General features: G+C 40.6%; 5 protein-coding genes across 6 annotated transcripts; 1 reads left to right on the forward strand and 4 right to left on the reverse strand.

Moving 5' to 3' along the window:
- Positions 1-679: 679 nt before the first annotated feature.
- Positions 680-54,296, reverse strand: si:dkey-34e4.1 (carboxyl-terminal PDZ ligand of neuronal nitric oxide synthase protein). Of its 2 annotated transcripts, none has more exons than XM_040158278.1 (11): positions 53,614-54,296; positions 52,106-52,177; positions 27,430-27,522; positions 27,183-27,241; positions 25,637-25,745; positions 23,693-23,834; positions 21,125-21,303; positions 17,338-17,499; positions 15,685-15,889; positions 14,372-14,693; positions 680-2,853 (listed from the first exon to the last, which is right to left on the reverse strand). In XM_040158278.1, the coding sequence occupies exons 1-11, from the start codon at positions 53,716-53,718 to the stop codon at positions 2,289-2,291; spliced, it is 2,013 nt and encodes a 670-aa protein (XP_040014212.1). In that variant the 5' UTR covers positions 53,719-54,296; the 3' UTR covers positions 680-2,288. The 2 variants fall into 2 exon arrangements, with proteins under 2 accessions (XP_040014212.1, XP_040014214.1); XM_040158280.1 differs by lacking the exon at positions 680-2,853 and adding an exon at positions 7,225-7,468.
- Positions 54,297-58,203: 3,907 nt separating this feature from the next.
- cacfd1 (calcium channel flower domain containing 1) lies at positions 58,204-66,464 on the reverse strand. The gene is made up of 5 exons (XM_040158160.1): positions 65,843-66,464; positions 63,239-63,311; positions 61,790-61,915; positions 61,455-61,562; positions 58,204-60,995 (listed from the first exon to the last, which is right to left on the reverse strand). The coding sequence occupies exons 1-5, from the start codon at positions 65,949-65,951 to the stop codon at positions 60,905-60,907; spliced, it is 507 nt and encodes a 168-aa protein (XP_040014094.1). The 5' UTR covers positions 65,952-66,464; the 3' UTR covers positions 58,204-60,904.
- Positions 66,465-67,672: 1,208 nt separating this feature from the next.
- On the reverse strand, positions 67,673-71,398 carry ptcd2 (pentatricopeptide repeat domain 2). Its single transcript, XM_040158397.1, has 10 exons — positions 70,905-71,398; positions 70,071-70,163; positions 69,851-69,980; positions 69,562-69,679; positions 69,370-69,448; positions 69,193-69,284; positions 68,973-69,086; positions 68,798-68,872; positions 68,595-68,708; positions 67,673-68,291 (listed from the first exon to the last, which is right to left on the reverse strand). The coding sequence occupies exons 1-10, from the start codon at positions 71,065-71,067 to the stop codon at positions 68,070-68,072; spliced, it is 1,200 nt and encodes a 399-aa protein (XP_040014331.1). The 5' UTR covers positions 71,068-71,398; the 3' UTR covers positions 67,673-68,069.
- Positions 71,399-74,443: 3,045 nt separating this feature from the next.
- map1b (microtubule-associated protein 1B) lies at positions 74,444-94,336 on the reverse strand. The gene is made up of 8 exons (XM_040158396.1): positions 94,134-94,336; positions 91,731-91,832; positions 84,586-84,668; positions 83,578-83,718; positions 80,000-83,189; positions 77,979-79,963; positions 77,653-77,874; positions 74,444-76,903 (listed from the first exon to the last, which is right to left on the reverse strand). The coding sequence occupies exons 1-8, from the start codon at positions 94,315-94,317 to the stop codon at positions 76,748-76,750; spliced, it is 6,063 nt and encodes a 2,020-aa protein (XP_040014330.1). The 5' UTR covers positions 94,318-94,336; the 3' UTR covers positions 74,444-76,747.
- Positions 94,337-137,051: 42,715 nt separating this feature from the next.
- ptger4b (prostaglandin E receptor 4 (subtype EP4) b) lies at positions 137,052-141,194 on the forward strand. The gene is made up of 2 exons (XM_040158281.1): positions 137,052-138,085; positions 139,489-141,194. Exons 1-2 carry the CDS (start codon positions 137,303-137,305, stop codon positions 140,065-140,067), a joined length of 1,362 nt encoding a protein of 453 aa, XP_040014215.1. The 5' UTR covers positions 137,052-137,302; the 3' UTR covers positions 140,068-141,194.
- The last annotated feature ends 2,985 nt before the right edge of the window (positions 141,195-144,179 follow it).

Here is a 144,179-nt window from a genome sequence, read left to right on the forward strand (position 1 = left end):
TTAGAGCTGAAGGATTTCCTATTTTCCTCCATTCTCATTACTGCGTCCCACTGAGGCCCTGAACGCATTAAGCCTGTCAGTCACCTGTTCCTGCTTCGCAGCCACAGTGTACACTGCAGAGGTGAGCTTTGTTAGGCTCACAGAAGAAACGGCGCACCTTTGAAAGGTTCCTCGGGAGCAGAAGAACTCCAGGAAAGTGACAGAAAGTCTCAACGAGCCTTGAAAATGTTACACATGTGGGAAAGAGAGAGACATGAATTGTTAATGCCAAATGTGAATGTGAGGAGACATAATTAATGCAGAGAGTAAAAGGCAGAGGAGGAGAGCAGACGGACTATTTTTGTTCCCATTCAAACCGAAGAGGTGAAGCCAACAGCGTTTCTTTTTTTAATAGGCCTAAGGCTGCATTGTTACTCTGTGGTTTGACTCCAGCTATGAACTGCCTATGATCTCCTCTGCTGCCCCTGTTTGAAGCCTGATCTTCCCACAGTACATTCAACTCAGTCAGTGGATAAAATTGCTTACCGTGCTGAAGAGATGGAAAATAGCCAGCAGGTATATTACATGCAATCACATGTAATTTCAGCAGTAAACAGTTATAATAACATAGATAAGTCTTATCTTGTGGTGTTCTGCAATTGACACAAACACAGTCTGGATTAAAAAAAAAAAAAGCAGGTAAGTGTTCAACTATTCCTCTTTATTATTTTTTTCTTCCACATTATTGCTATTATAGCTCCCTGCCACATGTGATGCTGAGAAAAGCCTCGCTTCTGGGTGTAAAAAGGTTTGCCTGTGGGCATTTCACACGTGCAACTCTAAACCACCCCTCTTCTCACACCTCAGATGTTTTTCCTCTCGCGGCCATTAATTGTCACTTCTACCTGTCAATAGGTTACAACAGTGCGCTTAAATATTTACATTTGAGATTTAAGATTGAGATGAAAATTTCCCTTGTTGATAACAGCCCAAAACTCGATCATATAAACAGGTAATCCTCATAGTGGAGAAGTCGGATTTTGCAAATGTTTGGTATTTTTGGTTAAAAATGAATTAGATGATTAACTAACTCTCAAAATAGTTGCAGATTAATATTCTAGCGATATGCTTATTGATTAATTAACTACCTGTTGCAGCTCTATATTGATTTACACCAATGAAGTTAAAGTAATGTTCCCAACATTTAGATTAAGCTACAATATTGCTGTATATTGCATGTGTGGCAACAATGTCAGCTTAATGTGTTGAAGCTTGTCATTTTCTGTTCATTCAGGATGTCACAAAGAGAGAGTCTTCTTCCAAGGTCCTATGCGATTCCCCCGTTATCTTCCCATTGAGTCTGATGGTTCATTTCATAACTGACTCCCCACTCAGACCGGTGCAATCCAAAGCTTTCAATGCCGTTAGTTAACTGATGGTTTGCTCTCCTCCTGTGTTGTTTTTCAAAATTAGAATCATTTTCATTCAATGCAGAAATCCCTATGTTTTGAAGGACTGCAATCATGCTACATACAGAATCAATGCAATACAGAATACAAATTCCCATTGGCTATTCTGCTAATTTTTTTTCCAGCGCTTCTTTAAGGCCTTTAAGTCTGAAAAACCCAAAATACAAATAGCACAAAACATTCTATAACCCACTCAACTCTGATAATACAAAAACCTATGACACAGCCACAAGTGGATGTGCATAAACCAAAACACAACTAGATCTGCTCACTTCTATCCTGCCCATTTCCCTTTACTGACTTTCTTGTTCTTTTCTTTCCACCCATCATCCACTCAGGTCCTTTTCAGAAGGCGAGGCTCTTCCCAGCATCTGCATGATCATCATACCGTATATCACTCTGTGAAAGCTCCAGAAAATGGTATTTCCACAACTGTTTGCACCACAGCGAAGCATCATACAAAATAATGTTTAAACGTTGACTACTAGCAAAAATAAAAATGTGTTCCCTCATTGGCTTACGGTAAATGACGTGTGATCTTAACAGTGCGAGTATTGCTACATGTATCCTGCCTAACATTCTAGTCACTAAAAAGTAAATTTGATCATTACTTTCATTACAAAAATACTAAATCTGTCCATTCGCTAATAATTTATACAATAGATTATTTTTCCGTAACTGGCAATGCTATGTCTGTACTGTGTCACAAGTGGACAGAATAATTAAAGGTCCCGAAATAGAGCCCGGTGCAAACCTAGGAGGGTCTGACAGTAAGTATTGCATTAAAAGCTGATTGAATAACATCGTGAACGGTCTCCAGGGGAATGTCAGCCTATCCTCCTAACTTTGCTGTGGGACGTTAGGGTCTTCCTGGCTGCTCTCAAGCAGCTCATCCTCAGAAAAACTGATGTGAAGGCAGGTCTCATTCACAGGAGAGGAGAAGGGCAGTGGGTGCTCATAGGTGTCCGAGTGTGAGGCGAGGGCGGGGGGCTCGGCAGGATACGACTCAGAGGGAGAGTGAGCTGCTTCACTTCTCTCCTCCGGGGGACTGTCACAGCCGCTGGAGGCTGTTAAAAAGGTCCCGCGGTCCCCGAACAGGTCGTCGTCGTCACGCAGGGGCGACAGCAGGGACTTGGTCTCAGAACGGACCCCTGAGTCCTCGCTGGCTGAACAGGAGCTGCTCTCGCCGTTGCTGAGGGAGTGGAAATCAGCGGATGACAGGGAGCTGGGGGTGATGTCTGGGAATGAGAGGCTGCTGCTGCGGCTGGGGGCCGCATCATTAGCGGCGACCTCTCCAGGCGTGGGCACAGCTGTGACCTCTGACCCCGGAGACAAGGTCCTGCTGGCCCGCTTGCGGTTCAGGGAGGGTGGAGGAGGGTCAAGTTTGGGGATTGTCTGTTTACACCTGCAAGTAAGAGAACAGACACTCTGGTTAGTGAGGTCTGACCAAGGCCTTTATCGAATAACATGCTGAGAATTTCACAGTGGATCCATGAGCACATTTTTATCTTTATTTTGCTAATTCAGATTTAGCATCATTTCTCTGTGCCAAGGAACATGAGAATAAGCCTCAAGACCGTTTTTCCCCTCCATCAGTCACATTATACCCCATTGACCTGAGCTATTACTAGACAAGACAGTAACTCTCTCTTTCTGGCTCCTTGTTGTTTCAGCTGTCTAGGGACTTATCTGCATCCCACAGCTCCCTTGCTGAGAAAACAGAGGGACAAGGGCAGAAAGAGAGCCAATGAAAAAACAGTTTGGGGGTATGGAAGCAAGGAAAGAGCTGCTTTCCTCTCACTCACACACACACACACACACACACACACACACACACACACACACACACACACACACACACACACACACACACACACACACACACACACACACACACACACACACACACACCAGAAATAGCAACATTGCAGTCTCTCTGATAGTACCACAATAATGCCACGACAAGCATCAGGGCGCACAGCCACACACAATCACAGTCCTGACACACACACACACACACACACACACACACACACACACACACACACACACACACACACACACACACACACACACACAACACTAACAAGCCTCCCTTCCTCCCTGACTCCTCCAATCTACATTATACTGGTGGCTGCTAACTTCGTTCCCTTGTGAAATCCGGTCTGTGGTCGAATGCTGGTCTCGGTAATGAACTTATGTGACTTGCTGATATATTTACTGTCTCTGCTCCTGTATGAGGATGGTTTTGACAACTCCAGTAATGACAGACTTGTTGTAATGGTGCAGGGAAACCATCTCCAGACATAATTATCCGCTGTTTCCTAATTTAACAAACTGAGGAGCACACAGAGCCCTGCAGGGTAAAAGTCAAGCCAAGAACTCCACTGAATGTTAGTAGCATGGCTCTATGTTAGTTTGAATGTATCAGCTATCAGAAGGATTGCCATGAAATTTTGTACAGACACCCATGCTGCCTAGAGGATGCATCCTACTGACATGGTGATCCCCTGACTTATTCTCTATCACCACCATGAGGTTCCCATTTTTGGTTTTGAGTAAAATGTCTCAACAACTATTGAATGGATTGCCATGAAATTTGGTAAAGACATTCATGTGTCCACAAGTGTAAACTGTGATAAATGTGGTGTTCCCATGACTTTCTTCTGGCATCATTAGAGTAGAATTTAAACGTGTCCATTACTTTGGGTTATGACCATCTGCATACCTGCACCACTGTTTCCCTTCAGTTCCAGCTGTACTTAATGTTTGGTGCTGATTAGCAAACGCTAGCATGCTAAAACGCTAAAACATGATAGTGGACATGCAAAACATTATACCGGCTAAACATTAACACTAGCTTTATCGTCGTGAGCATGCTAGCATGCTGACATGAGCATTTAGCTCAAAGCACCACCGTGCCTAAGTGCAACCTCAAAGAGCTGACAGCATGGCTGCAGACGCTTATTCATGTTTATGATGCCACATTATTTATTGTCTAAATAAATCATATCTTATAAATTACAACTGTTAGTTTTGTTCACTTGTCAGTTGCACACTGTGGCTGAAGGTTAACGTTTTTATTGCAATAGGCCTATTTCACAACAGACGGGAACAGACCGGACCTAGAATTGGCACACCTGAATGGAATACAGCCACTATTGTTAATAATTACGCCTTTACTATTAAATCAAACATGTCTGCTGTGGGAAAATGCCTATTCATGAAACCCTGAAAAGAAGATATCAAAGATTTACTGTATATTCTGCTGTCCAAATAATTTAAGAAAGAATGATTTGATTTTAATTTTTAGCTGGCTAGCTAGTTAGCTACTAGCAAAGTAGCTACTTGATAGAGTTTACCTAGTTATTGCTCAAGAAGCCAGTTGGGCCCCGGCCGCTGTAGCCTAACCCGAGCAAATACAGTACAGTGCATATATAAGGCTGGTTCATGCCACCGAGTATCGACCCTTTTTCTTGTTTGAGGTTATAATTCAAGAATGCTTTGAAGATGCACTAGGTCAGAGAGTCATACAATTTTATGATATAACTAGTAACTGCTAATAAGAACAGTGGCGCTAGATAAGTAGGGATGACAGCTGGACTGCTGAGCCGGCCGTGGCATTCATGAAACTGCCAATCAAACCAGTGGGGCAGGCCGTGGCAGCTTAGCCTGAGCAGATGAAATATGGATACAGTAAAAACTGGGTCAAGCTGCTGAGTATCTGCTCTTTGCTTGGCTGAGAGTAGAAGGTAAAAGAAGCCCAAAGGTACGAGGAAGAAATTAGATTTTGTTAAATTTTTGGAAATTACATTAATAATGTGACGCTGAGTGATAAGAGTAGCTGACAGGAGTTCTCCTAAAGTGAAATGAAACCCGTGGATACTTGAATACTTCTACTCTTTTCTCCCCTGGGGTAATAGTTTCTTTGTGGTTACACACACACACACACACACACACACACACACACACACACACACACACACACACACACACACACACACACAACCACACACACACACACACACACACACACACACACACACACACACACACACACACACACACACACACACACACACACACACACACACACACAACCACACACAACTGTCTTTTAACTTTAGCCTTTGTTTTCCAGTCTACTTAATTTGGGAATTCTGTCTCACACAACTACTAAACAAACAAGGACAGACAAATTGACATAAAGGTCAATTCCATCCACTTAATTTAATAATTCCTACCATATTTCTGTAATTTTGGACATCAGTATTTGTAGCCTCTCTGTGGCAAATACCAAGAACAAGAATGTTATTTTTCGCTTCAGTGCTAAATTTGGTTCTCTTTGTCTATGATCTATAGAGTTGTATAATATTAGAGATATTAGACTACTTTGTCTTGCTTAGGAAATTGTGATTTTATGTTGCTTACGGGCCATGGATCTTTTAAAATCTCAATTTTCTGATAAACAACAGTTAATTACACTTTAAACATATTTCAGCAGAATTTTCCTCCCTTAGGAACACAGACCAGAAGACAAACTAAGGACTGGGATGACACTTTTGACAATGATATGGCCCACAGTACTCAAATCCTCCAGTGCTCATTATACCATGAGTGTGCAACATAAGCTCTCCAACTAAAGGAGATTATTTGGAGCTTGTTCAAGTCAGACAATTTACGACAGTTTTCATATACTTACATTACTGCATATTACTGCTAAAGAAGAATATCTGCAATATTCCTACCATTTGAGCAGCCACTGCCTTCAGCTCACTGGGAAATGAAAATGAACTTGCAGAGACTTTAGGTAGTCCATCACAGTGAGCAGTTCCTTTGGTTCTCTTTTTCAGTAAGATTATTATTTTGTGGTAATGCGGACGAAAAAAGATTATATCATGGCTTCTAAAGTGGTGCTTTTAATTGTATGTGGAAAGCTCTGACATCTGAGAATAAGCTGCCGGAAGGCAACATTTGTCATGTATAAGGCCACAAAGTTTACACGATCCTTTTTTACATGATCCTCATTCGTTGATTATTTGTCTTACGGGTTTATTTTTCTGCTTGTGAATAATATATAATTCCAATAACTTATTATTTATTTAAATACTAAGGTTGTCAGTTATTACCAGCCATAAAATCAACTGGATTTATGTCCTTATGCTGCCCTTTTACTGGCTGCTGGTCAAACATGCACCAGTACAGTATGTGAGACCAGTGAAGCAAAACATGCACATGACAAAAAACACAAACGAAAAATATTACACACCATAAAACGCCACCAAAACACAGTGAGTGTAAGGACAGGTACATCAAGACGTACTTCTATTCTGCCTCTGCTTTGACAGTTTTACTGTTTAGACTGAACCTCCACTGACAAAGTAATACCAAATCTTCAACAAGAACATTTCTTCTATATTCTGGCAAAAGTGTGAGAGGCAAAACGAGCCTCACAGTCCAACCAAGTGTGGAAAACACAGACAGAACTACCGTGCACATGACATGTGACTCACTGATTACCTCAATGCTAATGTGGTTAAGAATTTGCAGAACCACATCCGCATGTAAATGGAAGTTATTATGCAGTCATTAGTAGAGAAATCACTGGTGAGACCCACACATGAGCCAGCTAACACCCACACTGTTCATCCACCACATGCCCAGTCCCATGCTTGTGCCACAGACACTGGTTCCACATGCTGGTTGTCCTGAGTTATACTCACATAGAGGGAGGAGAAGGGTCAGAGAGGAGAAGAGGAGGAGGAGGAGGAGGAGAGAAAGGGGGCTTAGGCAGTGGCAGAGAGCTCCCCAGGCTCCTAGGGAGAGGCAGGCTGGTGCAGCAAACGATGAGAGGGACGGGGATGGGGACGGGGCGATGGAACGCATGAGCTGTGGGTTAAAGGCAGCTGCGGCTGGTTGGGTGTTATTCTGGGGGTTCAGTTTGTTTGTTTGGGCAGACTGACAGAAATATGAGGGATGGTTAGATGAGGAAGAGGATGAGCAGGAGTGGGTCCTCGCACCTGTACCAAAGAGAGGCAACAGTTAGACTACAGAGGATCAGGGAGCTGTGTAAGGGAGTAAGACTAGAGATTTTAAAAGCCCACACCAATGATTTTGCAGGTTTTAGCCCATTAAAGCCACTATGTGAAAGATTTGAACATTTCCAACTGGGCGCTCCCGTAGTTTCCAAAAAAGACAAATTCGACCTGGGGACACTGAGATGAGTGGGCTGAGAGCATCACATAGAATGCCCCAATTTTTCAATATTTTCTACAAACAAAACTTACACCATTGGAATAATTTGAAAGATGCAAAATTCACTTTAACTAGGCTTTAACTACAAGACAAGCAGTTTATACTTTACTGGTGACCATTTCCCAAAATTTTCACCGATTTCAGTACAATTTAAAAATCCACTCGTAGAAACCTGAAACTTCTTGAGATAGAATCTGTCACAGCTGCATGCAAGGCCTTATTTAAAACGTCCTCTCTAGTGGTGCTTACAGAAAAGTCTGACATCTGAGACTTGAAGATCGGCACTGGTAAGTAAAAGACTTAATCTAGGTGGTTTCCAAAAGATCTTTCGAACTTATTGCATCATTTTCTTTTCTTAACAGGAACATTGGCTGCCAGCAGCAACCTTCACAGTATAATACAACTGCCAGATCCACATTATCCTTTTATTTTGTCTTCAGGGTTTTCACTGCTAATTCTCAAGTCTCAGATGCTGGAGTGTCCCACAAACATCTAAACGCACAAGAAATGTAGGGTTTTCGGTTTTCAGGGTTTCTCTGCTTTCAGTTGTATTATCATGAGATGCTCGAAATGTCATCATGTCTAAATTTAAATGCTCACTGTGATGGGTTGCCTGAAACTCTTTAACTCATTAGGCTAAATACATACTTCATTTTATATATTTGTTCTTCATTTATACCTTTTATTGTCATTCTGTTTCTCCATGTTCTAGTTCTACAACTGCTACTTCAGTCTGCTGTGTATAAACAACACTGCATGTCTATCTACTCTGGAAAAGGGATACATCCTCTATTATTCTTGTTGTGGAGATTGTGACGCTCTCTGAGGCAATTTTTTAATATTTGATTTTGGGCTAAGTAGATAAAAATTACCTTACTTAACTACCTAGCTCATTTCTTTAAAAATAAATGTTCCTGTTGTACTAATGTGAATGGAAAACTGTTCCTGACAGGAAGGTAACCCCTTAAAAGTATCTTAAATCTTGTCTATCCTTTGGGAAATTATCAGTAAGGTAAAAAAGAGCATTATTCTTCTAAGCGAATGAAAAAAATACATGACTAAAAAATACACACATCAGGCCACACACTGCTGATATCTGGTTATTCCTGGGCTAATTACACGCCACATGAAAATCAATACAGAGACGAAACCAGCAAAGGTTTTTTAGAGGTTAAAACGAACCCCCCATGGTGTCTGCAGTACATATGACTCATAAGCACAGCGTGCTTATTTACTCCACCATTCAATAAACAGGAACAAAGCAGGGAATATGGAGAATAGCATGAAAAATAGCAACACTTTTTCCCTTTCAAAAAGAATCAGTATGAACTGTGCAGATTAGCAGGTGGAGAAAAATAAAAGGAATCAGTAAAACATCATGTGTATGGAAAGAAATTTTACCGATAAAATCTCATACACTACTTAAGCCTTTGAAAGCAACTGAAAAAACAAGTAGGAGGTTTAAACTGGGCTTTTGCAAAAGCATCTTGCTTTTGAATCTTGCTTTTGCAAAGAAATTAACACACAACGACCATCTGAGTGCGTGTAAGATGTCCGTGTGGGATGTTGAAGCATGTGGGTGGATGAACGTGAGAGTCTGTGAAGTGTCTGCAAAATTTAAACATCCAAACCACTGTATTCTGAAGAGCAACCCTGCCTGACAGAGTCCCAGTCAAACATTTTTCGGTTACTGACAAGCCGACCTTCCACCTCTGCTCTCAGCCCGAGTCTAAAGGCAGATGAATCTTGCCACAAACCTCTTAAAAACACCAGTTCCTATCTGTGAACAACAGTGTGTAGCAGTGTGTAAATCCAGCTGACAGAAACAGCTCTGCCCAAATGCCTGGCACCATAATCTATTACACTCCCATCACATCGCTGCAATCAAATTACTGGGCTGACGAAGCTTCCAGTGCAGCTCGGATGCACAGATGAAGATGTTAATGATGAAGAGGGAAAACAAAAAAAGGGATAGTAGGGGAAGGGAAGATCACAAGATAGGAAATGTGGTCAGGAAATGTGATTTTGCAACATACAGTACCGTTAGAGAGAGTGTAAGAGAATGCAGGCTATACAATGCCAGAGGAAAAACACCAAAAGAAACCCTGTGTGTCTGTTTTTGCTCTGTGTGGGCATACTGCAGTTTTTAGCAGCGTGGCCATAGGGATGGCAATGTTGGTCTGTTGGTCAGGCAGTTCTGTGGTCCAGACAGAAACATCTCAACAACCATTGGATGGATTGCCAAGGAAATTTTTCCCAGAGGCTGTATCTCACTGACTTTGATGATCCCTGACTTTTCATCTGGTGCCACCATGAGGTTGACAATTGTTATTTTGAGTGCATATTTCGACTACTACTGGATACACCGCCATTAAAATTGGTACAGACATTCATGGTCCAGAGGGGATGAATCCTAATGACTTTCTTGTTCTCTTGACGTCAGAACCACCAGCAGGTCAGTGTTTTCACTTACCTCAACATCTAGTTGATGGATTGGCACGTATTTTTGTACAGACCTTCATGGTTCCCTGACGATGAATCCTACCAGCTTTGGTGATCCCTGACTTTCATCTAGCACCACAATGAGGTTGATTTTTGATTTTGAATGTATACTCTTATCTCTACCACTATTGGGGAAATTCGTACACACATTAATCCTCCCTTGATGAACTGTAACAGCTTTGGTGATCCCCTGACTTTTTTCATCTAGCGCTGCCATCAGGTCAAAATTTCAGTTTGTCCAACACTTTGATTTATGACCTCATACCCGAGAAACGAATGACATCCCCATCAGCCTTGGCTGTATTTTCTGTTTGGTGCTAATTAGCATGCTAACAGTCTAACTTAACATGATGAACATGATAAACGTTGTACCTGCTTAGCATCAGCATATTAGCATTGTTATTGTGAACTTGTAAGCATGTGTGGTGACATCGGTATTTAGCTCAAAGCACTGGTTTGCCTAAGCACAGCCTCACAGAGCTGCTAGCATGGCTGTTGACTCTTAGTTTTGTTCTCATGTTTGTCACACGAAGAGGTCTATGACTCAGAAGTTGCAAATAATCTATTTTACATCCTGTTTAGATCCTACTTTGATCTTTCTGTTTGTTATGTAAATCGTGACTCACTATACGGTTAGCTATAGTGTTCAGTACATTGCCAATATACTATATGCAGTGATCATATAGCACTTGATTCAGTTGGCCAGCTGGCATGCACACATGACTATGGTCCGTGTTGGGTGACAGTGCTTGTGTGATGTAAAGCTGTAAAGCTAAACTGCACAAATAACGTGAAGCGAACGGAATCTATCACTCTGCATGGGCGGCACTGGACCTGGGGTCGGGGTGGAGGTGGTCAACTGAGGCAGGACGAAGAAAGGGAGGAGGAGGAGAGATGGCGAGAGGGGATGGCAGTGGAGTATCTGTCCGCTAGTTCGCAGAACATAAAATACTGCCACTCAGGCTGTAAACACTGATTTCGCTGGGGAAATCCAGAAAACAGAAGCAAATGGAAGCAATAAAATCTGGGGGTGGGGGAGGGTGGGTACAGGAGTAGGACTGCGCCAAAGGTAATGCAAAAGGAGTTTGTCAGGGGGGAAACACAATAACATTCTGGAGCTTAAGTTACTATTTCTCCAACTCTCATTTATTCTTATTTTTACTATGCTTTAGTGAGATTAAAAGATCTAGTTGAGTCACATGAGCTGCATAAAGCTACCAATAAAAACACTTAAAAGTCAAAGCTGTTTTCATGTCATAATCTAAGTTTCTTTGCGGGATTGCTGGAAGTTGATTATCGGTGTTTTTTCTGTGCAGTGTAACCTGACTTTTCATTATTTTTATGTGCCATTTGTGTATAAACCCAGCATAAAATTTTATGATTATTATTTACACAAAGATGATGTCACTCAGGAGAGGAGGCAAACAAAAGCCAATAAAGGAGGAGGAGGATGGCAGAGAGAAGAAAGTCACTTAAAAGAATGAACATAAAATGCCCTGGTGGTATATTTCGAAGTTCCTGAGACAGAAAATAGAAATGTGGTTTGGACAAAGGAGCTCCGGAGGAAAACTAGCAGATAGAAAAGAGATGCTGGTTGTTACATAATCACAAATAAAGGGAAAAGGGGGGTTTTCAGCCCGGCACACGGCACACTCCCAGATGAAACTAATGTCCAGATGGAAATGTACCGTAAGATGTCTCTCTTAGGAAGAGATTTACTGTTCCCTTTTGTCTTTCCTTTCATGCCCCCCCCCCCCGGCGCTTATGTAAAAAAGAAAAAAAAAAATAGTCTAACATACAGTATGTAGCCAAGTAGGGTTTCAGGTTGTGAAGGGATGGGAGCTGGGATTGGCTGGGAGTCTGTTGAAGGAAACCACAGGATGTGAGTCTGGCTAAGCTGCAGACTGACAAACATACACACACACACACACACACACACACACACACACACACACACACACACACACACACACACACACACACACACACACACACACACAAACACAGACAGAGACACACACAAACAAAGCAGACATACAAAATTACAACATCCACAAGCACGCATAATGCAGACTACACCACTGAGTCAATAATTCCAACTCCTTATTTTTCTCCTTGTCTGTTTTGAAATCAACTTGAACATGCTCTCCTTCGAGATTTCACTGCAGATTGCTTTCAGAGAGAGAAAAGAAGAGGCGAGACAAACTGTTTATGAGAATGAACGAGAGAAGGAGGGAGATAAAAAAAAGAATGACTAAAGAGTGTATCCTGCTTAAGAGCTCTGCATGATCTTATGTAGTAGTTTTTTTTTTTTTCCTTTTTTTTATTTTTACCATAGCTGGTCTTTGTGATGGCTTTAAGGAGATTAAAAGCTCATTAAAAAGCTCATTAAAAAGTCATTACATGCTGTGTCTACATATATGAATTCAAGGTAAGGGTTGCTTGTGTATCACTGAGCTGCATGCCAGAGCCTTCAGACATTCGGTCAAAAGTACAGTAGGGAAAGCACTTTATACAATAAAATGAAAGAAATAGAACCTCACACATCTCTGAAAAGCAAAACACATTCATCATAAAATATTCCAAAGAAAACGATTCCATTTACAGTTTTCACTCTATCAAAATGTGTTTTAATGGCTTCTCAAAATGAGTTATTTCATGGAGTAGAAACACTGGGATGGAGTTAAAGCTGATGGAGTTTCCATGTTTCTCATAAATCTCATTCTCACCCAAAAGCTTCTCTGATTCCCTCTTTCAACCTCAAACCTGATCCCCTCTTTGTTTGTCTAACCCCAGCCCTTTTCTCCCCATGTTCTGTAATCCCCTGATTACAGTCACACTTTCATTAGCTGGAGGCTGTTTCTGCTGAGTTGAGCTGTTCTCCACTAATAACACTAAAAGCTACAGGCTCCACTGTGTCACTCTGTGGGCCCGGTTACCTCAAACACAAACTGACTGGTACCACATTAAGAATGTGCCTGCACATTAAAGGAATAGTTTCGAAAACTTGGGCAGAGAGTTAGATGGGAAGATCAATATCCCTCTTGTACAGTGTGTGTCTGTTAAACATGAAGCTATAGCAGGCAGGCACTTTGTTTAGCGTTGCAGAAAGACTGGAATCAATGAGAATTAGGGGAGAGTTGTTGGGGGGGTCTGGAGGGAGAGACGTGAGGCAAAAATAGTGCGTGAGTCAAAAGGTACGGTTGCATGCAGGTGTTCTAAAATCAATGGTAACAACTCATGGAGGCAGTTAAGGTACTTTAAAACTCTATGGTCCTGATTGTCAAAATGAATTCTCTTTTTCTGAGCCACAACTCAATCACACCTGAACACACAGACATGATACACACATTTTTATGATTCTGTGCCACTTACACTTTCAAACGATATCTTTATCTCAAATGTTCATCGTAAAATGAACATCCAGAAATCATTGTACAAAAGACGCCCTTTATAACTCCAGAACTTGCCTGAGAATCATCATGTTTTTAAGTTTTCTTCAGTATCAAAGATATCCAGTTTTAGTTATCTACACATCCATGATTGCAATGCAAACAGAAATGGCTAAGAGCTGATTTGGCGTATTTTTAGTGATACCAATTTGCTAGAATATAAATGAATATAAGCCAAAAAAACAAAAACAAAAAACAGGGCTCAAGCTGAAACCCACAGCTAGGTAACTGACTCTATGGCAACACCGTACTTCCTGTTTACATTCACTAAAACAAGATGCAGACTGTAGTTCCATGATTATCTCCCAAATAGAAGTAAGACAAAAATAATAACAGGTGTGAGAAAATCCATTATTATAAACATGTTTCATGTTGCACTATCAATATATATATATTTTTTACAGCACTAAGGCTCAGAATGTCCATCGACACGCAACTTAAATTTCAGGAACACCGACGTTAGCCTTTATTCATTCATTTACTGGCATTGGACCTGTGTTGAAAACCTGTGGCTACACAGACCAAAAAGTGAGACGTAAGAGTGGTAGATCTCCTCCAGAAAGTGTCAAACTATTCCTCTAATGTATAATGGCCTCATTTCAAAAAGATCTGACACTACACACTGCCAGTGGACTGATTTCTGTTACATGTTGGTACACTACTAACAAGCATCATTATCGCCCTGTGTAATCGACATGAGGACAGCCTTCTTACTTTTCATCCATGTTGGCGGAGTTTCTCGAAGTTAAAGGGACGATCTCATTGCAGGACCTCTCCTTGTTGTCCGCTGTCCCATTGGCCCTAATGAAGGGGTCCAGGTCTCCATTGACTGATGCAGCTGGTTTGGTGCTGTTCTCCAGGTTGAGCAGGTTCAGGTAGGACTCAGCGCAGTCCACCTGGGTTGGGGATAGGGGGGAGGTCTGGAGCGGCCATGCGGGCGTGGAGGTGATGAGCTGCTCCAGGGTCTGGCTGTAGTGATTCTTCAGATTTAGAGACAGAGACTTTGCTATTGTAGAAACTGATGACTGTTGACCATCTGGAAAAGATGAGTAAAAACTAGTCAAATTGACAAAATGTCTCAGTGAAAAACAAGATGAAGAAAAGAACTCAACCTCAAACCACTTTGTAGTGTTTTTTTTTAAATCTTTGGTTTCTTTGTGAAGATCTCTGAGTGATGACTCTCATCAGAGACGGGAGGAGTTTGCAGTGCACCATTGGCAGCATTTAGGCCAGCCATATCTGAGATTAGCAAGATTAGCATCTTCTATCAGAAGGACTAACATGATTAATACAAGCATGAAACATGATGTGTCAGTTTTAAAACGTGCACACAGACACAGACACACACACACATTTACTATGTGTACACACTCATACTTAAACTCACGCATAGCTCTGCCCGATGTGTGTGTGTGTGTGTGTGTGTGTGTGTGTGTGTGTGTGTGTATGTGTGTGTGTTTGTGTAGTTATTCATTATTATTTTGGCAAGAAAGACTGTTCTTTTAGCGGCTGTAAATACATTCCTCCTCCATTAAGTCCTCCTTTGGGACAAAGTTTTTGTAGTTGTGTATTTGTGTGTGTGTGTGTGTGTGTGTGTGTGTGTGTGTGTGTGTGTGTGTGTGTGTGTGTGTGTGTGTGTGTGTGTGTGTGTGTGTGTATCAAAATAATGGTTACACAATCAAAACACTCACTGAGAACAAAGTCTGCGATTGTGAGATAGTGCTGACAGAATGTGGTTTTAAATCCACTGTGATTATATAACCTGCCATCAGTTTAGTATAGAGATGCTTGTGTGTGAAGATATATTGTCACTCACATTGGGTTTCATTGATGAGCACCTTCAATCACTGGCTTCTGTCCCATCAAACACAGCTAACAATACTTGCAGGTAGGAAGCCAGTGACGGATCATGGTTTATGTCATGACTGTCTACATCATCCCTAAGCCAGCACAAGGGGAACCTGACCTGACATGAGTTTGTCTGAGGGAGTACACTGGTCCTACAGGTCACCTCTCCAGTAACTTACTGTGTCCATTAGCTTGAGGCTCCTGTTGTGGCTGCCCTGGTTGTGTTGTTTTTGGGGAACGGGCCTCCAGCTCTTTCAGCTGCTTCACCAGCAGGGCCAGGTGCTGCAGCAAGTCCCTGTTCTGCAGCAGCAGCTGGTGGACGCGGGCCTGAGCCTCCATACGGGCGGCGGTCTCTGCTGCCATCTGATCCTTCAACAGCTGCACCTGTGGTGTAAAAAACAAAAGGCGAGGTATGTTTTGTTTGTGCGTGAACATTTCTGATTTGATTTGAAAACCTAGATGCAACATCCATGAAAATGTTTGTTTTACTGGTTATTTTTTCTTTCTATCCTCAATTTCACCCCTAGTTTTTGATCTATACTATTGAATTAAATCAGGTTAATAATCTTGCCCATATCTTTAATCCTTAGACTGAGACTCAAAGTAAGGTTAGGATGGCTATTTAGGTTAATCACTGAGGGGTTGATTTTTGATAAAGCCATGAACACAACCGTATCAGACATGAAATACTGAAGTGGATACGCATCTGTGTTGCAGTTCCTCAGATGTTGTAAACAGGAGGCTTGATGAATCTCTTGAGATGCTTCGCTACAAACAATCTGTGCATTTTTAATTTCAGCACAGGTTGTGCTTTCTAATGCCGCACCAACTGTCCTTGCATAACTGTGTTGGTGCTGCCCCCTAGTGGGATACCATTAGTAAAAGACTGAGTGCATGGAGATGACACGGTGTGCTTTGCACTAGTCGACCACTTCTGTTTGTCCCTATTCTGTTAAATTAAGATGAACAATTATCCAGACAATTATCCCTGAGTGTGTATTAACCACAAGCAGAGAAAAAGTGCATCACTGGTCTTTTGCATCCTGGGGATACATCGGTGGAATAAATGTCAATATCGTGACAAGGCTGCGGCAAAAGTTGCTTGTGTGTGGCCCTCGTGGGAGAAAGCATTACAAGTCCAGGTGATGAAATAATTCCAGTTTCATTTTACGCCATACTCCATGTAGATTTTCACGAACTGAAATGAAAATTAAACTGTGCAACAGAGAAAAATGTCATCAAGTGTTACCGAATAAACCAAATAATGTTGCCGCCATATTGGATGAGGTAAATCCATATTAATTCTGTTAATGGCCCATCTAAAGAGAGAGTATTGATTTGAAATTAAACAGCAAAGACAATGAGAAATTGTAACTTCAATGAAAGTGTGGATGTTAATCTATTAATCGTTTCAGTCATTTCTTTAAAGGTAAAAATTGTGGAAAAAAAATGCTAACTTCTCATATGATTAGATTTTCTGCTTTTCTTTGCACAAATCCTTGTTAATTGATTATCTTTATGTTTAGGACTTTTGGTTAAACAAAAGAAGAAATCTGAAGACATCATCTTGGGCTCTAGGAAGTTGTGACAGGCATTTTCTCCGTTTTTTGACATTTCATAGACTATACGATTAATCCAAAACCCTAATCGTAAGACTAACTGGTAATGACAATAACTGTGTTGCAAATCTAAATCTGAGCTTGTATTGTAGGTTGAACACAGTAGACGGTTCAAACGTTTTCAGTTCGCTCATAATACCTATTCATCCATGTCTACTGCTGTGTTTTAGACAACCAGCACTGCGTGTACGATTGTCAAAGTCTGCTCCTTACCTGTGCGACGGCCACCTGAGTGTGCTGCTGCTGCTGCTGCAGCTGCTGCTGAAGAAGCTGCAGGTAGTGCTGAGATGCCAGTGGAGTGAGAGATGGAGAGCAAGGGCTGCTGGGAGTAATGCCCTGGGGTGTCACAGTGAAGAAGGATCTTCGATCAAAGTCCTGGCCAAAAACCAACAGAAGAAGAACCATTTAAGACCCAATGATTGCCAATGGTGGGCCTCAGAACACACAGTCCTGACAGTTTTTCATCCTGGATATGTAACATATACACAGTATAATTAGCTATTCTTAGACTTTGGACACCAGATGAATACAATTAACAAACCAGTCCTCTGAGACCAGGACTGCAACCCACTGGATTCCCCTGGAGCCCCCTACTGTAACTCCTCACCAGAACTGGGATAATCTCTAAGATGATTACCATACCATACACATCTCTCTCAGTCTCCTTCCTCTGTGGATTTTTAGATGATTTTTCAGATGATCTCTGGTAGCACAAACGTGTCCGGGAGAAGTAGCACATTCCCTGAGCGGCTTTGCATGTCACCCCCCTCTCTCACAGAGTAGGGACGGAGCAATTGTGTGTTTCTGTCTCCAGGTATATCAGCACTGACCAAAAGAGATGGATTTAGTGTGTGTGTGCGTGCGTGCGTGCTTTGCCTCAGTGAGAAAGCATGTTTAAGCCCTATATAAACACATACAATTCAGGTCTCATTAATCACAGAAATGACTACTTCTGTCATGCAAAACGGCTTTCCTTGGTACAGCAGGACACAGTATATTGTAACTCCTTCATCCAACAACTAGAGGGCGAAGTAGCACACTGTAAAGTACAGCACATTAAACTGAGTGTCTCTGAGACAGAGAGGCTACCTTAGTATACCTGAATGATATTTGGAAAAATTGAAAAAGGTTAAGTTTTATCTTAGCATTATAAAATTCTATTTCTGGTAGCTTTAGATAATCCTGTAACACTTTACTTTAACCTTCCCATTTAGCACTTCTAAGCAGTACATTAACATTTCCTAAATGGTTTTAAACACTCTATAATGTAGTTATATGCAGATGTAAGTGTTATTTTTCAAAAAACTATAGCTCCTCCTGTGAAGCATCCACAACTGGATCCTGGTATATAAAAAGGTAATGAATGACACATGTCTTCATACAGTAGGAGTCTTATATAACATTATATATTCTGTCAACTTTGATTGGTGCAAAAAAAATGATGCCACATCACCTTTTTGGAACTGAGCAACGCCCACTTCAAACCACTCAGAAGAGCTCGGACAAAAACACAGAAATCTCTAGTGAAACTGTGAAACTTTGGCTGAACATTTTGTTTTCACATAGGACCACGTTGTCCACAGTAAAAAGCTGATTGAGAAAATATGTTTCCAGTGGCTTTACCTTATGATGAACGTAATCATTACAGGGTTTTTGTGTTCACCAAATTATATTTAAGACTTCTTAAAACATATATATATATATATATTTTTTTTTTTTTAAATGCTACACAGAATGCAGTTTAATACCTTTTTAATGGTCATACCAGTCAAACAATGATGGAAAAGAAGTGGGGACCATAAGACCTACAATTATTTATGAAGTACATGAATTTACTGTCATTTATATAACGTTTGTAAGCATTTCCCAGCTGCATGTAACAATATTTCCTAGTATTATAATTAATCAGTTAACATTATGGCTGGATAAAAACGTAATTAATCTACATTTTTCCTCAAATTGACACTTGCCTATTATGAGTCAATGAGCTTCCTGGCTACTGTAGTTGTAATAGTGACAGTGTTTGCTACAGATCAATTGGTGCTGACTCAAACGCAAACAAAAAAAAAAAGCCTGCAACCACACACACACAAAAATTATGAAAAAAAAAAATCTTATTTTGTCTACCATTGTGTTGCCTGTTTGCAACCATCAATACAACCAGCATCTTACGCTGTATCTTTTGGCCAGTCTTACTTTCTGTTATCCGGAGCTCATTATTTCTCCCTCCATCTCTTTCTTTCCTTCTCTCCCTTCCTCCTTCCCTCACACCTTGCTTATCTCCATGGAGCAGATGTTCGTGAAACCCTTGTGGGATTATTGTGGCGTTTTTCAGAAATCAAAGGGAACAGACTGGGTTTTTGGGATTAGGTGTCCCCCTTTCACAGCCAGCAGGAATAGTCAGGTTCCCCATTCCAGCCCCGCTCTCTCTCTTTTACCAGCACGATAACAGCTGTCTACCACACTCGCTCTGGTGAGAAATCCAGAGGAACACATCATGGCACGCTAAAGCCTGCACGTTTGCATTTTTTCTTATCCCGTCACTGTCAAAATATTAGTGAAAGATAATTTTCAGTTCCTAACTTCATAAGGATTCAAACCCTGCCAAATCTAAAACACGGGGAGACAAAAATGTACTCGTTCCACCTCATGCAAGGGTGACCAGGTAATTTCATACCTGCAGTATCCGCTGCCAACTTGGAACTGTGATTAGTCACGGAGAGCTGCAGTCAATGATCTTGTCAGGTACCGCAGTAGATGACAAAGCACTATACTGTACTTTCATAGTTCAATGAGCCATTTGGCAGCACTAGGCCCAGATAATAGCATCAAAACACACAATCTGGCCAAAGTAATGAATCAAGAGAGCAATGCCGATGTCCTGTAGCTACAAAGACAGAAGCAGTCTAGAGCAAAGAAAACTAGTAATCATTAAAATGTGGATGCTGCTGTTACCCCAAGCCTAATTGTTGGTTTCATTAATAAAGAGGGACCTTCACTACAGCTAAACGAAACTTAAGTGTCATATGAATATGGTGTGAATTATGGCGTGAGTTAGTGAACGTGAGCTCCCCATACAAATGCATTTTGCTGTTATATGGGTTTAGCTGTTCAGTGACTGGGGCCAAAAATATTGCCAAAGTAAAGGGGATTGTATGCGTTAAGAGAAATGCTTGTTGGATGGTTGGAAAAGCTTCGCAAACCCCCTACACCTTCATGACAGTGGAACCGGGGTTTCGGACCGATGAATTTCTGTAACTTTCTGAATCCGTCAATCCAACCCACTTCCCACCGCGATTGGACAGCTGTGTGCAGGCGACAAAGAAAGCGGGGTCTGAACTTTTCCCCTCAGGTCTCTATTTGCATTCTTTACACAACTATTAGTACCACTTTTCATGGGTACAAACGAGTGCAACACTATGAATACCTTTCATAGTGAGAGTGAGGAGTGAGGAGAGACTTTCTTAAAATGTGAGCCATTACCTACGTATTTAAACAATGCTGAGAAAGTTAGCCTGGCTTGCTAGCTTCTACTACGTGAACTGAATAAACTTAGCTGCACGATGGGTCCTCCCAAATTCTGAATGTTGTAAAGGGACAGACATGTTAATGGTACATAACGCTGACTTATTGAAAAGGGGGGGGGGGTCGTGTTGTATCAAGGTTCAAAGGCTACGGGACTGAAGACGTACACAAGTCAGCAGCACCAAACGGAAGTTGACAGCGTATAGCAACTCTCAGAGGTCAGTCAAATATCAGTTTGACTTGAAAACCTCTCCCTCTTGTGTTTTGCCATGAAATCTTAATCAAAGCTTTATCTTTGAAATTTAAAAAATAAGGCTATTTGCCTTTCTGAAGGCAGGACTGTAACTATAATATATCAGACACAAGATAGTGGACCTAATGAATCTTTTTGCCCTCAGCATTCCAATATAAATGTCTGTGTATGTGTGTGTGTGTGTTTGTGTGTGTGTGTGCGCGCGCTCTAACAGTATCTTACTATGATGGTCTGTCCAGGTTTGACCACATTCAGTTCAGCCAGACTCTGCAGAATTTCACTGACTGCCTTTTCACACAGCGAGGTGCCAGCTGAAGGATCTTCTCCCCCCCCTCGTCTTCCTCCTTCCTGTTTGCTGTCCTCCTCTTCCTCCCCCCGTTCTGCTCCTGTCAGTTTACGACCTGCGGAGCGAAACACAAAGACAATAAGCAAAACATTGCCATCACCCTCAGGTTGTGATATGGGACACTTTTGGAATAACAGTAAATGTTCGAAATTTTAGGAAATATAAATTTTTTTTTTCTCTGATGAGAAGATTGATACCTCTCCTATGTCTGTACACTAAGTGTGACGCTATCGCCAGCATATGGCTAACTTAGCTTAGCACAAAGACCGGAAACAGGGGGAAACAGCTAGCCTGGCTCTTAGCCAGGCTAAGCTAAGTTAGCCGGCTGCTGGCGATAGCATCATGTTTAAGTGCTATCGATCTTCTCATCGCACTCTGGGCAAGAAAGTGAAAAATCCAATTTCCTAAAATTTCAAATGTACCCTTTATTTGTGCAGTGTTTTGTTCCTGTTGTTCGTGCTCAGAAAAGTGCTCAGAATATGCTGGCACTCTCAGGTGTACTTAAGTATTTACTGTTATGCAAAAGACCAAATTGACATTGAAGAGGTTGATTTTTCAGAAATAAAGTTTACTTCACACAATGCATATCAACTAACTATAAAGGACAAACACTTGTCTTTCTTTGATTTAAAATTTCATCAAGGTTATTATCAGAAATAAACGTGAAATGGGAATTTCCAGAGGCAAAAATCAAACTAAATATACCAGAGCCAGTGGCCTAGCACACTCCACCTTTGTATTATATGGATGCCATGTACATGTCATATAAATACACAAGTGTAACTACTGCCCAAATATAGTTTATATAGTAAATATAGTTTTTGAAATTTAATACTCTTCGAAAGCTCTGATAAATCCAACTTGGCAGTACAATAATGAATAAGAGTCTATGAAAAGCGTACAAACACGGATGCCTCAATTTATATAAGTAAACCTTAAATTAATGCTATTTTGAGAATACACAGTAATCTACCCCTTCATTATCCAATCTGCCTGTCACACAACCTTAGCCCGATACCAGACAACTATTCATCCACTGTGCAAATTACAATCATTACTGGTAACACTGGCAAACATCCTCTCCTGTTGTATGGTGACTTGAAAAATGTAATCACGGGACTCTTTCCCATAGCTACTCTCCATCCCATGAGAAATGAAGGCCTTTTCAGAGAACTCTCAAATCCAGATTAATTTGATATTGCCCCTTAGATCTGTATAAGTTCCAGTGTAGCCAGACATCTGTGTTGTTGCTGTTTGATCACTGTGCCAAATCAATGAGCTATCGAGGTTTGATGGTTCCATTTAGGCATAAAAGAGGCGTGTAATCAAACTAAAGGGAAAAGTCAATCTTTAGAGCTTTAGTCAGGAGAAGCACGGTCCTCATGCCACCAAAATGAACAATTAAGGCTCATAAACAGCATGTTTTCCAAAGTAACATTGTTCAGACCAGGAATTGAAGGTAAAATGTAAAAGCATGCCTCTCTGAGAAGAAGACATTTAAAATGAGAAGACGCACATCACAACACAACAAAACAACCACAAAGCTTAAAGAATGCTTTTGTTGTAACACTTAACGAAAGGTTGCTTGTTTTTCTTTTTTTGCATTTTTGGGATACAATTTGGGCTTTTAAATAAATATTCAATGCACAGTTTTCATGATTGTTCTGTGTGTTTACATGTATTAAAAACTCTTCACATCACATCACTCGCGTATCTCACGCCCCTTAATTTATTTGGTGTCCTGCAGTACCGGCAGCAGGGCAAGGTTTCACTTTGTCCAGCTTTGGTTTATGACCAAATACTTACAAAACTAGCGTCAAAGTGCCAAGTACCAAATGTTATTATCTAAACACACTAAACTAAAGTGGTGAACATTTAAACATTGCCTGATAAGCTTAAGCTCAGCTCAAATCACTGCTGTGCCCAAACATAGCCTCACTAACTGTGGTGGAGGCTAAAAAACTAAATAATTCATTATCAAATAACATAGTTGGGTTTATGTGGTACATACTTTCACTATAAAAAGAATCCAGAAAATATATTTTTAACAGGAAGAACTTTAGCCAAGGATTTAATTTTAGCTTTCTGCTGTATTAATTCTGTTTGGGACATTAATGGTTGTTGGATGAAGTTTATTACCTAACAGGTGGAAGACTCAGATGAGCAGCAGGTGTTTGCACATAGCTAAACAGAAACTAAATTGTACAAACTCTGGCTCACAGCGTTAGCTGCAGCTCACTATTAACAAACATTTCAGGGTTTTATTGCTGGCTTTTAATGTACTGCAATAATCATTTGAATTGTCCTTCATGTTACACCGTTCTTTGTAGTCATGAAAATCAGCCACGCTATAACAACCCAAAATGTGTATTTGGCCATGTGTAGATTCGTAAGACAAACCGTTGCATAGCAGGTAACAGTAAACCATTTCAGGCAGGCCTCACCATTAGTGCTGGGTTCCTCTGTGGACTTATCACTCTCTCCATCTGCCTGTCCGTCTGCATCCTGCTCAGCATGCTGCAGACTGAGCTTGTGACACACCTCAAAGGCCTGACCTACGGTCCGCACAATCCGCATGGCCTGCGTCTGATAGGGGAAGGAGGGAGAGAGATTGAGACGCAAGGTCACGAGTCAACGTTTAAGAGCAGTCAAAACTAAGCCAAATATATGCATCTTTTCACTCCACCAGACACCACACCAAGTCACTTCACTTTTCAGCTCCTCATGCCGGCTTTAACAAGAGTTAATCAATGAAATCACCTGCTACCGTCTTTGGATGGACCTCCTTGGTCATCCTCGGCACACGGTTGAACACCCCGAGTTCAGAGACTAATTATATCACTTTTGGACAATTCTCATTATAGCTGACTCATAATACCAGATGTCCGAGCCAAACATCAGTACCTTGCAGCAACTGCAGCAACACGCAGGAGAACAGCTCACACTCAGGAAAGGTATAAAGCGATGCTTGTGTGATGCAGTTGTGACGCCTTTCCTCAAGCTCATCTATTTTACATTCACTGCAGGCTATGGAGCTGCAATGCTAAGCCACCGCATATTAAGTAAGCCACCGGAAATTGAATTTACAATCAAATTTAAAACCAAAATCTATGAAGTCAACTGATAAAAAAATCAGGAAATTAATCGTTGAGTAAAAGATAAAAGCGGAGAACGCGGCATACAAAATCAGTCACAGGTAGCTGGAAAACAGAAAACTGAAATAAATCACTTTTAAGTTTGAATGCTGTATGTGCCATAGTAATAGATACTGTATTCAGCTGGGGGATTTACATCAGCAGCAAATTTGGTGGGAGGAGGATAAGGCCTCACTCAAAATTTTATCTCGTCTTCCTCTATGGTAGTTTTCTCCCTGTATGACAGCTGAATGTTGGTTTTTTAATTTTCAGTTACTTAGAGTAACAAGAAAAATCTGCCGCTATCTGTGGTTTGAAGTTAAAGGAATAGTTGGACAATTGGGGCTTTTTTTCTTTTTTTTGTAGCTGAGAGTTACATGAAAAGATTGATATCACTCTCATGTTTGTACGGTAAATGTGAAGCTACAGCCAGGAAGTGGTTAGCTTAGCTTAGCAATAAGCACTTGAAACAGGGGGAAACAGCTGGCCTAGCTTTAAGCAGAAAGCAAAGCGAATTTTGGCCTTGCGTCATTTGCGTGAAATTGACCGCTGGACCATTTGTGTTTTTTCACCCCAAACGGCCAATGTACCAACTGTACAGTAAGCTACTGTAGCAAGCAACACACAAACACACCGACTGTGTAGACCCGGTGTGTGTGTGTGTGTGTGTGTGTGTGTTAGGACTCAGCTCAGCCTCTGATTGATGTCAGAACCCGAAGGAAACTCTGATTCCTATTTCCCTATGGTCTCTCCAGAGGGAAAATGGAGCAGATTCATAAAACCCCAGGATAAATTCACATCACATTGTACTGCCCTGGGCAAATTCACATCTAATCATACCTTTCCATAAACCTTTCTAAAATTTGCCTAGCATTCTGGCTGAACACACAGTAAGACTCCAGGAAGTCACTGCTCCTGGGCTAAGAAATAGAAATTGCACATAACCCTCCATAAAACCAGAACTTTGGCACTTAGGTTTTTGTACAGATTAAATAATAGAGGTACAACATGTTAATTAGTGCGCTCTGGAGGTACTGGTAAGCCAATTTCAGCCTTTATAATAAGCTAAGCTAACTGCCTGCTGGCTCTAGCTCAATATTTAGCCTACAGCATGTACCTATTACATTACAGTACAGGTATCCATCTTTTTATTCCATTTTCCCAAATTGCCAGACTACTGCTTTAATCATCATAGCGTAAATATGACCCTGTGCGCGTCAACGGTCAGGAGGTGTACGGATGGACTTGCTTTACCTTCTTTTTGGACTTAAAGACATTACATCTGAAGGAGTTACTGGAGCCATCTCTCGCGATGTAGCTGAAGATCTTTAAGTCCTGGGAGTCATGGGACACGTAGAAAATCCTGGAATACATAACAGCGAATTGAAATACTGAGTAAAAGTTACAAAACCTAAAAATGTTAAGGATGTTCTTTTTAAATTACACGATCCGCTTCTTTCTCCGCCGTTAATATTTGCATAATGACAAACTATATTAACAACCCAATGCAAAAATCAGGGAAAAAAAAGAATTGACCTAATGCAGATATAAAACAAATGTAAAGGGAATATTTACAGTATAATGTTATATATACACTGTACAAGTATGCAAACATGTCTGGTACTGTCCTTGCTAACACCCAAGTACCGTCATGCTCTGCCCTGCATCTCCATCTGCTATAAAACATCCCCACTGGGAACCAGGCAAACAAATGATTACCATCCATTACTGAAAGTTTCATGATTGAGAGAGTTCTATATATCCCCACCGCACAAACACACACACACACACACACACACACACAGAAACACACGCAGGGATAATTACATTTAACACACACGGTCCCTTGATGAGGTGTGGCTTGAGATCCTCCCACAGATACATACATAATTTACAAAGACACACACTCAAAACGCTAAGTGCACACGCTTAGACGTTTAATGATAAGACACTTTAAAGCGGCTGCCTACTGCTTTCCACCTCTGAGATTTCCATTTTCACAAAGAGGTTGCCTTATTAACTATACATTAAGAAAAAAGAAAAAACTTACGTGCATGATGTAAGAAAAATACAAAATTTCACTTTTTTTCATACTTTAATATCCGCTCACACTTTCTGTTTCTAAATGTTCCATCTCTTCTCAGCACCTGACGACCGGTCATATTACTTTACGATTTAACTGCTGTGAGTTGTTAAGCAGTGACTGACATCCACACAGGCACGTAGACGGTTTGGTTGACAGGCTCCGCCACCACAGTGTAGACGGTGAATATTATGGGATGTTGATTCCCTAATGTGTGCGTTTTCTTTGCGCACGCATACTGAAATATATGTCAGACAAACTGAAACTTTGTTGTAAACTTGGCTTCAAAACGCCGAATACAAATACAATCTGAGAATAGAACGTCTCCCTGAAAAAATTACGCACTTCAAAGTACACAAACATATGCTCTACCAACTACATGCACAAACTATAGATTATTCATTATGCTGTTTTATGAATGTAACTGCATTTGGCATATACAGTGCATTCAAGCACTTTAGTCCTGTATGGTAAAGTACATGTGATGGCCTATAAAGCAAGCCTCAGCGTCATCCATAGAGGCCGAGTATATGCTGTCTACTCACAGTAATTATTTCAGTTAAAGCCGAGAAGAACATGCAGAGTGCAAAGACCAGAATGGACCGAACATCAGACAGTTTAATCCCCTAGATGCATAAAGGAAGCTGCAAAGATAGTGAGATTTTATATTTGTTTTCCATACTGCAGGAACCTTATTAATTGAGAGGTGTGACTGACCTGTATATGGGGTCATGCATGATTAGCATCTTGCTCTCATCCCATGTCCATTCTTTTCTCTGTGTATGAAACAGGTGATCATGATTAAACGCTGATAAAGCATCTTATATTATAGAAGTTATATATTTATAACTTCTATAATATAAGAATATGCAAAAACTGGACAGATTTAAAGCTGAAACTGTAAATACAGTGGCTAAAATGATCATTTTTTCGTTTCAGTTAGAGTTTATCACTAGTGACTCACCTTCTGTTTCTTCCTCAGCATCACCTTGACCCCGTCCACAGACACAACAATGCTGACCTTCTTCTTCTTGATGTTTTTGGCCTTAAATTCGTACTGGAAACGCAGACAAAAAAAAAAAAACAGTACATTAGAATATTAGCATTACAGGCAGACTGATAAATTGGTCAGACCAATTGACATTGACTTATTCCAGGTATATCAGTGGAGCTTTAGGCCAAAAAGTAAGAAGAAATTGCGCTATAGTACATAATATGTCCACCAGAGAGCAATGACAAGTTGATTTTTACACTGTAAAATATCCTGCTCAGTATGTGCCCTACTCACAACTTAAAAGAAAAAAAAGAAACATAAAAAACAAAAAAAGAAAACCCTAACAAAAACCCCACAAATCTAAGAGATCCATACTGCTTATGTATGTCATTTACTCATGCTAAAAAAAACATTGAAAAAAATTCAAATAACAACCAGCCGATGGCAAAGTAATTCAGGTAATTCAATCATATGCTCGCAAGAGCTAAGAAACCATTTGCGTCACCACAGCAAAACACCTTTTGTTTGTCATCATACCAGGGCTGCAAGTTATGACTATTTTCATCATCGATTAATCTGACAAATACTCTGCCGATCACATGCCCGTCACAAGCTCCCAGAACCCAAGATTATTTATTCAAGAGGCTTGGTTTGTCCACACAACAGTTCAATATGTATTCCGAACGTATTCCATTTACTATCATATGAGACAATGAAAAGCAAGAAATCCTGACGCTGGAGAGGCTGGAACCAAGAAATTTGGAAAAACTTTCCTTGAAAAATGATTATTAAACTATTAATTGATTATCAAAGTTTGGAGATCAATTTTCTGTTGATCAATTTATCGATTAATTGACTAATTGTTTCACCACTGTGTGCAAGCACTGTGGTCACACTACACACACACACACACACACACACACACACCACTCTCTCTCTTCATCACAGTGAGAGTGACCTGAGCATATGTCCTGAGCACATTTGGCATCCTGACAGAATTAAGGGGAACAATCTGTCAGCATTAAAACATGATCTGCATTGCACTTTAATATAATCAGCAACATTAATAGCTTGGCAGCTCACAATAAGAGCTCTGATAAAGAGTGTTGAATATTTGTATGCAAGAAAACTAACAAAACCCTTTCTGCAGCTCTTTGAAGCCAGTGAGATGACAAAGGACACCTGGAACATTGTATGATAATACAAACAGCAATGTTTGAATGTCAGGAGCACTAACGGACAAATGGTCAAGATTCCCAGGCTTGTATCAAATATCATGTTATAAACTGAAAGTGACAGGAAATTATCATATGGCCATGTACAGCTGAGCCTCATCTCTGCTTCTCAGGGACACTAAACATGAACTACGGAGGCTAAATTAAACAACATTTCGGTAAAAAGCCCAGGACATGGGTTTGTCTTCATTCTGTTTGCTGAGTGGTACACAACAGCTGTGTCTGCACTGAATGACTAACACGTTTTCACCCCGTCAGCTGGCCAGGCGCTCTGCTGAGGAACTTAGCAAGTCTGGCCTGTCGACTCAAATCAGTGTCACTTTTAAACATGAAGCAGGGTTCAACTCATGTAAGCCAACAGCTATCAAGGCCCGCAGTGTGACTGTCAGGCCACGGCCACCAACTGTATCACGTTACAAAATGCAGGTGTGTGACTTTCGAGCCATAATGCTGGTTTCATACGAGGTCAAATATCCCAGTAATGCGGGGTACAAGTCAACTGCAGTGGAAAACAGCTTGGAGGCTTAACTGTTTAACAGACATTCAAAGAATTGTTCAGCAGTTTTGGAAATAAGCTAATTAGATTTCATGCTGAGAATTTGATGAGAAGATCGGTACCACTTTTATATCTGTCCATTAAATGGGCTAGCTTGGCATAAAGAATGGGAGCAGGGGCTAACAGCTAGCCTAGCTCAATCTAGAGATAAAAAAAAGTCTCCTACTAGCACCTCTAATTAACACGTTACATGTAAAAGCCGGCCTAGCTGTTTCCTCCCGCTTCAAGTCTTTATGCTAAGCTAAGCTAAAAGTCTCCTGACTGATTTATCGTACAGATGTGAGTGGTATCAATCTTCTCATCTCACTATTGGCATTAAAGGAAAAAAAGCACATTTCCCAAAATGGCTTACTGTTCCAGATTTTTCTGGTCTCTTAAAGGCGGCAGAAAGAGGTTGTGGACACAACACTGACCTGTTATCGCCTATTAAGTTTATACGGCAAACAGTTGCTTATTGAAACATCCAGCAATTACAGAGCAGCATTATCATTCATTCGGAGTCATGTTTCTGTCCACATGATAAATTTAAGTCCAACGTTCACTCTTTTTTTTAGCTCTTTGTTTTTGGTCTCTGCCAACTCCAGAGGGAAATATCTGGCTCCTTAGCAACTAAATGCTCCATGAGTCACTAACTGTGTATGCCTGTCGCTTGGTGCCGAAACTTAATTTAAGTTCCCAATTTCTCTAGGTTATATTTTGTACTATACAGTAAATAATCTGAAGCATCCACGGGGCATTGGTCCATGCCCACGTTCGCCACTGAGGTAAACAGTAAGTCTGGACATTTTCATTTATTTATTTTTTTTTATTTTTCTTCAAATCTCCTGCAGAGAAAGTGGGCAGCACCACCCACTGGAGCTGGCAGAGTTTCCCAGAAAATAATAAATGTCCAGTCTGCTGTGTACCACATTCTGCCAAAATGTTAATATACAGCAAAAAATGAATGGTCCTCTCTCCAGCCAGATCATAAGTAAAGGGAGGAGAGGAGAGAATGAAATTTTGAAGGGCAAAATGAATACCAGTATGGAGACAAGGCGTGACGTGGTAAGAAGACCGAAAAGTAGACGAGAGAAGATGGTCGGAGAGGTGAGCAGATATGAGGAGACAGAAGGAGGGGAGGTGAGGAGACAGCTGTTATGTAAGGACTTCCTGCAAACTTTGACCTTTTAATCCAGCCACACAATGCTGCCATATGACAATTAGCTGAGCATTATGAACAAGTCGAGACCTACCAGTCAAGATTATGAGATAGCTTGGCTTTTATTTGTCTTATGCAAACCTAGGATATATCCTCACTGTCAGTGAATGTGTGCAAGAGCTGACAGTAAATAAATGTTATGACTTAAATGAAGGATTTTTTTTTTTCCCTTTCTTTCATGCTAATTTTCTGCTTGTGTCTTTTTGAAATGCCTTGCTCCCCCTGCCCTGGATCCATGGTGATTAAAGTTTCGGTTTCTAATTATACTGAACTGAATCCAGAGAGAGCTGATTATAAAGAGAATAGGTTTAGACGGGGAGAGGAGGAAACACACCACAGAGACAGAGAGAAACGCTAACCAGGGTTTAAGAGGAGGAATGGAATAAATCTTCATGGTGCAAAGTGAAGTAGTTCGTGTCGAGATGAAAGGAAAGTGTCAAAGTGCCAAATCTATAACCAGGTGCTGGGCTTCATCTACTACCCTTTGCAAAAACCCACTGGTATTGAGAATACAGTAGTTTCTCTGGAGCGAATAATGAGATGAGGCAATTCAAAGAAACGAGACTGAGCAGAACAATGATTTCTGGGGATCAGAAGTCCCCAGACAAGGAGCCCCGAAAATAACAAAAGAAAGTAAAATGCTGTAAGATGACACAAAAGTATAACTGAATGCATTAATTGGCAATGAAACAGTTAATAGTTACAGTGTAGAAATAAACGTATAAAGCTTTATACTTTCCCGTCCTTTAACCTCAAATCAACTGGTTTAAAAAAAAAAAAAAAAATCATTTTCTTCCTGTACCTCCAAGTTGATAAAAAAAGTTGATATAATAAATCAAAACTTAATTTATTTGACATTTTATATTTATCTCTCACTAGCTAGCTTTCCGTCCAAATTTTCATTTTGAGAAATCTGCAAAAGAATATGCAAAGTAGGAATACTAGGAATATTAGGCCGTTGGTTCATTGTGATTAACACTTGGTGGTGCTTATTATCCAGTTGGGTGCCATTAAACCATTGCAGAATAAAAGGGTGGAATAAGACGACGTAATCAAAAGAGTACCAGTCAAATTATACAAACTGTCAGCGAAAACCAAAAAAACATGTAAAACATGATATGAATATTTATTTATGTTTGTTTCACATATTAATTTGAGGAACGTTACAGTCTCCTCTATGCTTCACACAGATCAGATGTTTCGTTTACCACTATTTTCAGTCTTTTCAGTGGAGCGGAAGCATCAGTGCATGTTTGAATCAAAAGCTTCATGATAGTCATAATTTAAATTGGCTAAATCTGCTTTGTCTCATTTTACTTTTCAACCCGTTCCTCATCCGACAACACAACGACAAATTAAAGGAGAAACCAATATAAAGAGTCTTATTCAGGTGTTGGGCCACCACGTGCTGCCACAGCAGCTTCAATGCTCCGTGGCATCGATTCTCCAAGTCCCTAGAACTTTTTTGGAGGGATGTAAAACCGTTCGTCCGAAAGATATTCCCTCATTTGGTGCTTTGATGATGGTGGTGGAGAGCGCTGTCTAACACCTCGTTCCAAAATCTCCCATAGTTGTTCAACTGGCTGCGAAGGCCGTAGCATGAGATTCACATCATTTTCATACTCATCAAACCAGTCAGTGAGCCCTCGCAACCTATGGTTGGGGGCACAGTCATCCGGTGTGTAAATACGGTGTACTGCATACTGCCGAAACATCACCACGTAAACTCTTGTAACAACAGCTGAAGCGTATAGCTACGCAGCCCCGAAACACGGCAAGGGAGGACTGCGGACAAAAACTCACATGCAACACCAATCTAATGTAAGACTTGCAGAAAAGAAACAAAACACACTTTCCATGCATAGATGAACTACAAACCACAAAGTCTAAGAGACCTGCAAAGTCAGGCAACTACCTTTACTAACACATCGGAGTCAAAACACTCACACCCATCTCTTTTATAATTCACAGTTTATGCCAGCATTCTGGTGAGCCAAAATGGGATTTTGCAACTTCATCCAAAGTATGAAATTTTTATATTTTCTCTGCTTAAGTGCAAAGCGTTTTGAAATATTCAGGCTTTTAATGCACTTGCATTGTTATGGGTTTTGTGGTATCAACAGCAGAACAAACAATTAAAAGCTCATAAGGCAAGTTGCCCTAAGCCTCGGCATGTCAGGTTCGAAAACTTTCAGCAAGGAACAAAAATATTCCAGAGAAGAGCTTAGTTTACAATAGTCCGCTAATACAGACTCTGAAACTCTCTGAAATATGTTTGAGAAATTTAGGAAGACAGACTTAAGGAATAATTCATGAGTTGTAATGAAAAGTGTACTAACATGTGGATTGAACAGGCATGCAAAGGACATGCGGTTTAAGTTCTAAGATGCTCTCATCAAAGATTTGTCTGAAAACCTCAGAACTATGCCTCTAATGCTGGCAAGTGGATGTTGCGGTGCTACAGCAATGTTCAAGCCTCACGCAAACACGCTGAGGGCATTTATTTCAAATCCTTCTCGGCTTGCATGGGTGCATTTCAGCCATCAGACCCATCAGTCCTCTCAGACAGCATAACAAATTTCAGTCGGCATTCTCCGCAATCTATTATGAAAGTGTCAGACAGAGTGATGACGGCTGTTGCTATGTGCACTAAAAGAGGAAGGGGAAACCTGGCTCCCAGTGGAATACTTGATCCCGGTGTTATAAATTTAAAACAGCGACAAACATATCAAAAGATCAAGCTGGAGGACAACTAATCACTCTCCGCTCACACATGAGGCAGAAAAAAAAAAAAAAAAAAAAATCTATCTATCTAATCTTATGCCACAAACCGCGAGGGATAGGGAGGCTGGAGGAGTGTCAGAGGAGAGCGCAGAGGACGTCCTAGAGGACACGAGGGACTCCAGAAAACTACAGTGTTATGATGTACTGCAGATACTGTAAATAAATCCTCTACAGTTCGTGTTATTTGGTACGAGCTAGAGAGTCTGGCTTCAGAGAGATTTCAATGGAAAAGGACAAATTAGTTTTTCCCCCTGCTGTTCGTGGATATTTTTAGAGTGAATAAATGCGCAGGATTTAGGTTTTGCAAACCAAATCATGGACTAAGAAATTATGGGTAACCCCCACTCCACTTCAACGACCCTGAAAAGCAGAGGAATGCGGGGTGCATTGTGGGTCATTGATGCTCCCTGTAGTACCATTGAATCCATACAGGAGTCCACAATAGACCCTATAGATCGCAACCTAGCAACCACTCCATTACAATTCCCAGGATTTGGGGAGTTCCAAAGAATTTCACTGTTTTTTTTGTCCTCAATTCAGTATACAAAGAGATGACTGTTGGGAGCAGAACCGAGCTGAGAAACACAACAGCTGCCAAACAGCCTCGCATTCAACATGAAAAAAGACTTCTTGGAAATCAAAGAAAGCAGGAAACAATTTGAGATGAAATTGGCAAATTTATTTTATGTTAAACTCCAACTGCGTGTGCTAATTTTTTCTTTTTTCTAAAAAGGGAAATCACATGTTTTGGCAATCAAAAGCAGCTGAATCTCACAATGTCCCATTAGTTTAACAAAAACGTGGCACTTTAATCACTGCTGTTCCACTAGTCTCTCCCCGCGAGTGGTATTTTCGGACAGGCCTCTCAGCCTTGCGGCCAAACCAGGAGGACGGAGTGACCCCCACGACGGTGGAGAGGCCCAAACCTCCAGAGTGAACTGGCAAATCTCATCATTAGTCAGCAAGAGTGTGTGTGAGGAAGCAATTACCTCGACAGTCACCACGGACGATGACCTTGGCCTAGATCAGAAAAAGGATGGGACTTTATGTTTGTGCATGCGGACCGTGTTGCCGTATGTGTGAAAAAAGAGAGAAAGAATCATAGACGGAAGCTAGATAAGCAGATAAAATAAAAAGAAAGCATGTGTGTGTGTGTGTGTGCGCGCGTGCATTCAGATGCTTGCTGGTGCCTGTCTGTGCCTACATGAGTGGCTTCTGCCTGAGTGCAGATATTACGGATTGGACTCCTGGGCTCCAGTCTTTTGGCAGCCTCCAGTGAGCAGCAGCAGCAGTCTGGTCCTTTGGGAGAGAGAGTGCTAACACGAAACAGCCTACTTAAAAGGCTGCTCAGAGGGGGTTTCTCGATGACAGCGGGTGGACTGGGAATTACTGCGAGGGGGAAGAATTACTGGGGCTTTTATTAGGAAATAAATATTTTTTCAGTAAGAGTTTGAAGCAATTCTGATTGAAAGGCTTTGTCTCTCGTGTGCTTACCATGTTTATTCTTGATTTTAGCGAAAAAAATTCTTGCGGAAAGAGAAACAACCACAGCTGGCACTGATACGGCACCAGCGCCATCTGGGAGCTACAGCTGTGACTTTTCTAGATAAATGACTTTCATTACTTACATTGCGAGTGTGTTTATAGTAGCTGACAGAAAGGACTGATCAACCGTGGCCTGTGTTAATTTCGTGGGTCTGCACAGAAGCAGGGAAAGAATCAAAGCTCCCAAACTCTGGGCAGCCATTACAACAAACCCTGTGGTACACTTGATTATCATCATTAATTTCCTTCCATCTCAAATCAAAGCAGGAGGGTCAGGATGAAAACCCGCCACGGATGAAAACGGCGAGCGTCATGCGTGATGAGTCAAGGTCTGTACCTCGGGAGAGGAATCAACTACACCTGAAGCAGGCCTGTCAGAGGAAGCAGCTAAGCCCCGGTGCGGGCCCAGGCAGGCACTCCTCGAGTGTCTGCGCCTTTGCAATGAGAATAGACCCACGCCTGAGTGCCTTGCTGACAGGCGCGGTGAAAAGACAGCCAGTCCCAGAGCACCGACGGCGGCTACTCAGAGTTAGTCTCACGGGACAAGGAGGAAATACAAAAAGGAAGAACCTGAGCATGCCGACACTCACTTTTAATGACATGGGCGGAAGGGGCAGTAGGAATCGAGGTTTTTATTTACGATATTTTTCTAACTTACAAAAACCCAAATCCAAAGTGATGCAACACTGAGTTATAATCTTATCTGCATTTCAGACAAGACAACTCCGCTGGGCTTCAACATGTTTTAAAGAAGAGGAATCAATCAGGCATGTCCTAACTTCTGGAGAGATTTGGGAAAAACTACACCTACACCTACACCTGGAGTCACACAGTTCAGACAGTTGTGACAGTCTGACAAAGGAATCGTCAGTTTAATCCTCTTCCAAATTGCATTAAGAGACACTGGTCTGTCTTCTTTAAATGCAAATCTGACTTACAAGTAACCCCACTGAAATTAAAGAAAATGAGTCACACTATAGCAAATCATTGTCGGTGTGGCTGTTGGAGGAAGGGCTCACTTACACACCTGTGATACAGCAGTGAAGTACGGAGATTTTGGATCGGTTTCAAAATGTCATGTTTAGGACAAGGACTATTTAAATTTGATCATGATGGATTGTGCAGCTACTGCCCTGCAAGGATCAGACAGTAGTTTAAATGCCCCCTAGAACCGAACATAGGTATAGATTTAAATCTCCTTCCACTCAGAAACATGCTTTGCTTATTGTTGCTTCACTTGGATGTTTTAGCTTCACTGTGCAGAATAGTGTACGTGTAGAGTTTGACACTAGAGGGCTGTTTTCACATCATCTGCTGTGCTCACTTTAAATTTGAGTTTAAGACGTGTGCGTAGGAGATGATTTTGTGATGGACTGTATGGATGGGATGGACTTTTCAATGACGCAGGAGACGTGGTTGTGTCCAGTGCTTAAACTTTATCAGCCACAAATTATTACTCAAAGCTGTGAATTTGATGTGTCATTGATGTGTCAATATATGGTGTCATCCTCAGAAAGAATGAAACCATATATTGAATGATTTTGCTATTTTAATAACCAGAGTCAGAGTCAGTGCTAGTATGTCATGCACGCTGATATTATGATGTTTATGATTTTTGTACGTAACCTCTGCTTTTGTCTTGTAGACGTCTAATTTGTGTGTGTGGTGGTCCCTTACGTAGCCATCCCGTAGTTTCACGAGACTAATGGAAGGTGGTTTGATTATGTAAATAGCTACGTCTGGTCATATTCATTTTTTTAACTAGCGCATGTGTCCAAAAAAGATAGCAGTGGCTACATTCCATATCGGTGTTTACACAAATGACCAGAACCGCAATAATTAGTCAATTAATCGACAGACATAAAATGATTTGCTGAAATGTTTTGATAATAAAGTAATCGTCGTAGTCATTTTTTAAGCCGAAAAATGGGGCTGTGAGAAATTATGAAGGAAATCTTTTATTATTTCCTGACAGTTTATGGACAAAACAATTAATTAATCAAGAAAATACCAGGCAGATTAATCGATAATGAAAATAATCATTGGTTGCAGCCATACAAATGATAATAATTATTTCTTTCAAATTAACATGATCAACTTCCACTGTAACACCAGGCTAGTGATGGATAATCTTACCTGTCAGCTGTAGTCTGCAACAGTGATGCATGCTACTGTTTTCGAGAGCTTAACTGGCTCAACAAGCAAAACTGTCTGGGTATTGTTCAGGATTAATTCCGCCATAAGTATATATTACAATAACGAAGTTTTCTTTGCCTTGGCTAGTGTGTCTAGACGGGTACATATTTTTTCACAGATCCATCAAAACTGAAAGCAAACTGTGCGTCTAAATGCGGGCAGGCTGTTAGGCCGACAGAGATAAGGTTAGGCACTGGGTCAACAGAGCATCCCGCAGCAAGAGGTTAACACAGGGACCACGGTGATATGGAGATGCTGATTGTGGTTCTGTCCAATGCGGCAAAGTCTGGCAAAGCAGCAGTCAGAGTAATAGGATTACTGGGACGAACGCTGTCAGTTCACAGGCCCTAAAATCTCCTTAGCACCCAGTGCAGGGGGGCAACCACCACTGATCTAGGACCATATACTGTAGGCTCATGCTACTACTGTATATAGTCGACATGATTGATATGATTTTACTTAGGGCAGAAGGAAATTCTGCACTTTGATGATTTTGAACAGAGAAGAGTTTAAAGGTATGTTTAATATATCATTGCCATTTATAAAGAAAGCATAAACACTGCTCTAGAGCTGAAACAATTAGTTGATTAATTGATCAGTCAATCATCGGAAAATAAATCATTAATTTTTTTTGATAATCTCTTAACAGTTTCAGTCATTTTTCAATTAAAAGCTCAAAAATGATCCAGTTTTAGGTTCTCCAGTTTGAGGATTTGCCACTTTTCTCTGTGATATATCATTCTAAACTAAATATCTTTGGGCTCTGGACTGTTGGTCTAAACAAGACATTTGAATACGTCGCCTTGGACTTGGGGAGCACAAAGGAGATATTTTCACAATGTTTTGACATTTCATAGACTTAAAAATAAAGATAATAATCGGCAGATTAATCAACAGTGAAAATTGATGGTGGCACTCCAAAGATTATAACATTATCCAAATGTGTTAGATTAGCTACAGGAAAAAGAGACAGGAAAATAAACGAGAAACACAGATGATTAACTATTTAATTCTTCCAGTGCAAAAAAAGAGACTGATGATATCCTAGAATCTGTCAGGACTGACTTGTGCATGTAATTAGCCTGGAAATATTGGGACACATTTCTGTTGCCAAACTGCAGCGCTACATGTCTGTCATCAGCCAAAGAGAAAACACAAATGTGAATTGACAGGACACTGGGGAGCCTACAGCTTGGGTGAAGGATGTGAAGGATGTACATGATGAAAGGAAACCAGGGAGAGAAGGGAAACACAAAGGGAAGGGAAACGCAACAATAATTAAGTAGGTGACGAATAATAATAGAACAATGTCAGGTTGAGGCCAAATGCTTAACCACGTTAACCCTGTTTTAGCGGTGTAAATGTGGGGTGTGAGGGGGCGCCATCTGTGCCTTACATGCAAACGTGTCCCAAAAAGCCCCCTTGGAAGAGGCTTTAACAGTGTTTGAGAGCTTTCATAAAGCTCAAAGATGAGTAGCTTAAATCCATGTCTGTGGGGACTGAGACAGCTCCTCGCGTAGCCCACTGCACCAGCAACAACTTGTCTGACAACAGAATGTTGGGCAAAGTGTGCCACCACATGGCACTAATTGATGCCAGTCAGCTCAACTCGGCTCACTGCTGTCTTTTCTCCTCCCTGACTGCTTCCGTCTGCTTGTTGAGGCAAGAATGAATTCACACCAAAAAGTAGTGCTCGAATCACGTCAAGGTTAAAAAAAAATATCTGCATTTGCAGTGTATCAAGTGGCTTAGATCTACCCTCCATTCATTTAACTAAATTAATCAGCTATTTTATTTAGTGTCTTCATTTGTGGTCTGCGCTGAGACTCTGAGTACACCACAGCCTATCAGATGCACTCAAATGGCTGAAAAACACAGAATGCCTTTTGTGCAGAACCAAAGATTGTTCTGGAGATAAGAAGTGTTCAGTATGTAGCATGATTAACCAAGATGATCACTGTACTGTTATTGTGATATCGTCTAGAAACAAGACTTAATAGCCTACACTCATGGTAGCAGCTCTTTGAGGCAAACTGGTGCTTTGAGCTAAATGTAAATTAGCAACAAATATTCAAGCTGAGGCTGATGTGAATGTCATTAGTTTTGTACTTGAGTGGACTTAAACCAAAGTACTCACAAACTGAAATTTTGATTGGAATGAGGCTGCTAGATGAAAGGTTATGGGATTACCTAAGTTATTACGATTTAGCCTGTGGGAAATATGGGCTATATGCATATGTGTACTAAATTTCATGGCAGTCAATAGCTGTTGGGACTTTTCACTCAAAACACCAAATATAAACCTCATGGTGGTGCTAGAGGAAAAGTCAGGAGATCCCCAAATTCATTAGGATACATCACCCGGGAACCAGGATTCCATCAAGTAGATGTTGAGCTATTTCACTGGATGAGTGAAACTTTTGACCTGCCGGTGGTGCTCGATGAAAAGTCAGGGGATCGCTAACGTCAGTAGGATTCTTCCTCTGCGGACCACGACTGTCTGTACAAACTTTCATGGCACTCCATGTAATAGTTGTTGAGATATTTTAGTCTGGACCTAAGTTGTGGACCGACCGAACGACAGGGCCATCCCTAGAGCCATGCTGCTAACATAGCTATAAACATAGGCTATAGCCAACATCAGTGTCTCCTGCTGAAATCCAATTCATTCTGTATTTGGAATAGAGAAACCTAATTGTAACAGTCAGTGCCGAAGGCTAGCGATTATTGTATTTGCAGGATATTCAGTTGGATGGATGTTGATGAGATCTTCAGGGATGTTTGGTTGGTGTAATACCGTCCAAAGGTGACAGCAGTTTGGTGACAAAGGTCTCTGTCTTATATCCACTCGAAGCGTGACCAAAAGTTGTGAAGGAATGTCAGTTCAGTAACACTTTCAGCTGGGACATGGAGCCAGCATAATGCTGGGAAGTCCCAACACACTCTTGTACTTGTTTGGTGTACCTAAAGATGAGCCAAAAGGGAAACGGAGAAAATGACAGAGACAGATAAGAAAGAGATCTGAGGAGCTCGGGCTTTACTATAACCGCAAAACACACACTGACGGAAAGCAAGAAACCAGACTAGGCAAAGGCAAAGCGTACACTGAAATCCAGTTGGGATCAAATTATTCAAAGGAAGCTCAAGAAAACATGAAGAGAGGACAAAGTTTGGGAAACTGAGATTCCGCTCTAAAAATATGCTAATGCTTCCAATGCTGTCTCCTCCCTCATTATTCATTCAGTTTCTCTGCCCTGATGGGTTGATGAAAGAGCAGATAACAATGAATGCAGCAAAACAGTTTCTCCAACTTTTCCTGCAGAGCAGTGTGTTACATAACCAATAATAAACTTAATCACACAGCATAAAAACCCTGTTCTTTTTCCTGTTTGTTCAATCACTGAAAATATAGATTTGATTTTATTCTATCTATTAAAACCTAAGCTGTCTACGAGACAGACATTAATGAACGGACAGACTTTGACGGGCAGGGACGTGGTCCTCTGTGAGACAATGACGTTGTTAAACTGAGTGATAGCCACATTAGCCCTGTCAGCTGGGCAGCAGTTGGCTGTGAGGATGGCAGCGCTGATGCAGTTTAGAGTCCCCAGAATGAGCAGCAGCAATATGCTCACATCATTTATCCTATTAGAGTATAACAAGGAGCAACCACTGTGCCCCGACAGACTGAAAGAGAAAGCACAATCCCACTGACAAGTTTTGGATTCCTTAAAGCCTCCGTGAACCAAACATCAGTCATACTCAGCAGATAAAATGAGGGTTTTAGTGACAACAGAAGGACAAAATGGCAAATTGTAGAGGTAGAGGGCACTGGGGAAGTGTACCCAGTTCATAGGCATGTTCATATATTTACTTACTATATGAATTTATCTTACAGAAGCAACATATTTTGACATATATTGAAAAATATAAGGCAATGATAAAAAAAAAAATGCATATTCAAATAATGTAAATAATGGGACTCTATGTATACATAAAGAATATATTACTAAATATGAAAGCATGTTATCCACACAGTTTTCCGTTTATACATTCCAAATGAAGGTTATAATGGTCAGTTTCTGTTAAAACTGTTTTTCAAGGTGTAATTTATGTCATTTATTCAATATTTATATTTTTGTGGGGCTGCAACTAACAATCATTTTAATCATCAATTAATCTGCCTACTATTTTGTCGGTTAATCAATTAATCATTTAGTCTATGAAACTTAAAAAAAACTGAAAAAAAATTTCACTTAGCTGAAGATGACGTCTTCTTTTGTTCGAAGTACAAAAACTCCAAAAATACAAAGAACAATCATATACAACAAAGGAAAAGAGCAAATCTTCTCATTTGAGAGGCTGGAAAATCTGCAAATATTTGTAATTTTTTTAATAATTTGGTTAAAAAATGACTGAAACAATTATTCGATTATCAATAGCTGCAGATTATTTCTTTGTCGACTGACTAATCAATTAATCAACTAATTATTTCAACTCTAATATTCTGCAATATATTTTTAATAGTATTATACACTATATATCAAGATACACTGCTAACATATTATTAAATGTATGTCAATATATTAAATCTCCATTCAGGATCAGCCCAAAATTTTCTGGGACCTAAGGACGCCTAGTAAGATTTGAAGTTTGATGTTGATGGATTTAATTAAGCTAAAAATATATTTTTTCAGGTTTTCTTAGTTTTTTTAATGGCCATTGCAAATATGAAAACAGTGCAAGAAAATTTAGTTACATCCCAACTTATATACACTTACTTTGTGTAAATATGCTTATATCCGCTAACACCCGCAGTGTTAAAAATGGGGGGTTTAAGTGCCAGATTACCTCTTGCCCAGGCGCAGTCAATCATGGAGTGGTCGCTGTTGGCTTAGCAACATCACCGTGATGGTAATTTAATGCTCCTGGCCAGGAACTAGCCATAAACCCCCATGAAGCCAAAAGGTGTTGTTTTTTGTACAGATTAACTATAATATATTGTGTTAATTAGTGAGCTGCTTTGGAGTCGCGCTGTTTCCAGCCTCTTTGCTAAGCCAGTCTACCTGGCTGCTGGATGCAGCTTCATATTCAGTGCACAATCATGAAAAGTGGTATTGGTGTTCTTACCTAACTCTCGGCAAGAAAGCACATTAGTGTATTTCTCAAAAGGTCGGACATTTTGTTTAAATTATGACCAAAAATATAAATAAACACTCAGAAACCTTCACATATGTAGTTTGATTGCCATTTCTACTAAAGCCAACACACGTCCAGCCCTGTTCAGGGGGAAGGTCGGCTGACCAATGTCGACCAATTCAGATAGACTGCTGCCTGTCTATGTCACTGTGTGGATCTGAAGGCAGCATTAGCTTTCATATGCCATGTTTATGCCGTCTCCATATTTGGAAAACATGAATGGTATCAAATGATTGCAAGGGGTAAGTAGGAAGATGTTACAGCTACAAAAGGTATGGGTAGGTAACGGAGGTGTTGACCCCAGGACGTCAATAGCAATTTAACATCAATTTGAGATTTTGTTTTAAAGCTTAAAACCCCAACTGCTTCATGCATGTTTAAACCAACACAGACCTGAGACAAGGGGAGGAAGAACGCAGAGTAAATGTCGCTAAAATGACAGAGAGATAAAGATAGTGAAACAAAAAGAGAATCAGTGTGGGTAGGTTGAACGATAGGAGCGGGAGAATGAGACCTTGAGGCTCTCTATGTAGCACGCTGGAACAAGATGAGAGAAGTGAGATGAATGCAGACACACAGACATATACACACACACACACACACACATACACAGGACTCCAAATCACATTTAGAAGTAGGGCAGCCTTTCTGCCAGCTCAAAAGCCTGCAGCACTTTCCTCAATCATTATCCAACAAACGATACCGTAATACAATAGACCCATCTTATCTGCCTACTCATGCTATGAAAGAATGCTCCCAGGAAGAGCAGCCCAACTTAGAATCGTGACACGTTTACTTTTAAGTAATATGGAGAATGAGTTTCTGCTAAAAATGTAGAATTTGATTCGTGTGAAGATGAATAAAAACATTTTAACCTTGGGTCTCTTTCATTACTGAATACAAATTGTGGAAAACAGAAAAAGTGCTGCTTCTCAGTTTAAGTGAGCTTTGAATATAAATATAAATAATGCTATATACAGTAGACATGCTTATATTCATGAGAAACTGAACAGCGTTAGTTTCTTTATTCGTAGCAAACCTTGAGTCCATCCCAAACATGAAGATGAGTTGAGAAAGACATGTTTGCGCAGCAGAACTTGTTGTCAGGGAGGCCTAAGGAATGGCATGACATTTGTGGTTAATTCAGATATGCAGAATAAGAGAAGAGGGAGGGAGAACATAACAGCATCATTCATCAAAAGAAGAACTGAGGCAAACCATGCAACTGCAAAAAATCTAATCGTTCTCTCGTGACAATCAGGATGACCGAACCAAGTTTATAAATTTGCAGACCAGAGAATTGCTCTGACCAAACACAGACGCAGTGACCAGCAGAGGTGAAAGAGAGAGATAAATAACCCAAAAAAGCTGAAATAAACTCGTATGAAAGAATTATAGTATAATCGGGGAATTTCAGTGTTTTTCATATTATGATGTACAAGGGAAGCTGATTTAGAGTAGCTGAAGATTCCTGTCTCACATTCAGATCAGGAGTAGGCTTAACTTGACAACAATTAAGTTTCAGTTATCTCGGTAGTTACATCAGAATCCAGTGTTTCAGTTTTCATCGAGGCTGTGTCAAAGAGGGGCTGATTCATTGCTGTGGTCCTTTTTGAAGCTAAAGTTTGTGCTGCTCTCGTGATGGATTGCACCACACAGTAAGGTGTTCCTGCTCCGTACATGTAGCCTATACAACTCTCATCTCTGCAGACACAAGGACATAGGAGCATCCTAATGCAAATGAGCTGACATAACTGCAGACACACAGGTGTAAGTATACACCCACAAATACACACACATGCACACAATATCCACCCAATACACCCACAAACAACCCCCCCACACACACACACGTCCAGTTCCTGATTTGTTGACTTTAGGTGTGTTTGTACTTGAGATTAGCTACAGAAGGCTTTGCAGCAGGCGGTAGCAACGGTAGCAGGCAGATTGTTAGTACTGTTCTGGAGAGTTTCTGGCTATGAACTCCACAGGGACACTTGCACTGTTATTGAACTAGAAGCTCGGACTTACTGACATATTGCAGTACCTCCTAATAGAGTAAAAATAACAGTTCCTGTATACAGCTGGCTTGCTAGAAAATGTAAACCCAATCAATTTGTGTGACATTTGAATTTTAAAGTCCCATCTGACTTTTTCATTGAAACTGTCTGAGTCGTATATATAAGTCTACCAATATCTGTGTTAATGTTAGAACATAATGATTTTGGAAAAATACTACAAAAACACACACTCTATTTTCAATTATCCAATGGATACAGAAAACCCAAAAAGCCACAACTACCCCAACTTTGCGTGCTGAGGCTGCAGAGAGCAATGGTCAGGGAATGTGTATGAAGAAAATGTGCCCTCAGGCTCTGCAGCAGGATTGAGTTCATGGCTTTAGACAATGTCTTTTTCTTAGATTGGGGCTTGCTTTGGGGTGAGCATGGGGAGATTTGACTAATTGTGGGGCTGGAAGACCTGGCATAGCCTCAGGGCAGACGATGAAAGCAGAAGCCTGTGTGTTTGTGTATGCGTGCGACATAATGCTAGTAGTGGAAGCAGGGACCACTCACCACCTGTCCATCCATCCATGTGAGCAAAGACCTGCTGTCCCTTCAGCATATTTATCCACCGCACAGACCAGTGTAGAAAAAAAAGGCAAGAGCAAAGCACAAAATACAACAAAATAAACCAAAAAATAAATACGCAAATCAAACATTAACCCAAGTGCACAGTATGGCTGTCACTTTTTTATTAGAAAATATTCATTTGAACAAGGGGAAAAAAAATAAATATTCAAACTGTAATGAACTGTTCATATTCAAAATGTACAGTCTATTATTGCATCAGACCGCTTGATATAGATTACCTTGTGGTCCAGCAGAGGGCTTTCCTAAAAATTCACTACCAGCTTGACGTATTTATGCCCTACTGACCTATCAGTAAACTAACCTTATAACAAAAATGGAGGCGGACGCTGGCAATCACGTCCGTGCTAATCGTGTGTGCAAGTGTTTTGGGTTCTTTACGAAAAGACAGAGATGAAGCTGTGTGCGGACTTTGTAAAATGTGCTGCCTTTTTCAACATCAACAACAGATCTGAGGGCTCACGTGCTAGCTTGCTACCAAAGCGAGTTAGTGGAGGTACCAGAAAATGAGTGGTGTAACGTCAACTGTACAACCTAGGAAGACCGCCTACTTTTTGCCATACTTTGTCTGTCTCAGGACTCTTGGCGCTCGTTATAGGGCCAACAGTGGTAAGATAGCAAGCACTGTTAAGTACGACAACATACAGCAGGGCACACCAGTTTTTAAAATGGAAAAATCAATTGATTACATTGGAATCGCCAAAACAAGTGGATCTGCCCGTGTGGAGTAAATCTATGTGTTTTTTCATGGCCACTTTAACTTTGGTAAACTTTGAGCCACAAATTTGTGCCGTTGATAAACGGCAAACTTGATAGTGTTGACCTTTAAGGGAACAAAGAGCCAGAGTGTCCAATATGAAGAAGGCCATTGTAGCTTATTAGCTGTGTTGCACCATTGACATTTATTTATCATCTGCTGTCAGAGGTTCTTCAAACGCTCTCTGGCTGTAAATTAGGAAGCAAGTAGCAAGCTCTTAAGCTCGCAGAGCTTTTTTACCCCCCAATAAAATTGCTTATTGAATGAAATGACGTACAATCCTGAGATCAAACAGAAGGAAGTTTCTGGAGCTATTCTGGCTCACTAGTGCTATCTTGTCACCAAGTTTCTAGAACCACATATGTCGCAAATGGATTTCGGATGAATTTCGCATTGCCATTTTGTCTGGGCCTTAACAGTGCAGATCATACAAAAGTATACTTTTAAACACTGATCATGGACTGTGACTTATTTTGAAATGACTGTTAATCAAGAAAAATGGGACCCCCATTCTCTCAGGGCCCAAATAAACAAAGGGTAACTGCACTAATCTGAGATCACTTCTAATCCAGTACACATATAGGTCACGTACTATGATCTTGTACATCTGCCATTAAGATAGCATGAATACAAGGTGAAAACAATGCCCCCCATTATGTGTCATGCCCCCCTAAACACAGCATATCCCACATTCACACATGTGAATGCACACAGAACAACGCATGACCAGACGCCCCCACTTTTGCTATAGATCTGTAACCCCCCTGGAGTTAAGCTGTGTCCTGGTTTTCTGGGATATGCAGGGTGTGTAATTGTTGTGCAAAAATGTAATTTGCTGATATTTAGGAATTGGTTATGGTTGTGTTTAATCTAACTTTGGTTTTTGGCTGAGAGTGTAATGCTTCATTTGTGCATTACAGACATGCATGGTCATACTGTATGTGATGTTATCACTAATCTGTGTGTGTGTGTGTGTGTGTGTGTGTGTGTTATGTGTGTTCCGCAGCCTTCAGGCCTGGGCAAGCATTTGTCATAGCTCAGAAACTCTGACCGTAAAGAATTAAGTGAAAGAAAGAGAAAAAAGAAAAAGGACAACATGGAGAAGGGAAATAGGGAAATTTCTCTGTTTTTCTGGTGGAGGTTGGGTAATTTGGCTCCTGCCAAATCAGTGGACTGCTGCCACAGTGTTGTATGAATGAGTGACAGGTGGCCACATGAGCATGGAGAAGGGAAACAAGATGGTTAATAATGAACACATATGCTTTGCAACTCTGGTCCCTTAATCGTGCTTGAAGATTTGGCAGGTTGTAAAAACCTCATGGGTTTTTGCTGACAGAATCCTCGAGCCCAGACCATAGCTGGAAGATGTCACGCCGATATTTGCGTGCCAATATTTGCTTGCTTACAATTACGTAACTCTCTTTGCAGTTTTTCTGTCTATTTGAGTAGAGTCTAAAGCATAGCGGCCCAAAAGCTTAGTAACACTAAAGTAATGTAAAAATTTCTGTTGCACCCTCTGACAGGTCCAGAACTCCTGTTTTCCCACTACATCCCTCACAAAAGCCAAACATCTGCTCCTGACTGAGTCATGACAGTTCAGGGAGCTGTCAGAAGGCTGATAATACTCCGTGGACCCATACTGCAATGACAGGAACCAAAGAACATAAGGTTTGCTTCACTCTCAAACTGCAGACAGAGATCTTCGCACGAGATGTTCCAGACAGACACAGGGACAAACGCAGAGAGAAGGAAGCCTTGTAATTTCCAGTCTGAAAGTAGGAGGCTGCATCCTGACGGACATTTGAGGGAGGCTTAAAATCCCATTAGAGCCGATCAAAATTCAAAGGGATCCATGCATAGCCTGCCCTCAGCCTAAAATTCTATTTCTGTCAGCACTGAGTAGATAGCCAGTGAGGGGCTAAATCGAGACAGTCTATTTTGGTAGGAGGATAGTGAGGGGATGGAAAGAAAACAGCAATGGAGGGAGGGGGGGGTTGGAATTGAGGGAGTAAGAGAGTGGAGGATGACAGAAACACAGGCAGAGGTGAGGAGGAGAGAATAGCCTTAAACTTGTTTTCCTTTAGTAGAGGGACGGTGGCCTCCTGTAAATAATGTGTTTTTGTCTCCAAAGGAAATTCCAGTGTACAGACGGGTCCTTTTCTGAGGCAGTGAGCTGTGGATGACTACACCAAATCTCTCTATGTGGATGCAGCAACACCAGCCTTTGTCATTCAGCCACGTTAATCGATTGAGGAGGTTGTGAAAACGTAAGGGGTCTCGCTATTATGGAGTACTGGACCTCACACACACACACACACACACACACACACACACACACACACACACACACACACACACACACACACACACACAAAGACATGTGTGAATGCACAAGCACACTGCTGGGGTGGTTTCTATGCCACTGGTCAAACTGAATGAAACAAATTCCTATAAACCAACACAGTAGGACCAGTCAGCCATAATGGGAGAAGATTTAACAAAAAACTCTCAAAAGATCCACAGGATACAAAATTGTGTCTTTTCACTTTCTTGCTGTAGAAATGGCAGGTGTGTGTGTGTGTGTGTGTGTGTGTGTGTGTGTGTGTGTGTGTGGAACGGCTGAAGACTTGACTCAACTGGCACAGCTCCTCTGCTCTGCCAAACCCAGATTTACTCCTTGCTCGGAGATGATCAGGCTGTGTTGTCTGCTCTTCCTCTCTTCTCTTCTCATGTTTGCTCCTGTTTTCTCACATCGACTGAGACTAAAGAGATTAGCCAAGGGAGATGAAACGACTATGGCTCTGTCAGCCACCACGCAACCCCTCTCAATTCCAGGACTTCCTCCCACTGCAGTCTCTCTCTCCCAGTGCCATCAGTTCCTTCCTCACTCTCTTTAATCACACTCAACTCCACAGAGTCTCTGCACAGTCCCTCGGCTAAAGGGGTGTGCTTTTTAAATTAAAGACAAGGCATTTGCTTTTGTGCGAAGAGTTGGGGGGAAAGTCAGCAAAGCCAGTCAATATTCATCTACACAAAGCTAATTACATTTGACTTGGCAACCAATCCTAAACGCGCGCGCCTGCCCTCCAAAACGGTCATGTGTTTGCAGTGTGTGGCACAGTGTGAGAGGGTTCACCCAAGAGAGGAGTGGTTGGCACAAAAACACAGTCATTATCTTCCCATGTGATCCATGTGAATCCAGGGGCAGCACAAACAGCAGGTGCACCGGCAATTCCATATAACTTCGAAGCGAGACTGTGCAAATTCTAAAAGAAGAAAAAAAAACTCAAGTCCTCCCCTCGAAAATGAGAAACCGAATAAAGCAGTAAAACACACCCTTCGTGAGTTCAACACACTTCGGTGGCTTTGCAGCTACAGCCTTAATTAGTCCTGTATGAACACTAGCTTATGACGGCTGATGTTAACTGCTGTTAGGTAGCAGCCTGTAGATGATATTGCGGCTGTGCAGCTGATATAACTGAGGCAGTTTGCTGACCTTATGATTTTTGCTACTGTTACAATGCATTTTAGCACGACACAGATGAATATTGTAATGGTTTTTGGTTCAAAAATAAAGTGAGAACTATACATACTGTACCTCATCAGAAGATATGTTTGTTTTTCCCTGCTTGTGGTCCCGTTTCAGTCATCATAAAAAAAGGAGAGTCTTTTTTATCTTTAAAGGAATAGTTAAATATGCTTTCTTTCTTCATTTGCTTTCTCTCCCAGCTTTAAGTAGAAAGATCAATACCACTCTCATGTGTATCCGTTAAATGTGAAGAAACCACCAGGAGACGGTTCACTTAGCTCAGTATAAAGCATAAATACTTGGAGCAGAGGGAAAAACAGTTGGCCCGACTCTGTTGGAGGTAAAGGTCCAGCTACCATCGCATCTCAAGCACATTTTGGCCTTGTGTCATTCATTTCACCGTTGGCCTGTTTGTGTTTATTCACCCCAAAAAGCCAGTATACAGACATTAGCTGTAAGCTAGCTAGCAACGGACGTACCGGTCGTGTTTGGGAGAGTGTCTGTGTATTTGTGTTCAGCTCAGACTCTGACTGAACTCAGAACTCTCCAGAAACTCCCCTTCCATATCCATAAAGCGCCGTAATACACACAAACTTTTCACTCGAGTTGAAACATTTTAATCACGTCTTTCCATTGATCCAAATTAGCTTTGCATTTGGTACACAGCAAAAAATTTTTGAATTGTCGTTTGTTTAATCCGAACTAAAAAAAGTAAGCGTAAAAGCGACAAGTTGTGATTTTACAGCGTTTAGTATGTGCTGGACTATTTTTTGCCCTTATGCTAAGCTAAGCTAAGCAAACCATTTCCTGGCATCTCTGGGTGTAGCTTCATATTTAATGGACAGATCTGAGAGAGGAAACAGTGTTCTCATCTAACCCTTAGCAAGAAGGCAAATAAGCATATTTCCCAAAAATGTTAAACTATTCCTTTAAAATAAAGTAAATTCCTTTAAATGCCCCCACCAGGATGTTGTACTGATGGAATTTAAAGCAAGTAGCTTGACAAAATCTTGAAAAAATGAAGGAAAACTCATTTTTCCATTATCTTGCGATTACTACACTACACACACTGCTCACTCTAGATACTCTTATTTTAAAGCTCCAGCTGCAGAGACGACATGACACAGTAAAAACTAAGCCAGAGTCATCCACCGTCAATGTAATAACACAAATCTATCAAAAGTAACATCTCTCTAGTCACTGTCAGCAGAGATTACATTAAACCCACATGACAAATTAATAAATCAGAGGTTGTGTTTTATAGATTGCTGTTTTCTATCAGCCAGAGTCTCCTGTTAACATTTTTCACCGGGGACTCTATTAAGCAGCATTCTGCTTCATTCATTAGCCATTCAAAAACAAAGATACTCTATACAATAGGCGGAGAGTTTCAACCTTAATACACCGACTCATTCATTATTGATCCAAGGCTGTCTTTGGACCTCAGCGGAGCTTAACATGCAGAGACACACACAACCCCAACATGTACGCATGTATGCATCCACACGTGAACGCCCAGACACAAATAAGTGCTAAAAAGCACTGTGTGCATTATTAAGTTGGAATATCATATAAATGGATGCTGGTAAGCAGATCTCCGTTTAATGTAAAAACAATTAGGCCTGCTGTTTTTTTTTCCCTGGAGATAATGTTTTTCTTGTAGCAGTGAACAGCCTCTTCCCTGCCTGCCTAGATCCTGTTTTATGCTCTGCCTCAGCCTGCAGTGTATCAACCTGATGATCATGTTTACTTTACAACCTTATTGATTTGTAAGTTTGGGAATCGCGAACTGCACACTCAGCCGATTCACACAGATACACAGACTCGTATATAGTCTGGCTTTGCTCTATTAGACCTACTTTTGCATATGGATTTAGTTTGCCTAAAATATCTCTTTCTAACACCGGGGTTCCTCTGATTTTAAAACACACACAGCGTGAACGATTAGAGCAACACAGCAGTCACCTACGTACCCACTCTTTAACACTACAAAAGCCAAAACAAAGTAAGAGTCCTGGCATTGAACATGGGAGGATTCCTCAAAAAAAATATTGAATGTTGTGCCTCAAAACTCATGCATTTTTCAGAGGATAAACGCACATGATAGCTTTTTAGTGGCTCCAAATATGAATTCCCACATTCCCTCTCTGCATATTTACTCAGCCAGGGATAAGAGCCTTGTCGTGTCTGAACCAAGCTAGTCTAGTGACTCACACTTAGATTACAGAACCACTCCAGCTGTCTGATACGGCTCTGTGTTAGCTTCTGGAGGAAAACGCTGGCCTGCTGGGACAATGAGAGGGAAAAATGATTACAAGATCCCCACAGAAATACTACTGACACAGCCTTACGGAAGAACACCAAGCCTGACTACGATACGAGTAACAACGAGAAAGTGAACGTGAGAAAACCAAAGCTCAAATATGTTCAAAGAAAGGTTGATTTGTGAAATTCTTATAAAGTATCAGGTCAACAATGCGCAGCAATAATAAGCCCCAGACTGAGTTTCATCAAGTGCAGTAATAGCACGCACACACAAGGGCAGTGTATTATTCAGCGAGGAAAGTTATACAGTCCACCTCTGTCTTATTGCTTTTCTCCTTTCTACAAAATTCATCCCTCATTGCTTTCCCACGTCAGAAGTCGTGATCTGTTGTCTGGCCAGTACTTGCGTCACTACATTCTAAATACAAATGTCATCTGACAGCAGCCCACTCTTTGTAATGTGCGTGTTTTTTTACTGCGTTACTTTAAAGATATTTTCTGTCTTCCACTACGGAACAATCACTACTGGACTGAAGAAGAGTCTGTTTGTCTGTGTCTGTGTCTGTCTCTCTGTGTGTGTGTGTGTGTGTGTGTGTGTGTGTGTGTGTGTGTGTGTGTGTCTGTGTGTGTCTCTGTCTGTCTGTCTGTCTGTCTGTCTCTGTGTGTGCGTGCATATAAGTGCGCTTCTGGCCTTAAAAACACACTTGGCGTAATGTTTTTTTTTTCCTTACCCTGATTCTCCTCATGGCTGCCACGATCTCCATCCGACTGTTGGGCCTGGGCACGTCGAGACACCCCACGTACTGTGGTGAACAATCGGAGACATGAGATTGTTGATTGTCCAACACACACACTACGGCTGCACAGATAATCTTCCATAAACCCATATGACAAACTCAGTGATCGCATGAGTTAAATCAAACCCTCCTGCTTACATTCCTGAGCGGCTCTCACTAAAGCACCGTGAGCGATCGCTGAGACCGGGTGTGCAGCCTCTTCAACTCCATTTGCATTCATGTAAGTGCCACTAAATAAACAGTGGCTCCCAGGCACCACGGGGAGTCCTTGAATGAGGCTACAGCGAAATTAGGGATCATTTTGTAAAATAAGGTAAAAAGGCGAAAACTGTCTACAATGTGTGTTGATGGCTACAGACTCTATCACACAAAAAAAAAAAAGAAAAAAGAAAAAAGAAAACTTGAAATAAGGCAACTGGTGCTTCTCTGTTTGGGACAAAATGTGAAACTAGCAATGTTTTATTAATAAGCTGTTTGGGGCTTGAGTATATTTGAAATTTGCTCTATGTGAATGCTGCTATGTGTGGAAGGATGGGTGTGTGTTTGGGCGGCCGCGTGTTTACAATCTTACTCCTCAGTAGTGTGTTTTTTGTGTTGTTGCATATCCACACTAAGAGACCATGGATTCATTATACGATTGTGTTCACAAAAACTCAGAGGAGCTACGAAACACTGAGAAAGACCAACAAACAGAGAAGAGCATGCTGCTTAATAGGCAGGTCTAATGAGATATAAGATGCAAGATACAAGCCGCCTTGTGGGTGAACTTTGGACCGGCAACGCTCCCTCTCCACCACCGCGCTCTCTGTTTCCTTCTCAACCCTCCACGTGAACTAATAGCTGGTCTACGCAGTGGAACCCAGCTTGAAACAGCCCAGGATAAAGTTACAGACCGATGTGTGTGTGTGTGTGTGTGTGTGTGTGTGTGTGAGAATCGGAGCTGGAGCCACTGGTCAGCTCTGTAACTATGTTAAGAAGATGAGAAGAGGATCACGAATATAGTAGTTGCAGCCTGCGAACAGGGTCACTAAAAACTTAATACTGTCGAGCTGCTTCCCCTAAGAGGTTAATAATTCAATGGCTTGGGAAAACCCAAAAACACACTCAGGTCAGTTCAGCCACAATAAAGGACATCTACATCAGTTTTCAGTGATTATGCCATGAATTTAATGTAAACGATGCTTTACATATGTTGCAATTCCACTCTGGAAAAAAAAAAAATAAACTACACCTCTGTAACAGCCGCAATACCAAACCACATGTGTGTGTTTAAGGACACTGCCATGTGTTCAAACTTCCCGATGGGTCCCAGCTGAAGGCGCCCAATGCACCTGCCGGCCGGTCCGCTCCAAAAACAACACAACAACACAAGGCGACTCCCGAATGGACTGCATGGTTAAACAGTGTCGAGAGAAGGGGGAGGAAAAATGTTTTCTTTTCACCTTGGCTTGGAAGTGGATCCCGTGCTGGTAAGCCTCCTCGTTGTGCAGCGGCACCCTCGAGTCCGCCACATCGTCCACCAGGTTGTACCTGTTCCTCGCGGGCATCGCGGGCTCCGACTGAGAGGTCCCGACGCAGCAAACACCGTTCAACAAGTAAACGGACTCGCGTCGCCCGGGCCGGAGACGCTGCGGTCGCGTGTGTGCGTTCGGCGCGGCTCCACGAGCGAGTCCCCCGTGGAAACGCAGTCCATTGTTGGCGCTGCGAGCTTCAAAAAAAAAAAAAGGTCCCGTCCCTCAAGGGGGGACGGATCCGGGCGCCCCTCGTCCCTGTGACAACGAATGACCAGATGTGTTTCTCAGACCGGCGTCTCGTTAAAACAAGGAGAAAAAGAAAGAGCAAAAAAACGCAGCGACGTGGAGGATGCCTGTTTCCAAAGCCACCGGGGGGGATCCAGCGTAGAGAAGCTGCGTCTCTCTCTGCAGGTGATGTTGCCTGCTCTGCTCGCTGTGGGGATTAGATCTTTTTCTTTCTTTTTTTTTCGGTGGCAACGCTGCACCCGTCCCTCTCCCTCTCACGGAGCACAAAGCGCGTCCCTCATTGGAGCAAAGTTCCCAGGCATGATGCAACCCGGGGCTGGGAGGAAGGCCAACGGACAACTCGGTCCTCCCCTCCGGAGACGAAAATCTGACGCCCGTGTTGCTGGGAACTGGAGGGTGGATCACCCGCTGGGGCGATATCCCGCAGAAAATAAGGCGGGAGGGTCAGAAAGTAAACGTATTTACTTCCGTTCCTTCGCCGGGGCCACGTCCATTCTCTCCTGCTTGACGCACAACATTGTTTTACTAAACTTTTTAATCCACCAGATGTATTCGACAGCTGTTGTTAGTTTTCAGATTGAGATTTTACATACACCACACAGATCAATTCATGTAAACATATAGTGCGTTGTCACAGATGAATCTACCCAAAAGTACATAAAACACTTCAACCTGACTCCACCATGGCCATCTACAACACAAAGTACTGCTTCTACTGTATGTTGGAGCATTAACATTAATGATCTGGTGATATAATATTAGATTAATTAATGACACTTCGCATGATGATCACTTTTGATACATTAAGTACATTTTATTGTCATTATGTCTGCTCTCCATCTAGGCTCCATTATTTATTCTTGCCTTATGCAGTGATTCTACTGCGGGCCACGAGCCTTTGGCTATTTACCTCAACATAAAACACATCTCTCAAGTTGTACTTCTGCTCTTCTCAACTGACTCTTCATTGCAGAGTCGGGGTGCTGATCAAATGGCTGAGATTCATCACGGGAACCTCATTTTGGATCGTTTTCATCGCCCTTGGAGTTTTCCCACGGGAGCCTGATGCGTTGGTCTGTTAGTAGATAAACAGAAGTTCAGTCCCTAAACAGCCATTTTGTACCTGCTTGACAAATCGTTTTGATGACTGCAAAATGGCATCTCTGCGTAGAGGAGAAATGCCTGCTTGCTGGCCCTGAAGTGGAAACGATGGAGTGGCGATTCTCATGATGCTCAGCCATTATCAGGCCTCCACCTCCTGCCAGATTGTCATTTTACTGCTGCCACTGCAGCTGACGGTAATAACAGTAAACCGGCATGTGCAGGCCAATAATATGCCCTAAGTGGAGCATCACAGGTTCATCTCCCACCAGAGTGTCCTCCCTTTGTAGTGCCAGAGGTAGTGATAATACATTACATAATTAATTAAATGCTAGGTTAAATAGTCAATTAAAACCAGGGCATTTGACTGAAATTATGCCATGGTGCCCTCTGTTGGTTGCTTAATATAAATAACTGCAGTTAAATGGCCCTTTTTAAAAAAAAATCATGTTTCCGGATGTGTTTTAAGATTAATAGTATATATAAAAGAGAAGTCTTTGTCTGTACTTGGATATCTTACACCTGATGCACTTATATTAGACTAATCCTTGAAAATGAAATTCATTAAGATTTATTAATGTGACACAAGGGCAGTCGGTTGCCACAACTGAATCCCACTCATCTACTCTCCAAGAGCAAGATACCACGATTGACAAAATCGTACGATGGATAGGTGAGAGAAAAATGCCTCCAGCCAACCTAAGGGAGAGAAAATGCCGACATAACGCGGGTTTAATCACACTGTGAGAGGTGGTCATCATTAATTTGATTAGCGCCTTTAAACGCACACCGTGTGTCATGTGTGCAGCCTGTCTGACATGCGTGCAGTCTAACAATACCACTAAACAAACGTAAAAGAATCGAAGTCGGCGGAGGGATTTATTTTTTCAGTATGTCCATGTGTAAAAGGATATGTAGGAGGAACATCAGTGGGCCGCAAACATAGAAAAGCAGAACATAAAAGTACTAGAGGATGTAAATAAGATATCTATCCAGTTACAGCACATTTCATGGAGTTGAATCATGCTGTCTCGTCTCTTTGATCCATGGTCTTTAAGTAGGAGGTGTCCAAACAAAAGTGTGGTAATACATTTTCTGCATTTAAAAACACTGATACACTCGAAGGGTTTACTCCCCGCTGAAGCTTCGATTAATGATGCTGAACAGTCAGTGAAAAACATGACTAATGCTAAGAGAATGGATGTCATTTATCTATTAGCAATGCCAAGCTATAGATTTCCATCTGGTCATATCAGTGTTATGTCACATTTATCTCTACTGCGGGGCAGTCGGATGGTGCACAGCTGCTACGAAGAAAAAAAACACAGAAAAGAAGCAGCCTGTGATGAATCGAAGTTCATATTTTAAGAAAAACATCTGGCTACATTTTTCAGGAGCCCTCTAGTCCCACACAGGTGGACTCTGGGAAGTGTGAAGGGATGCAGTGGCTCACTGAGACAGAACAAAGAAAGTAATTAGAGGAGACACTAAGAGCGAGGTGGTGGAGTGGCCGGTTGTGAAGGGTACAGAATCGCTGCACGTCTGACACATCACTCGGTTTGGAAAATGAATCTCGGGCAACCTATACTGAGCCTCCAGAGAAAGTGACAGACACTGAGCAACTTTCAAAAAAGGGTGAGTAATTAACTTTCACAATGGATACTGTAATAAGACTGAAGTATTTATATCCAAAACATTATATAGAGTAATATTTGTGAACGATAGAGTTGGGCTGACTGTTTAAAACCATGAGAGATATAAGATTATTTCCTTAGCAAGTTAGTTGGGCGTCTCTTTTATGCCACAGGGTCTCTTAGGAGAAAAGAAATGAAAAAGAGGTTTCCTGGTTTGTCATGTCAGATTGAGTTCTACTACTTTTCATCACTTGAAAGAGTGAACCTCACTTTACGTCTAAATTCTCCAAACAACCAAACAAAAAATAAAAGGATGCAAAACAGTGTGTAAACAAAATCTTGAGAAATGGCAAACCCAGTGTGGCCTGGATTTCTGTGATGAGTCTGACATGAAGAATTCTTCAGCCCTCATGACCTGAAATCCTCTTTCAGATGTTGCTCTTTGATCATTAATAGAAGAAAAAACAAAAATGGAGGAAAACTCTTGACACCAAGAAGTATAAACCTTTAAGAAGATTGTGAAGCTACTCAAGACTTGCGAAACGCTTTTCATACTTAAAAGAGTTTAGCATTTCTGTATGCTGTACAGGTGATTTGTTCCAGATAATATGTGGTATTATAATATATAGATAGCTTTCTTCTATGAGTGGTTGTCCCACAGTGAAGATCTTCTGTAAATAAACTATCAACTTTAATGAGCACATCAAGCAGTCCCATTCACAAGCATTATCAGGAAACACAGGTATTTGGTGTAATTACTACTACTGTAATAATTAATGGTCCTATGCATGAAAAAAAATGGAGGAATGACTTTAATTCCACGTCTTTTTTTGTTGTCCCAGCCCAAAATGCACAGTTCCTCGGCAGCCTGTACATGAAAACATTTAGAATGCAAATTAACAAAATGTTTTATTTGATTCCTCAAGGATGTTTGCTGCAACAGCAATCCAGTTCCACTAATCACACGGTCTGGTTTCAAGCGCCGTTCACGTACGCTGTCTCGTGTACAGAGGGAAGACAAAATATTGAAAGCAAACCACTGAAAAGGACTCCGTTCTGAAGTCGCTGCATCACAGTTACAAACGCTGTGGGTCGCATTAGGTTGAATGGCAGTAAGCAGTATTTATAAGCTCTAAAAGCAGATCATAACTTTGATATGCAAGTTTTCAGGGCAACACGAGGCAGGGAACAAAGAGGCCACAGTGCAAAAATCGCAGGTGCAGTGCTTTTAAAAGCCATGCAATTAACATGTGCTTCTCGTATCGATGTTTGGGCAGAATAATGCATGTGCAGAGCTTGACACGAGGTTGTTGCCATTCATCTGCTGAGGGGGGGGGGACTTTCTCTGTGTGCACCTTAGATCCAAGATCAACATGTTACATCATATTGGAAGCAAAGTGTTGTCCTGTATTGCGACTTAAGGTAAGTGGGACGTGGAAACTTGATACCTCAGCTGCACTGAGAACGATCTATTCAGTGAAGCAGGAGACATCTTTGTCTGGTAGCAGCGACGATATTTGCATATTCATATGTTACAAAACATAAGAAGCCAACACCGTGGTAGTAGTATCAAGTTTAATTAACTAATTCGTAACAGGATGAGGATTCACGTAACGACACACATTGTACACATATCCCTTACAGCGGAGGACACGCTCAACACCTGCGGATGTAGAATCAGTTGATTCATATGAGCTTTGGATACATGTCACTGCAATAAAATTTTAAAAATGAATGGGCGGATGGATAGCTATGGACAAGGAAAGCACTGTTTTTTTTTTTCATCCTATTAAAACCGTGTATAAGAGCGTGTAGTGTCAGACTGTAGCATAACGCTGGTGTGTAATGTAGTGTTTAACCACTTGTGAGCACTGGTTGTGAACGTTGGAAATGCTTCACAAATGCTTTTCCATTAGCTGTGGTATGGTAATTTCATAGAGTCATGCTTACGCTAGTCACCATATATCTATGATCTACATATACACTACTTTATCAACTGTGTCTGTACGCTGTGCATTAAGTATGATACCTGAGAGCTGGTGGTAGTGTGTGAATAACCCACCCAGTCACTGACCAGCCGGTAATAGGTGTACGATAGAAACTGCTGTAAGAGGTATGTGTAAACAGTTACTCCCAAAGCGTCCTTATTACCAATGACACAACAGAGGCAAGGCAAGAAAAACAACACAAACTGCATATTGCTGACCACTGCATACCTCATTTGAGTGACAAAGGAAAGCTGTGGCTCTGATGATTGTGTGGGATACAGACCAATTAGTCCCTGAATCAAGACACTTCCCCTCATTAAAATTTAAAGGGTTTTGGTAGAGTAGAGTAATGTACTACTTGACACTCATAAGAAACAGTCATAATTAACACAGAGGATATTCAGTAATTGATTTTAAAAGAAAAAAAAAAAAAAAGAAAAAAAAAGGTGCAACATGTTTTAAAAAGGAGAGCGAATAAAATAAGCGCACATTCCAGTTTTTCAGTACATTAAGTATCTCAAAATCTGCAGCCACAACTTGGCTACCGGAGGCTCCAACACGAGGAACCATACGTAAACATGCGGACCCATGCACTGAAAGCTTTTAATGAAAGTCCCCCTTTATCCATGCTACCAAAGATTTAGTGCATTAGTGCTTTAACTGACCTTAAAATGAAAAACTGAACATATGAAAGCATAAAACAAAGCTAAAAATCAACTGTCTTTATCTTTGGATAGACCAGATACATTCCCCAATGTTTGAAAACATCCCTAATGCCTTTGTACATTTAGAAATGCGTTCAGGCTGCAGTTCAGAGTTGTATGTGCGCAGTGGGTGTAATACTGTAAAACCAAAATCAATTAGTTTGTATTCATATTTCATTTGCATGATGCACCTCTCGGGCAGACAGGGTGGGGTTTTCCAGAGCAATTTCAAAGGTCTTTCGGAAAGCTCAATACTTATTTTTATATAAAAGTAATTTCTACTCAACAAAAAGCACAATGTTTTTTGTATAACAACTGTTTCTAGTTTTAATGCAGCTCTGAATGGGTCTGATTGTGACTCGGAATAATTATCCATTAATCCATTTAAGGTCAGATTTGAGGACATAAAAACACTAAAGGTAACACTTTAGGTTGGTTATTTACAGATCTGTTTTGTAATTGTCAGTCTGAAAGATTTAAAAAAAAAAAAAAAAAAAAAGAGGCAGGTTCTTTCAAAACTGATAATCAAGTCCTCTTCACATTAATCATTTCTAATTGGTGCTTAATCTACATTAAATTGGGTTTAAAAAGACCCCAAACATAAATGGGAATAGAACTTTTCTAGCAGTAGTCTTCACCGTTACCTCGATTGACTTTTTAATGCAAAAATGGACAGATTTTCTCTTCTGTTAGGCTGTTTCCACCAAAGGAACATTCCCAGGGGACCCTGAACCTTTTGAGGAACTCAGGGTCTAACCCTGCGTTTCAACCAGAATACCATGGGACTACATTTAGTTCCTGTACATTAGTTCCAGGCGTAAAAAAAATACGACCCATCCATACTCTCACATACACTAAATGCATACGGTCCATGTCACTTGAAACCCCACTGTGCCAAACTTTGCAACGATAATGAGGTCGGAGCTGTGAAAAGCTGGTATCAATATTTGGGATATGCTGCCAAAAACAGGACGACACGCAGCTCAAGTCTGAACCCCATGTATCATTTGACTTATCTTTACCCACTGTACTCTCTAAGTCAGACAACTCTGAATCACAGCCTCACATATAGAATAACTTGAAGTTAATTATGTACAATTTACAATCACATTAATTTCTATTCAGATTTCCTGAAAGTCTCCGGTACAAAGATGTACCTCACATTTTTCCTGCAAGAAGGGTTGACAACAAACAGCAGTAACAAACTACAAAGGGAAACAAATAACAAACACAACCCATAAGAAGAATTAAAAAAAATAAAAACAAAACTTAAAACCTAAGGAATCGTGTCAAGGAGAGACCCTGATTACACACCAGGTACCAAATAATGGACTGAATCCAACATCAATCTGTTTGGATACTATTAGGTCAGGACAGAATGCAGCGGTTAAAGTAAATAAATAAAGTCAGTACAATTGTTATGAAGGGACAGAAATGACAGTGAGGGAAGGATGATGTAGGAGGAGGTAGGATGGATAGAGGGCAGGAACTGAAGAAAGAACTTAGGAAAAGAGAGGAGGAGGAGCAGGATGAAAAGGCAGATGGCTCACTCTGGAGCGCCGTTTGCCGTTCCTGCCATCCTCTCTTCATCGCCCTGTTTCTGATGCTGCAGTCTGGCATAAGTCACTGCGTCTCCCCTGAGAGAGAAAGAGAATGAAGACAGGATGCAAGAGAGGGATGGTAATAAAAAGTAATGAGGAGGGAAATGGGAGTAGAAACAAAGAAAAAGCGGGTGTGACAGGAGAAGATGACACCATTAATTGCGAGGTTATTACTCTGCTGACCTTGTCAAAAGTTAATTTGGATGAATAAGTAGGCTCATTAGAATTGTTAGAACTGCCACGCATAAAATAAAAATCTTTTTAACTGATTATAATGTGGCATATTGCAGTCTGTTAGAATATCACATTTTAGGAGAGTGTTTTATGAGTAGGACATCAAGAGATATGAGTAAATACAAAATGTCAGTACTGCACAGCTTTTATTCAAATTGATACTTAAAAGAAATTATATAAAATAGCTGAGATTTATCTCATTCTTTTTAAGTGCTCTGATATACGTCATTACATGTTACTAACTACTACCAGACATCTTACTTTTTGCCTAAAGACGCAAGGCCATACAGAACTCCTGTTGCAAAGGCGATGGCATTCCCAAACAAGGTTGTAAAGGAGAAACTCAAGAATACGGGAAACAGGGCCATCCTGAAAATTAGCAACCCAGGAGACAGCCCACAAGAGACAAAAGCAAAAGTCAGTAAATCATATGGAGTACATGCTGTAGATAAAAAAACCACATTCCCAAAAGTTTGTCCAACAGCTTATGCAATGTTAATAATAATAAGGAATTCACATTCCAAAAATTTGATTTTTTTCATATTGTGCAGTACAGTCTCCAATGACATCCGTATACAATGCATAGTTGTTCTCACCCACAGTAGAAGAAGGCTTTCTGCCAGGGCTTGAGTTTATCTGCACGGGCTGCTACTGCATTAGCAAACTCTATGAACTGGCAACAGAACGGGACTTCACAAAGGAACAGGACGAAGGCATTCAACCTTGAGACAGGAGGACGGGAGAGAAACACAGCAAAGAATCATCCTGTGCACTTCCATCTCAAACACTGTGCAGCTGTGGCTCAAATATATGGACAGGGAGGGGAGAAATATGGAGGTCTGGAGAAATTTAAACACAGCAGACGGTTAGAGAAGAAACGTTAAGCCGTCATTGTTGAAATTCAAGGTATCGACTTGGGCTGTGGTGCTCATGCTCACGTCTACTGTCAAAGAAACAGCAAGAAAGTTTCTACAGTGAGCTGGCTAGTGAAATCAGGGCTGGAACTAAAGATTAAAAAAATGTATTGTATTGTCTGATTAACAGTCTTAAACCAAAACAAATTCAGTCCATTATCAGCTAGACAAAGCTAGAAAATGGGAGAGTGTTTGTTTGTGACGTTTTATTTCTGGGGAAATTGTAAAGGCTCTAAGACAACTCCTAAAGATAATTTTTGTTACAGATCAACCTGATGATGATGTTCATAATTAATTGGACTGTGTAAAAAAAATTCAGTAATAGTGAAAAAGTCTGGCCCATTGTTCTTGGCCATTTCCCAATGCCCACGCTGAATGCTTCATGTATCGCTCTTTTAAAATTGTCACTAAACTAGTGATGCAAACAGTTTTCTAGCAGGGCAGAAAAACTAACCATCGGTGGCTTTTTTTAGGACACGTTCTAAAAAAGTCATATTTAAAATCCAGAAAAAAATCAATGCAGCCTTTGACACACCATGTTCAGACGCCATTGGCCTTTGGCAAGACGTTCTCTACAACGCAGTCATTTGAGCAGTGCTGTCGGTGTGGCTACGTGGCTACATGAGACTACCGCTTACTATCAATGTCAAATACCCCTGTACATACAAATAAAGGAGTGTAAATAACCAGGTAACACAAACACATAATATGAGATATATGTGTTAGAAAAAGTGAAAATCTGCACAGTGAAGCTCTGATGGATCATTCCTATTTTAGATCGTGTGTCTGTGTCTTTCAGTTGGTGTTTAATAAAGCACACAAATTGCAGTCAGACACCTTAGTCAAACTGTGACAGAGCATTTAAGGTATTGTCATCAGGTTGTTCAAGACAACACTTTCATTGTGTAACCCTATTCTGACAGCAACAAGGACTCAAGCTTAAATGGAAAAACAAAGACTTCATGATAAAATAGAACATTTTCTATTACCTAAGTAAAGTGGTTTTATAGTAGGTTTATTGGTTTTGCTCCTGTGTACCAGCAGCATATTAAAATGTCTAGGCTCATGGAATGGGAATGAGCTAATTTATGCATGCTACATTAAAGTAAGTGTAACAGTGTTTAGACTTACACCATCCAGACTCCAGCAGCAATGTTTAAAGGGTTCACTGTGACACAGTTCCACACTCCCGAGACGGCACAGGCTGCATGATTTGGACAAAAGAAATTGCAAAATTATGAATGTGGCTGTTAAGAGATCCAGATCAATCACCTCTTTTTATGGCAACCTTGATAACTACATACTAACGTTTCATGTATACGCTGGGACCGTTTGGTTAGTTAATGCCTGACACTATAAACAAAACAAGAAAATCAGCAATGTGGAACATATGGATTATGTACAGTATGTAGATGCAAATGGACAACAAACACACAAACAGAAATGTCTTTCAAGAGCAGCACAATCACTGTCTTAACAATTTGGCATTCCATTGCCTTAGATAAAAAACACCTTGGAAACACCTGAAACACACTGAACAAAATGATGGAATCCGGCACTCATATCTAGACGTAAAACCTATTATGAGACATGCTTGGCCTGCAAATTAATTAGCCATATCAAATTTGAAACACTAATTACCACCGTGTCCAATTCAAAGCGGGCTACATTTTTCATGTACAAGATAATCTGTTGCGGACAGATTCCTCTAATGATAATTCTGAGTATTTTCAACAGAGGCATTTTTATGTGATGGCTACGACGTGTGTTGAAATTGTCATTACTTATTTCACTGTAGATATCTCATACCTACAAATTGTGGGGAGGATTGCTCCACACGCGAAGCCAGTGGGACGTGCCTTTATCCAATGTAGTACGTGTATGCTGCAACAGGAGATGAGCCTGTGTTTGTCATAAATTTATTTATTTGTGGTGGTCTGCCACATATTTATTTATTTATTATCTACTATTTCAAATGGGTAAATTCTTATTTCACTGTAGAGCTGCTTGTTTCGCCAAGCCCTTCCTTGCCCCAAACTAACAACCCTCACTGACCCGAGTCGGTGAGGGTGATTATTTGTTTGACACAACGTGAAGCAATGGACCTGTATATATTGTTCAGTTATTTATTTGTCACAAAGTACTTGGCAATTAAAATATTTGCAGTGGAGCACCTTATATATGATATTATTTAATAATCAATTCAAGAAATACAGAGTGGCCCTGGGTGTATGTGCCATGAAGTCAGCTGTTCTGGCAAAATAAGGCTCAGATAGAAAGTGACTGAAATAATTCCTGTCAAATGCAGAATCTGCAGCTTAAGGATACAGCTTAATATGGTTTCTATTAGTCTGACAATTTTTTCATGATTAATTCATTGTGAAATATTAAAACATTAAAACATAGTGAAATATTGAAAAATGTCAATAAAGTTCTCCAGAGCCCGAGATGACATCTTCAAATGGATTGTTTTGTCCAATCAATAGTCAAAAACTGTTGAAAAGATATTCAGTTGATTATTACAAAAACGGGGAAATATTCACATTTTGAACCAAAATGGAAACTGTGTAAAAATTACTTACTAACAGTTGATTATCTATATTGTTTCCTATTAATAATCGACTAATCCAAATGTCGACTAATTTAGGGCTGCAACTACTTACTTTTTTCCATTATCGATCAGTCTGACAATTATTATCTCCATTAATCAATAAACCCTTTAGTCTAAGAAATGTTAAACACTAGTGAAAAAATGGCTATAGTGATGTTATCAATTAGCTTGTTCTGTCTGTCTAACAGTTTAAAACCATAAGATATTTAATATATAATATATAATCAAAATAACTGCTGATTATCTTTTTGTCAATACACTGAAACTCCAGTTTGATAATATACGTTACATATGCCTGATGTCTATATGAACTGTCGGGCCAGACAAGCCCACAGTGTTACAAACAGTGGAAGAACTATGCAGCATATCCTGCTGCTTTAGACCATACAGCCTCCTTAATAATACAGAGCCTACTGAATATGCAGTGCACCAGTCGGTTAATGTGATACAGGCGCTGTGACTCTGGTGTCACTGAAAAGGAGAGAAGGATGGAGGGAGAGGCAGGAGGGCTGCAACGCTGCTGGAAACCTGTAAAGCCAGCAGTAAAATCACTACTGTCTCGGACTCAGTTCCCGAGGGATGGAGTAAAAGTAGCTGCTATGGACGTGGTGTGTTCATATCATGAAGTTAATTTAGGAATAACAAGCTGTTATGGCATGAGCAGGCCAGGCAAACAGGCGTTGCCCAGTAGTAGCTGCTGCAGTGATGGGTTAAACGGGCTGTGACAAAGCTTGCGTCTAGCCTGGCTGAGTAATAGAAATGAAGTATATACACAAAATAGTAATCTGATGCCTGCTCTGCCCTGTATCTGCTCTGACCCCTATATTAATACAGAGCTCAAGAGTCCACAAAATAAACAGTATCAAGTATCCTGACGAGACAATAAATTCCCCTCCCTGTCAAAGAAAACAGGACAAACTAAATGTCATTGAAAACTGGCACACAGCACACTCCGTAGTTGCATTCGCTTTACGTGTATGACGTGTGTGTGTGTATCTCTCTCTCTCTCTCTCTCTCACACACACACACACACACACACACACACACACACACACACACACACACACACTCACTTATTTTAACTTATAACATTACACAAGTAATTAACTTTGACAATCACTTACATATTCCTCCCAAAACCCCAGCTATCTTGCAGAGCCATCGGTACCACCATGTCATGCCATCATCCTCCGGGGCGGCTTTGTTGGACGCTGCAGTCTCTTCAGAGCTCATTTTGTTTTTCTAGCTTTGTTAGCTAAAGCTACACAAAGCCAGTATTTACAGATGTCAGCCCGAGACAAGCTAACAATAGCCAAGTTAAGTTAGCCAGCTAGTCTCAACAAACTAATTGCTAACTTGCCTATTACGACACACTAGTCCCTTTCAGTAATATCTGACTTAATTTCAACTTCTACTTATTTTTAAAAATCTATTCTTCCCTTTGTCTGTTCCCGTTCGGGCCAGCTGCCTGATGTTACCAGCTGCTTTTCAGACAGCTTCCCCCGTCAGTCAGAGCCAGCTAACCGGCTAGCTGATGCTAAAGAGCACCGCCACCAGCTGCCGCTAGGAGTGGTTATCACCGCTGCATCCGGCCTCAACCCTTAAGTAGTCTTGTAAATAAACGAAAAATGATCGTCAACGCGATTTCTGCTTAAATATATATCTATGCGCTTTCAACTCGGTTTGTTTGGGTCCAAGTAGCCGCCCCGTTGTTCTTCTCCCTGCCTGCTCAGCAGATGTAACCGGTGCATTGTGGGAGGACTTGCATGTGCGTCATGGTTTGTTTACATGTGTCCCGATCAGCAGATGTGGGTTTTTTTCAATTAATTAATCAATTAATATTTTACTACACATTTTGTGCTTACCGCAGGTTAAGGATGAAAACCTTGCAGCTGCACTTCTGATGATTTTAATATTTTCATACTCAGTTTAAGGTATCAACGCAGTTTGTGCCTTTAATGCATTACCATTACACTTGAGTCACAGAGCTAAGCAACAGTTCCTTAGAAAAAATACGTAATCTGCTACGGTTGTCTGACAACACTTACTACTGTCCTGAAAGTATGAAGTGACAAGTCAAAAATATATCTGAAAACATCATTAAATCTTATTAATTTTAAAATGTAAAAATAAATATACAGCTTTATTTGTTTCAATAAAGTTGTATACAACTTTCTATCATTTGGTAAAAATGCCAAAAAGCTTTTGACTTTTTTACGACTTTACCACCAATCAATTAAATCAAAACTGAATTTATCATAAACTTTTGTTAATCCACTAACCCTTTAGTTGGTCCTAGTACACATTTAATCATTTATCTACATTTATCTAACATTTCCATATGAACATATTTCCTTCTTCGAACCATCTGGCTGAAAAAAATTTCTGTCTACTGCACAATTAAAAGGATTCTGAACCTGTTTCCCAAGCTGCAACTTTGCTATCCAGGTAGCTGAAAATGACACACCTCCTTGCTAGTTTTGTAAGACAAAAGAAAAAAATAAAAACTTATTTTGTATAAAAATATAAAATACTGTAATTTGACACCAATATAAAAAAATATAACTGATAATAAAACTTTTCAAAATTGTTCCATATCACACAAATTTAGAATATATATGTAATTTCTGGCTACCATATTTGTTTGAATTAGGAAACAGTGGCGCAACTTAACAAAAGGGTTAAAAACCTTAAATACTGTGAAGCAGACAAGATACTTTTTCCTCTAGGTTGTTCCTCTGAAAATACCTTGAGTTCCGCGGTAAGTACTGTTACACAACCCTTTGGGTTTTTCCAAGACCAACAGGTTTTTTTTATTTTTTGGGAAAAAAAGGAAGCTTGGCTCTGTGACTCAAAGGTAATGGTAATAAGTGAGAGGCACAGACTGGTGGCTGCTCCCGGTCAGGTGATACACTGGGAATTGGATAAATCAAATATGCATGGTTGTCAACTTAATAACAAAGTTGATAGTACCTGAGTTTACATTGGGTTTTCACCCACCATACATTTTAGGATTGAATGGGTAAAAGGAATTAAAGATGGCAAAACAAACCTGATTTCACCTACATCCCTACACATCAAAGCAAAACAAAGAATATTTTTTCATTATTAAATATTCAATTAGTCTTTAATCACTCATTCTCACTTTCATATACAACACATTCTTCCCAAAATCACTCATATTATCCATATGAGATCCTTGCAAGGAAATGCATACATTTAAATGCCTGCACAAATTTGGACTGCCCAATCTGCAGAGGGGTGACTGTGTCTGTGTTTAATGAGAGGTAGGTCATTTAAGTCATCTGTTTGTGTTTAAGTGACTAGCTCTAACACCTAAGGCAGGCTTCCTCATTCTGACAGCAGAGTGGACTGTAGTGGCCTCAGAGTCCTTCGGCTGATCCTCCTCTCCTCCAGTATCGGTGCTGGTTTCCTCTTCCCTGTGGGTGTATGGCACAGCATGCCGTCGAGGGTCTGCTTTGTCACCTGACCGGCTCGTTCAAGATGAGTCACTATCTGTTCCACATCCATCATGTGTGGTCCGCCCTCACTCCGTAAGCGCAGCAAATCCACCTGTGAGAGAGGTCACAAGAAACTACTAATTCCACTCTTTCACAGCGGTTTTTAGAATGATTTACGTATCAATCTCTGTATGGCAACATTTCTGATCAATAAACTGAGTAAAGGTACCTTAGGTTTTACATTATTCTGATCGCAGAATAAATTGTATAGAAATTTTTAAAACCCCCTCTGCCAGGATGAAAGCACAAATTATGCATTTAAATACTTTCCTAGGTATTCCCTCATTGTTTTATTTATTTTTTAAGGATAAGTAGCTTCTGTGTCATTGAGCAAACAGTCAGGTGTTTGACTTACCACCTCCTGTGAAAATTCAGGCTTCTTCACAAAAGAAGGGCTTTTAGGCAGCACAGCTGCAGACAGGGTGGAAATGGCATCCGTCACTGCTCCTGACATTGCTAGTATTACAACCTAAATCACAATTTAAAAAAACACGAATAAATGAACAATAACAGCAATAAATAACGTATAACATGGGATGTTATATGATGCGCTCTTACTTTCAAATTTTGGCATAATCTGCTGTCCGTGCTCATAATCTGTGAATACAATGACTGTGCTTTTTCAATGTCACTCTGGAACAAAAAAGAAAGAGAAAACAGATTATTGATGATAGTTAAAAACTGTCTACATATTTTTGCATGAATGAAGGGTATAGGAAAAGATATAACTAACCCGCCTAAGTGCTAATGCTACAGCAAAGCAGTAAGCATGTCTGGGGATGAAGTGCCCTTTGGTCTGCCCCTCCTCTATCAGAGCAGTGCAGATCCTGTAGGACTCAATTGTGTTCTGACCAACATAAAACAGGACATCAATTTACAACAAATACCTGATTCATCCTAAAACACAAACCCCCCTTTTATTAAAATTGTAGAGCCAATCATTTAAAAGTTACCAGTTTATAGCAGGTACCAGCTGCCAGAGTCTGTGTGTCTTTGTTGAATGGTACACCTTGGTTCTTCATGGTTCTTAGTACCTCCAGAGCATCTGCAACAGCCAATGTTTGGATATTATAAACTTGCGATAGTAATTTTAGAAAGAAAAAAAACTAGAGTGTTATTCTGTCGCTTACTTTCATAACAGCCTTTTGTGAATAACATGTCTATGGCTATGTTAAAGGACGTTGCGTCGTTGAAAAATCCTCTCATACTCTGTTCAGACAAGTGAGAGAAAACTGTCATCACATTTACATAATTCACACAACTTCAACACAATTTAACGCACTTTGTCAATAGCCAGAGTAGTGGCTGATGTAATATTTTACCTCATCTGTAAGTGTAGCAGCAGCCATGTCCTCCAGACCCAGCTCATAGCACAGCCTCATGAAGAGAGGACCAAACTTAAACTCTCCGTGTGCTAAGTTTCGGTTCTCTGTGTGATACCTTGTGAGTGCAAATTAAAAGATCATCAATACAGAATTAAGACACTTGATACATGTTGCTCCATGCAATGGGTACAATCTCATTTCATTCTTTCTAATGTGTGTGAAAGGCAAAATGTCTTGCACAGCTTGTTTGTGCGGTATAAAACTGTCAATAAAGGATATACTATACCTATAGATGGCATCTCTGGCTATCAACATGTCTTCTGCAGACTGGCACAGGTGAAGGAGGAGCTTCAGCTCATCTCTCAGTATCAGCTCATTCCTCTCTAGCTTCTCACTGAACAGCTCTATGTAATTTCCTGCAAAATGACGTAAAAATATAAATCTCCGTGGATCACGACATGAAGCAGCTACCTGCAGCTAGGTGCCCGTGACAAGAACTACTTCACCTTTCGATCCAGTGACGAGGTGAGCCACGGCCAGCTTCCTTTGCTGAAAGTCTTGAAGTTTGATGACATCTTCTGACAACAGATGCCTCTTAGCTGCAGAGACAACGGTTTTTCAGATGCCAAAGACTATACAAATGCAGCTGTGTTGTGTGGTACAAAAATAAGGGTGGCATAATTTCAATGCAGTGTCACCACTGGGCAAACAACCGCCAAAAACAAACAAAAAGCAACTCATTTTAAGAAAAGGTTGCTCCCTTGAGAGGCCCTCACATCATAACTTAGCCTTGCTGGCCGGATCACCAACCAGACAAAATGGGAAGCTGACCTGGGGTCCCAAAAGCCCAGGTTTTAGTCCATATCATTTTATTCTACAGAATTTGATTAATCGCATATTTGTTAGAAATGTTCTCTACTATAGTACTGGTTGGTTTCTGTTAGACAGGGGGAATAACAGGGTCGCAATGGGGGCCCATCTACAATTTTTGGCCCCGTAGGAGGTTATTATGACCATGGGTGGATAGTTTATTTAGCCATTTACCTGAAATTCTGAAGCATAGAGCCGTTTCAATCTCTGCAAGTAAAAACCCAGGTAAACCGAGTTTTTGTTGGATTTTGTTGCAAGCTCAGCACACTAACGTGAACTGTTAAAGCAGTTCAAAGCCAAGTAATTATCATTACAGTATTACCCTTTTGATGTAACGTTACAGTACCTTTGTACACATGTGGGTTAATTACAATGTTCTGACGTAGCGTCTCTCTGTCTTTAAACGAGCCAGTTTTAATGGACACCTGCGTTTCAGACCGGACAATGTTGAGAAGTTTTGTTTATCTTACCTCCCACACAGCTTTCGATCCATCCTGGGTGCAAACTACCCAAAAATACTCCTTTAAAGGGCTCACGTAATAGCAACCGACAACATTTACCAAATCTCCCCAGCGCCATAGTGACCACTGACTGTACCACGGCAATGACAACAAAGGGGGGGATTTTGAACATATTATAGAGGTTTAAAACGCCAGTTGCCGCCAGGGTCAGTTAGCTACGTTTTAAAATGCACTGGAACCCTATAGCTATTTTTATTTCGAGCAAGACAATCTATACGGCTATTCCTTTTTAAATTTGTAAGACGCAGTTTGCAGTTGGTATCGTCCAACATGGCAGCGATCCTTGTGATCCGGTTCAGGAGTACAGCGAGTTTTAATTTTACATTTTTAATGTTGTCATTTGGTTCTCCTCAGCTACACGAAGCTGTGTTAATTTTTGAGTTTCTTGTTTTTCTTCGCCTGAAATTCGATGAGCATTTTATTTGTGATCAGCACAGCTGATAAAAAGAAGTTCGTCTTTTAACCTGCAGGTGATGCTGTTGCACTGCACTTTAAACACGTCTTACGATGCGTTTGTAGCTCACTGTAATGTTTAATATGTATAATAATAGTAATGTTTTATAAATGTGTGGGACAAGGACACCCTTGCTCATACGTGTACCTTTGGTAGCATCGGTTGTCATTGCCATAATATTGGCTGTAAGATTTGAAATCGAATTAGTGATACAAATGAATTACAAAGTTTTTATTGTATTTCACTCAGTGTTGGGAAGGAGAAGGATGAAGGAATTGAGTGGAGACCCTTAGATACTAGCTAAGCCCCCCAGGAATATGTTTCAGTTATGAAGGAGTGAGCAGGTGTTGGGCAGGAGAAGTGGCAGGTATACTGTGCGCGCGCACACACACACACACACACACACACACACACACACACACACACACACACACACACACACACACACACATGATTATTTTCATTACTGATTCATCTCCTGATCATTTTCTTGATTAATCAAATCATCTCTTTTTTTTTTTAATGGCTGGAACGATTTTACTTGATTAACAAAATAGTCGCTGGTTAATTCTGTGAGAATAAACTAATTGTTTCACCTCTGGAACTGTTACACATTTTTCTTTTTGAACAGATGTGATCATGGTTACAGATACCACAGCCACGGTTTGGCAAAACCCTTTCCACCAAATTACACCAGAGAGGTGTTTCTATTATCTAGGCTACCCTCACTGAGACAAATGGGGTGGACAAGGTAATAGAAACACCTGTCATTAAAATGCACAGTTCAACAGCGCCACATCCTGCATCCTCCAAAATCGTCATGAATGTTTCAAAAATGAATGATTTATTTTTGGAGAAGTAAGGTGGATGTAAATTGTAAGAAATTAATTCCAGATGATTAAGGTGCCTCTTAAATTAACTCCTAAGATAGACTATCTCGCACAGAGAAAATAGGGCTGGGACAGGGAGGTTCCCCGCTGTTGCCTTGGCAACAAGATCTCAGCCCATCCAGCTAAGACTGCTTGCTCAGCCAATCAGCCACCGGGCCTTGGATAATTTATGGTATCCTGCAAGGTGTATGTGCCTCTGAGGGTTTCTTTCTCTCGCTCTGCATATGTATGTTTGCATGAATGTGAAAACATTTTTTCCTACATATAGCACAACTATAGATACAGGTTGAATGTGTTTACTGTGGTGGCAGCTCATGTTAAGCTGCTGAGATAATGCCGTACTGTTTGTAGGTGGTCTATTTCCGCACTCAGAATCTGATTTCCCTTGACAAACAGCCAGGTTCTGTCAACAGATAGTAGCTCTCACATCTTCTTTGATTTATCCCTGTATGCCCTTCCTTTTGATGTTGGAAAGTGCCTGGGGTGTCCCATCATCATTAATAATAAATGTCCCTGCTGAATCAGTTTTGGCACAGAAAAGAAACACACACACACACAAAAAAAAAAAAAAAAAAAAAACAGCTGGTAGTGATTACTATGTCAGCCTGTCTGCCACAGTTATAAAGGCACTGTCCTTGAAAGACAATTAAATTGCTTAGCTTCCATCTTTTGCGAGACTAACGAGGTAAATTTATTCGCATGCCTATTCACTCAGCGACCGACTTCCCACTAAATCATAAATGCCTGTGGCTGCATGTTGGGTTTGGATAAATAGTAGGGATTCTCTCTCATTTGCATAACTTGTATATAATAATGTAATACTATATGGAAGGAAATATAAAAGCTTTCCACTTACTAGCGTGCCGTATATTTGCTGAGAATGTCTGGTTCAAGAGCTGAGTATTCACTGGCTGAGAGACATTAAATGTGTGGACTCATGGTCCCCCACTGTACAATAAAAGGATGCTGAAATGTGTAGACATGTCCTCTTATCCTTATCATTCTCTGCTTTTTCAGTCAGTGGGGTGTCTGATCTGAAACACCCTTCAGTGGACTGCATACTGGAGGAGCTAAATATGCCCTAAATTATTATTTTGCTCATATCCCTTTGACATGTTTCATATTCTAGATATCCTTATACATTTTTAGATCTTATAATTTGCTATGAGCTGCGTATGTTTTATTCATTTGGTATTTTTTTTCCGTTACTTTTACTTTGCCCTAGAAGCAGAAGTGGTGGCTCAGCACTGCTGCTTCACAGTAGGGTCCTGGGTTCAAGCCAGTGCCGACTGCAGCCAGTTTTCATGTTTGCAGATGTTTCTTCCTGGTGCCCACCACGAAGGATGTGCATGGTAGGCATTATGATAATATTCCTATTATTGAGTTGTTCCACAAGTTCTGACTTGAGGCTGCCCACTACTTTTAAATAGCTGGGATGAAATTCAGAGGACAAATTAACCCCAGGAGTCAATCGAGAAAATTGGTTTTAACTGCACTCCATGGTAGTGGGATTGTTTTAGTACTTTTCTTTGTCTCTGTGGAAACAAAAAAACCCCGTCTATCTAAGAGACACTTGACACTAAGGAGGCCATTAATAAAAAATTAAAAAAAAGACTTCCATCCGGGGCCACATTGTCACTTAAAGCCAATCATCCATGACACATGACATTAACTTGGCAGCCACTGTTCTGTTCTCCATCATTATAATAGAGTTTGGTCGTAGCTGGTTAGGGATGTCTCTCTGTAGGTCATATAATGTTTGTACTGTATTCCCTGGTTCACAATAATACGTTATATGGATTTAGGTTTTAATGACATAGGTGAGCCCAAAACAACATGTACTCGATGAAAAATACCAACAAATAGATGACACAAAAAGACAAATATTGAGTCTATTAATATTTTTTAGCCACATATGGGTGGCAATGTCAGTTGGTTGGTCAACCACTTTAGTACAGACTGAAACGTCTCTCTATCTGTTTTTTTTCCCAATATCCAATCTAAATATAACATCATGAGAAATAACACACCGCCTTTGTATTATAGTATATAATAACACAACCGGGCTCTATAAATAGGTTAGAAAAGACAGACACAAATCCTTATCTTTCACAACGGATTTTATTGTGGTTGTTTTTGACTGTTCTTTAGTAGTAGTTCCTCTTACATCAGACTTGCCATATGGGTAGAGGAAATATTGCACACAAATATCAGAAAGCACTAAGGAATACTCACTTGAAACTAATTGCTATAGGTTATATATGAGTTTGGGAAAAGGGGCAGAGAGTATGCATGAGCACAAGACAAATATACCACACGACTGCAGACAAACATTATTAAAGTTCTCCCAAGAGAAAGATAAGGAGAAAAAGGCAAAGATAAATAGACAGAGAGAGCAATAGAGGAAGTGTAGAGAAAGTAGACAGAGAAAAGAGAAATGTCAGTTCAAGAGAAATTTAAGTTCAGAGTTTGTAGGGTTGTTGTTGAATGACAGTGTGGTCATGGTGTTGGTTTGAGGTTATCCTGCATGAAAAGTGGTTTATTGTGGTATCATGAACACCTGACATTATTACAGAAATATCTGGTGCGTTTGGTGACTTGGTGTAATAACCCAAAGTACCAAAAACTGTAATCATCGTGCGTTGATTTGATAATATTTATCCAGAAGCTGGCCCGTCAAAGTTAATCTATGGCCTCTGTACAGTTAATTTGGTATGTGTCATGTTTGTGTTTAAAGTGTCTAGTTTTTTTTTTTGTTGTTGTTGTTTTTTTTTACATACTTTCATTTAAAACACACAAGTCACTCACTCTCATCTCTGTGTGCTGCCCCTCTCAAGGCTTTACGTCTGCTGGAAGCTGTTTCCTTTTCATCCTGGCTAAAGAGGAGAAACTAATGTCACAAGAAGTTTTCGGCCTCCCTAACGCTCACATCAACCTGAAAATCTACACTTTGCTGAACCCAAAATCACGTTTAACAGTGATACAGTTCCATAGGCAACCGCTTGAGTTACTGTAGTGTGCAACGTCGTGGCACAACTTGCAAAAAGCAAACAATCCTCCTCACATTTATTCATTTAGCCTATATAGCCCTGTTGATCTTAATGCTAGTCTGAGCAAAATATCCCCGTTAAAATAAGAGAAAAAAATCCTAATATATCATAACTCATGCACGTCTTTCAACCATTCCATCTGCCACAAAGCTATTTATAATTATAGTACAATGCTTTAGAAAAACAAGACATTTTTAAGGTTTATGAAAATATCCTGCTTCACCAGCTTTACATTGGGAAAAGGCAAGCTCCCCTACAGCTCAATGCTTACATAAAAAAACGGGCAAAAGCAATAAGATCTGACTTTCTCTTTTGAAAATAACTTAAAGTCTTTAAATAAAACAGGCATTCTAAAATAAAAGGCAGTCTTCTACAAAGCATTAACATTGTGGAAAATGTTACGATTTTACAGATGTGACAAAGGCAAGGGGGCGCATTCTAAGGCAACTTTCTGTTGCACAGTGTAAAAGGCTATCACGCCTCACAATAAAATAAATTTGACATAATAAATTAATGTCCATACATCAGCAGCAACATAAACCGGACAAATGAAGAACAAAAAATGTCCACTTTAAATCAAATAAGACCCAACCAACTTAGAAACATAACAAACAGTCTCGCAATGGTAGGGCCACTCTGTCTCGACGGTGATGAATATGAAGTCAGACATCATATGAATGCTAATCATTGTTGAGTATCCCTTCAAGTTAATTTATATTTACCATCATTCAACTATGTAACCATTTAACAGTCCTTTTAAGGCTTTCCTCTGCGTAGAGGTTGCCTACTTTTCTGCTAATTGCTCCAGTTCTAATACATTCGTTTTTACACCCTAAGGCAATAAAAGAAAACATATTGTTCTATCCTTTGGTGTGGATAACAGCCATTATTTAAGAATGTACCAAAGGCAGGGATGTTTTGTTCCTTGACAGCCGTTAATTAAAAGCTCTCATACTGTATATTTTGATCTGGAGATGCAGAAGAAACTCAGTACATAAACAACAACGTCATTACTTGAGCTGTCCTAGTGTAAGCATAATTGGACAAAACATTGCTAAGCTGTTTTTTTTGGTTTCTAATTTCCTCCCAGTACAAGCCATTTATACCTTTAAAATCAGATAACACCTTGAGGTTGTAAAGGATGTATTACTTTACATAGAAAACTTTGTCATTTGTATGGAGCCCCTCAAAGCTAATTTCTATTAGTGTTAGTCCTCGTTGCAGATATTTTATTTTTTTTTTACTTCTTTTAGTACACAAGAAGTATAATTTTAGTGTAAGTGTTTAAGTGTCTGCTTAGGTTTTATGCTACGTGGATTTGTTCTCCTCTACAAATCATGATCTCAGTATCAGTCCTTTTTTAGTCCTCCTAATCCACAGATCTCCTTCGGAACAGGCCTACATCTCTATCTTACAAGCCGGGAAGGACTCATCCTGCATGACGACAGTGCTGCTGCTGGCTAGGACCATGATGTTCAGCTCCTGCTGCTTGTCGTGGGTCTCCTGGTACCACTCCCTCATCACATCAGTGTCATGGGTTGGAATCAGAGTGACCTGACGTTACAGAGAAGGGAGGTTGCTGAGCTCAAGCACTCAGAAATTCAAAGGGTCATACTGTCAAACCAAAAATGATCTTTCTGCTTTTTTTTCTTCTTCACCTATGCATCATGATCAGGTTACATCACATAATGTTGAGGCACATCACATCATATGGCCGTGGCTTCCTGAATTTAAATAAATTAACATGACTTTTTTAGCTGTAAAGATAAATAAATGATTTTTTTTTTTTTTTTTGATGTTTGCATTCAGAGCATGGTAATATTACTGGCAGGGTTTTATCAAGAGAAATGGAAACACTGAAAGTTATTCATGAAGTTCTGTTAGATCAATGCTGGGCACATAATTTGAGACTGGTATGCTCTGATTTTTTTGTTTTCCCTGCTTACCCCTGCTATATACCACATTCTATCTCGGATGAAGGTAGTGTAATTTCATCCAAATGTAAAAGTGATTAAAAGAGGGCCAAAGAACCAGTCAAACCAATGAATGTAATCTTTATACAGCCAAACCCATCGGCCACCCTGAAATTAAGACATTCATTTATAATGTAATAAGGCATCATTAACAACAAGGACTTAACATCTCATACTGAAGCTTAAAATTGTAATTTCACTGTCTTCATGTCAAGCAAAACAAAAAACCCTGATGGCCGAAGATGCCGAATGCATATAGACCTCTGTGTACATTTGCAGTATCACATTACTACATACTGTGTAAGTGTCATATTAATACTTGAAACTAACCTGAATGTTGTTTCCCCACTGGGCCTTCCCTTCCAGCAAAGCATCAAGGACAGCCCTGCTGGGCTCCTGAGCTGTCTGATCATTGCCGCTGACCACATAGTAAGAGGAGCGCACCCGCTTAAAGAACTCAGCATCCACGTTCTTGGCACTGCAGTGATTGGGGATATAAACCAAATCCATGTACATGGGAGGACAGTTGGGCAGAGTTGTCCCAACAGATGCCTTCCCACTGCCAGTACCTGAAAGAGGTAAAAATATACCTTTTCTCACATAGGTTCTCAAAAAATACAAAGTAGTAAAGTGATATATATAATGACAATGAGTACATTGTTCTTACCTGATGTGGCGCTTTTCACACCTCTGGACGCAGAGGTATTGGTTGCATTTTTAGCATCTTTCCCTTCTCCAACACTCTTCTTTGGAGAGGCAGTCTTTGTGTCCTTGACTTTTGATAGACCAGTCTTCCTGGCTGGTGATGCGCTCTTTTTGGAGAGTTTTTTCTTCTTGAGCTTTTCTCCATCTGTGTTAGCATTGTGGAGGTTTTCTTCAGCCTTGAGCGCCTCTGGGTCCACCATGCACACATCGTGGTGGCCTGAGGATGGAGCAGAGTCCCTGAAAACCACTGGAGGAGGATCGGCATGCCTGTAGGTCAGGGTTCTATCAGTGGGTAAAGTCTCAGAGTCATCTTCGGAGTCAATGTTTGCATCTGCTGTAATGGAGGGGCACTCCTCTGTCCCTGGTGGAACATCTGAATCTGTCTGGGAGGGGGCAGATTCACTGATGGATGTGGGTGGGGTCTCCTCACATTGCTTGGTAGGAAGCTTACCCCCTGGAGGTGGGGGCCCTCCTCCTAACTTGGCCAGGGGTTTCTCCTCCTCCAAGGCATTCTCTTCATTAATGAAGTATTCTATAGGGTTAGGGTTGATGAAAGATGGGGATAGTTCTGTCTTGGGGTGACGGTACTCACATGAAGTGACTAGACAGAGGTCAACATCTGTCTTAGATGGAGCAGAGGGGCTCCTCTTAGTGGAGTCTGGATCCCTGGAGCCACAGGCAGAATTGTAATTATACAGATCAGAGGAGAGAGGTAGATATGATGGGGAAGGAACTTTGGGGCTCACAGGGGATTTTGCCTCAAGTGTAGAATCCTCACATTTAAAGGGATTAGTCTCCTGTGCTGGGAAAAGTGTCTCCTGTTTTGGGAAGGCAGAAGAAGATGATGGAGAAGTAGCTTTGGGAGGTGAGGGTGACTTGTCGTATTTCTGCTGTGTGTCAGATTTACTAGAAATGCTCTCCACAGATGGTAAAATTGGGCTGGTGCTGTCTTTAGCTGGGGGACTTCCTTGCACTGGGGATGGCACACTGGAAACGGGAGAGTGGGTGAGAGAGGATGCCTTGGGGGTGACTGGAGAGATATCTGTCTGCTCAGCCACAGCATGTGGCATCTCTGTCATCTGGCATGGGGTTGTAACAGAGGGTGTGGACTGAGATGCATCTGATGGGGTTGCAGAAGTGGCACAGACTGAATCACTCTCTTCAAAAAGCAAAGGCTTATCCACTGTGAAGCTAGGCTCTCCAGATGGTCTTACATCTGTTCCATCTGAGGGGCTGTAGTCAACCTCAGTTGGGCCATTCTCCGTAGCACGTGAGCTGACTCCCACAGATGGGTGCTCTGGGGATTGCTTACTAAAGTCCAGGGCTAAGGAGTGGTCAGGGGATTCCTGGCCAAATTCTATTGACATGGTAGAGTGCTCTGGGGATTTTGTGTCATGCATGTGTGTTCTGCTTTTTGACTTTGGTGAGATGTCTGGGGAGATAGACATGGGCCTGGGGCTATCTTCCTTGGATGGAGATCCCTCAGCCTCGTGGAAGGTGGTCGGGGTCTGAACCACAGAGACAGACAGCGAGTCATCTACTTCTGTTGAGTGAGGAGAACCTACCTCAGCATGAAGGGAAGGAGAGTCCGTGGTTGGCTCTGGCAAGGAGCTGGTGGCCAGGGAGGCAGTGGATGCTGAAGCTAAATGTGAAAATGTGTCTTCTGCTACCACTTCCTCCGGAGGGGTTCCCGACTTGTCTGATGTGGTACCCTCTGAAATGGACATTTTACTCTCTTCTTTGAAAGCTGTAAACGGAATGGTGTCCGATTCATGTTTGGTCATTGGTGTGGAGGACAAGACTGAATGGCCGTTTTCTCCATTTTTCTTATGATCTACATCAAAGGGTGACTTTTCCTTATTTGTTGGGGAATCAGGTTCAGTTGGGGGTGGGCTTTTTGGAGAGGATATTACACTCTCTACAGGGGAGCGACTTTCTTGCTCTGGCTCATCAGGTTCTGGGGTAACTCTGCTGGAAGAATCCTCTTTATCACTTGTGACCTCCACAATTATTGGACCCTGTGCTTTGTCTTCTGACACAGGTGGTAGACTTGCTGCTTTTTCATCTACTGGTGACTGATAGTAAGGCGTGTGACCGGAGGATTGAGGCGAGTTAGCTCCTTCCAGTGTCTTGTCATCTGGGCTGAGGGAGGAATCTGCTGTTGCTCTTGTGCATCCTGCCAGTGTGGTGGACAGTTCTATTGGAGCAGCAAAAATTGATGGAGAATCAAAAGTATCCTTGCGGTCCACTGAGGGAGAACGAATAAGAGGTGATGTTGTGGTGGTTGAACTGAGTCTAGCTGAGTCTGCATCGTATTTCTCACATGACTCTAGAGCTGTGTCAAACCCTTCAGCTTCCCCTGCAGAGGGAAATTCCTTACAGAATTTATCTTCTTCTAACGATGAAGGAGGAGATATTGTGGAAGCGGAGTGGCTGTAGTCCTGGCCTTCTGTGGCGTCAGTCTGAGAACGATCTGATCCTGGCATATCCTGAAGTGGAGAAATCTTCTTCCTATCATACTCTACAGGTGCTGATGTCTCAAACCTGTCACCATCCTGTGGAGGAGATTCAGTCTCATCATTGGTGGTTTCATCACTCATAATATCCCTAGGAGTCAACATCTCATCCATGGGAGTAGGTATACTGGAGATCTCAATGGTGGACTGAGTGTAGCCAGAGGTGACAGTGTAATCCTCAGGGACTTCATCTCGGTTGTCATCATCTGAGGCTGTTGAGCACTCAAAGCCAACTGGAAGCATTTCTTCATGGATGGATGCTGCTGGAGAAACTGGTGAGGACACTTTGGGTGAGGCTATTACAAACAGATTCTGTTTCTCTGTTTGTCTTTCAATTCTGAGCTGATCTTCTACATTTTTATTAGTCACATCGTTGCTGTCTTCAACACTATCCGCTGGTTTGACTTCATAATGTCTGTCTTGGTTTTCATCTTCACTAGGAGTAAGCTTATCTTTATCTGATTCCATTCTCTGTTGTTCATAAACTTCTTCTGTCTCTCCCTTTTCTTCATAATCTCCTCCCTCAGATGTCTCTTCCATTACAGTGCCCTCATCCTCAAACTTCTCAATAGCACTTCCATTGAGTTTTCCCTTAAGAACTTGTTCATCTGGTGTTACTCCACCGTCTCCCTCAGCCTCTGTTGTGGTTATACCCTCGTCCACAGACTCTAATGCCTCAGGTGACTCTTTGGTCTGTATTATTTCTTCACGGTGGATCATCACAGCCTCTTCTTTTTGACTTTGTTGCACCGTTGCATCATCCTCCACCAGCTCTTCAGCTCTGAGCTCATCAAAGTCCTTAGTAAGGTCCTCTGGTGAGGACATCCGAGATCTTTCTGCTTCTGGATCCTCTATAACAGCAGTGGCACGAGCTGCAGGTTTGCCACTATCCACCTTTGTCTCTTTCTTTGTAACCTTCGGCTTTGCTTTCTCTTTTAACTTTGATGGTACTCCTGTATCTTTCTTTGAGGCATCATCTTTTTTCAGGGGCTTTGGTTTTGGTGCTAGATTCTTTTCTTCAGTTGTCTTTTTAATGTCTTTAGACAGTCTTTTGATATCTTTCTTTTGTTCTTTCTTTTCTTCCTTCTTCTCTTTCATAGGCGAGTCTCTTCTGATATCCTTTTTTATAACTTTCTTTGCCTCCTCTTTCTTTACTTTTTCATCTTTTTTACTTTCTTGTTTGTGTATATCATCTTTCTTTGCTACTTCTTTTTTAACCTCCTTTTTCTTTTCCACAGATATTTTGGTCTCCTTCTTAATAATCTTTTCCTTTTCAGCTTTTGGTTTTAGTTCAGACTTCTTTTTCTCTGGAGTTTCATTTTGCGCTGTTTGATCCGACTTTGCTTTTGATTCTTTCTCAGGTGCTTTTGCCTTTTCCTTTTTCAGTGGGACTTTTTCTTTTTTCTCTGTCTTTTGGGTTTTTTCATGAGTTGATTCTGCATCTGTCTTTGCCTTTTCTGGTGCTTCCTCCTTTGAATCCTTTTTCATCTTGCTTGGTGATGGCTTTGGGGTAGACTTTAGGCTCTCTCTGCTGTCTGTTCTGTGTTTCATCTTAGCTTGCTTTAGTGTCGGTGTTGATGGCATATCAGAAGACAAAGCTTTTTGAGTGACAACTGGCTGCTTCAAGAAGTCCAAGTGCTTTAGCTTTTCTAAACCTTCAAAGATGTGATGCTGGGTGGCATTTCCAGGAAAGAGAACACGCACAACCTTATCTGAGGGATTTGCAGGGTGCCATACAATAAGCGAAGAGATAGATGTCAAGTAAGAGACAGGGAACTCAGATTCTTTTCCATTTGGCAGCAGAATAGAAGCGGTGTCCTTTTCACTACCTGTCCACTGCTTCATAAAGTGCTGCATCTCCTTGCTGTTCTTTGACGGATTAAGCACATACATCTCAAGCTTCCCGACACCCATTTTCTGAAAAAGTATGATTGGTTCGATAGTGTTTCCAACAGGTCTTTGCAAAGGCTCTGTCCTCAAATTTAGTTTGGCGAGGAACTGCTGAGTGAACGCTGCCTCCTCAACATTCCTCCGCACTCTGTGATTAGGTTCAGGGTTGTCCAGGTTTTCAGGAAGATTCACAAACACAACGCCAATATCTGGAGAAATCATGTTCTTCACCCAGTCACTGTTAGCTGTCGAACCCTGTGACTGTTCCTCCTCAAGCTCTGCAATCTTCCTCTGCAGCATGCTATTGATGCCAGGCAGGTTGTCGTCACCGATGTGGGTCAGGAGGATGGAGTCCACCCGGTCCAGATGTCTCACCAGCTTCCAGAAGCATGACTTCCTGTCCGAGCCACCGTTAATGAGCATGTTGAAGCCGTTTACAGCAAAGAGTGCAGAGTCACCGTGACCACCGGGGAAAATGTAACAGCATGGTTTTGAGAGTTTGAGGAATCCACCTGAGGTCGGTGGTTCTAACATGTCAAAAGGAGATGGGATCTCTACTGATTCAGATAAATACTCTGTGAATTCTGAGAGGCCCTCCATTTCAGGAAGTATGAAATTGGAGTTTAGTTTCATGTTAATGAAGTCCTGCAGGTTGTGTTTGTCCAAATTGGAGTTTTTCCAGTCGCCTTGTTCAGGGCAGAAGAGTGTAAGGTTGGCTTTGTTTGCTGGGTGAATGGTGCTGAGCAATTCACCAATCTAGGCATGGAGAAAATTTTGATTTTTTTTTTAACATACTGGAATCAGTCAAATGAAATGAACAATGCTCTGCAATCACAGCTTCAGTATATGTACACACTGTATCTATGTGTCAGTAATTCTTAAGTCTATGTAATGCTAGAATGGTTGCTCTTAGGGGGGGCAACCACTATGCATTTTTGAATTTATACAACTGGCCATAGAAGGGTCGTATAAACCAAAATATATAATATTTTAACCAATTGTGTGAAACATCTAAATAGCAAAAACTTATGGCTTTTGTATTTTTCATGGTACCAATATGTGCATATAAACTTTTAGAAAGAATTATTTTACAAGGTTATAGGTCATTGGGGTACCTACAAAAGTAGTCCTCATATTTGCTCACCTCTTGGTCAGTGAATATGTCTATGAAACTGAAGAAAGAGAAGGAGCCAGACTGAAGAATCAGCTCCCCGGTGTTTTCAGCACATTGCCCTGAGAGAACCAGAAGCTTGTGTCTGGCAGTGTCTGAGATCATCAAACGAACCTAGAAATTAAGAGAAAAAAGATATTTTCTATGATAGCATTGAAAAAAGAAGGGCAAAAAGTGAAAGAAATTATGAAAAAGCATTTATAACCCTTGGAAAAAAAGAAATTGGTAATTTGTTTATTGCAAATGCTTTATAAGGAGAAGGAATGCTATAAAATAATAATATTACTGGCTACAGATACAGGGAATACAAAGCCTTACACAGCAATCAGCTCAATGATTTAGTGTATTTGATATATCACCAGTATCACATCACCCAAATCCATTAGCTAATTAGCTGACTTGTTCTCTTGCTTTACAGTCTGCTAAGCATCCTTTCATCCTGTTATCTATCTGACTCTCCTCTTCTCCACTGGTCTTTTCTTTTTTTTCTACTTCAACATCATCAGCTGTTCTGGGCGGTTGGCCAGGTCAATCCTGCTGTGCTGTGAGCTATTACTGATGCGCAGTTTGACTGCAGATATGGCTACGGGGTGGAGGCAACACTGAAAAGGAGCGTTGACACAGGAGAAAATCTTACACTCATGACCCTCCTATTTCTTTCTTCCCATCAAAATGTTGCAAAAGCTTTCCCACAATAACACAGGGTAAAATGATGCACTGTTATTCTTGCTGTAAACGAGACATTAGTCTCGTCCCTTGAGCTTCTAATTGCTCCTATATTTTATTTCTAACCAACAGCAACAAACAGCAGATCATATTACATGAGTGGATAATTGGCCAAAATTGGTGGTCAGTCAAGGCTGAATAATAATCCTGCCTTGTAAATGTGATTTTTTTTTAATGGATTTGTAAATATGAAAGAATAAGTATGAGGTTGTAACAATATGATACATTGTCAACAACAATTATAGCTCATTTTACCTCAGTACTGACTGCTTCATCTGAAGGGTTGATAAGTACCACCGTCTCAAGGACATTACTTTTATGGTGAAGAATTCTCTGCCCTGCAAAACAGAACAGAAAATAGTAGCAAATGATTTAAAAAACACAAAACAAAACAAAAAACACTGTCACATAAATCTATCATACCAAGAAATTGGATTGTTTTTAATTTCATGCATGTATATGATAACATCGACATGGTGCTTCTAACACTAATATTTTACCTTTCACAAGTTAAATAAATGTAATAAATTAAATGTGCTTATTAGAGCTAAATTGGCTGATTAATTGATTAATTTATCAACAGAAAATTAATCAGCAACCATTTCCAAAATGTAAAAATGTTTTCTTATTTTTCTCGAATCAATGCCAAAAGTAACTCAGACCAAGTTTCTTAGTAATGAGGATTTGCTGCTTTACTTTGTCTTATGGGATAGTAAATTGAATATCTTCAAGTTTTGGACAAAAAGACATTTAAGACATCATCTTGGGGTTCAGGGAAGTGTAAGGGGCAGTAATCAGTGCTTTCTGAGATTTTGTAGACTAGTAAATCGATAAATAAAGGAAATAATTGGCAGATTAATCAAGAATGAAAATAATCATCAGTTTCAGCCCTAATCCATATTAACTACAGAAAATTCATCAAAATGTGCTTGAAAACATAAAACCGCAACATGTCTCTCTCTCCAAAAACATGATGCATTGTATTGCATAGTGAACTTTACCTCTACAGATGTAGAATAATTGAGTCTGGTCTGGTCAGTTGGGACATGCTGCTTTCCTTTATTTTGTATCAAAGTCCAACCACCAAAAAGCACAGGGAAAATCAAAAATCATTATGCTTCATGTCTGTCCTTCTAATATGGACTTTCAGCCAATGTAAGCCTCTCAATTGCTTCCATTATAATGGGATAAAACACTGATTACAAAGTCCTTACGAATCTCGACTCCTCCGGTTCCTGTAAGGGGCAGGGCTCCACAAATTCATCAGCTCATTCATCAAACACATATGATCTGGCAGTTCCAATATGGCTGTGTAAATGTTAATGGTCTCTGTGGAATAGAGCTCTTTATCACTAAGATGGATGAAATCTCTAGAGATGGAAGTGTAACACCGCCATTATATCCTGAAATCCACTGCCAAGCATTAAAACCTGTTTCAGGATTAAATTCCTCCTCTACCATCCTTTGTGGTAAAAATCATCTAGCAGCTCCATGGCGCTGGATTTTGGGTGATGATCAGATGATTTTTTTGTAGTGTAATTAAACAGCAGCATTATGTTTCCTTTATTAATTCATTATTAATTTAGTCAAGAACACAAAAATTAAAAAAAATTATTTTCTGGGATAATCCAGCAGATATGGGGCAACATTTACATTCAGCTGAGTCATGTTTCTGGCCACCTGACGAACGTAAGTCTAATACTTACTCTCGTTTTGGTTGTGTTTATGTCTCTACCAACTACCAGAGGGACTAATCTTGCTTTAGCTGCTAAATGTAGTCTAACTTTGTCCGTCTACTATTTGGAGCTGAGCAGGTGGTGTACAGTGGGTTTATCAGGGCTTTTTTTCACAAGAACAGGTGCCTGCTGTGGCTGAAAAAAATTCTGATAAGAGATAAAATGCTAAAGATATTCAATTTACTATGAGAAGACCATTAAATCTTTACATTTGACAACCTGGAAGGAGGGAATTTCTTACAGTTTTGCTTAGAGAAATTCCTGAAATTATTTTAAAACGATTTTAAAATTGTTGCAGAGTAATGTTCCGAAAATCAACTAATCAATTAATCAACTAAGCGTAACACCTCCACTTTGACTTCTCTACTTGGACTGAGCTGCTATGAGATGACAAACAATACAGACCCAATAAATGTTGGGTGTATAAAAATTGTTTACTCTGCCATAAGTACCATTTACTACTCATAAAACAGAGTTGTTACACAGAAAAGGAACAGTGAGGTGTGACAGGCTTATAGTCAATCATCTTAGGTTTTGGATAATTGATTATGACAATGAATTTGATCCCACAGTGTGTGTATTAGAGGGCTATCCTCCTCAGCTGATAAGGCATACACAGGGTATCTCTAGCATCAATATTCACCCTGACGCACCAGGCCTCACTCGCTCAGCCCCACAATCTGTCTTTTTTTCCCTTCTCCTTGTTATCTCAGTTCTTTTCAAATACACGGATCAATGATTTGCCCTAGAGACACCTCACAAAAGACGGGTTTTATTTTGTTAATGTAGATCAATATCCTCTGGTCAAAGCAAAGGAAATGCGACCACCAGAATGCTGAGAATAACACATAAGAGACTATGTTCCCTGTGAGGTTCAGAGGACAGTGTGGTGTTGCAATATAAGCTTTAAATCCAGAAGCGTACTAACTAGGAAGAGAGTGCTCCGTCCCTAGAGACATGATACTTGGGCAGTTATCTGACTGCCGCGCCGATTCCTCCATACATATTTCATATAGCAGATTCTCATCATGGAGCACAAAGCCATTAACCCTGATGCTTCTTCCCTCCATATGGAAAAACTCTTTCATTCACTGTTAATAGTGAAGTTCCTTCTATACAATATATGACTATTAGCCTTTAATAATCTGGGGAGTTCAGTGAAGGTAGAAATAATGACCCTGGGTTTAGTTACTTCCCAGGGACTTGGCAAAACCTTTTTGCAGTTCTGATATTGCACTCCATTTGTTTTATGGAGTCAGCTGTCTCGGGGGAAAATATTCCTAGTGTGAATTTGATTTTGAGCTTTGATATAAATTCAATATCTTGAGAGATACTTAAATGGCAAAAAGGCATGGCTGAATGCTGATATTTAAAGGTGGCTGATATTTTTTAGCTTCCATATTGAAAAGTCAAATTATTGCCTCAAGTATGAGATAGTGTAAGATAGAAATATGTATGTTTGAAAGCAATTAAGCCTGTTAGACTCCCTGTTTTCCTATTAAATAAATACCTTTGACTTTTGATAAATTTTTAATAGGAAAATCCCACTCCCTGTGCATGTGTCCTTTTATTAGCTGTTTGAAGTAGAGATTTGTGTCGGTCTAATGCCACCATCATCAAAATCCCAGCTGACTCTGGGAGAAACCGGCTTTACTGAGCTTTGTTGAGAGACTGACTACGGAGAGAACAATCAATCATGTACGTCTGTTGTTCATCCTGCTTGAGCTACTGTACACGAGCAATATCTGTAATTGCTAATGTAGTAGAAAAGCTCCTTGTTTTTTTTGTTTTTTTTTGTATGTCTCTGTTGGTACTGCCCTGCTTGCCGGCCTTTTATGTGATGAAACAGAAAAGACAGCGGTCCTTACAAGTTGAGGACTGGTGAAGCACAAGGAAGCCACCGTCACCACCCCCATTACCCTGCCAAATTGCTGTGTTACTAAGCTATGCCGTCAAAAAAACACGACAGATTGCGCACTGGAGCTTGCTTGACCCTGGCAATTACCTTGATCGATATGAAAATCCTTAACGCCCAGTGCAGCTCTGTCTCAGCGGGAGGGGAGGTAGTGTGACATGCATCACCGAGCATTCACCCTCTGGCTGAATAGAAAGTGCAAGACTGGTATAGCCTGCCTGCCACAGACTGTACCAGACAGGGGAACATCAATGTGGATGGCACTGCACCAAAAATAGATCGGTGGAAAAACTAAATTCAGTACCTCCTTCCTTTTGCACCAAAAATGCCTTGCTGGTAAGGACTGTGGTTCTATCTCCTCGGTGGTTCCCGTGTACGTGTCAGCACCTTTCTCCTTCCTGTCATTTCCTTTGTCACCACAACAGAATAACTGACCCTGATGACCTTCAGCAGAGAAGATGGGGGGGGGCCCTGAGCACAGTTTTCAGTGTTACTTGTTCCCGTGTCCCCGCACAACTGGATCAAAAAGGGAAACAGAATACGTAACGTAATGGCACTGCCACTGCTATTAGGCCTGCTGACTCACAGAACAGTCAATCACCTCTGTCCTAGTATTGACGCCCATCAATAATGTTCGGCTTTAAACTCCTTCAAATTCTTTGGCATTAGGAATTAGCCTGTAAAATTGAGTGACAACATGGCAGGAAAAAGACAACAATCACTACAAGATAATGTCTTCCCCCAATCTGTTTTTTTCCCAATACGAATACAAGGGGAAATGCGGCTTAACTGATGCATGACTGATCTATCAATCTGCTGATTGACAGTCAGGATTGACTGTTTAATCGACATCAAAAAAAGGGAAAGATCATATCTGAGAAAAATGTTGAGACTAATGGGAAGACCTTTATCTCTGACAAATTTATCCACAACAGTCAACACAGTTCTTAATTACTGTTGATCATAAGCTGCAGTGTTGTCCTCAACAGTCCCATAAGCGAGGATCTGGAATAGTTTTGCGGTTTAGAGATGGGCTTTTAACTCTCCAGTTGCCTTTTAGGGTTCAGTGCAGTCTGCACTGAATGTAGAGTGCTGGGAAAAATCTATATGTAACCAGAAGTATCGCATTTCAATCAGGGACACGCCGGGGGACTCCTGTCTTGCCCCTTTTTTCCTCCCTCATCCTCCTCCTCCTCTTCACTGTGGGGTCCAGGCTTCCTGTGCACTAACATATTGTGATGGATGGCAAGTCATCTTGCAAGCAGACGGATAATTGCATTCATCCTCCTCCATCACGGTACCACCTGCTGCTTTGTGTTTTCCTGACTGAGCCCTAACATCAGCATGTAAATATATTTTCCTGAGCTAATGGAATTATACCTCACATAAAGTCAGCAGCTGCTTATCTTAATCTAGCATACAGGCTGAAAACAGGGGGGAACTGGCGAGCTTGGATCTATCTGATGGTAACAGAATCCACTTGCCTATTGGCTGGGAGCATTGAATCCCTGAAATCTCTGAAAGGACTTTGGGAAGATATTGCTCCCAGCATCTAACCACAATGTATCATTTATACACTTTTAATTTCTGTATTTCTGTATTATTGTTTCTCTATTGTTTTTGTACAGATTAAACTCAAATGATATAGGCAGGTATTTTGTCACCTTTGGGCAGAACCAGGCTAGCTGTTTCCACCTTTATGCTAAGCTACGCTAACTGTCTGCTGGCTGTAGCTTCACATTTAAGATTCATACATGAGAGTGGTATTGATCTTCTCATATACCTCTCGGTAAGAAAGAAAATAAGCGTATTTCCCAAAACGTCAAAGTATTTCTTCAAGTGTCACTTTTGTGTTTCACACTGTGATACAAGGATAATTGAGCACTTTTGATTTACAGTACAAAAAAAAAAAAATCACGTCTCGACTCTTTCTAGGACACCGTTCATAAAGCTGTTCACATATTAAAAGTTCAAAACACAATGAAAATCCTCCCCTTGAGAGAGAGACTTGGCAAAAGCCTGAGGCATAAGAATATAAGAGAAAATACGAGTTTTACTGTTATTCAGCATTGACTCCTTAAGTCTAGGCTTCATTATTTCACTGATCAGAACTGCAATTCTATCTCTTTTCCCCTATGTTGCAGCTTTTTTAACACTCACATCTCTCTACACGCTATTCTTTCCTCTTGACCGGCTGTATATTTTCCACTTTCTTACCTCATCGTCTTCCCTCCCTTGCTCACTCGTCTGCCTTTCCCTCATCCTCTTTCTTTCCCAGCCATTCCCCCTTCACCCTCTCTGTTCCCCTCCCCTCCCTTAGTTTCATGGACAGACACTTACCACCGGGGATTCTCCACTGCTAATTACTCCCAAATCAACTGCGCATCTAGCGCTGGGTTGCAAGGCAACAGCACACAGGACGAAGAATTAGAGAGAAGAATGGAGGACGGGAAAATGGCACAAACAAGGTGGGATGAGAGGGAGTGGGGATTTGGAGTTCCTTTGAATGCTATCATAGATAAATCACAATGTTGTAACTCCCTCTAAAGAGTATTTCACTTCTGTAAGGCCAATTCTGAGATTTGATAAAGGAATATTAATGGATTAAAAATAATCAGCTGATCTAGTCTGCAGCAGCAGCAGTTGTGAGCTTTGTCAGTCCGTTGTGAAGCATGAAGCCCCCCCCCCCCCGACAGACCACATGTCCAGACACACTGGATCTGTTCCTTCTTTACGGAGCCACTCCCTCACCGTGCAAACAATACAGCTATAAAAGCACCTTGCAACAAAATGCTGAAAGGGCGTATCCAGGAACAGGTAATAAAACCCTTCTGCTTAGTAAACTGCAGGGAAGTTATAGCTGACTGTGATATGACCGCGTACGCTGCTGAGAGATGCAGTGGTGGAATGTAACTACGTAACTTTACTCAAGTAATGTACTTAAGTACAGTTTGGATGTAATTGTGCCAAAGTGCTGCTTTACACCTCTACTTCTCTACATTTCAGAGATAAATAATGTACTTTATACTCCACGACACGGGTTACTCTGCATATTTTGTACTTTTTTTCATATTAAAAAAATATACAGCTTTTAAAATGACAACCACTACTCCCTCTTTTCAAGTCATTTTAATCTAAAATTTAAAACATAGTTTGGTATAAACAGTGAAAAAGACCTTGCAGGAATAGTTCGACTAATTTCACAACATTCAAATATCCAATTTTTCATAATTTTAGTGCCTCATTTTGTCTTGTTTCAACAGACACACATTTGTAGAACATTATTTTAACATCAAAATTAAAAAAAATTGTGAAAATATTCAGACGACACTGTAAATAATGTTTTTAGTATTCAGTTATGGACAAAAATGTCTTTCTAAGTGTGAAGATTTTGGCAGATTTTGGCCCATCACTCAATAAAGTATTTAAAATCATCTCAACCAACCACGACAAAAACTGCTGTGCAATGCACATAATGAGTACTTTTACTTTTAATACTTTAGGTACATTTAGCTATTAATACTTAAGCACTTTTACTTAAGCAATATTTTGAATGCATGGCTAGTATTTTTACATTGTTGTGGTTTTACTTTACTTAAGTTAATGATCTAAATACCCCTCCATCCCTAGGAAAGAGTGTATCTCAGGTTTTGTTTAGGATGTAGGTGAAGCTATTAGAAACATATTAAGTCATCAGACAGACTGCTAGTTTGAAATTGACAGTTAAATTTCTTTTATTTCCAGTTTACCTCTGACGTCTGCAGAGAAACGAGCTGAGTGTCTGGAGACAAACAGCTTGAGTTCCTGGTCCAGGTTGCAGTCAATGAGGTTGGTGTCCCATGAGCGGATCCCTGCGAGATAAACAAACACACAAAAGTCAGCAAGAAAATATAAAAGTGCAGGGAGAAGGAAAGATGCCAGTGAAGAAAAACATGTCAGTTCTGCTGAAAATGAATCAATACACACAGCAGATAATTGCTCAGAGAACTTGGCAACAAGTCTAGCAAATGTGAAATGTCTCATCCTCACCCACACGTCAGTTTCACTGATCCTTCACCTCCAGATCATTGGAAAACCTTGGAGTGAACATGTATTGACGTGTTACTTGTTTGGCACGAGAAAAGAAATCAATAATAGGAAATATCTATAGAGCCTTTTGTGTTTTGCCATGGGCCAGACGCACTTGTAGCCTCCACCTGAGCTGAGTCATGGTGGCGTCATTGTCCCCCACAAATATACAGAATGGAGGCCTAATGAAGGCGTCTGCAAAGTTAGGGGATGACATTAGCCGGGAGTGGAAAGAAAACCGCTTAAAACAGAGAATTAAGTGTTTTTTCTCTGTGGTAAACGGCACGCGAAAGGTGGACATTTTATTTCACTCAAAAAGGTATTGCGATAGTTGGTGTAAACATAAAACAAAGGGTGTGGCACTAATGAGCGAGAACAGTGGTGAAGATGATTCAATGTAGTTTTTTCGTTGTCTGATCAATAAGCTACAGAAGGAAACAAGAATAATGTCACATGCATAATACACATCATAACAGATTAATAATACATTGGATGAATGAAAATAGAAAACCAAAACAAAACAAAATCAACTAGATTTTATACAATAAACTTTTGTTCTCAACATTCAAGCCAACATGGATGAGAAGCTCAAATATGAAAAATGTATTGTTTAATTCCACACAAAAAAATTTAGCATATTCCATCTGCTGTACTATTGAAAGTGCCAGAACAGCTACTAAATGGACCTTGTAGTGAGATGGAAATAAATCTTTGAATCTTAACATGTGTCTTAGTCAGGGTCCACACAATAACCTCTGAATGTTAATTTTACTGGACAATCAAACGGACTGGGGCTCCGACAGGTTGGACTCTAGTCAGTGGATGGTTCTATAATCAGGGGACACGCAAAAGTAAACAAGCATCTTTAACCTTTTAATAAAGTGTCACGTCAGATTTGAGCTTGTTTTTGTCAGTGTGGCGAAGTGAAGGGGAAAACTCGAGTCCACTCTCCCTCTTAAGAAGCTCTCTTTCAGCCTATGTCCTTTGAAAACCCACTGGATTTTACACCCGCGCTGTAACTGCGCCATATTCTCGTCGCCCCTCTCCTCCCTCAGACACACGAACAGCGCGGCCAGGCCCGAGAGGCGGGCCACCACAGCGGCAGCAGCGCATTTTCCGAAACGCCCTGCTCTCTTTGAAAATCGGCCCTTGTGGCTTTCCGTAGGGACCGCAGTGCGGACCGAGCCACGCCCACCAGCCGGTGTCGGATGAGAGAGCTGGATGCGGGAGGATGATGAGGATGATGATGATGATGATGATGATGGAGATGTGTTCCCACTGGATGGACGGGGACTGGATTTATTTCTGTCCCGTCACCAGAACCGCTCTAGTCTTCAAAAACACAAAGCGTATTCGCTCGGCTTTGTTTGGGGGGAGACAGCAGCACAAACAGTGAGCAAACCCATAACCTCATTGTCTCTTCCTGACTGTGAACTGCCGCGCGCGACTCTCCGCATCCCCCGGAACAAAAGCCCGACGCACCTGAATAAAGCCCGGCGAGGTGCTGCGGCTCGCGGAGCGCAGCGGCGGCCGGAGCCAAAGACGCGCGGCTCCGCGCATTCACCGACGCATAGCCCGGATTTTATGCTGAATCATTGCCGTCGGCTCTATCGGGCGACCCGGCCCACGTGCGTGGATGACAACAATTGGGCCCTGTCGTACTAGCAGGACGGAAAAATAAAGCGCAGCGAGCCAAACTGCGCCTAAACAAAATGGGTGGGTGGCGGGGAAGGCACCTGTGGGGGGGAAAGATGCGGGAGGTGCGACTATGTGGCGATAGCCGATGGCGATGTTACCGGGAGGGGCTGTTCCACGGTCCTGTTATGAACAACATCACCCCTAGTTATGATAGTTACCCAATAAATACGGTGCGGGTATTGTTGATCCCTCATTAATATGCGCAATTCCCGTAATCGTACCGTGCTCAAAAGTTCAGCGTTGCAAACAGGTGCGCCGACGGCGTACGTGACTTGTGAAGCTGCACGACGAACTTCCAAGATACACATCCCTGTTCAAGCTGGTACGAGGAGGTCGGGTTCGGCTCTCGGTGGCCTACACCCACCTCCCGAAAAGCTCCATCTTACCTTTCTCTATGTCCGCAATGGCACACTTGAGGTGATCCTCCGTTATGACCTCCCCGATGACCACCAGCAGGTAAAATTTGCCGTCGTTGAAGTGCTGCGAGGGGCTGGGGGACGTCGGAGATGCCCCGGCTTTGCTTTGGCCGCCTAAAGTCTCCATTTCTGCGGATTCTACCAGGGTGGCCATCCTGTCCTCTCGGTATCTCTCTGTCTCTCTTTCCAGTAAACAGGCAGGATCCCAACAGCAACCCCCTCCCTTTACACTCGCTGCAGAGCGCCGGAGTGGTCTCCAGACATACAAGTGGATCCTGGATAGGAGTGGCCCTAGCTTTTTATACCAGCAGACACTGTGTCATATTCGGTAACCGGGGAGAGAAGAGGGCGCCGGGGTGTTTTTTTTTTTTTTTCGCAAACTCACTCCGCAGCTGATGTCATCCGCGACGAATCAAGCGCCTCCGGAAGTCGCTGAGAGCTGATGCTTTGTGTTTTACATGTTCATCAGTTACTTGTTACAAATACAAATGATTCGTTAAGCCATCTACTCAGACAGCAGCAGCCTTTATGTGGTGAAGATACTGCTCATTAATCTTGTCTTTAACTAAAAAGCTTAATTTTTTTTTAATATTTTCTACTAAAGATATTAGGGGCTCTGTAGTTGAATGGGACATGTTAATGAAAGGCTTTGTAACTGGAATTTTGATGCAGGGACTCAAGCGTTCTCTTTTTCTTCTCAAAGACTGAAACAAAAACTCAAGGTGCGAAGCTCTGAACAGGATTTAAGTTTATGTTAAGTTGTATTACAAGAAATCAAGTTTCCAGCATTTTCTCAGATTTATTTCGGTTCGTAGCGAATGAGACTGTCCTGTTAAAAACGAGCCCATAGGTCTTCTGTGCAAGAAGCTTATTACGACCCATATTTACGTTTCATTGTTAGGCGCCCTCTAGTGGTTGTAGTAATTATGACAGGAGGAAAGGAGGAAGTTAAACAAAATACAGGACATTCAAACAGGAGACTGCTGTTCGTTTCCTGTTTGAAACTTAATACATTGTTGTTTCTTTTATCCATGACCGTTCCACAACCTTAACTGCATGTTTACTATTGTAACCACGACAAAGTTCTTATTTCTAACCAAACCATCAGACATTCAGTCTTTTCCTAAACCTAATCAGGCTGTTTTTGTGCCTAAACCTGACCAAGCCATGACGGTCCTGTAAGCTTAACCCCCTGTTCTTATTGTAACCATGACGACAAAGGTCCCGTACGGTTGCCGCCGTATGGGTCGTCTCAGAGCATAGGGACAAATTACCCATATGGACCTATAAGCTCATACCGACGCAACGTTTAGCGTTGATACTGACTGTCTTCATATCAGTAGTACATTCAGTTTGTTGGTTGTCCAAGCTGTCACATTCAGTGGCCTGTACAAGCTCTGCATATAAGGTTCATAGCTCAGCAGCCTATTATTTACAACTGATTTTATCTTGGGGGGGGGTGACGAAGGCCGAACAGAAACTGAATATGTTGTAGTTCATGGTCAACCCATAAACCCTTATTTATTCTACTTTAAATTAATTTAAGTTTAAGTGAATTTAGAGCAAGAATATTCAGAACATCACCACAGTAAATCCTTTGCACTCAGCCATCCGCAGTTTTCCTGGAGTCATACCTCCATCAAGTGTCATATGCTCACACAATTAATATATGACAATGTCAGAAAATGGTCCCAAACACGATGTTTGTGTCTTTATTCATTTACCCACATATGCATAAAGTTTTTGGCTTCTAACCTTACTAGTATCCTTCCAATGTGGAAATAATTGACATAATTATAAATGTCTTTCACAGTATCCATCTTTGATCTGATTCAGGTTGGTCCCTCACAGTCTGATAGGGAGTTCCTAGAGATTCATTAGAAAATAAATATCTCTTTGATTGGGGAAAGTGTCCATCTTACAAAAAAGCAAGTTTTCATATGAAAGAAACATTAGATCAGAGGGGTGGTTAAAGATGGGCAACTACAAATGAATAGCAAATGAAAAGAACAGAGATCACAGGATTGTAGGCTGTCATATTTTATAAGAAAGGAAATAGTGTTGGTGTAGTATGTGTAGATGTTAAATATAGTGGGCAGTGAACAATAAGCCAGTCTTTCTTATGATATGAACATAAAAAGATGCTCAGTTTTCCTCAGGAGAATAATCTAGCAGCTGAAACGTTACCCCCTGTGAAAGTAGACAGACTCCAGAGATGTAGCCGACTGCTGCAAGAACAAACGTCACAGATTTGACAAAGACAGAACATGATGCACACACACACACACACACAGACACACACACACACACACACACATGCAAACCCTGACCTTCAAGCTGGAGTTCCCTCTGGCAACCCTCATTGATGTGATTCAGTCTCATGTATGGGGTGACTGCAGGTGTGTTATTGACTTAAAAAAGCTATCAGGAACAGGAGTCCACTCAGCAGCTCCTGGATGTGAATATTTCAGGGCCTTTGTGGCCCGGTGGGCTGGGCTCGGTAATATTCTCCTAAGGCCACGGGAGGTCATATCAAACATTCATCAAACACAGCTGGGAAAGAAGGAGGACATTAAAATTACAAAAGTCTCCAACCAAAAGTCTGAAAAACACAGACAAGGATGAGATGGACATGTCTGTGTCTGTGTGTTTTTGTTTTTTTGGGAGGATGATTGATTGATAGGACTGTGGGGATTTTATTTGGACATATTTGTGTATGTGTCTGTGTGTAGACAGGCAGTTCAAAAATGAGCAAGGAAGGATTTTAATAATTCAGAAACCTAAAACCCTTATGGGTCTTACAAAACATCAAATCGTGTGATGCCTCTGGTCACTTATAAAAAAACAACAAAGAAGTAAGACACACTGTATAATGCACCGGCTGAGACTGAAAACCAAAGAGATTTATTCAGTAAAGAAAAAAAAGAGAAAGAAATGTAAATATACACATACAGACAAAAGTATTGTTTAGACAAAATGAACATACTGAAATGTTTTTTTTTAAAGATAATTTACAACCCCTATACACTGTATATATCTTTCAAGTTATTGACTATTTCTCTGTTTGTCCTGTACATATTAAATACCTTTTTAACTTTTTTTAAACAATGCACCTGCTCTGTCAGAGCACTTTGTGTTCTATCGTGTTGCTTTGAACATTCACATATAAAAGTATCGCTTACCTCTTTCAACTGGCAAATGCTGCCCAGTGGCATTCAACCTAATATGACACACCTTGGTAGGAGTGTTTTTAAAGTCTGATTGAGTTACTTCAGTATCAGCAAATGTAGTGTGGTGACTACTTCAATGTTAGTCCTTTTAATTTGTCTTCTGCTTGCCATGGCTTTCCCTCGTTTCATAGCACTGAAACTCCACTCCGCTCGCCTCCTTCATCTATGGTGTCCCTCAAGGATCAATATTAGGTCCTCTTTTATTTTCAATAATTTCATAAACATGGCATTAATTTTCATGTCTATGCTTATTATACACAATTGTACATTCCTCTTAAATCTGTTGACACTGTAAATCTAGTCCATGTCTTCAAAGCTGGATGTATACTTCTGCATTAAGGGGTTACATTGTACTTGTGCCAGCTACATGCATAGGCCCCGAAGCAAAGCCTTAATAGTTGACATGCACCTCCACAAAAAATTAACTATGTGGCTATGGACATATCATTTGGGCAGAGCATGAACTGTGATTGGCTGCTTGCGACCAGACCAGAATTTGCCTGGCAAAATTTACTAGCATGGTATGGCCAAAATCAGGAGGGCACACAACAGTGTGTCTAGGGTTTTAAATATAAACTTGTAATTTCATGTCAAAATTCAATTAGATTAAACTGTGTGTGAAGCAAAAGAGGTGGGTTAATTCACCACCGGAAGCGAACTTGTCCTGCCCCATTTCACATACAATTGAATTGTAAGCAAATTTGGGTCTGACTGTGCTGTGAAGCTGGTGGAGCGTGTGACAGAGTGGACATAACGTTTTGAAAAAAGGCACCATTATTTTCTCATTTTTAATAACACATATATAGAAAAACCATCTCCACTGTTACAGATTGTAAACACAGTTATATGTGGGTAATAAAAGTAAAGAATGAATCAAAAATATTAATAAATATGAATATAAATTATTTTATTTGCCCCCTTCCCTCCCTCTACAGTTCCTCTGCAATCCCAACCTGGTTGTCTATCATCTAATATAGTCAGTAGAGTCTGCTTGCAATCTTGGTGATATATTCGACTCCAACCTATCATTTGACAACCAACTTTTTGGAGTAGTAGGATCGCGCTTCCCTTTGCTGAGGACAAATACTAAAAATTAAATAATTTTTAAAAGTTGCAGATCTCAAGAAAGTATTCAACGTTTTTATTTCCTTTCCCTTTTACTGCTATAATTCTCTTTATTCCAGCCTGAAACACAAGTCTATAGCTCGCCTCCAGCTCATTAAATAAAGCATACCCAGGGAAATCATATCACATTAGTTTTAGAATAGATTTTAAGAATTTGATACTAACTTTCATGGCTTTGCACAGTCAGGCATCTTCTGTGGTTGCATTGTTGAACTGTTAATCCCTTATAATCAGCCTGACATCCTCAGGCAAGGGTCTCCTAGTTGTTCCAACCCCTCGCTTTGTTACTTGGGTTGACTGAGCCTTTTCAGTCTATGCCCCTCACTACTAAAATATCACTTTTAATTCATTCCTTCATTTTAAATTTTATTATTTGCATTATCCTCGTTGTTTTATTGTTTTATGGTTTTCTTCTCTGTTCTATCTTTAAAATATTCCCATTATTTTAGCATATTTTTATTGTTTACTCTGTGTTACTGTTAAGGACTTTCTGTTGCAGTTATATTACATCAAAATACCCACCAAGTTTACTGTACTTGTACTTGCTCTGAATGAGCGCATATGCTATCCCTAAATCAAATGTTTTGATGTAAAGTACCTGTAAAGCAACATAATAACATCTAATTTGAAAGGGTTTATTTTCATGATTTCTTGGCACGGAGACAGCCATCTGCCCTGACTTGGCATGGGGCCACAATTAAGACCTTATTGCCATGGTGCTGCTCAGGAGAGTGGTTTTGTGGGTAATACATCTTTTCACTGATGGCACATAGTATTCATAACAACACATGTGCATAACAGTTATTATTACAATATTTAGATTTATATTAATTTAAAAATGAAACATGTTGTACACTTTAATTGCTATAAATCACTGTAAACCTTTAGCATAGCAGGTGGTAAGTCATGTGACGGCCAGCATCCACAATACCAAGGCCCAGCACTGACACAGCCGATAGACCATGTGTTTGACAAGTGAAATCGTTCACCTTGAGAAAGGTCAATACAAAATTCATCTTTATATTACACATATCGTGTTATGAGTGTTTTAATTACAGTAGTTAAACCTGATAAAAATTAATTATTTGTTATTCAGTGAAGGAAATTAAGGTAGTGCTTGGATCAATTGTGAATTGACGGGTGATTCTATTCTACTACATTTTAGAGGGAAATATTACGTTCTACTTCACTACATTTATTTATATTCAATTGAGTACTTCTAGTGTGGTGTTACTACCGTTACTTTAGTAACAGGACACGGACCCCTCCACCACATCGGTGTTCTTCTTTTTAACAGCCGATGTTTTGTCTTTTGTGGTGCGGGGGGACTGTGAATAATAATCTGAAAACAGACACACTGGTACTGGCACTAAAAAAAAATTCAGTGGAAAAACAAAGTAACATGTAAATGTATTCGCAAAGGGAATAAGATCCTGAAATAAAAACCGGTTTTCTACAGGAGGTGCCGCATTGACGAATGAATATAGGTCTTGAAGCAAGCACAAGGACAAAATATTATCCTGGAAAGGAACACACAGGTGCACAGACTACGCTCGATCCAGTGAGTCCTGAGTCCTCAGAAGTCCCTCGCTCTCCCCTGCCTGTCATCTCTGTGGTATTTCCCTGGGCCAGTCGGCACCCTGCTGAGCTGACAACACCAATGTGTCACTCCAGGTTTGTGTGTGTGTGTGTGTTTGTGTGCGCGTGCGTGTCTGTGTGCGTGTGTCTGTGTGAGTGTGACTGCGTGGTCGTCTGAAAACACAATTGACTGAGAGAGACAGAAATGGGGAAGCAGAGGGGAAGTGAGGCAGAGTTCAATCAATCAAAGTTCATATGAGCACACTGAGAGCTTTACGCACTCGGTTATGAAACTCTATACAGTAGAAAGATGTACAGTATTCAGTATATTATAACCGTAATATACCTTTCAGTGACTGCCAGATGTTATTCTGTCCAGTGTTGTGCCCAGGCATCAAAGTAATTAAAAATGCCCGGCGCATGATAAGAGTTCCTGGCCCGTTTTTCTGGATGTGACACAGAAAGAGAAGCGAACTGTGTACACAGCAGTGGTGCGTGGGTCTGTGTGTATGTGCGCCTGTCTGAACCAGCTTAACCCTGTTGTGTCTGTGATGGTAGACTTACTTGGCACGGCACATGGCAGCCTAGATTTTAGATCGGCTAACCAGTGGCCTAACTTAAGATTAGAGACCTTGCTAGTGGCAGTTTCTGTAGGGATGGTAATGTTGGTCTGTTGGTTGGTCCACTGCTTTGGTCCAGACAAAAATATTTCACCAACTGTTGGATTGCCATGAAATTTTGTACAGACATTCATGCTCCCGAGAAGATGAATCCAAATGACTATGGGGATCCCCTGACTTTCTCTTTTTCTCTTTTTCATCTACTCAATGGATTGGCACACAATTTCCCCTTCCCCTGAGTTTTCCTTTAATACCACTATGAGGTTGACATTTGCGGTTCTGAGTGAAATGACTCAACATTTAAGTAATTGTGAGTAGCTGACATTAGCATTTAGCTCAAAGCACCACTGTGCCGTAAGTACATCCTCACAGAGCCACTTGGAGGAGGAAACACAAAGTCAATAGCCTCCATCCATGACCCCCAGATCTGCATTTTACTAAGTGATCTCCTGTCGAGACTGAGAGAGGAAAGGTTTTATTGGCTGTAGCTAGGTCAGACTGCTTTCTGGTGGCAGTCGCAGCAGGCATTAGCTCTTTTTAAAAGGAGGTAAGATGTCGCAGACGTTTCACAACTAAGATTTAAAAAAAAAAAAAAATTTGTGCATTGCAGTGCTGAAGAGCGGTGCAAAATTACAGTGAATGGATGATACAGCAAGAAAGAGTGAGTAATGTTTCATAACGTCACCTGTTTTTAATATAAAAGGAGACAGCAGACTGATTTAAGTTTAGACCATGGGGCTGCTGTTCAGCATCTTGCAGATGAGAGTGCAGGGCGGATTTTGTTATAGTTAGACTGGTAGCTCCCTCTTGTGGTGATATAACTGAAAGCAGTGACAGCTGTCCCAACTGTTACAGTCGCTTCGACTGATTTCAGGTTTTGGGGCTTACAGTTCTGTTAAAAACGTATTTACAGCTTTGCTCAGTTGGTGGGTATTCAGTAATTTTTTCAGCGGTACCACAATAAAAACGTCAATTTTGAACTTAAGAAGCGTACTTGAGTAAACGTACTGTAGTGGCTTCAAGGAAATGTTTATGAATCCTGTCTTACTTTCTTCCTAGTGAAACTACTACACTATATGTTCATTATTTAGCCACAGGGTTATGGACGGAATGTATTTATATAGTTTCATGATGCATATTAAAAGCAGACAGCTACTGTATGTTTTCTTTTTTTTATTTATTCATTTATAACTGTTCAAAATATCAAGACACTCCAATTGGCTGACACAACATTATCCCACTATAAACACATAAAACTGACACTTGAATGAATTACACACTCAGTTACACAACATCTGCCAAATTGTCAGTTTATCTTGATTCGTCTTGGGCACAGATCCTGATGACTAACTTTTATGCGAGGGAGCATTTAAAGTTGTTACATAAACATTCCTCGCCCGGCGCCGCCTCCCGGCTGCAACTTTTGGACACAGATGAGAACATTTCACAGCTGCGCACGAGACTTCAGCGCTCTCCACTTGATCTCCCTGATTGCATCACTGACCCTAATAAAACCTTAATCCTTACAACTTGCACTTCCTCCCTGATTCTCAGTTAAACCATTCAAACTTGTCATTACCTGAGATTCACACAAACGGAGTGGAAATTCGGGCACTGACCTCTCCACGAGAAAGCACAGAGGAGCACAATCTGTGAGGCCGTGTTTTTGCACCGTCACCTGCCAACTGTATGTCAGCTCTTTTCACTCGGGAGCAATTCAAGGGAGGCTATCTGAATTTCTGTAGTGGGACATTACTTGTAATTAAAATACAGCCAGAGAGTGGAGCTGTGGTACCATAACATGAAGAAATAAAACCTGCAGAAGGAAGGGACACTAGCGTATCCTGTATGGCTGTGTGCGGGTGTCCATCCCAATACCCACACTTGTGGGTATTTGCAAGTGGTCAAGTGGCTTCTTGTGTGCCAAACTCCTGATAATTGCCACAGTGCCCAAGTGCCCATTAAGACCGCAAGTGAATGCACTTAAGTGCTCTAGGTCGCAGGTGTGGGTATTCTTGGATGGATTATGAGAAAATTAACCCCCAGGCACAGACAGGTAAAAGGCCCCCCACTCCTCACCCATGTTTCCGGTCTTTATGCTGAGCTAAGCTAACTGCTCGATCTTGCTTCATATTTAGCATACAGATATGAGATGGCATTGGTCTTTTCATCTAACTAAGCTTATTTCCTAAAATGTGGAACTATTTTACCTTTAAGATAAAAATTAACATTCTGGTCTGAGTTAGTTGTACATTTAACACTGATGACCAAGTCTGGGCTTATGACGTAGGAAATTAACATACTTATGTTTATTTTAGTCTTTTTATTTACATTTTATTCTTCTAACAAACGTACATGAAGATACACATGTGCACTCGGCTTTGCGTGCCAAGTGTTTCCATTTCAACAAGGGCACTAAGACAACTTTGAGTTACATTAAGTCCACTGTCACCATTTAGTGGAAATACTTGGCACCTATAATATTACACACAGCAGCACCCTTCCCGACATATCTCAGTTGGCTGCGCTGGCTCATAGAGACAACTGTGTCTCTCGCCCAGTTTTTCCCGTGGTCAGCACTGTACATTCTCAGCTGCAGTTTTTTTTTTTTTTTTCTCAGGTTGAAACATGCTGTTCTGTGCCGATCTGTGCAGACGAAACTTTCATGTCCCTACTGTTCTGTTCTCTGCGCTGTGGTTCTTAGTTCTGGTTCCTCTCAGTTTAAAGGCTCGACCAGTTCCTATCTGAATCCTTAGCTGTATGTTATCTACTAATGGGTTGACTGACATTCATCCAAAACTCCTACGCAAACTACACACGGGCATGCTCACAAACATACATTCCTTCGCCTGCCTTTAGTTCATTGGGATTAGTTGGTTGTTCGATTCACACGGCCCTGCCGTTACTATGGTAACAGCTAATGGTCATCAAGTGAATAAAATAAACAATAACATACTTTTATGTACTGCTCTGCTCGCTAACTTCATTCTAATTGGTTCTCGTGGGGGCTGGAGTATGCGGCGCTGTTGAATATTTTGTTCAACACATTTATGTCAGTGACGGAAGACTGAATACCCTTCAGGAACACCCTTCTAAACCTCTACAACTCACTGTAATTATTTAACTCTAGGATTTCACATTATGATTATATTTTTAATGCAATACTGAGAAGGGTACCGGCTATATGATCACTACCCATATCACCAGTAAGGCCACATTATCTTTTTGGTCCCCAGTGTATTCAAAATAAACCTGTTTGACATGTCTTGTATTCTTTGTAATGCATCATTAGGATGGGTAATCTTCCGGTCAACACGATGGAAATTAAAGTTGCTGTAATCAAATTTTTTGTTTGGTAAAACAAAAGTTGCCGCTGCAAAACCTGGTTCACCCTCACTGCTCCCGTCAGTGTCGTTTCCAGACACGGCACGTGGGCGTTTCCTGTGAGAAAGCTCAAAAACACCACTGTACGCCAGCCGCACGGCACCAAACAGCGGACGGATAAGCGACTAGCTGGAGAATATAGCAGCACGTTTAGCATTTAAAGGGCGAGATATTTCCCTCATAAGTGACTGGAGACCAGAGCTAAACGGAGGATGGGTACTGGACTTACATCTAGTGGGAGGACACAAACAAAACTCCAAATGAATGTTGCTCTGCGTCTGCTCAATGTCTGCTGCTAAGCTGCTGCTTGCTAAGTTGTTTGCCATGATAACTTTATTAGGTGATAATGTTTCAATTTTGTGTCCACAGCTTGTTCTGCTGCCCCCAAGTGGGGGGCAGCAGCCTTGCTTAATATTAGTAATATTACTAATATTAAGCAAACTTTGCTTAATATTACTTTTTAAACATTTACTAAAGTGTATTTTTGAGTTAATAGCCTGTACAACGGTTGTCAATTGTATATTTGAAAAAGCAAGAATCGCAGAATAGCCTACAGTTCTTCTTCTATGGAAAATTCGGCTGGTTATCCTGCTTGAGTGTGCTTTAAAACTCCCTTCCTTCATCGGGAAACCTTTGACAAAGCTTGTGTAAAAGAAAAGATAATAGGACCTTTGAATTGCTAAGAGATTGACTGGTAGCGTGTATCTGTAGGCTATTAAAATATTAAAAGTTTTCTCAATATTTGGTTCTGCAGATAATTGAGTTTAAAAACATGAGCAGTGGGTTGGGGAGAATTTGAGGGCACTATTATGCACTGTAGCAAAATTAGTGTGCCTTTAAGCGACGCTAAAATGCGAATCTTGTTTGAATACAAATTTTCAGTTCAATAAATTCAGAGACCTAAAATATTTAAAGTTATCAGTTTCCTCAAACTTCCCTTGGGGTTTCTCTGATGTGCCAGGGTTAAAGAAACATTATATGGAAATGTTTATTGAGAGTCTTGTGCCATTATTTCAGTCTGTACATGTGGAAGGACATTCAGTATTTACAAAAGCTTAATCATTCTGTGCCAGAAATCTGTCTGTCTTTCTCCAGGTATTTAATCCACACATTGACGCATTTCACACAATGAAACCTAACACACTGACAACCCAGAGCACACAGGTAACGCACCCAAGTTGCAGATTCGCCGTTTGTGCTCAAAGATACAATCTTAAATAAGCAGAAAGGTCCCTCTGTTTGATTAGTTGTTTATGCAGTGACCTCACTGCAGTTTAAATCTAACATCTGGGTCAGATGCAATCGCGTTGAAGCAACACTGTGATGCTGAAGACAGTCATCGAGTTTCTCTGGTAATGCCCTCTGCTGAAAAGGTTGCCCTTGAAAAGGTTCAGAGAGAGAGCGGGACAAACATAACGCATGACTGATGAGTCATACATATATTACCTTATCAGGACTGTTAAACAAATATTGCTACAAATACTGTAGATATTATACTTGAGGATATCAAGAGCAATATCAAGGATAGTAATACTACCTTTTTTAAAGACAACAGAAGCCCTTTAGGTGTACTTCTGTCATTTACTTATGGTTTTCCTATAGTCAGGGCCAAGTGTTTAACCTGTATCTATTATAAAATGCTTAGTATACACAGTAATCGACATATGGTGGGTCAACAATAAAGAGAAAAGATGACCATCCCAGAATAATGGTTAGTAAAATCCTGTATGATATAGCTGTAATCATGTTTGATTATTTAAAACTGTTTGTAAATGTGTTCAAAACTCCTGAAGACATGCTGAACTTTAAGAGTCATGTAGTGACCTTGGAATCAACAGTTCAACAAAAGGGGGGGGGGACCCAAAAACAACAACAACAACAACAACAACGAAACCCAACTCAACTCAAGGTCCACTTACTAGATTTCTCCTAGAGCTTTCAGATGTATCTCAACGCCTTCATCAGGGGAGGAAGTTTGCCCAGCTGTCAGTTAATCAGTATTAAATACTTCATGTTTCATTTACATATTAAGATATACAGTATATTCAATTGCAGCTGTGTGATATTGTCAATCATTCATTAACTGTTTATACAACAGTTATGGATGCTTCACAAAAGGAGTTATACTTGTCAACAAATACATTAATAGAGCCCTAATCTCTTCCTACGGTCAAATTGGAATGTGTTTTAAACCATTTATTAACCGTTCATAACCCACTGATAAGTGCTCATTCGGGAGTTATCATTAAAGTGGTACCCTGACGGACAATGAATACTCTTAGAGAGACTGAAAAGATGTTAAAAATGACCTTCCCTGAAAGCCGCAGAGGGTGCGGAGACAGAGAAAGCAGTAAATTACTTAAATCCTGCCAAAAATCTGCATAAATCCTGCCAAAAATCTGGGGATTTAATAAAACTAATACAATATGGAGACTTCTCCAAATCCTCTCAGCATCGTCCCGATTTGAGCCCACAAGGTTTAGATCTCTGTTTTGGCATCTCCATGACAATGACTTATATGCTACAGACTGTGCACTTCACTAACCAGGTTGGTTTTATCACTGTCTTTCTCTGTTTTCAGTTCCTTACTCCCAGAGGAAGATAGCACTCCTAATTTTTTTCCTTTGCCAAGAAAAACTAGCTAATGACATAACATAAAGCTGAACCAAGGAGCAGATATTTCAACTTATGACTCTGTTCAAAGTTCAACAATTTTGTGATTGATTTGATTGTCAAAAGAAAAAACATAACTTCTCTCTCAGTGGGTTCTCACCAGAGCTGTAGCCACAGAGAAACAGAGCTTCTAACACTTGCTGCTCCAGAGACCGGAAAATTCTGTAAAAAAAAAATAAAATTCTATTTATTTTGATATTTTGAAAACAACCCGAGATAGTGCTCTGCTTTAACTTAATGTATTTTATCTAGCTTTATTATGACCGTGTAAAGCTGATGTGGAGAACTTGTTAGCGAATAGTTGCTTATTTACGCGTGCAGCAAATACCGTATGGAGCAACATTAGCATTCATTTAGAGTTGTGTTTCTGGCCAATATTCATATATTCAGTTTTTTAAGCTTTTTATTCAGTTTCATGATATTCAGTTTTGGTCTCTACCAACTCCAGAGGGAAATATCTCAATTTTTAGCTGCTAAATTCGCCACCAGTTAGTCGTTAACGGTGTCTCTCTGCTGTTTGTGGCAAAGCACGTAGCCTACATGGGGTTTATATCTCAGCGTAGCTGCCTGCTTTGGCTGAGAGCAGCAGCGATGAGAGAGAACCAAACCATTAAAGTGGTGGGCCGGAAAAACCAAAAAGAACGAGCTAAAAGACACTAAAAATCTATGGAGAGCTGGATGATGATTATTTTGTGGGTTCGTCACTATGAGCAAACCCTTTCACATTGCAGAGAGTCAGTTGATCCACTGATAATATAATAATATTGATTAGAGCAGCGTTAAATTACATCATGTACAACTGATCCTTACAGTTTATTATGCATGTATAGCTTTATTTGATATTTTATGTCGGTGTTATATTAATACCACCCAGTTTCACGGGAAATGTTTTTAATGTGTCCCATTAAAACCTTCCAATCTCTCTACATTTACCTATTTTAATCGTCCAAAGTCATTTTCTGTCTGCGCTCTCTCTCGCCTTCTCTTCTCCAACGTCTCAACATAACCTGGACCAGACCTCGCGTGCCTGTAGAGTGTACTCTGGTCTGTGTGGCAGCAGCGGTCAGGCCTGGCCATTGTTATTGTCTTCTGCCAACAGGGATGCTAGTTACTGCACTGTTCCAAGCCCAAAGTGTTTTTTTCTGGGCAGAGTGTTTACAAAACCAAGTAAGGACAGCTTTTAAAGGCCAAGGGACCTGCTTCCTTGGGAATGTTTTCGAAATGTTTTTCGAAATTGTCATAGCAAGTGCGCTGCTATGTGCAATTTGTCAAGTCGATCCCCAAAAAGAGCCACCAAATCGCCTGAACTCATTTTTCATGTAGTATCTCTTAAATAAAACTGAGCGGAGCCACAAAGATAATTACTAGTAAACTCTTCCGACAATCAACAATTTCTCTGTGATATCTGAGCACAATGTTTGATTCAGCGTTTATTCCTCTGGTGAGAAATGACCTTTGAAACACACGATTCATGAACAATTAACATTTTTCTGCTGCATTTTTTAAATTTAAAAAAACATTTATTTTTGAAGATTTATCCTGGTCACACGTGCTGTTTGGACGTGAATGCTTGGTGCATTAATGCCATGACGACGTCTGGATCTCTTCTTTGCAGGGGCTTTTGAAACATCACGGCCTGGAGAAAGCTGCATGTGTCCATGCACTTCCCCTCTATATTAAACAAAATAGTTCGAGACTATAAAGAAAATAAAACTCAGATATAATATATTAGAGATAAACACAAGGAAAATACTAATTGCCATTGGTTTGGTGTTTTCGATGTACAGAGATAGCATACTTTATGGTGTACAGTACTAAAGAGTTGTTTTTTAAAAGACATGATGGTGAGAGGATACAGCTGTATCATGGTCCATCATTCCAGGGGCATTACACATGGAAGAGGGCCTTTAAGAGCTCTTGACAACTGCAGAGATCGAATAAAATGCTCATCTGGCAATCCCGAGAAGGGATCCCACACAGATTTTCACTCCTCTCTGTTAGTCCGTTATCACATGTGCCCACAAACATGTTCACCCCCATGGAAAGAGAGAGGCATTAAATGTCCCCACTTTTCTCTGGGAAAGCATTTATCTTCAACAGATCACACATTAATTATTTGGCCTGGAGTCCCTGGTCAGGGGGGGACACCAGATCTTGCATCGTGATCAAAAACGTAGTCCTGCCAGGGTCATTCAAAGTGTCATGTGGCTCTGACTTCTTTCCCACGGAAACAAGGAACAGTAACTCAAGAGACAGCAGACACACTCTGCCGCAAGATTTCATATCGGTTATTTTTTAAATGCCTCTGGTCAGACTTTATTTAGACAATGACATTTTACTCTCAAGTTTGTAAAAATATAGTATCTACCAAGGTAGTTTGTGCAAATATGCTTATTTGCTTTCTTGCTGAGATTGAGAAGAGAATTGTTGATACCGAGCTCATGTCTGTATGGTATGAGGTACAAGGTACAGCCGGAACCTGGTTTTCATAGCTTAGCATAGAGACTGGACACAGGGGGAACCAGCTAGCTGGCTGCCGTCCAGTGGAAGCAAAATTCGCCTACCAGCACATCAAAAGCTCACTAATGAACATATTAGGTCTTATTTCTTAAATCTGTACCAAATCTTTTTGTGAATACAACAACAAGTTTTTTTTTTGTTTTTGTTTTTTCTTCATCAGCTGTAGCTTCCTTCAGTGACAACAGACTTTAACCCAAGTACTTATGACTCTTCCATGTATACAATTATTGCGTACATTTCTCTTGAAGAAATATTTTTACTCCTGAATGTAACTACAAATTCTTCTGAACTGAACTAGGACAAATAAAGCTGAAGGATTTTATTGTGCCCATCATTGGATTTTGTGCTCAAAAGCACAAAAATATCTCCCCAAGTATTTCCATGAGGATCATAAATAGCTTGATTTTCCGCACAGATAGTTTGGCAGCAGCTTATTTTAACCACATTATTGCAACTGGACTGTAACACTTCATCTATCAACATGTGAGTCATTTCACACAGAATCTGCATCATAAATCAGCAACCACCCGATTAGCACACAGAAACATCACATCATTTAATTTCACAATGATAGGATTCATGTAAAAAAAAACTATAGCAAAAAGGTGTTTTAACACACAGAAATTAGTTTGATAATTTTTCTTTTTTCATGAGAATTGGTTCCCCTCACCCTTTTTTTAAATCTGTTTGTCTCTACAGTACATTCAGTTTTATAGAGCTTTTCCAGAACATAACTTTCTACTTACATATTATTACTTTGTCACATAAATCTCAAGTATATATTCCCTTCATGTCTCACGTTGTTACCATGTTGTAAGACAAGGGCAAATAAAAATGCAAAATAGATTATTATTTTTTTAATTGCCCCACTGAGAATCTTCCAGACAATCGAAGTAAGTTATCATCCCTCCAGAAATGTGGGGAAATACATGAATGAGTTCACCAGAAAGCTAGTTCTGGGAAGGATATGCTGCTGATCATTTTAATGTTACTCAGGAGAGTGAGCGAGAGGATGAGAAAGTGAATGATGACAGACAGTTCAGATGGGTACGTTCCTCAAGTTCCCACTCGAATTATAAGTTTTGTTTTCCCTCAGATAGACTGGCTCGGGCTGTCTGTCGAGCTCGTCGGCGTTAGTTCCCATTCATTCATTTGTGGTACTTGTACATATGTTCTCCTCATCTCTCTCTCTACTCCTTCCTGTGATCAAACTTTATCTCTTTCCCTCTAGTTTCATCCTACTTGCAGCTGTTGAAATTATTATTATTTTTTTTTTCAGGTCAGCAGTTCACCGATTATCTCACCCATCTGAGACACTGCAGTGCTTTAGCAACTCCGAGTGATATGGCTCATGTATAACAAAGGTTGTTGGTGATAAGATCTGTCCTAATTATCTCATTTGCTAGGCTGTGTCTAAAACTGATATTCTGCAGATATAACCACCATGATATGATATAAATATATATATATATTTATATTTACACACACACACACACATACATAATATATAATATTTGTGTGTTTAACTGCAAATAAATGACATGGACTACAGTTTACATGGACTAATAATGATAATGACTTAAGAATATTTCATTGTTTATAATATTCTAAATTGTGTACTTATTTGACATCTTCAAAATATAATTTCTTGGCATATTTCCTTAGATGGATTACCGGACGGATTTACGAGGCACAGGCCCATGGGGCCCCTGACCTCTTGGGCCCCTGGGCCTGTGCCTACGTATGAAGTGACTGTTAATATTTCTTTTTTTGAAAGTCATACTACTCAGTGAAAAGACAGAAAACAATCATAAACAGACACAAAATGACTACATAGAAATGAAAAATAAACATAAAGAGACACAAAAAAGGCCTTTTACCTGTTCTTGCCCAGGAACCCATTTTCTAAACAATCCATCCATGCATAGATTACCAGATTGCGACATCAATATTCCGCCCAAGAACCGAAAGTTTGAAATTTTCTTTGTTTCTGAGACCAGCTTGGATTCATCTAACAACAAATTTTCATATTGGGGAAAAAAATACGAAAACTACGGAACTGGTCAACCACAACACTATAAAAAGGATATTTCCCGTGACAGTCCATGTTCCGATAGATAGATAGCACTCTCATATCTGTCTTTAAAGATGCAGCTATAGCTAGCAGCTGGTTCGCTTAGCTCAGCATAAAGGCTGGAAACGGGGGGAAACACCTATACCTCATTTGTTTCAATCTGTACAAAAGTGTAAAAGCAACTTGCGCTTCTACAGGTTATGTGTGGGACCAATTTTTTGGGCGGGAGCATTGACTTTCGGGAGTCTTGACGTGTAAGCTAAGCTAACAGGCTGCCGGCTGTAGCCTTATATTTAGAGAAACATAAGAGTGGCATCCTCCTGTCATCCGACTCTCTGCAAGAAAGCGAATAAATGTATTTCCTAAAATTATGCCTATAAAGGAGTTAGCTTTAAAACTGCATCATTTCGTGTTTTCAAGGCACCAGTGTGCAGCAGATGTGCATCTGCTCTAGGTGGGTCGTGATTTACACGCAAATCTGCATGACATGAAAAACACTGGGAAAAATTTCAAATCAAAACATAAGATAGTCTTATAGCAAGTTTCTTTACGTCACTGAATCCAACACACTGCAGCGCAGAAGTGTAAAAATGTCATTTTGTTTATTTCTCATGATTACATGAGGCACTCTTCATCTAAAATGTTTAAGCCAGCATCCCTCACTGCCCAAGGCATGGATCCCATCTGTTATCTGCAGACAAATAACTTGCAAACAAACCATTATTATATTATCATGTTTGTAGCATTTATAAAGACAGGCTTATCAATTAATCTGTTCAGAGCCCCGGCGGGGAGCAATTTTTTCCGTTCCAGTCCTGCTCATAAACATGCACATTCCTTCAGATGATTCACTCCGAGGGACAGTAGTGGGTGGTCATATATCTGTGTGTTTTAAAAGCGCATAGATCCAAAACACAGGAGCACTAATGTTTCAAGAAGCTGGCTTTCATCCACCTGCCTTACACAGATCTGTGATTCGTCATGGAAGAGCACTCACTTTGTGCCACTGTGGGTGGGCTGGGGTGGGGTGGGAGGGTGGGTGGTAAGCATGGTAAGATTTGGGGTTAAGTGTCCTGATAGTAAGTGAGTAAGATGTAGTTTTACATTTATTTACCTTCTTGCCAGGAGTCAGATGAGAAGACTGACACTCTTCTGTGTGTGTGGTGAACATGAAACCAGAGCGGCGGAGCTTTGCATGAAGGCTGGAAGCAGGGGGACAACAGCCAGCCAGGCTCTCTCCAATACCAACCACTATCACTCATTAACACATTATATCTTGTTTGTTTAATCTGTACAGCAAACGTTACTTAAGAATTACAAGTTGTGGTTTTTACAGGGCATTACGTGCTGGAACTGTTTCTCTGCCCAGTGACATTGTGCATCTCAAAAAAACTACGTATTTGCTCCTTTTTCACCTGATGGTCTGAGGCTAATTTTACTTCCTTTCTGTGTTTTGGTTGAGATTTTGATAATGTGATGACCCATAAGATTAAGAATTATGATTTCAAGCCCAGGTTTAGATTTTGGTTCCAATGGACAACAGAGCAGTAGTGGGGCTCATGGGTAATGGCTCTGGGATTTAAAATAAAATATTGAGATAGTGCAGAGGTCAACAATCTCAAGAATTCGAAAAGGAATTTGCTGTCACATACTCTATCTGCAATAAGAGGGAAGATCAGCTTTTTAGGGTTAGGCTGTGCACATACTTGGTGACGTGCGTGAATGTCTAGACAGGGACGCTTGGTTTAGCTGCACTTAACCCAGTGCACAACTGATGTTATTGAACTATCATTCATTAAAGGATATCTGGTCAAGACTTATTCCCAAGCCACATAAATATGTCTCAGTGCCCTGGAATGTACCACACTTCAAACTGCCAGGAAATGAAAATCATGGCAGGGTCCACAATTTCTCATTGGATTCACCGCTAATGAAGAAAGTAGGGCATCGGAAAGTTTGCAAGTTGGCATTTACCTTGGGTGTAATGACCACTCAATGAGGAACTTGTATAATACACACTTGACCAATTTATATTAAAAAAAAAAAAAAAAAAAAGGGAAATGGAAAAATTTTAATGGAGTGCTGTTTTGCTTCCAAATAAAAAAGATCAATAATAATAAACACAAAATAAAAATAAATAGCCTAATGGATAGATAAATAGAGTATATTGAATTCTCTGTATTAATTTAATTTCTTTCTTTTTTTTAATTTTCACATAAATTATTTGATTTATTGATTTATTTGATATGTTTGTTTCCACATTTATTTGATTAATTTATTCATTTCCACCTTCATTTTCACAGTTACACATCTCCTGTGTGATAATGTGGAAATAAATAGGGGAGAACGGGGGCAAAAACTGAGCATCTCTCAGTTTACCACATCACACGTCTAGCAGTTAAACCAAACTTCCCTTGTGGACATGGGTAATGCACTGTGTGGCACATCTAAGGGCTTAGGTGTTGGCGGCAGTTTCCGAGATAAAATATTTCAACTTTTGTGACTTGGTGATGAAAAGCATAAGCAGGTTAGATAAGGGCTGGATAGACAGGTGTGCGACTGCTGTGATGTCAGAACAAACACGAACAAAACTACGTTCCAACTACGACTATGCTCAGGTTGGGCGGGCAACATTGAGCGAGGTAGAAGATAGCTGACGAGCGCGAGAGCAGCAGAAACAGGAGAGAACAGCGGACTGGATTTAAAGGACTGCTGCCAGTGGCTCTAATCAGCCCGCTAATAAGATTCACCTGGGCTGATTAAGGGGCTGTGGGTAGTGGAGTGAGAAGATGAAGCGATGTTTGAAAAAACAAAATGCTAGAAACTATCAAGAAATGTACAGACAAATAACGAACTAACAAGTTCTCCTACAGTTATTATTCTGCACATTGTTCTCTGAGTGTTCCTTTATGATTGCGTGTTAAAGAAAGGAGACGTTTGTCATATCATGTCATATCTGGCATGTCAAAGATTTAAAAAAACTACCTGCTCAATGTCTCACTACTGAATTCCACCCACATAGGGCTTTTTCATCATGCAAGTACAGCCTGCTGCCTTAAAGAGCATGCTACAGTTCACAAACATTTAACGCTGCCCTAACTTGGTATTTGTGCAACAGGAGTGAACAAAGGACTAGCTTGAAAGGCCGGGTCCAGTCTGCCTCTGGTTAGACTCGCCTGTGTTCACCTGTGTTGATTAAGGAGTTGCAGGGAATGGAGTGAGGAGATTCAATTCACAGTACAGGTATAACATAAGGATGTATAACAATACTGAGACAAACATAATAAAACAAAACCCAATATAATAATAGTAATGATAATAATAATAAGTGAAGCAGTGAGTGTTGAGCAGGATCATGGGGGCAGTAGGTGGTTTGCAGCCACAGATCCAGACTCTGCAGCACCAGGGGCAGAAATACCTGCAGAAAGCGACAAGAGGAGAGAGGACAGAGACGAGAAAGCACGAAACTACGGGAGAGAGAAGAAGCCAAGTTAGTAACGAGCATTGGTGAGACATGAATGCGTACAGATGGAGAGGAAGAGGAAGAGAGGGGAGCTCGGTGCATCATGGGGTATACCCCCGGTAGTCTAGGCCTATAGCAGCGTAACTAGGGGATGGTTCAAGCCAAGCCCCTAACTGTAAGCTTTATCAAAAAGGAAGGTTTAAAGCCTACGCTTAAACATGGAGAGGATGTCTGCCTCCCGCACCCAAAACTGTAAGATGGTTCCACAGCAGAGGAGCCCGATAACTGAAGGCTCTGCCTCCCATTCTGCTTTGGAAGACTGTAGGAACCACAAGTAAGCCTGCACTAAGGGAGCACATCGTTCTACTGGAGTAACAGGGTACGATGAGCTCTTTAAGATATGATGGTGCCTGACCATTAAGGACTTTGCAGGGGAACAGGAGGATTTTAAATTCTATTCTGAATTTTACGGGGAGCCAGTGCAGAGGAGCTGACACAGGAGAAATATGATGTCTCTTCCTAGTTCCTGTCACTACTCGCGCTGCAGCATTCTGGATCAGCTGCAGAGCAGTTAAAGATTTGTTGGGACAGCCTGATAATAAGGAGTTTCATAATCCAGCCTACAAGTAACAAAAGCATAGTTTTTCTACATCTTTTTGAGACAAGATGTGCCTGATTTTTGCAATGTTATGTAGGTGAAAACAGGGCAGTCCAGGGGTTAAAGGACATATCCTGATCTAAGAGTCATCTAGAGTAACTATATCATTAGATAATGTGTGTCTGAGGTGTTGGGGGCCAAGCACAATAACTTCAGTTTTGTCTTGACTTTAATAGCAGAAAGTTGCTGTTAATCCAGGTCTTTATGTCCTTAAGGCCTGCTTGAAGTTTAGCGAACTGATTGGTTCTTCACTGACTAACACAATTGGGTATAATCTCCATAACATTGGCAGTTTATGGAGTGTTTCCTTATAATATTGCCTAAAGGAAGCATATATAAGGTGAATAGAGCAGGTCCAAACAGAAATTGATCTGATAAATACGACTTAAACCAGTTTAGAGCGGTTCCTTTAATGCCAATTAAACGTTCCAGTCTCTGTGATAGGATATGATGGTCAGGGGTATCCAAAGCAGCAGAGATAAGTCCTTGGTCAGATGCAATTAGAAGGTTACTTATTACTTGTTACTTATTACTTCTCTTGTTAGTAATTTTCACCATTGCTGTGTCTGTGCTATGATGAGCTCTAAATCCTGACTGAAAATCTTCAAATAAGCTGTTATCATGTAAATAGTCACACAACTGGTTGGCGAAAGCTTCTTCAAGGATCTTAGAGAGAAAGGGAAGGTTGGATATGAGTCTACAACTGGCTAAAACATCTGGATCAAGAGTATCATTGTTAAGAAGATGTTTAATTACAGCTGTTTTAAAGGTCTGTGGTACATAGACTGTTAATAAAGAAATATTGATTATATCTAGTAAAGAGGTGCTAACTAAGGGCAAAACTACCTTTAGCAGCCTAATTGGGGTGGGGTCTAAGCGATCTCAGAAAAGCTAAAAAAAAACTACCAGAAAAATCTACAAAGAAAAATAAACTCTTTCTGAAATCATTCACTGAAAAGGAAAACGTTCAGGTGATTAATCGGGTTGCATGACATCCCACAAGCTGCACATCACACAACAAGTGATCCGGCAGCAGTCTGGGGCGACCAATTTGGGTCTAAAATCTGACGTAATCTGTGCAGTGTCTGCCTGGCTTTACATTTAGCTGTCCCAGTCGCCAGGATGTACAGCACTGGCTACTAGTCACACCTGTGCCGAACAATTACAAATGTCAGTGTACTTTTTTTCAGTAATGTAAATGTTGCAAAGTTGTACAAGATGTTAAGTAGCGATATCATAAATCAAGGCTTACCTAAGGCTGAAATAGCAAATATCTACACATTTATGCCGTACTGATCCCTTACCCGCTGACAGCCAAGTAAATGTGTTCACCATCTGTTACATCTGTTGTCTTACAGCCAAAGTCTGTTGGATTTAACTCCAGCTGACTGGAAGAGACAAGCAGGTGGGTGCTGTAGACTTTCACTCAAATGTGAGATGCCCTGAGGTCAGCCAAGTGCCACAGTTTTTTGTTTTTTTTCTTTTGCTAAGTCCAACAGGATTAAACTGCACGTACAGCTGTGGTACAGTTGGCAGATTTGCATGTAGATATTGTTTAAAAAAATAGAGATTCAAGAAATTAGCTCTATTATAAATTTGCAATCGTAATCAAGAGAGGGACTTGATCGAGCATCAGAGCTTTTTAATGGACTGTGAAGGAATGCTGGCCAGCCACCAGCTTGGGACGCACATGGAGACCCGTCACACAGTCCACTTTCACTGAGGTGAAACCAGACTCTCATTTTGTTTTCATGAATCCAGCGCTTGTTTTTCTAACACCACCTCACAGCTCCGTGATGAAGATGGATGGCCTTCTGCCCGACCTTTACCTCTGTCTCGTGTTCCTGTCAGTATCGAGCACAACCTGAAGCTCAGGAAGCCGCCTCTGCAAGCTGTCTGCCTCAAACAGGAAGTGTTTGAGGTGGGTTTGTTTTTCTCTACAGATATTTCATCACCCTGCTTGCAGGCCCCAACGGTCCTCTGCCATTCTGAAAAGAACAAATGCAAATGTACAAACACATCTGTCTCATATGATGTATTAGTATCAGAATCTTTCACATAATGTGGCTGTTCTGCAACCACTCCTTATTAGTCACCTTATTTTGCTGGGGCAAAAATAAGACTCTGGGATATCACAGGTTGGTTGGTTTACTGCATTATCAATGTAAATACTGCTTTTTCTTTCACTGTTTTTTTCAGATAGTCTGGAAAATATCTGTTCGTGCATGAATGTATGTCGCAATGCATTGTAATCAAATCCAAGCCCAGGTCAGTCTGTCACATGCTGCTGCTGACTTCCTAAATGGCATGTGAAAAAATACATGTTCTTTGAACAAATGAAACGACTGTCCTGCAACTTTCAATGAACCAGAGATCCTCATCACAGCTACATATTCAACCATGAGCAACAAAAGATAGCAATCAGCAGCACATCAGCAGCGTGGTGGGCAGGGATTTCAAGGATGAATGAGAAACTGACAATTGGCAGTTTACTGAAGTACCCAATGTGATCTGTTTTCAGTTGATGATACACCCACGACTTCGGCCTGACCTAATTTGTAGCAATCTTTTCTCCATCTGTTTTCAAATACAAAATATACAGTAGGTAAAACAAAACAAAAAGCTAAGCTAAAGCAGTGTATGCTTCTTTTTTTTTTAGCATAGCAGTATTAGTATTTATTATCGCAGTATATTTTAATTTGACTGGATTATAGGTTGAATTTTTAAGTGTGAAAAAGTTGTTCACTGGTAAGTTGTAGCTTGATGTGTGGCTGGAGGGGCTTTAACTGAAATCTCTTTGTTTTTCTTTGTTTGGTTGGCCATGAAATTTTAAAAACGACTCCACTCAAACAGGCAATACACCTCACTTCTCTTTAAAGCTACACTAATCAATATTTTTACAGTAACAATGGGTCATATGGCTGCATATAATGTGAAAGGGGTTGCTTAAAACTATGAACCCATAGAGAATTATGAACCGACTTCTCTGTGCGTGTTAGCTCAACGGAGCATTCTAGCATCTTTCAGCTCATCGGTTTGGTTAGACAGCCCGCAACTACTGTTTTGTTTCACTCTCGTTGCCCTCGGCAGGCGGCTGTTTTCAGCAAAAAAGCTCAGATACACCCAGATTATCCTACCTGCTCAGCACCAAATCGCAGGCAGACAAAGGTACTGACTATCTAGTGAGCATAGTGGAGCATTTAGCACCTAAAGAGGCAAATAATTCCCTTTGTAGTTGGTGGAGAGCAAAACAGAGCTAGAAAGGAGTCGATACTGGACTTCCAATGGTTAAGTGGTCAGTGATCAACATAATTTCAAATTAATGTTGGAAGTATAAATGGGCAGCTTGCCACAACAATTTTATAAGGTAGTATATGTCAGGGTTGTGTTTACAGCTTTTTCTGGTTTCCCCAAGTTAAACTGCCTAAGTCACACAGTCATTTTTGTATCCATTAAATATGCAGCAGACTACTAAATGCCCATTAGCATGCAGCTTTGGCCATTATCGCTTAACAGTGCTGCCTGAGCAATGATTCTCTTTGATACAAAGTAAATAATTTTGCTGTCTTTTCCTGAAAAGCTCAGTTAAATTCAGACAAATCTAAGCAGAGAGTGATTTCTCTTTTGCCTCTCTGCATTTTCACTCTAGCTTCAGTTTACTTTCTCCTCCTTTTTCCTTATTTTTAACTCATAATGGCCTCAGATTTGAAAGCTTGTGCAATAAAACTGCATAACGCAACATGGCTACTTCCTGTTTAGCTGCACAATATCATCATATTGAATCTGCAAAAAGACTTTTAACTTTTGAGCAAGCTCCTTAATTGTAACTGTAATTGGTTCTGCGCGATATAAATTTCATACCTTACTTCTGGAATCCGTAGTAACTGGCATGCACACTGAAATACAAAACAGCTGGTAAATAATGAGCAATTGATAGGGTCCCACAGACAGCCCACATAACATAACGCTCTCCTCACGTTTACTTGATGAGGTGTCAAAGATCAATGTCTGTCCAGAGGACCATAGTTTTGGATGGATGTACAGGAACCATACCTGTGTGTCGGGATGTGAGGTCAGAGAGTCATAGAAAGTGTCAGAACTTTCCTCGTTGTTCCACCAAACAATAAACTTTCTGTAACCAGGGAGGGCAAAACTCATTATACAGACATATCCTGTTCTTAGATACACACACGCATACGCGTGCAAACACACCAGTATTGACATTAGATAATGAATGTTTTATCAAGGAAGAATTTGTTTTTGATTTGGTCTGGTTTTCAGATCAAATCAGGTAACATTTTTTAGCTTTTGTAAAATGGTGCCATTAATAATTAACTTAAGTACTCTGTGGAAAGGAGTTGAAGGGATTCCAAGTGAAATTACTTGAAATTCAGCCATAATAAGGATAGATAGCACAATGAAAGATTTTTAATTTTAAAAATTGTATGAACACATTATGTAGCGAAATCATTTGAAAATCTTTAAACTGCATTAAAAATTACTTTTTATATTAAGAATGGGGGAAAAAAAGGCTGTGTGTAATGTGAAAGGTGTCGCTCATAGTGATAAACCCACAGAGAATTATCATCACCTCTGCAATCCCCTTTAAACTGTGTTAGCGTCTTTCAGCCCATTGTTTCGGTTTTACGGCCTGCGACTCTTCCGTTTTGGTTGACGTTCACCACTGTCTTCAACCTGGTTCCCACTGGTAGCAGGAAGCTGTTTTCTGTGAAAAAGCTCTGATAATCTGACTGTACACACTACCAGTCCAGCACCGAATGGCAGACGGACTGCTACTGAACATGGTGAAGCATTAATACCCAGTCAGTTGCCATTAAACCTTTGCAGAAGAAGAGGGTGCAACAAGATGAAATAACTAAAAGAGCATTAACTAAAACTCAAATGGTGGAAAAAATATAAAATACATGATGGGACTAATTTTTGACACAATGTATTAATTTTTTTCATGTATTAATTCGAGGAGCATTACAGTCTGCTCATCGGCCCAGATATACCTGTTGTTTTGTCTGCCGCAACTTTTAGTCTCTTCAGTGGACATTCAGTCACGTACGTCGCAACATCTTTTTCTCACATTTTGCTTTTATCAATAAGTCATCTTTTCTACCTCAGACGCAAATGTAAATTTAAAATGTGCATAAAAAGAGGTGAATGGAAACGCACTTACTGTCTTTGAAGTGAACCAGAAGGAAGCTCAGTCTAAGTTAAAATTAGAAACGACTTCAGTTTCACAGGTTTTTGGGGGAAATCTTTTCAATTTTTTAATATTACTGTGAATTTGTCCTTCACTTCCTGTGTGAAAGATAGTGAGTGTTTTCAAGACTTATATATTACATATTATTATCATTGTGAGTATTCTTCCTTTAGTACCAGGGTTAAAAATGCCCCCTTTATCAGTTTTAACAGTTTGGTCTGTAAAAAGGTATTATGTAAACTAATGCCCACATGAAAAGAAATGAAATAACCACTGCATATTGATGGTCCCCCGGGGATGCACTGCGAAGTTTTACCAAGCATTCCCATCGGGTCGCAGCCATCTATCTGCAGCGTAAATGTCAGTGCAGTTTCAGGTATCACAACCAAAATCCATACTCTGAGTGAGAGACAGCCAGTCTTTTGAAACACAAAAAGCAAAGCCCATCTTTGACTTTGGCTCAAATGTTATACTTATCGAAGTGCCAAAATTTTGACAAATATTCCTTGTTTTGGTAAGGTAATAATATAACAATAACTTGGCAGTCAAATGGTATCAACAAGACTTAAATATGTGTACACCCTGTGGGCTTCAAGCAAGAAAATCTAGTTAGTGAATTCAAATACAGTAGAATGACAACTACATTTTTTGTTTGTTGTTTTTTTTTTTAAGTAGGTATGGCTTATAATTCCTCTTTAGACTGGCTTGAGTACATCTATTTACTGGAGATACTAACCACAGTCCACACTAATTTCACTGAAACCACAAAAATCCCCAAAGCAAAACAAAGTGAAACAGCAAAATACAGTGGATTAGAGATGTCATTTTTTTTCATTCAGCTTGTTTGCCAATAAAAGACTCTTATTTTTATTTGCTGGTTGATGAATGTGTGAAAAGATGAGCGCCTGAGGAAACTCTGTATCAGTCTGAAATTAAAGTGATTATTTTCCACGGTATAGCTGGCATGCAGATGAGTCTGAGTGCCAGTTTACTTAGACAAAGGTTCTTTTGTGTCCCCGTGGGCTGCAGCAGTTCTATTTTGTTTTGTAACCTGAATTATGCCTGATTAAATGGGGAAAAGTGTTCACGTGCAAAATTTCCCAAGACCATGAGACAAACAAAAGTGTGCAGACTTGCCCACGTGCAAACATACATGCACATTTGCGAGCGGTCTGACGGGCATGTAGAGCAGAGTTTTCTAGCGCAGCCTTTATCATCAGAGCTCATTTGTTGTCAAGGAATGCCGAGGAGGACAGGTGTGCCACTGTGGTATCATAACAGATGCCAGCGCCCACTGCTCAACACTAATGATCATCTCATTCAGTTCTGACATTAAACACAAGCGAGTAAATCTTTCTCCCGAGTAACATCTGTTGCTGCGCTTAAAAGGAAAAGTACACCCTAAACCGTGACAAACAGTCTGCTGTTGTAATGAGTATGCCCCAAAAAGTCTTTGCTAGCTATTTTTTGAGATACTCGAGAGTTTTTTATTTGAACGTAGGGCTTCCAGGAATTTATCAGAAATCTCTCCATATCTCAATAAAGTTTAAACGGCGCTGTCAAACCATCCAGCTCCAGGATTTGTGCGTGACGTCATCACCAGTGGTGTTTATAAGCTATTTTAAGTGGCTCGGAATGCAAGTCTTTGTGGTTGCGATGTTATTTATACAATGACAAAGTGCTGAGGGTGACATTAAGTGCAAGCGGTAGCAGTGATGGGCAGTGGTGCATTGTAGTAATGTGACGAATGGGATCACAATTAGAAATTCAGTAATTATGTTCCAGTAACTAATCCCAACAATGCTCTGAGACTTTGACAGTTTGGGGGTAGATTCGGCGGCACGTGTTAGCAGGGGCTGAAGGCATATTTACATGTCGTGTGTTCTCAGCTGCCAGTTAGCCTCCTGTAGCTTTGTTAGCTCTTTCAGCCGAGGCTGTGCTTCTCTATAGTAACTTTTAAAGTTTTAGGCACAACAACGATCCTTGGTTTGGTCCTTTGTCCTTTTGGGGGGGGAAACCTTTCCGTGATATGCATTTAACTTGTCCATGATTCTTTTATAACCAGGGTTGGGTCATGTTTAAGGTGGCACCTGGGGGCAACCGATCCCCACCACCACTACCACCAGATGCACACACGATTATCACCACGGTCTCTTTGCTGTTCAGCTTCAGGAGGTGACAGTACAATATGACGAAACTAACTATTTACATTCTATCTTAGGGTGGATGTTTGCTTTACACAATATGGTTAATCGCACGTAAGACATGCGGCGCGCCATGCAAAATGATGGCCACACTTCAGCGGTGTTAAACAGCCAGGTCACACAAGGTCAACTGTTCACGTAGTTGGTGTGTGCTGAGGCCTGTTGTATTGTGGGTCAACCTAGGTGAAGTGCAGACGCATAAACCTTAGCTGTGTTTTTTGTATAGCATGAAAGGTGCATGAAAAGTTTTGGCATGCATCTAAATTTGGTAATTATATATGTATCTCTGCATCTCTGTCGCTCACACTTAGAAAAATACTGTGAAAGCTGTGGGATGGGAACTACTTGATGTTTTCTCTTCAAGCTGCCGGAGGGAAATAGTTTGCAACTGTTGAGACTTGTTCCTCTAAAGCTTATGTTAAAACCGCACCTGAGTGTCAAGCTGATGAGCATAATTATAGCCATAAGTGTCTGAGGTTCTTTATGAATGTACTGTTTGAGAGGGAAAACTTTGGGGCAGATGGAAAACAATGTCTAAAAGCAGGCAGAAGTGGAGAAGAGCACACACAGAGAAAGATGCCAGAGAAAACTCAGCGCTTGCCCCACATTTCCCCCACATCCAGGAAGTCAGGAAGGATCAGTCTCTGTCCAGGAAATCCGATGTGTGACAGTTCGCCACGTCTCCTGCAGGACTGCTGGATCGTAATCTTTAACGCACACATGCGCGCGCACAGACACACACACACACACACACACACACACACACACACACACACACACACACAAAATACAAATACACCGTTTCTTCATACTATAGCTGGGAAAGATAAAATTCAGTGGTCTCTCTTTCAAACGTGTTGTCAAGACGGTACAGAACATGCTGTATGTTCAGAGGCATGCGATAAGGCGATGAGTCATGACTCTGAAACGGGTGGGAGTAACTGATTACATTCATTCCTGTTTCTATAGTTGAATAGCTTTATTTTGCACAACATACTGTACTGTATACTAGTATATTTATAGAAAATTGATAATCTTACCTTTGGTTTTTTACCTAAACTCCAGATTTTGACTGCTCTATGTTAGCGTCGGAGAATAAAACATACAGTGAACGAACGAGTCACCTGGCTTCACTTTCTGCTCTTTGTTTTGCGATTTCTCATTCTTCTACATTCTTCTACCTCTTGCTTTGTATGTGAGTACAGCTCTTCTGGTAGCCTAAATTATTAGGAAAATCATTGTGATGATGTTCTTCTGTTTCAGAATGGTTACACATTGACATTTTTTCAAGGTGTTTCCTGTACTAAGATACTCAGGCAGTATTAGTCACATAATGAAAATCAAACGGTGGATTTTGATTTATTATTAGATTTGTAGGGGTTAATCATTAATCTTTCATTGGCAAAAAAAACCTCCAAACATTCTGTTACGGAAGGACAGCAGTGATTGGAAGTTGACATCATCTTACAACATCTCTGACCTAGTTCAGAAAATCCATCTGGGTCGTTTCAGGATCCAGTTGAGATGGATTTCAAACTATCACTAACCAAGTAAAATAAACACAAATAAAATAGTGCAAAACATCAAGATTAAAACGGTTTCACCAGCATATGCACAGCCAGGCTACACACACACACACACACACACACGGCTACTATATCCTGTACACACATTTGAATCCATTTAAGCAAGCAACAAAGTCATACTTGTTTTGATCCAGACACTGTAATTCTACTGAAATTGCGCATTCACTTCGCCCAGTTGTCGGCTGACTGGCCGGTGTTACTGGTCAAAGCAGGTCGCCAAGGATCTCACCTATGTCCATTTTTACCGCCGGCATCCACCGCAACCACCTCCTAGCGACTCCACTGCTGTTCATAAATGGAGAGTTTCATTCATAAAAAAAAAAAAAAAAAAACTTTGACTGTGGATATAATCCAGGAATTACACTTCCTACAAAAAGATATTTGCTGGGGTGCACTGGCAGCTCACCTGGTTAAGTGTGTACCATATATACAGGCTGAGTCCTTACTGCAGCATCCATGGTTCGAATTCGCTATCACACACAGTGTTACAGTATAAACAAGTACATTAAAAAAGAAATTAGTATAATTATAAAACAGTGGCTGCTTGCTCCTGTGCACTGCAGACTGTTGAAAAGTCTTATTGCCTGAGGGCAAAAGCTGTCATTAAAACAAGTGGCGTGTTCTTACCCGACGGTAGCGGTGAAAAAAACCTGAATGAGTGTTGTCATGTGTTATATACTGCTTACAGCCACTCTGCAACAGCCTCAGTTTTAAAAATACTGTGTGCATATTTTACGTGTATCCTCTGGAACAAGTTAGCTCAGACTTGCCGGCTCACAAGGGGGACGCGGAGAAAGATACATATGGGAATGGAAACGGGTTTGGCCCCCACAGTGCCACCGTGGGACCTGTCTACTCTGTGTTTACTCTGTACATGTCACCCTTGGAACATATCATTCACCACCACAACATCTTCTTCCAGAGTTAAGCCGATGATACACAGCTGTACCTGCCAATTGAACCTACTGACATTAACAAACCGTCTTCACTGCATAGCTGCTTAGCCAACGTAAAACACTGCATGCCCCATAACTAACTCCCAAAAATTTAACTCTGACAAGGATTATGATCATTGGCCCTGAACACCTCTCAAAACAAATAGAGCAACTCTTTGACCCGGTCATTCCTAACGAAAAGTCAGCCACAAAAAAATCTGGATATTCTCTTGGACTGTGGCTTGAGTTGAGACATGGCTGGACTATGAAATTAGTCCTTATTTAGTCTTAATAGTCTTTATTTATCTTATTTGGACAATGTTACTATTCTTCTGATATGGTCACAGTATGATTTTCCCATGGGTGCTCAGAATTGTCCTTGGATGCCCAAGCTCCCGGGCACACGCATACTGTAGTTTGTGCATATGGTCTTATCTGTGTCTCAAGTGACTTTTCTGCAAATGTGCAAAAAATCTGTTAAACTTTATTTCCACTAACAAAACAGAAATTAGGCAAATTGTCTTATTTATGCTCCGTCAATGCAGATCTACATTGCTATGTAATTGGTCAAGAAAATACAGAGGGGTGTTGTTTCTCACTTCAGTGACAACATGGTTAATGCATGCACATCAGCTTATGCAGATGACACAGTTGTCTATGCAGTTCCTTAATGTATCAGGAACACATTTTTGTTCTCACTACTGTTGTGGAAAGATGTTGCTCTGATCACCTTCATATATAACGTGGGCAACCTAAACTGATGGTCTTCTCCAATTTTTTTTTCAGGCAACGACATCTGAATGTTATCGTTTTGTGATCGTGGTCGTACCGTATATTTCTCTGACCACATCTCAGTATCACTTGAACAGTCTGACCTGATTGTATCCTCACTATTGTATTGTGTGCAACCACATCTGAATGTTGACATGTTTATGATCAGGTTCAATTGATACGTTTCAGTGCTACACGTGAACATGACACGAAAAAACAACTGTGGTATTCATAAGCATTTTCAAGGCTAATAGGAGGACGTACAGCAAAGCCTCTTGCCTTGTTTCAGTGGCTGTAGTGGGGCATTTGTTCAGACAGAGCACTGGAGTCGCACTTCCATTAGGTGATTGGCAAGAGATATTTCTTTACCATCTTCACCATCAGTGGTTCATTCATCAGCCGCTTGGCTATCAGCTGATTAGTCATGTCACATCCTACTCATGCAGGCCCATTACGACCATTATAACCTGTAGCTTCTCCCTATTACTCTGATATGCTCAAACTAATTCTGTTAGTGTCTGCAGCTCCTTCCGCTGCCTCATCCTCCTCATGTGCTATATTTTTTATTTTTGCTATTTTAACCATTAATACTCACGTATGTGTTAAGGATAGGATTATTTCTCGAGTCCTCACTGCTGTTTGGATTCTTTCATAGCAGTAAATCTAAATAAAAGTGTCTCCGAAAGAGTTGCTGTTTCTTTAAATAAATATTAAATATTAAGTGTTTCTGTTGTCAAGCGGCTCAGCCCGGTCTCCCTCCCTAGCAATTATACTGATATCGGGCAACTGGCCAACATGTTAAAACACCAGCGATTTCTAATGTTATTTTAATAACTTAAAATTTAGAACAATATAACTTCCCCATGAAGACATATTTTATATTATTTCAAATGTAATATTTACTGTATTATCATTTGTTATCAGTTTATACATCAGCCCCACACTCAGGGTTGCCAACTGCTGGTGTTGTAGTTGTTGTCAAATACATTAATAAACACTTAAATCTGCTTACAATAACATTATACTGTGTTATATAGCATTTATTTAAGGTTGAAATACTGGTTATACATTCTAAATAGGGGGGGGGGGTTATCATGTGTAGATATTGTATGAGTTGTATGAATAACTGCATAAAAAGATAGTTGTTGACTGTTCAAAAGCACTGTCACTGAACGTAAGTCTGTCAGAGTTGCACAATATAAGCACTTTGTTAAATGAGCAGGCTGCCGCCAGCTGAACAGCTTCTACTTTTTGCCATCAGTTGTCTGTCAGCGTTTATGGATGCTCTTTTAATCTCTTTTACAACAACCACTGCTGATATAATTTTCGAAATGTTTATTGGGATTAAATACAGAACAATTTCTCTTCCCGAAGACTTCTATCTTTAACCCATGCCATTTTACAGAAGTGTGGAGTTACCTGACTCAGAAGGGGATTTACTCCATATTAACATGAGAAAATTGTGTGGGATGTGTCATTAGCTGGGCTTCATCTAGAGCGAAACACACGGACGGACACAGCCATACACACAACTGGCCTGCTCTGTCTTTACTGGCAGTGTCAGAGTTGTGCAGTCTCATTTTTTTTTTAGAATCAATAATATCATCGAAGTTGATTGAAGGAATGCAAGAATTGACACGGGAGTATGGACAAATCAGGACTTGCCTTTCAGTGATCCGTTCCCTTATTTAGAACGAAGAAGAGATCTTTAAACTTTAATAAGGCTCTCAAGTTGTTGGCACTCATCACAGTGTAAGAGCAAAACATGCAGAGTCATAAACCGCAACAGTAAAATAAACAACAAAATACAGATCTGCACTTGTGGGAGAGAAACGGAGAATGTGATACTCACTGGTACATCCACACTCAAACAGCGAGAGAAATAGGTGCACTCAGACATGTGCAAACATAGATAAGTGACTTTCTTCTTTAATCCCAAATCTGTTAATAAATGTTACTCAGGGAAATCAGGGAAGCGATGTCTCACAGAGTTAAGGAGCAAGTGCACTTCGGTAGCCAGAAAGATTTCTTCATGGTAAATGGCGTTTTATTAGATCCCTGGGGAAGACTGACATACAAAGGAATCTGAAGTTTTGTCACATGACCTGACTCTGCAAAGAGTTTGCAAAGACTCGGAGTTGAAACGGGGAGAAGGATCAAGGTTGGGGGGTGGTGGTAGTGGTGGTGGGATGTAGGCTTGATGCTAATACCTCCCTTGGGAACTGAAAAATTTCCCTGGTTTTCCCAGGCCAGGACGGGATTTCTTGTCAGTGTAGAATCAGCATTTTCTTCTCTACACATACAGGCAACCATGCTTTTTTCTGTCATGCTCATCAACATATCAGCATATGAGCTTCGTAAGTATTACAAATACTAAAACACACATTTCTTTTATTGTTCAGCATAGACCTCCACACAAGAAATTCAATATGGCCCCAGTTTGGTAAGAGACCTACAGAGCAGAGCTGGTGTGTGTAAAACTATGGTACAACGGTATAAAACTATGGTGCACATTTAATTGATTCGTTTTCAGATGACGGAGAGCTTAAGGACTGGCCTAAAAAAATTCAAAACGTGTCTTTAAAATGTTTACTGGAACATTTGCATAGAATCATTTTGTTTCGTCGTTCACTGTCTTTCAAACCGGAATTTCGGTAGCTCATAGTTCAGCTAATACAGTACATATTGCATATTCTGACATAAATTTGTTTGATGTGAATATTATAAGGAATCGTGTCCTTCTTATTCAATTCATCAGGGGTGCAAAGAACAAGAATAAAACTTTTATTGGTTTTGTTTGCAGTCACTTTACATGCATCTTCATTGTCTGCACTTGTCGCTACGGCACTAAATTCTAATTTTTATGGGCTAATTTATACAGCAGCATCTTTCCTGCTCAGGTTTAGTTGTCTTTCTTTAATTTCTATTTATATAGTCTAAAAATATAAGATTAATTCCACATGTCAATTGCTACTAGAGACATTAAGGATTTCAAACAAATAAAATGAACCTGAGCAATTCGTAAGGAATAAAAAAAAAGAAAGTAATATGGCAGAGACCAGATCTTCCTGAATTTCTGCAGAAAAGATAACTGCACCAATGCCATTTAAATTGTACTTTTCTTGAAGATGTCACATATTTGTCATCCCAACAGGTGGAGGTCTTCACTCACTATCACTCACTTCTGGGAACAGAGAAAAAATGTATCATTAAATAGGAATGCACTAGCAGTGTTATGCTATCAATACGTGATGTCCACTTACTGGAAATGGACCAGGGAGGTGAGTCATGTAGCCTTGACCAATTCTCTCCCTGCTTTTTTGTTTGCAGTTTGTGTATAGTTCTCCCCAAGCCATTTTGTTTGTAATGGGCAGGAGAGGCAAACAAGCTGTGCAGATTTATACATGAGCACACACTGTGCGCCGATAAAAACACAGTAAATTACCTATGATGTGTCTCCCTCGTTCGCTCCACTGAATATATGTGCAGTTTTCAGAGGTTAATTGGTTCACTAAATCTGCAGGTGCTGTATAGCATACTCTAAACACATCTGCATTGTTTTGTGTTCTGTCAACCAGCCTGACTGATTGGCGCAAACCTCCCCCCTCTCAGGTTGTGGTGCCTGATGACCTTTTTTTTTTTTCTTCTCCCATCTTTTCTTTTGATTTGCTAGCTACAGGAGTGGCCATCTAATTATATATTGCTGCATCATCCCTATCCACAGGTCATGCTCAAGACCAAGTGGTCGTGCAGGAAAGTTTTGCTTTATATAGAGCATATATAATCAATCTTTCTGTAATAACAATGTATTAAACGACAGTTTAAAACCAATGTTAAAGGTCTCATTTGTAGTAAAAAAAAAAAAAAAACCTGAATATGCAGTCCCCCTCGATTTTACAGAGCTTAATAACAAGTTTCAGCTCATTGTTTAGCTGCTGGGCTCACAACTTTACTGTTTTAGTTCTCTCTCATAGCGTTGTTTTCAGCGGAAAAGCTCTAACAACTCACTGTGTACTAACTGCTCGGCACCAAACAGCGGACAGACAAAGTTAGTGATGAGCTGGTGGTCGTATCGGAGCATTTGGCAGCTAAAGGGCCAGATATTTCCCTCAGGAGTTGGTAGACCAAAGGCTGAACTAACACAGAGTGAATATTGGACTTAGGTTTATCAGATGGCCAGAAACACAAGTCCAGTTCTTCATAACTATGTAAAAAAAAAAAATAAATAAAAGCATTACTAGCCACAGTTTGCCGCGTCAACGTTGTGTTCACTTCTTTCTGTGCCCCAAAGTGGCCAAAAAAAGTCGGTTACTGCAGGTTGCAGCCTTATTCCAATGATCCAGAAGCGTAACTTTGAACACTGTGCCTACAGCATGTAAAGATTTTACGCCACCTCAAACATTTGACTAATTTGTGAAAGAGCCACAGCAAACATTTACCTGAGATTACATCATTGTTCTTGTTTTGCATTTAGCTTTTACACCCTTGGGTGTTTACAGTTACTCTTTGCTGCCAGCCATCGTGTCTCAACAGTTAAATGTTGCCACTCTTATCATTGTGCCAAAGCCACATCAGGTGTAAAGTTGGTCAAGAAACTGCCATCATCAAAGCAGAGGTGAGACTTTTAAAAATAGACCTGTGCATGATGAAAACAGGATTAAAAAAAAAAAAAAAAAAATGTATAAATAGTTATAACCATGTATAGGCATGGTTCCAAGTAAGTGTTCCATGGGAATGCAGCAAACTCTCTTTTGATATGGCTTGAAATTCATTCTTTTTACTTGAATACAGTATTTGGTCGCTGTAACGGTTCCTCTTGTTTGTATGCAAAGAGATCCCTCGCTGGGATGCAGGACAAGATCCTCAGTCCACGTTCTAAAGGTCAGAGGCATCATGAGGCAGTCTGAATGATAGGAATCTAGTGGGCATCCATCAAAAATTATGGTCCTTTAAGTACCAAGTTCCTTCCTTTTTTTTTTTTTTTTTTGAAATGTCCAAGCGCTGCAGCTCTAGCGGGGACATCATGTCCAGACAGTTTGGTACAGTATCTTCGGAAGAATTCTTAATTAATTTAATTTGCCTAACTCAGACTGCCTAAGCCTCGTAAAAGATTCAGTTCTGTACCGAACAAAGACTGTGAACTTTGTACGGATTGAGAAGGGATCTCTTTGCGGCCAGTTTGGACAAAGGGAACAGTTACATCAACCGAAAAGTCGGTCGGCATATGAGCATGCGGGTAAGTCACAGTTGGGAAAATGTAAACCTATAGTATATTTTAAAAGACATCTTCGCAAATAGACACCTAGAAGTGATGACAGGGAGAGAAAACCCATATTTTGTCATGACACGTTAGCAGCATGGGTCTCGAGAAAGGGTGCTAAACCTTACACGATACTGCGTCGGGAGGTGTTACAATATGCACACAGCCAGAAGTGCTTCCTGCTGTCATGTGAAAATCATGTCCTACTCAAACACAACAGAAAACTTGGTGTCACCAAGACTTAAGTCTTGAATCCACATTCATCTTAATAATAAATTCATACTGTTTCTACGGATTTAAATTTCACTTAGTAAATTCTGGTAGAAAAAATGCAGTCTTCAAGGTTCAGGTGCAGGTTTGGCACCATTGCACGCAGATTTTCTGGTAATCTCGTGACACATGGTGCTAGCTCAGCAGAGGATCTGGTGCTGAGGCAAGGGACGGTTTATTTGGACAAAAAAAGTTATCAATGGGTGTAACCCTGGGGCTCGAGACCATCACTGAGTATCTGAGGTTTTTTTTTTTGCTTTGAAAGAAAGAGTGAGGTTCGTTGGGAACAGGGGGTCCTGACGGAGGTGATGAAGATGATACTTTGATGAGAGCTGTGGGAACAACTGTGGCAAATGCCAGTCTGGGTCTGTGACTGTCTAGAGCCAACTTTGGAGGTTAACAGTGACAAGAATCTGATCTTTTCCATGTTTGGAGGGAAAAGCAGAAAAGCAAGAAAAAGAATGAAAGAACTTCACAGAATGTGAGTATTTTAATGTGTCACCATGGTGTCCAAGACATTATATAAGTTCTTCACCTCTTTAACATTTTTGGTGAAATATGCTCCAAAATCTGTTTTAATGTGTAATGGTGCCTGTCGAAGGCTTCTGTGACCCAGATTCATTGAACAACCTGGCAGCCCTGCAGAGATATTACCTTGTTATATTACCTATTGATATTACATACAAGTTTCTGGGTGATCTTCGTCTTTTTAAGCAGTCAGAGAAGCCCAAAGTCAGAGACGGGAGCTGGAAGGGCTGTCGGTTAGTACGTCCACGACCCTTCTCACACCAAGGCTTCGAGACAGTAGTAGCTGCTGGAACACGTCGCTGTGACGGACTCGCCGGCTGATACCTGCGTTCGCTGAGACGGCGAACGCGACGAGGATGTAGGTGAAGGCTTGGGCGGAGTGTAACGGAGCAGGGGGAGGGAGGAGCGGAATGGTTTGCTCTCTAGTCTGGGATTTTAGCAACAACTTCACCACGTCTTTTACAAATCCAGTAGTCATGTGAATGCACTTGATTCCAGACCGAGTAATGGCACGGAGAAGAAATCTTCCGTACTGAAATAAGACCATTAAAGCACAACATAAATCCAGCATTTGAGTAGCTTGCCAATCAGTCACATGCTCATACATGGAGGTCAAAGTGATTTCCCCCAACGCTTAGCATTTTTTCAGATGCTTTTCGTCTTTTTGAGCTCCTCGCCAACCGCGATAGTGGTGGCTGCGTGACGAATCAAGCGTTTTCCATCAGGCAGTAACGAAGCTTGGACGTGATTTGTTTTCACTTGTCATGAATTCAGTTCCTGAGTGGTAGTAAAACACCGTCCCTCAGTGACCCCTGTTGGTTACACATCGTTAGGGCTGGCTCACCCTAAAACACTATCAATTTTTTGAAGGCACTCACTATCCTCGCAACATCTAATGCGACAAACAAACCACATTGCAACCCTTTCTTTAGAAGAGACGTTTTCCAGTAAAAAAAAAGACTATCTGATGTTGTGAACATGTAACTCTCTAGTCCTCATAAATAGTACAACCCCCACTTTTTCAAACCTAATTTCCTAAAGCAATATTGTCTGATATCCAGGCCAGTACCGTATTTTTTAGAACGTCGCATTGAGCATGCGATACCATATTTCATACACGTGTGTGCATGCGCAAAATTCATAGACAATAAAGTGGAAAAAAAAAAAAAAAATCGACAGGGGGAAAAAGATTGATCAGTAACTAATTAATCTACCATTGGCACCCATCCCTGCTGTTGACATTGTAGAGCGGAATTTGATTTCTCGTTAATATCAAAAATATTACTTGATGCAGGTTTAACATTTGCAAATTGTTAAAGTATCAATTCTCCAAATGTGAGGCCATATATTTTACGTTGACCATGTCGGCGTAACAAGTTCTCCGCTTTGTTAATCAGAGCAGCTGCTCAGCTCCTCTCCCAGAAGACAATGCTATGGTAGCGCAAATATACATTTTTTTCTAATTACAAGATAGCCTAATCATAATCATAATCAATCATAATCATTTGTTAAAAATACTATTCACCTTGCACCTTATTGGGTGTAACATTTAGAGCAACGTTACCCAGGATGAAGGGACTTTTCAGTGATATGAAAGTCATGTGTTGTCTTCTTCGATGTTAGAGGGAAAACCTCACCCCATGGTCAAAGGAAGTGGTATCTCTCTCTAGGCCTCAGTGTTCTGCTAGAGCACATGACACGTTAGCCACATGTACCGCCGTTCACCCCACCGCTTTGTAAAAGTGTAGGAACACTAACATCCTGCTCTAAAACAACTTGTTTACAGACCATAAATGACAGAATCGATATGTTAGTCACTCTCTGTTTGATTCAGTGAACACACTGTCAACTTCCTTGTTGACTAGTGTCCTAACAAACATTAGATGTTTATCTGCCACAGCTGTTTTCTGTGATCACAATCCAATTGCCAAGTAAAACAGAATGAGGACCAAAATAAATATTAAAAAAAACAATGTCAGACATACACTGAAGGTGATTCAATGTTCGTTTTAAAGTTGTATTTTTACACGACTTAAAATTTTTAAAAAATCCTTTAAGATGGATTTTAAATCAATTTCTTTAAATAGTGTTTTGTAAAAGGTACGTGGCTTCCACAAAGACAGGTTTCGCTCTGCAACTTTACAAAGTCTTGAAATGACTCAGCGGAATATTTACAAGATGGAAACGGTGGTTAAGACGTGCAGAAACATTTAGATGACGCAAGGGTGTTCTCTCGTGTGTCTGACCTTGACGACGGAAGTGTGAAAAAAATTGTAAAAATTTTTTTTTTTGTTTTCATATGCATCCATGTGATGCATATGCTTTAGTAGTACGTTTGCAACTACACAGTTTGTTTCTTTATAGTGCACGTCACCACTATCATTATCTAAGAATCACACCTTTCATCACCGTTACCATTCTGACCCTGTGGTATCTTTTTTTTTTTCTCAGCCAGGTTAAGAATCACGTGAGAAATGTATAATGAAGTGCAGCTTTGACCTCTGTTGTTGTGTGCGTTGAATAACTCGCATTACTAATATAAGTACTCAGATCCTTAGTAATCATGTAACTGCAGCGATGGTGCAAAGCAAAAATTGGTCGTTACAGGGAAAAGTCCCGCATTTACAAAATGTAACTTCAGTAAAGTATCAAAAGCAAAAAGTACGCAGATGGTCCCTTTTAATGTTGTAGCTGGTTGTACTAATTTTAACAACTTTACCTGCGGATGGATATTTGAATCTAACAACAATGCATCGTAATCTATTACTTGATAATATTACTAGATTACTTCCATTTTATGCAACTTTACATTTATTCTCCGCTACATTTCAGCAGGAAATATTGCAATTCTTACTCCATGATTATGTGATAGTATTTTGCAGGTGAATATTTTTACATAAAAACTTTATGAGGCGCTTAAAAAATGTGATGCAGTGTCATGGATTATCCACCCAGGAGTATATACCCACAGTTAGCTCTGCCTCTATTGAACCCCGAAACTGACAAAATGTAGTAAAAGGTTACCAGTTGCTTATATAATAATAATAAATATGATAATGTATTACATAACAATAATCTTATAATATAATATAATGTAACATACACTCTGAAGGGGAGTATTTTTACCCTGGTATATTGCTAATTACGCAAGTAAAGGATCTGAATACCAGTGGTGGAGAGTAACTAAGTACATTTACTCAAGTACTGTACTTAAGTACAATTCTGGGGTACTTAATTGAGCATTTTTTATTGTATGCTACTTTGTACTTCTACTCCACTATATTTCAAGGGAAAGTATTGGGTTTTTTTCTCCGCCATATTTATCTGCAGAATGAAGATTTTAAAAACCTATAATGAACATGTTATCCAGTAAATCAACCAACCCAATAATATATAAAAAGAGAAAAATAGCCTACTTACGTGCTAGTGTATCCACAATGACAGTCCAATAGAATAATATATAATTATATGACACACACACACACAGACCATTTGGCGGCATAGAAACTACTTTTACTTTTATACTTTACTTTTTGATGATAACAGTTTCGAGATTTTACTCAAGCAAGATTTGAAATGCGGGACTTTTACTGATAACAGAGTATATTTAAATTGTGGTGGCGCTACTCTCACTCTCAAGTAAAATATCTGAATACTTCTTCCGCCACTTCTGTAATATCTGTAAAGTAAATGTAGTGGAGTGGAAGTAAATGGAAATACACAAGTTAAGTACCTCAAAATATAAGTACAGTACTCGAGTGTGTACACTTTTTACATTCCAGCAGCATGACAGGTCTTACATGTATGTCGTCTGTATCCATTTGTCAACTATACATAATGAGTGCATAATCATGAGATGTGACAAATGTAACTTAAAATAGTCTGGTTTTCCTTTTTTTTCATTCGGCGCAGAAGGATCATTGGCTGACTCAGAATAAGCCACTACCATGTAATTTTTTTTGCTGATTGGGCTGATGTGTCAGTGTGTGTCTTCGGCACTTTACTCTTGCAACTGGCTGAGCTGGAACTAGTTTTAACTGCTTCATGAACTGTCGGGCAGTTTAGTCAAAAAGTACTTGAAACAAACTGATCAGAATTGAAAACAGGCTAGAATATTCTTACTCAGAGAAGAGGGGGTTACGACTCAATTATAGACCAAAATGACTTGATAATAAAGAGAATTTTGAAGGGGAACAGATGCATCATAACTTAAAAATGCGATGATGTGTTTTGTATGATAATATCTTACTTAACTATACCTAACTATAGCTGTTGAATAAATATAGTGCATATAAAAGTATATTTTCCTCGGAAATGTGGTGGAGTAGCAAAAAAGAAAAAAAAGAAAAAAAGAATGTAAATACTCAAAGTACCTCAAATTGTACTCAAACTAAGTAGAGTACTGGGATACATGTACTGAGTTACTTTCCATCCCATACATTTCACATGCAGACTTCTTAATAAGTCCATTGACCTTGTTTAAACCAGCCGACAGTTATGGCCGTGCCGATGTGAACTGAAAGTCGACGGGGGTGGTGATGCGTTCATGGCGAAGCAGTTGCAGGCGAGCTGTGGGAAATTCGGTGGCGATGAAGAACTGAAACGGGGGCCGCAGCGTCGATCACGACCGCGGCGCCTTTCTGGTGGCTCTTGCGCTGCTGCTGCTGCTGCGGCTGCTGCGTTTGGCGCTTGGTTGCGCCTTCAACTCGCCGGCTCACACGGAAGGCTGGGGGAGGAGCCGCCGTCAGTGGCCCCAAGGAGAAACTTCCCTGTCAGTCCTGAGTGTGATAACAGCGTGAGATGCACCTCGAGCATCGTTTGCGAATTGAAGCCACTAGAGCAAAGATCTCCCTTGGCCTCCGGTTGTTTTCACCAACTTGGCGGAATATGGGACTTTACTTCTGTGCCTAAAGGAGACATCGGGAGACTATGGATTCGTTAATTATTGGGGAACTTGGAGCATGCCCGCTAATGGAAAGTGTCACTGCTTCGGAGGTGAGAGCGGAGTCCTTGCCTAGTGTGAACCAGTGAGCGTCATCTCAGCAGGCATGAACACCACTGCAGCGGCGCCGGGGAGATTTCAACCGCCCACCATCCCAGCGATAATGTTCATTTTCGGGGTGGTGGGGAACGTCATCGCCATAGTGGTTCTGCGAATATCACGAAAGGAACAAAAGGAGACGACTTTTTACACACTTGTGTGTGGCCTGGCTGTGACAGACCTGCTGGGCACCCTGCTGGCCAGCCCCGTCACCATCGCCACCTACATGAAGGGCTCCTGGCCGGGGGGCGAGCCACTGTGCCAGTACTCCGGCTTCATCCTGCTCTTCTTCTTCTTGGTCCAGCTCAGCATTGTGTTTGCGATGTCAGTGGAGAGGTACCTGGCAATAAACCACGCGTACTTCTACAACGAGTACGTCAACCAGAAGCTGGCCGCGCTGACTCTTTTGGCCACATACATTTCCAACATCGTGTTTTGCGCGCTGCCCAGCCTGGGGCTCGGCCAGGTGAAGCCCCAGAAGCCGGGGACATGGTGCTTCATCGACTGGCAGACCAACCACACGACCGTCGCCGCTTTCAATTTGATGTACGCGGGTGTGAACTCAGTCATCGTGCTGGCCACGGTCGTCTGCAACGTGATGGTGTGCGGGGCGCTCATCCTGATGCACAAGAGGTTCATCCGCCGCACCTCCCTGGGCACGGACCAGCGGCGCATCGCGGAGCTCCGGCGCAGACGGAGCTTCGCACGACTGGCCGGAGCAGAGATCCAGATGGTGATCCTGCTCATAGCCACCTCCGCGGTGGTTCTCATCTGCTCCATACCGTTAGTGGTGAGTAGCCCTTTCCCCAGACTCCCTTTTCGGAGCGAGAATGTCGGAAGTCACTGTGGGAAATAAAACGCACTAGGATATGGCAAAATTCATTAAAACAAAAATGATGAGAAGGAACCTCATCAAAATTGAAATGAAGAGATTCTGCGCCCTCGTCACAGAGAAAACACCAGAAGACGTCAGGCTAACGAAATAATGACCCAATAAATAAATAGAGACAAAATGCAGGGGATGGTTAATAAAGATGACATGCTACCTGAACTCTGGGTTCCAGATCTAGGGGTTTGTGGTTTACATGACACGTTTATCGGAGGCACGAATGAGTTCGTTCGCGCTTCCCATCACTTCGGCGGCTTCTGGAAACTTCATTTACATAGTTTCGATATTTACGTGGTGGGGGTTTACATGGCCCGCCGTTATTTGGTGTAAACTCTCGTTAGTGTAAACTGTTTGGACACAGTCCCCGGCAGTGTGCGCTTTGATCACTAGACTCGAGTGCTGGGGCTGAGCTTGCGCAGGGGATCGGCGGAGACTGCGAGATGACAAAGCGGGAACTTGGGGACACGGTCAGTGTCGGGGGGGTGGGGGGGGGGCAGGTTCACGCCGTTTCTGTCTTGAAACGACAGGCAGGTGTCCGTCCGTCAGCTGAGGCTGTGGTCATTCCTTCCGATCACACTCGCCATCAAAAGATCCATCCGAGGTTCGGTCTTTGTCCCGTGAGCAGATACATAGTTGGACAAAGCAAACGAGTAACTTTCAAAGTTAATGTTTTTTGGGACCAATTTCCCCTCTTTGTGTTACTGCCCCCCCACTGTAACTTTGAAAGATACACACTTGATTTGTCTACCTCTGCTGCTGAAGCTTCATATTCACATCAGATAAACTTTGGAATATTCTTTGCACAAAACGGGGACCGGTCTCTTCCGTTTACAGCATGGTAGAAAGGCACCTCTTATTGGCCGGTGCTGGACGATTGCAGCAAGCAAAACGTGAACCTATCCTCTGACGACATCCCTTTTCATTGACAAAAAGTTAAATGTCAGGGCTTTTGAGCCTCTTGCTTGGTGAAATGATGATTTATGAGACTCTGGGGAAACCCAACGGCCAAGGGCTCTCATGAGATGAACGACAGTGAGAACTCTTGTCTTTACTGGCCTCTTGCCATCCCTACACTGCCATGGTTGCACGGACGTTACATTCAGCTAAATATTTATTTAGAGTTGACCTTTTCATGCATGTTCATGTTTTACTCTTGAAAATGAGGTGTAGGCCAGTTTGAGCTTGCTTGTTTCTGCAGTTGAAATATTGTTCTGTTTTCCTTTGTGAGAGAACCAAACATTTGTGGATGCTCTTTGAATTCCTAAATTGATCTCCCATTGCTGTTTTCTCTCCCATGCTGTCAGTTGAGGATCTTTGTGAACCAGCTGTACAGAAACCAGAAAGAAGAACCTTTAGGACTGAATAAAGACCTGCTGGCCATCCGCATGGCCTCTGTCAACCCAATCTTAGACCCTTGGATCTACATCCTGCTCAGAAAGACAGTGGTTCTCAAGCTAATGGAGAAAATCAAGTGTCTCTTCTGCAAAATGGGCGTGCGGGGGCGAAGGGATGGTGGGCAGTTCCGCTGTGCCGATGGCCACCTCTCCTCGTCCATTGTCTCACGGGATTCCCCATCACTGATGTCACGTGAGCTGCGGGAAATGGTGAGCACCTCGCAGACCTTCCTGTACCCGTCTGAGGGAAACACTGGGAGGTTGGAGTCATTTGAAGCAGGGTCACAGGCCGGCTCCAGTCCACCGACAGTACAGAAATTACAGGGCCCCCAGGAGGTCGAGGGGCCTCAGAGGGCGCTTTCCCAGGGGGATTTAGAGGACACAGCACCAGGCAGGCCACTGAAAGAGGGTCCAATGTGCCTCAAGGACCCGGCTCTACATGTGATCTTCACGGACGAGACGGCAATCACACAGGAGAAGTGCATATAATGGTCCGCATGAGCTCAAAAAGCATTCGACGCTGTAATAGGACTGTCTCAGGACAGAGGAGAGGAACTAATGAGAGCACTGCAAAGACATGACAGTAAAGTAAGCGCCTCTGAAGACTGCATAATCATCCATCGATCTGTAGATATCTAGTGGACTGCTTTTAAAATGACATTTGACAGATGTATTGATGAACTAAACATCCATTATCAGTGTATTACTCCTCAGTCACCGCTTACCACAAACACTATATCACTAAAGACACTTCAGCAGTCACAATAGCTATATCAACAAAACTATAGAGATCATGACATTGTAGAGGAGCTCCTTTGTTGCACTTTTTGAATTCTTAAACCACTGCTAGGCTGTTAGTAATGTTTGTTTTGTAGCATTTTGACAACCTGCACAATGGCTGTAAAGAATTATTGTTAAAATGTGAACAGTATTCCATGATGTTAATTTATTCTGAATATGAAATTACACATTATTGTCTTCTCTGTGAGAAGGTCCAAAAAGTTTTGAGTAATTTCAAATTGGTACAAGATGAATATGTTCAGTTTTTTTTTTTTTTTCGTCTTTTCTTTTTCTTTTTGGGTACATAGGAACGTTTGCAAACAATTTGGTCACACTGGTTGAATGAGCATCTTGAAACATCAAGGCTAGAATTGTACCATCCCCTGTATTTCGTAACAAAAGGCAGCTATACTGTGGCTTTTTCACAGCTCAGACACTGGAGGATGTTAGGAGGCCTCCTAAAGTAATGTCTTAGTATAAAACTGTTAATTAACCTCGTTCAGCCCATTTACTTTATGAGGATTAATCCAATTTCATCTTATTTTACCTTAATGTAATGTGCAATGGCTCTCATCTAATCCGCCTTAAGTGGGGAGTTAACAAGGGGAATGAAAATTGAAGACCTTGAGCTTTTGGGTTTTGCCTTTCTTAAAATGGATTTCATTGTTTAATACGGCGCTAATGCTATTGTTGCTATAAAGATTGATACAAATATCAAAACATGTTCAGATGTCAAGGTTTAAGTTTTTTTTTGTAGCAACATCAACATCAAATTTACCCCGCAATATTGATTCTCTTGTGAAGAAACAAATGTTGTACCAAACTCATAAATAAACTGAAAATAAAAGTTGGTAATATTCACATAAATTGAGAATTTCCATCACTATTTTTCAGCAAAACAGTTAATCACAAGGTGTTGAGTATAAAAGTGCGAAATGTAGACTCTGTGTTGGAATATGATATGAAGCTAAATACACATGGTGAATATGTACAGTGTGCTGTAAAGTAAGAGAAGGGAACTACCCTTTTTACAACTGAAACGATCAGTCAATTGATCAGCTAGTTGAGACAGACAGAAAATTAATCGGCAACTATTTTGATTGTTTATTAAATGTTTCAGTCCTTTTTGAAGTAAAAATGCCATAAACTCCCTGGTTTCAGCCTCTTAAATGTGAGGATTTGCTACTTTTATTACTGTAAACTAAATATCTTTGGGTCTTGGACTGTTGGTCGGACAAAACAAGCTATCTGAAGAAAAAAGTGATGCATTTTTTTCACTAATTTCTGACATTTGATTAACAAAATGGTTAATGGATTAATCCAAAAAACTTAATTTAGATATTAATTAGTAATGAAAATAATCCTTGCGGTTGCAGCTCTATGTAAGTCTGCACAGTAACTACACTTTGATTTTGGAAAATCAATTTAAGCTGAACAAAGCATCGCTGAATCTTTGTGGAAAAAGAAATATTGATCAGTCCATCAGAATGACTTTGGGGATGGAAAATGAATTCATTACTAATCAATTGAGGATAATAGATGGCAGTCCCATCTTGATCCATCAAAACGAAAAAAGCTGCTGGAAAGTAATGTGCAAGTCATGAAAACAAATTAATTGAATTCAGTGTTTAATTCATGTCCTTGTAAAAATAGATCCAGAAATAGCTCAAACAGATCCTTACTGAAAATCAAACCTGTCTTTAAATAATTGCTCTCTAGCAAAACTTTCTTTTGCCAGCACATATGCCACCATCTGCGCCATGCCAGCTGAGAAAATACAGGTCAGCTTTCATCCCTTTCTACAACACTGCAGATGGCTAAAACATTTCTAAGCAACAGCCAGTTCAGATGGCATCGCTCACCTGCAGACAGATGGTTTCTTCACCCTTGCAGATTTCCAGGTCCAACGTGGCCTGTGTCCAGAGCCTTCCCAGAGCAGTAAAAGCTTCCCTCCTTGAATAATAAGCCATTAAGCAGAGCTGTGGCCTCAGAAATATGAGAAATCTGTTAAAGCTGTGGTCTCTCGGAAGGCACGAAACAGTGATTGACAAAACAGTTGTGATAGGATACAGAGGGCAACAAGAAAAAGTATTCTTCTTGGAAACTTGGCCCCTCTTCCCAAATTCATCAGCTAACGTCAGTAATACACTACAGTATATGAGACAGGCTGTTTTAGACATTTAAACTCCTGCCATCAGAAGCCCGTGAAAACAAATGGGTATTAGAATATGCCACTCAAACGACAGTGACTGTTGAAACTTTGGCCTTTTAGCACAGCAATGGAGTTAAGAGCAATGGGGAATCCAGGAAATGATTGATATAAAATGGTAACAGTATTTGTGCTATTGTATCTGGATCAAGGCTAATTTCAGGGTTGAGGTGCAGGTCAGATCGAAGGTCCTGGTTACCATTACCAGTGACTAGAAGACTCAGCAAAAAGTCCAGATAATAGACAGCACTTTCCACCTTTACAGCATCACAGAAGCTTAGTAGATCCCATTTAATTACTGTAACATCCTATTTTCACGCTCATTAAGCTTCTGATAGGCTGATGCTTATAATGCAAACAAGCTGATGTTACGCAGCTACACTGTTTACCATGTTCACCATTTCATGTTAACACGTTAGCATGCTAGCATTTGCTAAGTAGCACAAAACACAAAGTACAGTTGTTGGGGATGTCATTAGTTTTGCAGGTATTTAACCAAAGAATTGCACAAATTGATCATTTTGACTTGGTGAAGGTATTTGATCGACGGCAAGAGGATCTTAAAAGTGATACGAATTTATCCCGAGAAAAAAACCACGTGTGAATCTCATGCCAGGACAGAAGATATACGTTATACTGTCAGACACTGTGATGTTGACTAAGATGTCAAGGGTATTTATTAAGCTAACATTAGGATCTTGAAATTTTGTATGTTCTGGTGTAAAATAGACGGAGTCAGTTTGGTTGAGTAAAAACAGTCAAACAATTAACAATCAATTACATTAATGGGTTTTCTTTTACTTCCAAGTTTTGCAAAAACCTGTCAGATTTCACTGACTGACTACCCACTGGACCATTCAGGTAGATGTGTATTTGAACTAAAATCGCTTGACACACCCTGATTATACACAGGTGACCTCCATTTATCTTGTTATGCAACTTCTAAAATCAACAGCTGCACCATTGATGATGGGAGTGTGTCACAGGCCAGAGTGTGAATACTTATATAATCATGTTTTTTTGCTTATTACTTTTTTAATTTAGAACAATTTGTAGAGATTTGTTCTCCTTGTCTCTGCCATACAGACCTATTTTAAAATTATGTTTCATAACTAATATGCAGAAACCTTGTCAGCCATTTTTCTATGTACATAATGAGTCCAGTTTGCTTTATTGCAAATACCTTTTGCAGTCATCTGCTCCTCTGACAAGAAGATTCTGAATATTGTGACATTTTAAAGTACGTGGTATCTACAACAGTTGAAAGAAAACTGAAACACTGTTATATGGTTACATGACCTGCAGTGTGACTAACTAAACATACAAATATATATTGTATGCTCAGGGCCAGCTTTTGGAGTTACTCACACTGTATTATCTTGGGACTTCCAGTGGCCCTATTTTAGATCCTTAATTATTTATATTTACAATGCCCTACAAGCTGAGAAGCACCAACTCCTTGATAAGTGAGATTAAAAACTTCTTGCACGCTGAAATGAATGTTGTCTTCCACATAATTGGCTTTAAGAAGACATAAAAACCCTGGTGCTACTGCAGCTTATCTTCACATCATTGACTGGACTCTTCATAGTGATACAATGCTCAAGCTAAA

Source organism: Xiphias gladius, chromosome 20, assembly GCF_016859285.1.
Source record: "Xiphias gladius isolate SHS-SW01 ecotype Sanya breed wild chromosome 20, ASM1685928v1, whole genome shotgun sequence".
Classification (NCBI taxonomy): domain Eukaryota; kingdom Metazoa; phylum Chordata; class Actinopteri; order Istiophoriformes; family Xiphiidae; genus Xiphias; species Xiphias gladius.

What these genes read in the sequence shown, in the direction of transcription:
- si:dkey-34e4.1 (XM_040158278.1), bottom strand. Translation starts at nt 53,718, where the DNA reads ATGCCCGCGAGGAACAGGTACAACCTGGTGGACGATGTGGCGGACTCG. An exon ending in TGCTGAGGAAGAAACAGAAG is followed by an intron (nt 27,242 to 27,429) that starts GTGAGTCACTAG and finishes TTTCATACACAG; the next exon opens with AGAAAAGAATGGACATGGGA. An exon ending in TCCGCCAACATGGATGAAAA is followed by an intron (nt 2,854 to 14,371) that starts GTAAGAAGGCTG and finishes TCTTACTTGCAG; the next exon opens with GTGTAAACAGACAATCCCCA.
- cacfd1 (XM_040158160.1), bottom strand. Translation starts at nt 65,951, where the DNA reads ATGAGCTCTGAAGAGACTGCAGCGTCCAACAAAGCCGCCCCGGAGGAT. An exon ending in TGGGGTTTTGGGAGGAATAT is followed by an intron (nt 63,312 to 65,842) that starts GTAAGTGATTGT and finishes CAAATCATGCAG; the next exon opens with CCTGTGCCGTCTCGGGAGTG. An exon ending in AAAGCCTTCTTCTACTGTGG is followed by an intron (nt 61,563 to 61,789) that starts GTGAGAACAACT and finishes GCTAATTTTCAG; the next exon opens with GATGGCCCTGTTTCCCGTAT.
- ptcd2 (XM_040158397.1), bottom strand. Translation starts at nt 71,067, where the DNA reads ATGTTCAAAATCCCCCCCTTTGTTGTCATTGCCGTGGTACAGTCAGTG. An exon ending in CACAAAAGGCTGTTATGAAA is followed by an intron (nt 69,285 to 69,369) that starts GTAAGCGACAGA and finishes TGGCTGTTGCAG; the next exon opens with ATGCTCTGGAGGTACTAAGA. An exon ending in TAGCATTAGCACTTAGGCGG is followed by an intron (nt 68,873 to 68,972) that starts GTTAGTTATATC and finishes TTTTTGTTCCAG; the next exon opens with AGTGACATTGAAAAAGCACA.
- map1b (XM_040158396.1), bottom strand. Translation starts at nt 94,317, where the DNA reads ATGGCCACCCTGGTAGAATCCGCAGAAATGGAGACTTTAGGCGGCCAA. An exon ending in CATTGCGGACATAGAGAAAG is followed by an intron (nt 91,833 to 94,133) that starts GTAAGATGGAGC and finishes TTTATCTCGCAG; the next exon opens with GGATCCGCTCATGGGACACC. An exon ending in TTTCTCTGCAGACGTCAGAG is followed by an intron (nt 84,669 to 91,730) that starts GTAAACTGGAAA and finishes TCTGTTTTGCAG; the next exon opens with GGCAGAGAATTCTTCACCAT.
- ptger4b (XM_040158281.1), top strand. Translation starts at nt 137,303, where the DNA reads ATGAACACCACTGCAGCGGCGCCGGGGAGATTTCAACCGCCCACCATC. An exon ending in TCTGCTCCATACCGTTAGTG is followed by an intron (nt 138,086 to 139,488) that starts GTGAGTAGCCCT and finishes CCATGCTGTCAG; the next exon opens with TTGAGGATCTTTGTGAACCA.